The sequence below is a fragment of the Lampetra fluviatilis genome, chromosome 41 (genome assembly GCF_964198595.1).
Source record: "Lampetra fluviatilis chromosome 41, kcLamFluv1.1, whole genome shotgun sequence".
NCBI classification, from domain to species: domain Eukaryota; kingdom Metazoa; phylum Chordata; class Hyperoartia; order Petromyzontiformes; family Petromyzontidae; genus Lampetra; species Lampetra fluviatilis.
In genome coordinates this window covers 3,683,645-3,808,016 of record NC_136315.1, presented here as the reverse complement: position 1 = coordinate 3,808,016, position 124,372 = coordinate 3,683,645, and the positions used below count along the sequence as shown (strand labels likewise).

Below are 124,372 nucleotides of genomic sequence, written 5' to 3'. Positions count from 1 at the left end.
ATCTTCTAATACATGTGTAGTATAGCACAAGTCGGAGACGAAGTAGTTGCAGGAGGGCACCTTATTCAGATCTCGTACAGCTTCCAACTTCAACAGGTTCGCCCTCATGCACTCCCTCGTCTAGCCAGCGTCGACTGAGACTAACAACTATCCGGATGCGCAGCGATCTAGTGAAGACGGCAGCGACGACGAGACCAGTCCATTCGCAGAACCGGCAGCCCAGAGCTATTGCTCTCTGCTGCGTTTATCCTACTTGGTGCGGCCTGGCTCCGTCCTGGCCACGCCTCCCTTCTCGAACCCACTCGCGGGTTCCGGGTGCTTCCAGATGAGGTCTTCCGTGACCCTTGTCCCAGTTCCTCCGCCCTGCCGGCACACCCGTGTATATGCTCAACGGCGTGTGCGCTAACTGTCCACCGCAGTTGCAGCTGCTGGACAGCAGTTGGCGCTATGTCACTACACATGCTATTTACCCTACTTGGTGACAAGCTGTGACAAGCGCCCGATCTCGTCAGATCACGGAAGCTAAGCATGGGTTGAGCCTGGAAAACGCTTGGATGGTTGACCACTATGCGTGCCAGGTTGTCATAGGCAACTGTGGGGCATTGCAGCACAATCCATTCTTGTGCTGCAACTCGCTGCTATGCTACAAAATGGGACCTTTTACCAGCTTCAAAGATTCCTTGCAAAAAAAGGTTTCTATCTTGTGTTTGACCTTCTTAACACCTGTTTCATTGCCAGAAAGGGTAAACCCGAATCTTATTTTTTCACACTTTAATGCTGGCAAAAAAGTACCGTTTTGTAGCTACTCACCCCGAACTATAAGGGCATTCATTGTGTTTGTCCTGTTTGCCCTTTGGCGTTCTCTGGTCTGACACTTGTGAGACGAGGCCCTAAAGAAGGCTGTCTGGTGTAGGCCAATCGGGTTCAAAGACAGCGCATCATATATTTAATTATCAGAACATGTGTTTGCATATTCACCACAAGTACTGTGTGAATAATGCAGACTTGATTCCTTGGAAAAGGTTTCTATTTGGTGTTTGAACATCTTAACACAGCTGTTTTATTGCCAGAAAGGGTTAACCCTATTCTTATTTTTTCATACATACGCTATGCTACCTGCCTTCAACCCACACTGACCACCACCAGTATGATTGGTGCAGTATGATTGAATAATTCTCATGACCCACACCCGTGTGTTTGGGTGGCCCTCATCCAGCAGTGGATTGACAAAAATGCTGTACATGTATTTCAATCACTTGTTCACGCAATAAGTTCGTTCTGTAGTATCGCCCTGCTCAGTGTGGTTGCACTTGCCTGCATTGATGGCCTTCAGCCAGTGGTGGAAATTCCACATTCCCATTTTGAAGGCTAGAATCTCTATTATAACCACTGTTTACTTCTTCACAAAGTAGTGTTCTGCATGTGGCTATGCTCCCTACTGATAGTGACCTTACAATCCAGCCCAATTGAACTAGATTTCAGAATAGAAATATATTCTTAAGGTAACAGAGTTCATTGGTAAATCGAAAACTGTAAGCACAACGCACAATGCCAGACAATCACGAACAACGCGGTACGTCCAGAATGAACACCTCATTCGAGACCCAAACATCGCCGCACCTGCTGACTGACATTTTTTCTCCTCGAAGATACTGCTGGTGGAACCATCAACCTCATCAGAACATCACCAGCAGGCCGACTTTGCACCATAGCCATCTATATCATCATTAGACCTCCTTTTCCAGTACCAAAACATAATAATAGGGGTTTTCCCCTTTTTTCTGGCAACAAAACTGAAACCTTTTTACAAGGATTCATGTCTGCATTAAACACAATACTTGCAGTCAAATGCATTTGACTGCAAATATTGTCAAATGCATTTCACTGCAAGTATTGTGGTTAATGCAGATATGAATCCTTGTAAAAAGGTTTCAGTTTTGTTGCCAGAAAAAAGGGGGAAAACCCTATTATTGCACCATAGCTCCTTCGTGAATGGGGAATTAAAAGACGCAAGGCACCGTGGTGGGACTGTGGCCAATGCAATCCAAACTACGGAGCGTATTCGTAAACCCGGTGCTCAAGCCAAGATACCCGCTGCTGTGATGTCTCCAGTAAACCCAGAGGCTCATTGTGGATACAGAGAGACCCCCCGAGAGATGGATGTATCATGGGACCTCCTTTGCCAGTACCAAAATATGAGAATAGGGTTTTCCCCTTTTTTTCTGGCAACAAAACTGGTGTCAAGATATTCTTGGTTCTTTCGGTAAAGTCACGTAGAAGGGAAATAATAAAATAATAAAAATATCAAACAATAGCATTCTCACAATACGTTTCGACTGCAACACAAGCAATCATCATCAGGTGTGAAATGCACTTTTTTATTTTATTGCTGTGGATTTCACACCTGATGATGATTGCTTGTGTTGCAGTCGACACGTCGTGAGAATTTTATTGTTTAATATTTTTATTATTTCCCTTCTACGTGACTTTACCGAAAGAACTAAGAATATGAATCCCTGCAGTCACGAAACCTTTTAACCACAATGCTTGTGGTCAGAATGCAAAAAAAAACATACTTTGATAATATATGCATTGTCTTTGAAACTGATTGGTCCACACCAGACAGCTTTTTTTTGAGCCTCGTCTCAAACGGTGTTAGACCAGAGGACGCATTTTGACAATGCATAAATTATCAGACAATCAGAGTATGTTTTTTTATTGCAATCTGACCACAAGTATTGTGGTTAATGCAGACATGATTCCTTGTAAAAGGTTTCAGTTTGGTGTTTTAACATCTAAACCTATTTTCAGATGGATGGATGTTTGTTGAACTTTCGTACGTAGCCAACCGTGCTAATCGGAGACACAGACACATACTTACAAAGTCCCATCACTAGGGAAAAACACAAATAAAGTAATAGGTTTTTTACCCTTTCAACTGGTACAAAACTGACACCTTTATACAAGGGATCATGTTTGCAATAACCACAACACAAGCAGTCAAAATGCAAACAAAAAGAAACAACTCTGATAATGATAATGATATGCACTGTCCTTGAAGTTGATTGGTCCACACCTGAGACGGCTTTTCTTAGAGCCTAGTCTCCATTGGTGTTGGACCAGATGACGCCAAAAGGCGTGTAAACACAAAACAAGACAACCAAATAAAATTGCCCGGATTGAAACGGCTGTAGCGCCGTATGGACCTGAAAACTCAATTCCCCTGTCCAAGAATACGATGTTAAACCGTATGGGTTGACAGCTGATAGCTTTTGCATTATTATTTATCACAAGCAAGCACAAGGATTGATTGCGATATAAAGTAAAACGATTGCATTTCCCAGTGCACACAAGCAGCACGAGGGGGGGAGGGGTCTTATCGAGTCTACCAAATGCAACGTCCGGCTCCCCCGTGACCTTTCATCGCACACGCAGCGTGGTGCTGCTCGCGGTCCCGCAGCCTCGAAGCAGAAGGCAGCAACAACAACAACAACGTGGACATCTAACAACAACAACAATAATAATCGGCAGGTTTAATCGCTTGGTTGCGTTATCGTAGAGCGAGCGAACGAACGTGCGTGCGTGCGTGAAGCTCGCACTTGAACCCCGATTGACGCAAGGCCCTAATTTATATCGTATTTAAAAAAATATTTTAACACGTTATGACCTCAGGCTGTTGTATCGGGGTTCCTCGGTGTACAATTTGATTGTTAATTTATTTATTTTAAATAACGTTCTTGTAAAGCGATAAGCGTAATTGATGGTTACGATTATTATACAGACGTCAGACTACTTTATCTTAACGCGGGATCGATCCTTCGGCCTAAACGGATACGGTAAACGATAACGTTCGAATATATAGTAATCGTATTATTTATATGAGAACAACAATAATGTTTTTGCCTTGATTACAATCAGCGTGGCGTTCCACGCAGGCGTATCGGGCACTCGCTGATTGATCGAAGGGTCTTTGAGAGGGTGACGACTTTGTTGTTGAAGAGGCGAAGGTGGTGGTGGTGGATTTGAGTTCATCATTACCCATCGTCAACCTCGTTTTGAGAGATCAGGTAAGCGTGGTCATCAGCAGAATCAGCATAATAAGCAGCAGAATCAGCAGCAGAATCAGCATAATCATCAGCAGCAGAATCATCAGCAGCATAATCAACAGCAGCAGAATCGGCAGCAGAATCAGCAGCATAATCATCAGCATAATCAGCAGCAGCATAATCATCAGCAGCATAAACATCATCACCATCAGCAGCAACATTTGTCCACCGCTTTCATCAGTATAATCATCATCATCTGTCCACCAATGTTCCATCATCATCAGAATAATAATCATCTCATCCTTTGCTGCTCATCGACAGCATTTGCATTCCAGCATCGTATTCCTGAGCCTAGGCAGCAACATCTCGAACAGTTATCGATCCACTGATGGGTAATGCCGTTTCCATCGCCATAAGCAGCAGCAACATCATCGTCATTCATTCTCCACTGCTGTTCAACATCCTTGTCCAGTTATCGTGAACATGATCTCAATGTCATCATCATTACCAGTCGAGGCACCATCGTTATCACAGCGAGGCAATGTCTATTCTTTGCTGAATGAATAACTTCGTCGCGATTAGCAGCGTCATCCTTCTCAGCAGGAGCAGCATCTAACTTAACTATTTAACTATCTCTTCTTGGTTCTTTCGTTAAAGTCACGTAGAAGGGAAGTAATAAAATAATAAAAATAAAACATAATAAAATAATTCTCACGACGTTTCGGCCACAACGCAAGCAGCCGTCCTCAGGTGAAAACCAGGTTTGTCGAGGCGACAGCGTCTGAATCGGGATAAATATACATTCAGACGCTGTCTTTCCGACAGACCTGGTTTTCACCTGAGGACGGCTGCTTGCGTTGTGGCCGAAACGTCGTGAGAATTATTTTAATGTTTTATTTTTATTATTTTATTACTTCCCTTGTACGTGACTTTACCGAAAGAACCAAGAAGATGAATCCCTGCAGTCACGAAAGCTTTAAATCGAAATTTATTTAACTATCTGTTTTTATTTCACCAAGGTAAGACCCGCTGAGAGCGATGGAGCTCTTTTTTAGAAGCGACCTGGCCACAAATGATAGCTCAACAGATGATAGCTTGTCATTTGTACATTTGTAGCAGCCAAATACTCTAAAGGCATGTTTATAAATATGGAAATAAAAAGCAGAGGACCCGGAGAAAAATCTATGCGACCACGGGGAGAGAGACACTCAAATTCCAAATGTACAGGCATCGGGGTTGGCATCGAATCCACGACCTCCTGTATATCGGGCGAGATAGTTAACATCTCGCCATCATCATCATCAGCAGCAACACCTACCCCCTGCTGTCCATCACAATCAGCAGCCTCAATACTCATTCACGGATTTTCACCCATTAAATCATCAACATCTTGATTTCATATTCTTAGGTTTTTTCGGTAAAGTCACGTAGGTAAAAAATTAAAATTAATAAAAGTAAAATAAAAATCACGAAACGTGATTTTTATTTTATTTTTAATTTACTTTTATTAATTTTAATTTTTTACCTACGTGACTTTACCGAAAAAAACCTGAGAATATGAATCCTTGCAGTCACGAAAGCTTCAAATCTAGAATCTTGATTTCAGCATCATAAGCAGCAGCAGCGGCAGCACAAGTCATTGTCTTGTGCCGTCGCCGCCGCTGATTACGATGGTAACTCTTTGACTTTTCTTGCTCCACTTTTTGTCTCTTCCCAGTGGCCGTGCACTTGCGCCCCCCCTCCATTCCCCACCCCACACACCCCCCGTGCGCTCGCCTCTCGTCGTGCGTGGACCCTGCAAGCGGTGACCGCATGGCCGAGCGGCATGCCACCCCCGTGGCCCCGGTGGACGGTGTGGCCCCCACGCGGCCGGCGCCCCGCCTGGACCGGGGAACCCCACAGCACACCAACTCCTCGCGGTGGATGCGAAACTTCCTGGCCGGAGGTGAGAGCTCGGCGTGGTTGTTACTGTGGTTCGGCACAGTGTGGTTTGGCGGTGGGGCGTGGTGTGGCGTTGGGCTGTTTTGGCACGATGTTGTGTGGTGTGGCGTGGTGCTGTCTGGCACGGTGTGGCGTGGTCGCATGGCGTACGATGTGGCGTGGTGTGGCGTGGTGTTATTTTAGCACGATGTGTGGCGTGGTGTGGTGCTGTCTGGCACGGTGTGGCGTGGTCACATGGGGTACGATGTGGCGTGGTGTGGCATTATGTGGTGTAGCTTGGTGCTGTGTGGCACGACTTGGCGTGGTGCCGTGTGGCATGATGTGGCGTGGTGTGGTCGCATGGGGTACGATGCGGTGTGGCATGATTCGGTGTGGCTTGGTACTGTGTGGCACGATGTGGCGTGGTGTTACTGCAGTTCGGTGTCTTGTGGTTGTTTCAATGTGGTACAGTGTGTTTTCGGTGTGGCATGGCACAGGATTACCGTGCTTCAGTGCGGTGTGCTTCTGCCATGTGTGGTTACAACGACATGGTGAGGCTGAATATTGTTGAATGTTATCATGGTGGCACGTGGATAGCACACTGCGCTCTGAATTCGACGGCACCCCGAGATTTCTGTGTTGCTTTGCCCTCATCCACCGACCCACATGGGCCATCATGGAGACGTATCGTGAACCAACCGTTAAGTCCGACACGGCATGGTGAACCCCTTTTTTCCAGTCATTGACAAAGGGATGTAAATACATTTTCACGAAGTTTCTTTATTAATTTATTATTTATTCTGCTTATTTACCCAGGAAAGCCTCGCTTGAGTATCAGGACAATTTTTTTCAGGAGGCGATGTTGCTCTTTGTAATTCCAATGGAGTCCTGTAATTTACGGTTAATTTTTTCAGCATTGGGATGTGTTGGCCACTCGCGTATAAATGGCCAACACCATTCCTGTAACGCAGCAGCACCTTGGGAATGTTGGCGGGCATGTGAGTTGGTGTGCGTGCATTGACCAAGTTGATCTGTTTTTGACTGTGACCCCCAAAAGGCATCGCCGGGTGCTGCGCCAAGACCACCATCGCTCCCCTGGATCGCGTGAAGATTCTCCTGCAAGCCTACAACCCCCACTACAAGCACCTCGGTACGCCCAGAGAACACTCGCACCACAGCAGCAACAACAACGACAACAACAGCAGCCACCAGTCCCCACTAATGGTGATGTCCCCGTGGTGCTTACGCCAGGCTAGGTGCACTTTCAAGCTACGTGAAGTGACTCTCTCTAGCAGGAGGTCACGGGACAGGCCCAGGTGTTATGAGTTAACTGACTGAGATGAGCTGGAGATGCACCGCGTGTATTATCCAGAGACCGTACAGACAGGTGCCATGAGCAAGCACCCTGGCAGGCTCACACAATGCAGCAGATGGTGTGGCTGACATGGCCGTCTTTGTCTCCCCACTGTTGATGTTAGTACAGCGCATGGGGCACTCCTTTAATGCTAAGTCGACCAAGGGGAAATTGAGGACAGATTCAGAATTGAATTGTCATTGATGGTATCAGTGGCTGGGAATTAAACTCTATTCGCTGGGTTCATTGCACGGTGTGCAACAAACTGCACCACCTCTCCCCACACAGATACACGCCACACACTCCACACACGCCACACACTCCACACACGCCACACATGCCACACACTCCACACACGCCACACACTCCACACATCATCCCGAGTGCAGGTTCATACATTAATGCAGTCGTGCGTCGAGCCAGCTTCAGGGTTCATATTTGCTTTCCATATTAAGTTACATGTGCGAGTGGAATGTCTATTGATTAATTAATGGAGGAATTGGCTTCCGTAACTTTTTTAAAGTGCCGCTAACAGTTTTACAAAATCAATACTTGTCGTCATGGTGGATTGTGATAGTAATATAATGCATATGCATGGATTTCGTAAATGTTTTCCAAAATGGGTTTGTCCTCAGATACATTTATCAGTAGTACAGAAACCGCTCTGGTAACTTGACCAGCGACTCACACAAACACAAAAGATGCCAAAATCAGCACGAGTTGATCCGCAACTGGGAGAATCCGCCCGCGGATAATTGAGGATGAACCTTCTCGCCATTCATGAGGCACACACAAGCGACTCGCGCGCCGATGACGGACGGGCGAATTGACATGGCGTGTGGTGTGGTGCGTGCGGTGTGGTGCGTGCGGTGTGCGTGTGCTAGGTGTGTTCTCTACACTGATGGCGATTCCCAGGAAGGAGGGATTCCTCGGCCTCTACAAGGGTAATGGAGCCATGATGGTCCGGATTTTCCCTTATGGGGCCATTCAGTTCACCGCCTTCGAAAAATACAAGAGGGTGAGCGACCGAAGGCTTTATTGTCCAATCTGGTGCTGTTACGTTTGTGAATGTTTGTGGTAAAACAAATAATGTGGTGATGCTGCTGCTGTTGTTGCTGCGTTAGCAGCGGTGCATAAAGCACAGATAACATCATAAAGGTTTTTTGGGTTGGGTCGCGTTAGTATAAATGTGTCGTTAACCCACCGCCACCGGGCACAGCCAATTGGTAAGGTTTGTCACGTAAACAGAACGTGCCAATTAGTTACTACTTCAGCCCACCTGTGTGTTGGAGAGTAAATCCACAATGTTTACAATTTGACTGTGACGTTTCGCTGGTAATTACATCCAGCATCATCGGGTGATTTTGGCAAACAGAAAACCTCACCACACTAGTCAATGACGTTTTGGCCTTAAAAAAAAAATACATTTTATTTTTTAGGCAGTGTTATTGAAGAATGTGGTGACATTTTTTCTCGATAATTGTTTTCGGAATTGACTCCAAAAGGTTACGGGATAGATGGTGGAATCCAGTTAAATTTCAATCAGGGTTAAACTGATTGGCTCCGGGCAGCAGCAACCCTCGCAAGGCACCGGCGGCAGAGCTTGTCGGTCACTGTGCGGTACGTTACGAAGGACGCAAGGACACGCGCGCACGCAGGGATATTTATATTTATCGTTGGATATTACATGGCCATCGAACAAAGACGGTGGTCACCGCATCGCGCGGTGTTTTCAGATGCGCTTCTGCGGCCGTCTGGAACGCTCTTCCTTCCGATATTAGGAAGCCACTAGAGCGGTGCACTTTTCAATCTAGATTGAAAACAAATTTTTTTTTAACTGTTTTTTATGTTTAGTTTGTTGTTCTTCCCCCGCACCTCCGATTAGCACGGTTGGATACGTACGCTGCGAAAGAAGTTCAACATACATACTTGTGTGCGGCAAAACCGACAGTCAAGTTTTTCCACCTAGATTTGAAGTTTTCGTGACTGCAGGGATCCATACTCTTTGGTTCTTTCGGTTTTTCCACCTTTCTTGAAACCCGCGGGTCGACCTCCGTTTCGGTGGGAGGTCGCTACTTATCTGCTGCTGCCCCCATATCCCTGGCCATCTGCACCACCGGTTCATTTAGCTCCCTGCCTAACAGTTGCAGGACCCTTTGAGGAGAGTTCTGCCTTGCGATGTTTGGGCACCTCTTTTATTTGCTTGCGGGAGTAAACTTGAGTGCCTTGAGAAAACCCGCCACTGGGGGAGGACACAACTCAAAGTTCTGGACAGGTGGATTGACGAGCCCATGTGTCCCACTCAAGACCATGAGAAATGTTGTACACGCGCGCAGCCCTTTTTTTTAGTCACTCCACTGCTGAGTGAGGGCCATCCCCGACCTTGCCGCATGGGTCATCGGGGGTTGTGTGATGGCACTTTACCCCCCCGCGGGTCAGTGCGGGTTGGTGGAGACGGGGAGCACGGAAGCACAGTACAACAGTGGATTTTTGCTGCATAGTACAGGCCCCGTAGCCACCATTGACATCCTCGTTGAAAACCCGGGTGCTGATAGACTGATACCAACGATGCGATGGACGTTCAACTGAGGACACAGATCAAGTAGGTCCTAAGAGCTTCGAGCTAAGATAAGGAGTCTCTCCAGAGGCATCACTTAAAGCATCATTAAGTGCCTAATGCAATTGTTTTGCTTCATGAGATTTATATCATTAGTAAGCAGGAGGGAGTGGGGAAACCTATCCTTCTACTGGTAGGAACCTCCTGGTTACACCAGCCCACAGGGGATTATTGTGTCTGTCCGTCGTGCATCCAAAAATGGGAGGGGTGGGGCTGGGTGGAGAGGGGAGGGTGGGGAGGGGCTGGTTGGGGAGGGTGGGGCTGGGTGGGGGGTGGGGCTGGGTGGGGAGGGGCTGTTCACCCCGTGGTGCCCTTAAACGTTTAACCTACTCACGCCGGCTTGTGCCCGCCCTCACAGTCGGCCATATTTGCGGAATACACCACGCTGCCGTTGACCCTGGCCATTGACCGAGCAACCCAACGTTCCTACCAGCTCCCTCCGCAAGAATGTGTTTGAGGGCCGAATTAGAACTTTTTTAATTTACCTTTGGTGGACAACGCATTGTGAATGTTCTCCTCCAGAACCCAATTAGCGCACCATGTGCCCTCCCGTTGTGCCGCGTGTCGTGCGTCACGATCATCCCAACACTGAAGCGAAGCTCGCGTGGTGTTTGGTACGGTGTCCGACGTTTCGCTCCACGATTGATCGTCGCACGCGGTACATCTGGAAAACTTTTCAGAGAGAGTTGAATGTTATTTGTCGGCGGTTTTCTCAGCGGCAGGCTTCGTGTGGCCATGGGTTGTGTGAAGTTAAGTCGCGGGCCTTAGTTGGCCCTGTGGGCTGTGGGTTCCAGCCTGCCCCTGGTATAATGTTGCGCAGTGTTCTCTGACGATGATGCTGTGTCTCTGTGTGTGTGCTCGTACGTGTGTGTATCGCTGTAAATCCGAACCAATCTTAGGTCTCCCCTTAGCCTACTCGGCCTCAAATGAGTGCCGAGTGTGATGTGTTAAACATCGCCACTGGGGAGACGAAGGCGGCCGGGCATGGTTCTGGCCACCCACCTTGTCGTGCGCTGCGCCGGCCTTCATAGGCGCTCGCTAACTGAAACTTGCCCCAAAAGTCTGTTAATGCTGTATGGGGGGGTCCTTTGTCTTTGTATCGCCGGCAGGTTCTGAGCAAGCAAATGGGCATTACGGGCCATGTGCACAGGCTGCTGGCTGGCTCCATGGCTGGTAAGACCCTCGTACGCAAACAAGCGATGCACACTTCGAACCTCTGCACAGCGCACACGGCGGAGTAAACTTGGCAACAACATTTACAGCCCGCTTGTCGGTCTTCCGCTAAACGAAGGCCTTCCCCACGCCGTTCCGGTCGTGGGGCTCGTTTTGACCGCAAGCTCCGCCACGCCGGTCAGTGCCGGTTGGTGGAAGGTCGCGTGGCCAGGAGCACTTTTCGGTTATCGCTCTTCACAGCCGGGTCACTCTCGCGATTGAGACCGTCCTGCTCGCCTGAGTTCTCTCCGGGCTTAACCAAAATAAGCTCGAACTGATGATAGGCTTGGTCGGGAATCGTTACTCGGGTTTCTGGATTTGTAGCGCTGTGCACGAGCTACTCACTCCACATTTTTGCTGTTGACCACAGGCCCTCATCAGTATACTTGCCAATATATTTCTGTTGCAACAAGTTTGAATTGACTAGTTTGTGAAAGCTGCCTGGTAGGCAGCACTTACCTTCCCTACACTGACTGCGCTTGTGTGGGTGGGGTAGTGGTCAACGTGCCGCGCTACGAACCCGACGACTCGTTCAATGTCTGGTCATGGCTGGGGAGTCTCTGTGTCTGACTGATATACGAACCCGACGACTCGTTCAATGTCTGGCCATGGCTGGGGAGTCTCTGTGTCTGACTGATATACGCGAGTCTGCATGTGCGACTGTGTGTGTGTGTGTGACTATGTGTGTGGGGAGCGGTGGTGTAGCGGTTAGCGCGCTGCGCTACAAACCTGGCGACCCGGGTTCAATTCCCGCTCACGGCCAACATCAGTGACGATTATCTGAACCGGTCCTGGGCCTCCCCTAGGTCGACTCAGCCTCAAATGAGTACCTGGAGCGATGCGTAAACATCGCCGCTAGGGAGACAAAGGCGGCCGGGCGTGGTGTTGGCCACCCACCCCCACTCTACGTGCGTGCGAGCGGTGACGTCACCGCCACTTAGTGGCGAATGGCGTGCGTTATTGTGAGTCTGTGTGTACGACTCTACGTATCTGTCTGTGTGTGTGCACCAGGCATCACAGCGGTAATCTTCACGTACCCACTCGACATGGTCAGGGCCCGGCTCGCGTACCAGGTGAAGGGAGATCACGGCTACCGGGGTATTCTACACGCGTTCAGCGTCATCTATAAGAAGGTGCGTGATCAATCCACTGTTGGATGAAGGCCGCCGCCCCCCCCCCCTCCAACCCTGTGTGAGTTTGTACAGCCACTGTTAACATCGGTTGCGATGATCCAAACTGCTCCTGGGCCATGCCTACGCCAACTCGGCCTTAAATAAGTCGCTTGTTCTAGATTTGTAGTTTTCGTGACTGCAAGGATCCATACTCTTCGGTTCTTTCGGTAAAGTCAAGTAGGGGAAAAATTAAAATAGAAATAACTTTTTTTTTAATTCTTATTTTTATTTTCACCTACGTGACTTTACCGAAAGAACCAAAGAATAAGTAGCTTGTGCAGCTTGTCAGCACTGGGGAGACAAAGGTGGCCGAGCGTGGTGCTCACCACACCCCCCCTTCACGTCCCGTGCCGACCTTTATAGGTTCCGTGAAGTCCGTTAACAGCTCCCCACAGTCTGTTGAGGCTTTACCGGAGGAGGGTGGGATCTTTGTCTTTGTGCGCAGGAGGGTGGCGTCCGAGGGTTTTACCATGGACTGGTGCCAACCATCATCGGCATGGCTCCTTACGCCGGTGAGGAGTCCCCACACGCACACCCGTCCGTGAGATGGCAGTACACAGTTCCCTCCGGGAGAGGATTGTGCCTGCAGTTTCAAGGAGGATGCACCCCAATAATAACAACAACGCCCGCCATTCGCCACTCAGTGGAGGAGGCAGTCGCCCTTCAACAACAATGGAGGGCAGAGGAGCGATGCTCACAACAACAAGCAGGGCAGATAAAATACAGCAAGTTGGCACAGTCGGGGGCACAGCTGGCGCATCTGCTAGTCCTCTCAGTCAGTCAACCCACGGCACCTGGATCTGTCCCGTGACCTCCTGTCAGTGAGCCTTCCGACACTTCACGTGGTCTCAAAGTGCACCTGGCCTGGCACAGGCGCCGTGGTGACCCCAATAACACACACACACGTGCAGTGTGCATACAACACATTCCTGCGGAGGGAGCTGGTAGGAACGTTGGGTTGCTCGGTCAATGGCCAGGGTCAACGGCGGCGTGGTGTATTCCGCAAATATGCCCGACTGTGAGGGCGGGCACAAGCCGGCGTGAGTAGGTTTAACGTTGAGTTTTATAAGGGCACCACGGGGTGACCAGCCCCTCCCCACCCAGCCCCTCCCCACCCAGCCCCTCCCCACCCTCCCCTCCCTACCCAGCCCCTCCCTCCCCACCCAGCCCCTCCCTGCACGACGGACACAATAATGCCCTGTGGGCTGGTGTAACCAAGAGGTTCCTACCAGTATAATACATCCATTATGGGTGTACGTGTACAGATGTTTTGTTAACCCGCTGCTGGATGAGGGCCTCCTCGTGCCGTGCGGGTCGGAGGGGCTTTTTGACCATACTTCAACCACGCTGGTAAGTGCGGGTTGGTGAAAGTATGTAAATCAGTCCGTCTCTGCAAGCATACGTACATGCAAAGATGTGATCGTATGTACTTAATTAAAACAAATCCACAGTTTTACTACTTAAAAAAAAGCTGCTGGAATGCATTGGTCCAGGAGGCCGATAGACTGATGTTTCTGTTATTTTTTACCTGGCTATTTTTTTGATATCTGCTTTGTTTTAATATTATACTCAATCCACCACAATAGCTCATCAAGTATTTCGTGCGGTCCACCAACGATCACTTATACCACCTTAGCCAAACTCATCGGGTCCTAGGTTGCGGGGGTGGGGGCGGAACATTTTCGGCCTGGCAATCGCGCCGTGTTTTTTCTGTTTTTAAGCACCATACTCGCTTGCTCCCGTCACTGCGTGGGTCTCTTTACAACTCGGTCGGCAGGCACCCCGGTTTTTCGCATTATTTTGGGACAACGCAACCAAGGATCAGCTACCAAGGGGGGAAGACCAAGAGCAGACGGTGGGAGGCTGTCAGGGGCAGACCCGGGAGGCCGCAGCGTGTCTCCTGTGTGGCAGCTGCGGGATCCGGCAGAGGGGTGGAAAGCGTCGGTGAGATGTGCCGGCGAGCTGTTAACTACCTGGCCTGGTATACAGGAGGCCGTGGGTTCGATCCCGACCCTGACGCCTGTACATTTGGAGTTTGCGTGTTCTCTGTCCCCGTGGTCACGTGGATTTTTCTCCGGGTCCCCCGGTTTTTCCCTCCACATTTGAGTATTTGGCTGCTATCAATTTCCACGTGATAAGCCACTTTGTTGAGCTACCATTTGTGGCCAGGTCGCTTCTGAAGAAGAGCTATATAATATGTCAGTGAGCTTTATCGTTCAGCCTTGTAAACGCCTCCCCCTAACCGCACGTCGACCCACTCGACCTCGCGCCCGCCTTCCTCCCCGTGTGCAGGCTTCTCATTCTTCACGTTCAGCACGCTGAAGAGCGTGGGGCTCACCCGGGCGCCCGCGCTGCTCGGACGCCCGTCGGCCGACAATCCCGACGTGCTTGTGCTGCGCACGCCCATCAACCTGCTCTTCGGCGGGACGGCGGGCGCCATCGCACAGACCATCTCGTGAGCCGAGCGGCCGTCGTGAGCGTCGCGTGGCGGAGGATTCGTTACAGCCAGGGAGCCTGCCTGGGTCTTGTCCCGTGTGGAGACCCACAGGCTCGCGTAGAGACTCGTAGACGCTCGTTCGAGACGTGTTAACTTTGTTGGTTGTGCTTCCGCTGCATCTACATCCAGTGTGAAAGAAGCTCAACATACAAGAACTTATAGAGAGACACGTAGACTCGCATAGAGACGTGTAAACGTAAAGAGACCCATAGATTCGCATAGAGACACAGCCTCACAAAGTTCAACATTTCGATTTAAAGCTTTCGTGACTGCAGGGATTCATCTTCTTGGTTCTTTCGGTAAATTCACAAAGTTCAACATAGATACATAAACTTATAGAGAGACACATAGACTCACATAGAGACATGTAAACGTATAGACAGACCCAGACTCGCATAGAGTCTGAACCCACCCGCATGCTGTCCATCGCCTGAGACTGGAAAACCCGGAGCAGGGTCTGGTAGCCTCCTCAAACCGGAGCCAGGAGGCGTCGCCGTGAGCTGCGTGTTTGGGGTGCGGCGATCCTCGCTCCCTTTTGTGACGACGGTCGTGCGCCGGTCGTTGGCAGGTACCCGCTGGACGTCGCACGCCGGCGGATGCAGCTCGCGGGCATCCTGCCCAACTCGGAGAACTTTGGGTGAGCGGCGCCTTCCTCCCCCTCCTGAATCGCGTCGCGAGTGTAACGGCGGTCACGCTAACGAACGCGCACAACCCATCGTGTGAGCCCGCTGCATGAGTCGATCGATGTTTTTTTTCAATCCTTTATATTAAGTTCACTTGCTTGCTTGCTTGCGCGCTTACGACCGTGCAAATCTTTCGGTCGTTTTTTAACCCACTTCCCGTGATCCAATCGAGCTGACATTTTGCACACAGACTCGTTGTGCGTGACAATTTATTTTCGTGGAAATTTTTTTCAAAAATGTTACACTTTTTAGGAAAAAAAATATTATATTTAATTACCAATTGCTTAATGGTGGCAGGCAATCATCTGACCCATAGGTGGCAGCCATCTCAAGCCAGAGGACGAGAGGACTCTAGCCGCCCGTTTCAAAGACCAATGTGGGCTGGGTTGTGGCCCATTGAACACGAATATAATAAAATAAAACCGATGCCACGCATATAAAGGATTTATAGTGAAAAAATTTGTTTTTACGGGTTAATTTTTTTGTATCACAGTGCGCCCAACACGCAATTTCGCGCGCCACGTACGGTAGAGTGCAAGGAGGCTGCCGTTGTTTGTTTTAACTTTTTTATTTAAATGGTGGCTATCCTGCCTTTGCAGCTTGCCGTAGCAGGGCTACCCCTGTTCTAACCCTTTCCCGTTGCGAGACGTCTACAAGTCGCAGGGTGGGGTGTCCCGTTCACCTATAAATCTCGGAATGAGCAAGCGGCACGGCGTTAATTTGATTTAGAGAGGCGTAACGCCGTCGCTTTCAAAGACATTGCACTCGCTGGAGAGAACCGTAGTGACCCGATCGCACTCTGACAGCTGGCGCCAAACTTTGCCACACGCCCTCCTGCATAGCCTTGTGGGAGAATCGGTACCGATAAAAGTGATTCTATTTTAGTTTTTATGATGTACACGTACGTCACCGGAACGGGAAAGGATAATTCCATCTTGCTACTGACTTGAAGTCACCTCCCGCTCCTTCCCCTGGTCTCTGCCCCCCCTCCCTCCCCACCGCCGCCCTCCGTAGCTCCATGTGGCAGACTCTGACCAACGTGTACAAGCAGTACGGCGTGCGGCGCGGCCTCTACCGCGGCCTCTCGCTCAACTACGTGCGCTGCGTGCCCTCGCAAGCCGTCGCCTTCACCACCTACGAGTTCATGCGTCAGGTGCTGCACCTCAACTGAGAGCCGGCCGCCAACCACCATCGCAAAAAAACAAAAATCGCCACGTGACAGAACGGCACGGGGAGGCCCGCACGGCATGTTCGTGTTACAACAGTGTTAGCGGCGTGTTACTACGGCGTGTTACTACGGCGTGCGCCCCCGTACGCGTCGTTTGGTACGATTTGGGTACGAGTGAGAGCCCTCGCCCGGCCGTCCGTTCCGAATGCGTAACCCGCGTGAAACGGCCGCCCGCCTTTTTGTCGATCCACTGCTGGATGAGGGCCTCTCCCCCCACCACCCCCCCACCTGCCCCGCCTGACGCTGCACGGGTTGGATTGCGTGTTGTTTGACCACACTTCACCATGCTGGTCGGTGCGGGGCTGGCGAAGGTGGAGAGAACGTAAACGGAGAATAATAGTTGAACAACTGGATTTTTATGCAAAGGTGGTTACCCATCGAAGCACCGTCCAGGCTCAAGGTTGCTTGGCTTCTGAGATCTGACGACACTGAGATTTAAGTCCATTCCGAGCGTTCTGTTCAAAGGCTTCCATGACGTACCCTGCCTTAAATTAGTCAGTGGGCCTGTGCTGTGTATTTCACTTGTCGGAATCGCTTGAAGTGGCATCGCGTTAGTGGTACCTATTTATATGGCCAATACAAAGTGAGATAATTGGAAGAGATTTTGTTGATATTAAAAACAAATGGTGGTAATTTCTAGAATTTTTTTACATTCCAAGAATTAATTCAGCCCAACCCAATTCTCAGCGACTCCATGATGATTGTACTTATCTTTCTGAAGAAAAAGTTCTGAAGTGATAATTTTTTTTGTTATATATTTGCATTGTCACCTATTTCACTTGTATTGGTCATGTGATCGTTTCCACTAGAATCTTGAACTTGCTGCTTCAGGTGACGACTAAGGGTTGTCGTGAAATGGTACTTGGCGTACATCAAAGCACAAAAGCAGGACGATAAAATTTGCGAAATACAACGCCACCGTTTTGCAAAACTGATGTCGTGATAATTTTCACATCCTGAAAACGTAATATCGTAGAGCCAAAGAACGATATCACGGCAACCCGAAGTGAACGCCTTTTCAATCTCTGTCCAGTGCATTTGTTCGAACAAATTATCTCTATGCCTTACCGCCCATCGCAGCTGTGCGCTCTTGAGATTGCCGCGCGGCCCTCAAATGAATCGGACGTCGCTGCTGTTTTTGTGACTTGCCGAGAACTCCAGTTTGCTGCTTCGTGTCGCTTGCGTGGGGTGATCTGCCACTGCAAATCGTACCGCGTGTGCGACCATGATTGCCATCAGCCCTTGCGTTTTGATGGCATTTGCTGCATCGCAAAATCAGCCGCCTCTTGTCACCATTCTCACACAGCCCGGAATGCATCATAACTATCACCGTTCTGTACACACAGTACAGCTATGTCTGAATATACATTTGGACCCAATGTCGAATTTCGTAATTTATGGCTATGTAGGTAGCCGGGTTGCCAAATTCACATGATGGTTCAACCAAGTGTTGTTTATTCGATTCAATAGATGGAAAATGTTGTAGAACAGATAATTATGATGTACAAGTACAGCCCTTTTATGAATCCATTGCTAGACAAGCCCCCCCCCCCCCCATACTGTGTGGGTCATCTTGGTAGTTGATTGACCATACTTCACCACACTTGGGTTATTATGTGTTGGCGAAGGCAGGGAAGGCTGAGATGTCTGAGCATGAAGGTACGGTAGAAAACTTGCAGTGGCTGCACTGCCCTCTACTGACTTTGTAGCCATCCGAAACAACATATCCTGTTTGCGAACAGGATAGGAATGTATCGGTTCTTTTAAGTTATTTAATTTTTATGCACTAAGGACGGAGAAAATTAAGTCTTGAGTTGAAATAACTGGCATATGGTGGATTCCATAAAATCACAGACAGTCCTAATTAGTTAAATTTCGATTTAAAGCTTTCGTGACTGCAGGGATTCATCTTCTTGGTTCTTTCGGTAAAGTCATCACGTAGAATGGAAATAATAAAATACTAAAAATAAAACATAATAAAATTATTCTCACGACGTTTCGGCCACAACGCAAGTATCCGTCCTCAGGAGGAGAACAGGTCTGTCGAGGAGACAGACTCTGTCTCCACTCTCCACTCTCCCCGACAGACCTGTTCTCCACCTGAGGACGGCTGCTTGCGTTGTGGCCGAAACGTCGTGAGAATTATTTTATTATGTTTTATTTTTAGTATTTTATGACTTCCATTCTACGTGACTTTACCGAAAGAACCAAGAAGATGAGTCCTAATCAGGTAAAGAATTTGGAGCCCCTTTTTCAATCCACGACTGCATGAAGGCCCTCCCCAGTGTCATTCATGGGGGTTATTCGACCATACTTCCTCCAGGATAAATAAATATTCTGATTCCGATTGAGACCGGTTTCCACCGATCACTCGCAACGAATGCTTGCCGTGGCTAGGGGGAATCGAACTCGGATCGCCGGGTTGGGAGCGCAGCGGCGCTAACCACGGCACCGCCGCTCCGCCCCGCTGGCTCTAGAACAACGCGTACAACGCAGCACGTAACGCTGATTAGTGGCTCTCAAAGAGAAGAATTGTCTTTTGGAAATCGTTGCTTTGCTCAGTGTGCCAGTATACTCGTGCATTTTGACGAATTAAAAAAAACGATGTATTACTTTTCGATTTAAAGCTTTTGTGACTGCAGGGATTCATCTTCTTGGTTCTTTCGGTAAAGTCACGTAGAATGAAGACGCTGTCTCCCCGACAGACCTGGTCTTCACCTGAGGACGGCTGTGCTTGCGTTGTGGCCGAAACGTCGTGAGAATTATTTTATTATGTTTTATTTGTTATTTTATTATTTCCATTCTACGTGACTTTACCGAAAGAACCAAGAAGATTTATTACTTTTTCATTGAAAGTGTTAAGCTTTGCACAAACATGTTTTGTGGCCCATTCTTGCCAGTAAATCGTATCTTGCTAATTTTTCAAATTTGACAAATAGAATTTTTTTTTTTTGTCATTTGAAAAAGTAAAAAAATACCTGCAAATTACTGAATGTGGAAAAACCACCACGTTGCAACATCCCCCCATGTCCACTTACTGACAGACGACACCCAATTGCAGGCCGTTGCTGCGAACACCTTGCGCGCGTAGGTGAAAGCTACCACCGGTCAAGATGGAGATGTGAGGTGCTCTGTGATGCCAAGGCATTTGAGCGCCCTATAAAATGCGAACGCTTGTATTCGTGAATCTCGGATGACTTGTTTGAATGATCGTTGTGTGACATTGAGTGTGACGATGTTTCCAGCAGGGTTATGGGCAAGGAACAAAGCAAAAGCGCTGATTGTGTCGAGGTCAAACTCAGGGGTGAGGCTCATGCACTCAATTGGACCTTCTCATGGCTTCACTGTCAATCATCGCCGTCATTCATGATCAATCCGCTGCCGGATGAAGGGCTTCCCAAAGCCATTGGAATCTCTTGTGGCTTTGCCGTCAGTCACCGTCAGACATCCATCATCGATGCACTGCTGGATGAAGGCTATTCCAAGCCGTCACGATCTCTCACGGCCTCGCTGTCATTACGGGTACAAATACGGTTTGCGACACCTGCAGAAGGTACTTATTGGATGTGCGTCGCGTGGAACCGCCCAGCGAAGGTGTTAAAAACCAAAGAGATCAAAGCAATATCAGTAAAACTATTTAATTCTGTCGCATTTCACACAATGCGATTTTAATTTCATTACTTAACGTAGACTTGCAAACGGCAGCTTAGTAAATGTCATCAGTTGCTTAATTTTTGTCATTTTTTTCGCAAGTATTTCGTTTTCAAATGCCCAACGATTGATTGCATGCACACACGCACACTTGCTGGGTACCACAGCGAGTTCTGTTTTCTCGGCCATTTGGTAAGTGGCTTCTCAGTGGCCCAGGAATGGCCCAGCGGCATTTCACGATTGGCAGCTTGGCCCGGGTCTGACTGGTCTCCAATCTGAGCCCCATGACATCGTGCACTCGACACCACCCCCTACATACCCTCCGAGATCAAAGGGAAATAATCGTTAAAATGTTTCGGTTAGATGATGCTACGCTAAGCTCGTCTTATTTTTTTTGTAATTTTCGTCTGTGTTTTTTTACGCAGCCTTGAAGTTGAACTAAGCAAGCAACATCATGACCACTCCCGTTTCCCTGTAGGCCACATGACATCATGACCGAGAGAAAACGTGTGCGGCAAGCTTTCCCAGAACTGATCCCCCACTTGTACCACGTTTCAACTTCAGATTTGGCTTCCATTTCAGGCCGGAGTCTGAATTATCTTCAGGCCAATTTCACTTCATTGAGCTGGCCTACATCAACAACAAAAACAACAACTGTTGTGCTTTGCAGGAGGCAGGAACGTTTCATTATTTCAGCAACCATGGTCCTGTGACCTTTTATTTTCAAGTACTTCTGGGAAGGACCTGCCCAACAACTCAAGTAACTCGGAAAGTCATGGAGACGCCACTTTTTTTTGTATTAATCAACTCAAATCGTTTTTCAGCTTGAGTCGAGTCTCGAGTTGGTGGTCCGTGGAAGCTCGGTATTTGCGGCCTGTTGAGGCCGCTAGCCCGGTTCACAAACCGAGCCGCAAATCCTTCCCAAGGAGTCGTGAAAACCCAGCGTTAGTCCGCAGACCAGTCCAAATATTTCACTTGGCGCTTCCATTTGAGCACGAGGTTCTACATTTGGCCAATGTGTAATGACCCACCAGTTTAAAATAATTCTAAAACAATAATTTTGGTCTCACAAATTAATTCATGACAAAAGTGTTGCCTCGAGATAATAGATTCTGCTGACTCTTGTTCTGTATTCAATAAAGTGAGTTTGGTGGAGGGAGTAGCGGTAATTATGGTGGGCTGTGAAGAAATGATGCAATGTGTGGTCATTGACACTTAAGTTGTACATTTCCTCAGGTACTGGAATTTAATTCAGGGGAGGAATGAATTGCACTGGGCAGTATCGCGAGAGGATGAATGTCTAGTCTTGCTTTACTCGTTATCAAAAGTAAATTGTACAAATGTACGTGCACTGCCCTTTTAGCTATCGACTACTGAGCGAGGGCTTTCCCATGCCACGTGGTTTGTGGGGAGTTATTTAATTATACGTCATCACACTGGTCGGTGCAGGCTGCAGGATAAGTGTAAGCGCTGCAAGGATAAGTGTAAGCAGTGCAGTGCAATTGGCTTTGCCCTGCACGCCACAGAAAAGTAAGATTGATAAATTGCAAAATTGATCGTTTGAATTTCCTCATACATTTCTACTGTAACGTTCATATCAAAACAATGACCGTCGATTCTTAATGCTCGCGATTAATGCATTGAATTGTGTGCAAGAATCAAGTATAATTTGGGTTGAACTTTTTTTCATTTGCCAGTGGTTGATTCTTATCACTCGTGATACATGCATTTCATTGTGTAAGAATCAATGTTTTTCCCGAATCAGGTTGTGAAAAACCGTGGGTTGTGGTTGGTCAAATAGAAACTGTTTAGCCACAAGTTTTTTTAACATGCACCACAAGTAGATTTTTTATTTAATTGAAATTCAACCCCTGTAAATCTTTACATACCTAACCATTCAATGTGTCCCTGACAGTCTATGGCAGTTTCAGAGATGGGATGCTCCTACATCTATTTTATTAACAAAACGTAGTCGCACTTTCTTCAACTCAGGGCACCTTCAGGCTTTCCTGGATATCCCAAGTAGAGAAGTCATAAATATATGGAAATCTAATTTCCATATTCCAAAATGCACCCATTTACAGATTGCGATTTTTTTCGTGGTCAACGATGCAGCGTATAATGAGGTATCGGGCAATTTTTATTTTGTAAAAATATTCCTTAATCTGGAGGTGTGCAGTGCTAGATAAGATCTTCCCTACGGTGGCAAGATGTTACCTTGCCTGGTATGCAGGTCGTGGGTTCAATCCCGACGCCTGTGTGTTTGGAGTTTCCTGCAGTCACGAAAGTTAAGTATTTGGCTGCTATACATTTTTACATTAAGCCACTTGAGCGATTGATAGTGGCCAGGTCACTTCAAGAGCTGTGGGCCTTCCCGGGTAAAATAAAGTTTTAGTCTAGCCCAGCATGTGATGTTTCCTTGCAGCGTGGAAATTACAGGTAGAATCGTGGCATTACTTTGCACTGTGTTCAATGTATGAAGCTTTGGGAGTGATTTTTTCCCAACCCCATATTAAGGATGTCTAAAATTCCTTGTTTGATGCAGGACAGTATATCCACCCATGTTATTTCAAGAAAAAGTAGAGGCTAAGCATTCACTTTATAGGAAGGGTCAGAGCAGACCAGGATCCAGTTCACAAGCTCAAGTGGGCCACTATTAAAGCAAAAATCTCGGCACAAGGGAAATGAATTTACTTTGCAGGAAATTGCTATTCCCTGCATTGAGTGTTTCAACTATAAAGCCAATGTGCATGCCGATTACGACACGTGATGTAAATCGAAGCAAAATGACCACGGTCACATAGAACACACGTAAATGTTGTTTTAATTGTCGCTCTTGACGTAAGAATAAGTATAACCCGTAAAAACAAAGTTTTTCACTATAAATCCTTTATATGCGTGGCAGCGAACTTAATATAAAGGATTTAAAAATATATTCGCCTGTGGAGGACGCGGGGATCGATCCCGCGACCTTTGGCATGGGAAGCGAGGGCGCTACCAACTGCGCTACTCCGCCATGGCCTGTGGAGGGGTTACGCTCTGGGCTCTTATACTGTGACGTTCAGCCAAAGCCAAGAATGAGTTGTATTTGAATATATGTAAAAAAAAAATTTTTTGCCAAAGTGTAAAATTTTGGGAATTTTTTTTCACGAACATTAATTGTCTGGCACAACGAGTCTGTGTGGAAAATGTCAGCTCGATTGGATCACGGGAAGTGGGTTAAAACACGACCGAAAGATTTGCACGGTCATATGCAAGCAAGCATGCGAACTTAATATAAAGGATTTAAAAATGTACACACCTAAGATACCTGAAAACAGTTAAGGCCCAAGGAACATGGACACACACCTCTTAATTCGTACTTCAAACATTTAGTGGAATGTTATTCTTGGTTCTTTTGGTAAAGTCACGTAGAAGGGAAATAATAAAATAATATAAATCAATAAAAATTCACGTTTCGACCGCAACGCTTGACGTTACCGAAAGAACCAAGAATATGAATCCCTGCAGTCACGAAAGCTTTAAATCATAATTTAGTGGAATGTTATTTAGCAGTTAAGACAGGTGTGGCAAATCATTTATTAGTTTGTATTTGAAAAAGTTGATTTGGTAAACATGAAAAGGTGGATGTCCATTGGTCACCAGGACTATCATTCTTATCCACCCCAACTGGACATGTGTGAAAGCACTTTATAGCTCATTGCATTTCTCCACTATAAATATTCAGAAATTATCTGTTAAAGCTTTGAATTGTTTGGCAGAACTATTGGGTTTTTGTTTGCATGAACAAATTAATCTGTTAAGTCAAATGGTTGCATGATAGGTTTGTATGCTTTTATACAGTGTTTTTTGGTAAAGTCGCGTAGGGAAAAAATAAAATAAATTAAATCACGACGTTTTGGAGGCAACACAAGCTTCTGTCTTCAGGTGGCACCGTCACAGCAAAATTACTGAATCAAGTTTTGCTGTGACGATGCCACCTGAAGACGGAAGCTTGTGTTGCCTCCGAAACGTGATTTAATTCATTTTTTACCTACGTGACTTTACCAAAAAAAAACAAAGAGTATGGACCCTTGCAGTCACGAAAACTTCAAATCTAGAATTGTATGCTTGTGTTTTTAAAACCTTAACTTGCTGTGTATATTTTAGTTTACATCAGGTAACTGGATTGTTTTAATTCATTGCACAAGTCAGTTTTATTACATAGAGCCAACAAGATAAAATCACAAGCCGTCTTAAAAAAAGCAGAAACTCAGCCTTCCATTGTGTAAAGTTATTATAATTAGTTTATTTGATAAAAAATATACGATAAAAGATTTTTGTTTTTACATTTAAAATAACCGGTTGCACCTTTCGGGGCCCACTTTCAGCCACTTAATTCAAACATCTCGACCAAAAGGGAAATAAAAAGCATTTCATTTTAGGTGTCAACTTTGTACCTTGAATTGCAATGGACCACAAGAATTTGGCCAAACGCATGCACAAATGATGTATTGTAAAACTCCACAAGTTGAGTACTATTAAATATTGAAATTCAAGACTTATGAGGCAGCAGCACATGTGCCCATATAGCGGCCTTTCCAGATGAATCTTGCAGCAGCTGCGTTGTGGTCAGATGTCGTTCAGGAAAGATTTCACCTGTTACGTGAAAATAAGGGGGGGGGGGAGAATTGGAAGTTAATTCAACAGCTATTACCCTGTTTTACGCTAGTTGTTTTTGTACACGCGCCGGGATTACAGTGCTCAAATCTTAGTACGCGTAAGCCAATCGTACAAAATTAAATGATATTCCCTGACATTCGAGTGCACGTTGTTGCGTGTGTTTTTTAAGCATGTTTCCGCTCACTGCAGTAAGAAAAAAGTGTAACCCACAGGGCAGCCTAGTTTGATCTAAGCACCAAAAACGTCATTATTTGAGCGACATAGTCGAGGAGGGGTTTTGCATTCAGACTGACCACAAACAATCCTGAACATTTTTCGATTTAAAGCTTTCGTGACTGCAGGGATTCATCTTCTTGGTTCTTTCGGTAAAGTCACGTAGAAGGGAAGTAATAAAATAATAAAAATAAAACATAATAAAATAAAATAATAATATTTTATTATGTTTTATTTTTATTATTTTATTACTTCCCTTCTACGTGACTTTACCGAAAGAACCAAGAAGATGAATCCTGAACATGCCCAGTTTCGCCAAGATTTTGGAAGCTCGGCAAGGTTGAACTTGGTTAATACTTGGATCGAAGAGACTTCAGGAAATCAAGTTACGAAGTTTGGGTTGCGAGGCGGCCAGATCAGGGCAGCACAAAGGGACCGAATTTCTATGCGGTCCTCTGGAGCATTACCCCCTGACATGTGTGTGGCTTTCTCCGTAGAAATAACGTGCAAGCGATATGCCTCGCTTTGCATGCGACTGCAGAACATTCGTGGGCAGTTTAACCCCTTCCGACTGCCACCGTTCAGCATAGCTATTGGTGTTCCTGAATACGATGGATGTTTCGGAAGGGCTCGTAGTTTAAATATAAGGACTTAAAAAGAACCGAAGAAAAAAAACGGTTCTTTTATCCACCCAGTAACGGTAATATACAGGGTGCTTCAAAAAGTGTTAACACTTATATGGGACTATCGATTTTAAGGGAAAAAGAACGGATAATGCACTAACGTAACAAAAGTATGTGCATAGCTTTAAAAAAGTCAGTCTCCACTTGTTCGCCATCGTTTTCAACGCATGCACTAAAGCGACCAACCTGGTCAATGAGATCTTCCTGCTTGGTGCGATTCGTCTTGAAGTCTTCTCCCACGTCGAGGACGAGGATGGGCATCGTCTTGAGGCAATCGAAGTCCACCCTGCAGCACAAAGATGCCCCATACAACTTATTCACAGGCTGTTCGGGCAAGTGCTGTTAGCGAGCACCTATGAAGGCCGGCACTGTACCAAAGGGGCAAAGGGGTGGGTGGCCAGCACCACGCCCGACTGCCTTTGTCTCCCCAGTGGCGATGTTTTTTTGTTACACACCGCACCAGGTACTCATTTGAGGCCGACTCGACTTAGGGGCAGAGCCCCATGACTGGTTTCGATGAACGCCAATGGCATTGGCCGCGAGCGAGAAGCTTACTCTGGTTGCTGGGATCGCGCTAACCGGTACACTCCCGCTCCCCGCACCCTGTAGCACACACAAAGACCTTACACTTCGATACGTAGAGACTGCAGGTAAGCGCCGTTTGCTCGCGGCTATTCAGCTTGGCGTAGGACGATTACAGGGTGGTGTGGCTGTGTAAAGTATTAAGTGTGTGCAGCGCCCTGAGAATGATTTCTTAAGGGCAACTTTAACACATTCCTGCGGAGGGAGCTGGTAGGAACGTTGGGTTGCTCGGTCAATGGCCAGGGTCAATGGCGGCGTGGTGTATTCCGCAAATATGCCCGACTGCGAGGGTGGGCACAAGCCGGCGTGAGTAGGTTAAACGTTGAGCTTTATATGGTCACCACGGGGTGACCAGCCCCTCCCCACCCAGCCCATCCCCTCCCTGCACGACGGACATAATAATCTCCTGTGGGCTGGTGTAACCAGGAGGTTCCTACCAGATTCGAAGCTTTCGTGACTGCAAGGATTCATATTCTTAGGTTTTTCGGTAAAGTCACGTGCTCACTCACGGCATGTCGCGGTCATGCAGCCAGCTCTCGTGCTTGTCGTGCAGCTTCTGCAGGTACTCCAGCTCGATGTCCTGCTCCTCTGAACGGCCACGGACGTGCAGCCGTTCCATGCAACGCTGCAAAACAGCCCGCGCCTCCGTCAAACTTGCACGCGGTACGTTTAAAAAGCACAGCTATCGAGAGGCGAGGACTTTAAACGAGTCAATCGTTTGGAGAGCTTAAACGTTAGCAAAGTTGGAAAGGTTTTTTTTATATTAACGTTTTGAAACCCCGAGAACACGTGGCTTGCAGTACAGACACGTGCACAGTCGTAGAGAGCATGGGTGGAAAAAACCCGATTTTTTCCAGCGGCAGGCATCGGGTTTTTTCTTTAATACAATTAAACCCGATTTGGGGGAATTAAAACCTGGTTTAATGAATACGAAACTCTGATCCAAGGCTTAGGCTGCTTCCTCGTCGGTGCTGCTATCGTACTCGGGGGGCCGTCGGGCAGGTTGGTCTTGATGAACACGAGCTTCTCCTCCACAATCGTGGGCGCCGCCAGTGAGTTCCTCAGCTTGGAATGGATGAAGCCCATCGTTGAGAAGTTCCGCTCGGATGCCGAAATTAGAACCAATTAAATCGGATTTCTCCCAATCTCGGATGATCAAGTTTAATATAAAAAAGACAATTAAACCCGATTGTAAAAAACCCGACTGTGCCACCCTTGGTAGGGAGCCACGTTTTAGTAGCTGCATGTAGCCCTGTCCGTATAGCCAAGTGTCTCTTTTGCATTATTTTACTGTTTTTGCTAAATGTGTACATCACCTCCTTTGACATGGATCTCAAAACATGAACATTAACAAAGAAACTAAAAAAATAAATGAACAATGCGCCTAACTTCGTCAATTTCAAAAGCTAAGCAGTCGATTCTGGATAGTGCTTCAACGGACTACCACCACCATGCACAGATTGCTAAAGGGTGCGGGTCTTTGTGGTGAGCAACAAAGAGCGGTGCAGCAAAACCCATCGTTGCACCGTGCTTGTACACGCCCAACGTCGATGCTCCGTCACCGTCACCAACATTGCACCGACCGGTGCGGTGACGTGAGGTTTAAAGAACCCCAACCGGGCAGCAACCGGGTGCGGCGAGGCCCCTCATCCAGCAGCGCATCGACAGAAAAACATGAACGCGCGCATCAACTACTGGCGTTCTGGATTAACCTCGGGCGTGGCGCGCAGGTAGATGATCGCGTCGAGCTCGATCTTGGGACCGAACTCGCTGAGCAGCCAGCCGTGCCAGTCCTGGTAGATGGCCCACTCAGTCTCGTTGATGCAGCCCGCTTCAAAGAGGTTGGACGCGAACACGTACCTGCGAGAGCAATCAACGGGCAGCGCAGCAGCCCGGGGTTAGAGCATGTGCACGGTCCTCGGCACCCGCACCACGCGTCCATCAGAAAAGCACAAAAGAATAAAGCGAGATGAGACGAGGAGCAATCAAAGAACCGCTTGAATGTATTTAAATTGATAAGTGTTTTTTTTTACCCTTCTATCTGGCAACAAAACTGACACCTTTTTTTTACAAGGAGTCATGTTTGCATAGACCACAATACCTGCAGTCATAATGCAAACAAAAAACACAACTCTGATAATGTATGCACTGTCCTTGAAGTTGATTGGTCCACACCCGAAACAGCTTTCCTTAGAGCCTAGTCTCGCATGGGTTGGACCAGGCTCTAAGGAAAGCTGTTTCGGGTGTGCACCAATCAACTTCAAGGACAGTGCATACATTATCAGAGTTGTGTTTTTTGTTTGCATTATGACTGCAGGTATTGTGGTCTATGCAAACATGACTCCTTGTAAAAAAAAGGTGTCAGTTTTGTTGCCAGATAGAAGGGTAAAAAAAACCAATTATCATATTTTTTACTGGCAAATGAGGTTCCAATGGTGTATTTAAATTGTGTCGGAGCAATGGGTGGAGCAAAATGAAAGGTCCAGTGAACGATAAGAATGTAATACTCTTAGGTTTTGTTCGGTAAAGTCACGTGACTTTACCGAACAAAACCTAAGAGTATGAATCCTTGCAGTCACGAAAGCTTCAAATCTAGAAAGAATGTAATAATGGTCTCCGATATCCTTTTTCCACTGACAAATTCGAGCCAAAGTCGGTGCAGGACCCCCACGGTACGGGTAGTTTTACACCGGCTATTTGATGTGCCAAGCTGGAATCGAACCATGCTACGCCAGCTTCCAAGACATACGAATCTGGCTGGGGCCCAAGCAGAGCCAGGGGAGAATGACGTCAGTCGCTACAACTCGAACATCGAAAGTGACAGCCACGTTGGTATACCATGAGAACGCATCGCCACGCCACCTCACAATATTTATCTTTCTGAACTTGTTCGTTGTCACATCAGCAGCATAGCTTGGTTTCTGTAGTGGGGGAAAACCTGGGGCATCCCGAGCCGCATTGGGCCGGCTCGGCATTGCTCGGGTGTGGCCAGTGGAGATGAGGTATTAGCTCATTACACCCCAAACATTTCCTCACAAACACGTGACCTAAAGGTGGATGCACACCTGACCGATCAGTTGCAGTTTCGTTGCATGCAACTGAATCGCTTATACGTGGACGTCTCCGCAATCAGGTGTGCAACCCACTACTCAACAGTAGAGACATACTCTATGTTCAAGTTATTTTATTAGCCATTTGTAGCGAGGTATTTCATTGCACGCACATTTGAAGACCAGGAATAGTTGTCGAGATCCCGGCGCAGGTGGGGCCAGACACTTAAGAGCCACATCCACGTTGCGTAACTATTCGCCCAGATGTGGACAAAGCTGTTGCAGGCGATGATCAAGTTGCGAGGTTTTAAGAACAATTTGGTCGCACGACTGATAGCGCAGCTATGAACCATGCTTTAATACAGCAGCTATCAGGAGGGACAGACCTGTCAAGCAGCACCAGAGGCGACCCCTGACGCCTGCTGTACGTTCTCTCTCTCTGTGATCGTGGAGATTTTTCTCCAGGTCCTCGGGTTTTTCCCCTCCACATTTAGAACCAACACGCGTTCAGAGTATTTGGCTGCTTTACATTTCGACGTGATGAGCCACTTCGTTGAGCTATCATTTTGCAATCGCCAGGCCGCTTCTGAAAAAAGCTATATAAGCTCAGTGGGCCTTACCTGGTCAAATAAACAAAAAAAGAGTCGACAGTGGTTGTAAGTTTTGATTTAAAGCTTTCGTGACTGCAGGGATTCATCTTCTTGGTTCTTTCGGTAAAGTCACATAGAATGGAAATAATAAAATAAGAAAAATAAAATCAGTTTTATTTTTATTATTGTATTATTTCCATTCTACGTGACTTTACCGAAAGAACCAGGAAAAGTGGTTGTTGTAAGCTTACCTGTCGCTGTACACGGAGCGCTCAAAGAACTGCACGGGCGCGTCCGCCTGGTCGAGCTTGGCAGGCGGCACGCGCAGCTGGGCACGGATACGGCTGAGGCAGGCGTACGTCTGGAAGGTGTAGGCCCAGCGGCTTGGCTTGTCGTACATCATCTGCAGCAGGTTGCCCCCGCTCTTTTGCGAGGAGGACAGCTCCTGCGAGCGGAAAGACGACCGAACACGCGACGACAGGACGGTCAAACGTGTGACCCTCGGGTAAGATTGGGCTCTTGCTCGTGTATAAGCACACGAGCGAGTAGTGGGGAGCGGTGGCGTCGCGGTTAACACGCTGCGCTATGAACCTGGCGACCCAAGTTAGATTCCCGCTCACGGAAAATACCATTGACATGTATCTGTACCGGTCCTGAACCTCCCCTAGGTCGACTCAGTCTTAAATGAGTACCTGGTGCGGTGTGTGCCCGCTAACAGCACTTGCCCCAACAGTCTGTTCAGGCTATACGGGGGGATCTTTTCTTTAAGCATGCATACGTGCGTGCGCGTACGTTCATGTAGCACAAAGTGCACATAGCCTGGCACAAGCTCCGTGGTGTCGTCACCGCCACTTAGTGGCGAATGGCGGTTGTTGTTGTTGCGCAAACCTCAGAGTCATCGTGGTCCGTCTGCACGTTGCACCAGCGCGCGATTGGCTCGGGCACCACCTCCCATGCCTCCTGCGCCTTCTGCAGGATCCGCACGAATGTCGACTTCCCTGCCGCTGGTGCACACGAGGGGGAGTGGAGGCCGTTTAGCTTCTATCAACATCAGCCAGGATCTATCCACTGCTGGACCATCCTTCAAAGTCTAGCGATGTAACAATCCATCTAGCTCTTACACGCGAACCAATCTCATCTGTCGCTACCAGATGGATGTCTTTGTATGTTTTTGGTCAACAATTCAAGTTCGTGGGTCTCTATACAAATCTGAGGATAGTTCAGTATTGCTATGTAAGTCTATGGGTCTCTACATAATTATTTATCACGATGAATTTTTCTATCATAAACTCCGAGCATAATAAATACCAGTTAAGACGCCGTCTTTTAGGACTCGTCTCATTACGTTATTATTAGTTTAACACTAAGGCTTTCGCAACCAATATTATCCACAAGAGGTTTTTGGGTTACATCGCATAAATACAAATGTATCGTTAAACCCGCCACCACCCGACACAGCCAAGAAGTAAGGTTTGTCACGTAAAACAAAATATGCCATTTCGTTACTAGTTCAGCACACCGGTGTGTTGGAGAGTACACCCACAACATTTACAATTCAAGTACGACGTTTCGCTGGTAATTTCAACCAGCCTCCATCAGGCAACAACTCAAAAAAATATTTGGATGCAATATTTTCTTATTGTGCAAGAACGGTCTCTAGGACGGGTATTAAACGGGGACTGTCCTTTGCACGAGGACCGATCATGAAATATGCATTGGCCTGCTGTACTTGGGACCGGTTCATTATATAAAACACATTCCTGCGGAGGGAGCTGGTAGGAACGTTGGGTTGCTCGGTCAATGGCCACGGTCAACGGCGGCGTGGTGTATTCCGCAAATATGGCCGACTGTGAGGGCGGGCACAAGCCGGCGTGAATAGGTTAAACGTTGAGTTTTATAAGGGCACCATGGGGTGACCAGCCCCTCCCCACCAAGCCCCACCCTCCCCACCCAGCCCCTCCCTGCACGACGGACACAATAATCCCCTGTGGGCTGGTGTAACCAGGAGGTTCCTACCAGTACTAGACACTATCCTAGAGATTGATTGATCACCGAATGAGCAGTCCTCTATAACCAGCCTTTACTAATTAACAAGATCAGCAACATCTCCTTCATGTACAAGCAGCAGTGTCACACAGAACTCAATGTTGCAACAACGAAAAATCGATTTTACTTCCAGAAGTCCTTGTGATTGATTGGGAAGTGTAAATAATTTTTTATTTCCTATGTAGACACACATTGAATGAGACACTTACCCACTTATCTATGTGGAGAGAGATAGACATTGGATGGAAACGTATAGTCTTGTCTCATAATATAGTTAATGTGCGTTTAATTCATTGTTTGGATATGGCATTGGATTGTCAAAAAGTATATTTAAAAAATTGGTTTTACCCTTCTCTGGCAATAAAGCAGGTTTTAAGATGTTCAAACACCAAATAGAAACCTTTTGCAAGGGATTCAGTCTGCATTAACCACACGTACACTTTCTCTGAACATGCAAAAAAAAACATGCTCTGATAAAACATGCGTTGTCTTTGAAACTGATTGGTCTACACCTCGACAGCGGCCTCGTCTCGCCAGTGTCAGGCCAGAGAGAACGCCAAAAGGCGGACAGTACCAAGACAATGCCACTATTTGTGTTCTTGGTTCTTTCGGTAAAGTCACGTAGAAGGGAAATAATAAAGCATAATAAAATAATTCTCACGACGTTTCGGCCACAACGCAAGCAGCCGTCCTCAGGTGAAGACCAGGTCTGTCGGGGAGACAGGTCTGTCGGGGAGACAGACCTGGTCTTCACCTGAGGACGGCTGCTTGCGTTGTGGCCGAAACGTCGTGAGAATTATTTTATTATGTTTTATTATTTTTATTATTTCCCTTCTACGTGACTTTACCGAAAGAACCAAGATGATGAATCCCTGCAGTCACGAAAGCTTTAAATCAAAATGTAACGCATTTGTGGTGAGCAGCTTTTTGTCAATATCAGAGTGACTGTGCCATGAAGAAGGCAGACCAATCAGTTCCAAAGACACAAGTCCGTGCGGGTAATTGCAGACTTCATTCCTTGCAAAAATGTATCGATTTGCCGTTTGAACATCTTAACACCTCCTGTTGTGTATTGCCAGAAAAGGGTAAAAACCTATTTTTGTTTTGTTTTTTTAATCATAAAAAGGGCATTGTTGTTATTGTTATGCAAGTCGGGTTGAAAACCGCGCCACCGCCACGCCCGAGCAAAGCGCGCCAAAGGCAAAAAGACGCGGGCAAATGTCTCGCTGCCGAAGGCAATCAAGACAATGACAATGAAGTGACAACCACTACCACCTCGAGCGATTAAGCGAAGCAGAACACCGCCACCACTCCACGTTCAAAACTTACAGGGCGATGTTTAAACGAGTACAAAAAAAAATCGAAATTGCGCGTAGTTAACCATCCTCATCCGTCCCCCCCCCCTCCTCTGGCCGGAGTGTTGTGATAGACGATGTCGAGCTATAGCGTTTCGTTCGACGAATGCGCGATGTTTAATGCGTCTTACTCCGATGGTTTATTTAATAGATCGATAACTAAAATAGTGGAAGTACTGTGCATCTCCCCGCGCCCCATGCGATGGCGCCGTTGTTATAAGAACAGAGTCGTGATAGATTTAACAACACACTCACCGTACATTTCTACGAAAGGAGTTCCAGATTAGGTGGATACGATGATGATTGCAAAATTTTTAAATCGAGTAAATATTTAATTGTCCCCCCCAGGAATCGATTCACCTCCATCTCTTTGGTTTAAACCGCTTGCTCCCGATAATGAATTAACCACATCGGGTATCGAACTGAGATACATTATAAACACACTGGTATATTATCGTACTAATATGCTACACGAACAATAACCATGTTTAATTTGTTTTAGATAGTTTATATTATGAAGCAATCTCATCCCCATCCACCACTACCGCCCATTTCCGCTTCAAACCCATTTAGGTTGCAATACAACACGTAGCGTTGATACAATAAACAGAATTACCCTGTTTATTAACTACCAATAGGGGATTATAAACACAAGAAATACACAATGGTGCCTTTGTTTAAATGAGTTGAATTTTGAATAAAATCTATTTTAAAATCGCTTTTGTTGTTGTTGGGAAATTCGTGTTTGGCGCCAAAACTCAACGTCACGTACCGCCTCACTGGGCGACTTTCGCTTTTATAACTAAATAAGATAACAAATATTAAATATAGACAAACATTAGACGCTTTAATTGGATCATATCAGTCACACTACATCGCTTCCCTCCCTGTCACAATAACAATTATTACATTTAAAAAATAAAAACGAACCCCGACCTCCGAAGGTCGGCCGAGTGTAATCATTACAAGGCAGTGGTTAACAATATGCGGTACAATTGAAACGTGCATTTTTAACCGGCTACGTGAACAATTAATTACAATAGTAGAGATGGAAATGTAATTCTTATTGATCATTTAATCAGCCGAATGATTGGAACGCGTCTGGTAATACATCCAGCAAATCAGCTGGCGTTGCGGTCGATTGCGGTTGTACACACATCGGGGGAGATGGAAGAGCGGCTGTGAAAGGCCTTAATCCAGCAGTGGATTGACCATGGCTAAACAATGATGATGATGAAGAGGCGTAAAAGAAACTCACCGATGTTGCCTTCGATCGATACGCGCTTAACCCGCTTCTCAAAGCTGTCATTCAGCGAGGGGCTGATGCACATTATTTTCGGTGGCGTGGCCATGATATATAACACTACTGAGTTGGTAGATTTTACCGAATAAAGCGATTGTCGATTACCTTTCGTTTTAAAACGAATTATGTGAATGAAACGAAGCCGAGATGAGAGGAGCGACAACTCTTAACGCCGGTCTCGTGGTCGCCGACTGCCCAGCAATCGTCTGTGTGAGGCCTCACATAGCACGCGGGACACGCAGGCCACGCCCACGAAAGCGCTGATTGGCTAGAGGATGTGTAGCCCCCGCGCGCTGATTGGATGACCTTGGTGAGGCTCTCCCCGCCTTCTGTTAAATATTCAGCCCTCTTAGAGACCCATTGGCACGAAACTTCGGGCTTTGTTCTAAGTGTAGTTATTTTCATTTATTATTTATATTTATTTTATTTTTTATTTTGTTATTTTTATTATTTTCTTTTTTATTATTATTTTTACCTACGTGACTTTACCGAAAGAACCCAAGTGTATTACTCCTTGCAGTCACGAAAGCTTCAAATCTAGAATGTAGTGTGGCTTTTATCCTTTTACTGCAGCCCATGCACCCCCTTTGCTTCTCAATCGTTATATAAAAAAAGTTTAATGTTTATAAGTACATCATCCAGCATTGGCTTGACCGTGGGTGTTGTTGTGGATGAATCAGACTACATATTTTACAAACTGTATCTGTTTCCGTGACTTTACCACGTCGCTGCTCTGTCCTTTACCCTCCACCCACGTGTGCCGGGAAACCTAAGAAACCCACCGGTAGAGGCGGGGTGAGCGCAGAGGGGGAGGAGTCTCGCGCCCCTCCCCCTCGCACCCTCCACCGGAAGTGACTGAGGGGCCGCCCTCCCCCCTCCGACTCAGTCGCTTCCGGTGGAGTGAGGTAAGATGGCGGCCTTCAATTATCGCTTCCCGTCCCACAAACTTTAAACAAAAAGCACGAAAAACAGGAACACTGTCGCTGTTGCTTTCATTTCTCTTGAACAACGAGAGTGGTGACGGTGCAGGGCCGGCTTGGGTGAGATCGTACTTTCATTCGCTTTGCCTCCGGGGGTGGGTTTTGAGTTGAATTCGCTTCGCGGCCTACACGTTTGCGTGCGTTTTTTGAAGCCTTTTCCCCCCCTCGCCTTTATTGACCAATCGCTTGAGCGATATTCCGAATTTGTTGGGAATAATTTAACGCTTTTTTAATCGAAGTAAATCTTTGCACCGTACTCCGTTAATTTTGGTGGTCTCCGGATTCGTGTAAGGTCTGCGCATGTGACAAAATGGCTTTAAATTATGCGTTGTCGAACTAAAACAGTGGCCGCATAGGTCCGCTGTGGGACAGCATTCATTGGGAAGACTTGTAACGCTATTTTAATCGAAGGCAAAGCCGTATCAAGCTCGGTTAAACAATATATTGTTTCAGGTTTCCTGTAAGGGGGCTGCGCTTATGACAAAATGTTGATTTGTGTCAGCGCAGCAGGATAATCAATCGTCGTGTTTGTGTGCCTCCCAAACCCGCACTTTGCCTGCGTGGGAAGTATGGATAAATAACCTGCACGGCGTGCGAAGATCCTCATCCAGCAGTGGATTGACGAGAACGTATATATGCACGGACGAACCTGGTCATTCATAATACAGGAATTGTTTTTTGGATTAGATCGTGTAAATCGAAATGTGTCGTTAAACCTGCCACCACCCGACACAGCCAATTAAGTAAGGTTAGTCGCGTCAGCAAAACATGCCAATTCGTTACTAGTACAGCACCACACCAGTGTGTTGGAGACTAAATCCACAACATTTACAATCCGAGTACGACGTTTCGCCAGTAATTACAACTAGCTTCATCAGGCGACAGGCAGATTTGTGAATACATCCTCCTGCTTCGTTTTTAAATAGAGGGATGGATCTATATGTGTCACTTGTGAGTCCCTTACGTGGTGGGTGAGGGGGGTTAATGAATGCATTTAAATTATACAATGTCCTGTCTTCTTGGTTCTTTCGGTAAAGTCACGTAGAAGGGAAATAATAAAATAATAAAAATAAAACATAATAAAATACAATTCTCACGACGTTTCGGCCACAACACAAGCAGCCGTCCTCTTGTTCTTCACCTGAAGACGGCTGCTTGCGTTGTGGCCGAAACGTCGTGAGAATTGTATTTTATTATGTTTTATTTTTATTATTTCCCTTCTACGTGACTTTATCGAAAGATTTTTTTTTCGATTTAAAGCTTTCGTGACTGCAGGGATTCATCTTCTTGGTTCTTTCGGTAAAGTCACGTAGAAGGGAAGTAATAAAATAATAAAAATAAAACATAATAAAACAATTCTCACGACGTTTCGGCCACAACGCAAGCAGCCGTCCTCAGGCGAAGAATGAGAACATTATCAAGCTAGGAGCTTATATAGGTGTTGCGAGGAGGATTATTATTTTATTACTTCCCTTCTACGTGACTTTACCGAAAGAACCAAGAAGATTTATCGAAAGAACCAAGAAGATGAATCCCTGCAGTCACGAAAGCTTTAAATCGAAATGTCCTGTCTACTCGTAACGAATTTTCATGTTCTCTTTACGTGACAACCCTTAATAATTGGCTGTCGGGTGGTGGCGGGTTCAACGACACATTTACGCGATTTAACCCAAAAAAACTTGTATTATGGATATTGGTCGCGAATGCCTACTGCGTGTTAAATAATCTAATCATATTCACGAATCGTTATCGCCATAATCGATTGTAATCGATGTGCCGGCACATGCCTAAGGAAGCTTCGTGTGTCCTTGACCACATCATACCGACCATTCGGCTCGACGTGGACTTTTCTTTTTGCTGCTCTTATTTGCGCATCGTATTGCACGTGTTTTTAATGTTTACGCTGCTGTTTGTGTTTTTGTCTGTGTGTGCGCGTGTGTTTTTAAGTTTTAGAGGAAGGGAAGTGGTGAGGTGGGAGGGATGATGATGGTGGTGGTGGTGGGGGGGGGGAAACGATGGGGGGGCCCTTTGATGTCTAAACGCCGGAGAGGGGTTGGTGCGGGAGGGGGTGGGGCCGGTTGGGGTGGCGTGGGAGGGCGACGGTGGTGGCGAGGGATTCACATTGGATGGGCTGGGATTGGCAAGTGGGTGGGCTGGCCTGCAATGGAGATGAGTGGGATGGGGTGGATTGTGGAAGTGGCTGGGTGGGGCTGGGGGCTGGAGTCGAGATGGCATGGAGGGGTTTGGTGGAGATGGCTGCAGAGCGTTGGAGTGAAGGTGCTTGGAAAGGTTTGGAGATGGGGAGTGGAGGCAGATGGAGCTGGTTGGGGAGGGAATGTGGGTGGGCCAAGGGGTGTGGTTGAGGTGAAGGTGGTTGGGAAGGGGTCAGTGGCGTCATGCGGTGGGCATGGGCCCTGTGCAAAGAATGAAATGGGACCCCCTCTTCAATTTCTGCCCCCTTAATAGCTTGGCACGTGGGCCCTGGTAATGTTTCACAGCCTGCACACTCAATAGCTGCTCCACTGGTGGAGGTCTGGGTTGGGCGGAGGGTCGGGGTTTGAGTTGGAGGTGGTTGGACGACATCGGCATGAAGGTGGTTTGGTGGAGGTTGCCGGAGAGCGTGATGTCACTGGGGAAAGGGTTGGGTTGGAGTGGAGATGCTGGTGAAAGGTTGGGAGGAGCTGGCTGGAGAGCATTGGCGGTGGTTGAGAAAGGTATGTATTGGAATTGGGGTGGTCGGGAATGGCTTGGGTTGGGTGAACGTGGCTGGAGAGCATTTGGAGTGCAGCTTCCCTCAAAGGGCATGGCTGGATTTGGCGGTGGCTGGGGAGGGCTGCAGTGGGGCCGGATGGGTGCGACCTGGGTGGTTCGGAAGGGGGCTGGGGTTGCGGCTGGGTGGACGTTGGGTGAATGGAGATTCATGCTCAAAGGTCGCGTCAGCAAAAAAGCTTGCCTGCCCCGTGCTGCAACCCGCAGGGGGGAGAGTCTTGGAGTAACGACACAGTGGGCAGCCAGCGACCGCAGCATCATCGCCAGCAGCGGAAGACAAAAGCGCCGTCATGTCGCGTGATTCGCGAGATTCGCGAGATTCGCGAGATGGTCGCGACAGAAGAGACTCGCGTGAGAGGAGAGACTTGCGGGACAGGAGAGACTCGCGTGAGAGGAGAGACTTGCGGGACAGGCGAGACTCGAGAGAGAGGAAGGATTCACGAGAACGCCGAGACCCTCGGGACGCACACTGGGACGACCCCGAAGGATTCGTGGTTCGCGTGCGTGGCCTCCCGTGGACCTGCACTGCCGAAGAACTCCTGGATTTCTTCTCTGGTGCGGCCATGGTGGCTGTTATGGCACTGCCACTCACACAAGCACCCAAGCACAAGGCAGACCCATGAGTAGCTTTACGTCAAGTTTTATTTTACAGGGTAACGTGGACGTGTTAATAAGACCGAGGGTCAATTACAATTGTAACTGTAATGTGTCATTAATTGCAATCAAAATGTAATTGTAATTTAAGCGAACAATGCTGCTGTAAGTGTAATTATAATTGACGCCAGGTTTGGATTTAACTTCAGCTGTACACGCATTTCCCTTGATAAGTGACAAAATGCCTCAAGACATCTGTTTTCCCAGGACCATTTCTCACAGTTCGTCCATAACTAAATGATCATTAAAACAACCAATGTAAATTGAAGCAGAAATTGTATGTTAAACTACTTTTGCATCATACGTAGCCAACCGTGCTCAACGGACGTTCAGAGTGAAGGACAACAAGCTAAACACAAAAATCACTTCTAAAGAAATGTTTTCTTCAAACTAGCGTAATTGAACACGCATGTATTGTCATGTCCAGGCTGCATGCTTATGAACGGGAAGGCGGGCGTGGAGTTTATCAACACGCGGGACGGGCGGGCGAGCGGGGAGGCGTACGTTCAGCTGGAGACGGAGGACGACATGCTGCGTGCTCTCGAGCTGAATCGCAAGCACATGGGCCACCGCTACATCGAGGGTGCGTAAAAACACAAAACGAGTCGAACGGTGACCTCATAAATTAGCTGGGCTGAGGGTTTTTTTTGTTCGGGGAAAAATGGAAGGAACCGGAAAGAGGAAGATCGAACAGAGAATGGCGTGACGACATAAGGCAAAGTTGTGATTATGTGTGTCCAAAATGTTTAGCATACTTCATGACATGCAACAAACTTGAATTTGCCATGTGGGTATTTTTCAGACTGTACACCATGCAAAAATTATAAAAATACACGTTTTTTTTTGGGGGGGGGGGGGGGAGCTCAATAATGCATTTATTTTTTGCACGGCAAGTGAGCTGTGACGTCAAATCTGTCATGTGACCCGCGCGTGGAAGCGTAACGCATTGTAGTGTAGCGGTTAGCGTGCTGCGCTATGAACCCTGCGACCCGAGTTCGATTCCCGCTCACGGCCACCACCGGTGACGACTATTTGAACCGGTCCTGGCCTTCCCCTAAGTCGACTCGGCCTCAAACGAGTATCTGGTGTGGTGTGTGAACATCGCTACTGGGGAGACAAAGGCGGCCGGGCGTGGTGAATCCAAGTCCCGGGCGAAGCCGGGTAGGAAAGCTAGTAAGAGATAAGTGCCAGAAAGATGTGGCACTACTTTTGAGCATATTGGCACAAGACAGAGCAAAGTGTAAACAACGAAATGTGCAGTGGACATCTATGGCAGAGGTCGCAACCGGGTACCCGATACCCGTACCCGACCCGATACCCGGCTACCCGTACCCGGCCGGGTACGGATACGGGTACCCGTTTACGACCCTGGTGCGGCCGGGTACGGGTAGGCCGTGAGTCACTGGTGAGTAACCGTTTGTCACTCATTTCCCAACGTCTTGTCTCTTCTCACAATTCAAGTTCCTAGAATCAACCCACCCGCGCCTGCAACATGGCTTCATCCCAGAGGTCGCAATCGGGTACCCGTACGGCCGGGTACGGGTAGCCGGGTATCGGGTAGGGTACTGGTACGGGTACCCGTTTGCGACCCTGGTGCGGCCGGGTACGGGTAAGGAATCTAAACACGTTTGCGACCTCTGATCTACGGGCTATCTTCCCATGGACCGTGTGATGATGGGGAAGGGGGAAAATTGTTTACGTGGCCGGTGTGGACACCGCCCTCCTATACGCCGCTGCGTGCAGTGTTCAAGTCGAAGAAGAGCGAGCTGGAGTGGGCCCTGGCTCACAACGGGCCGAGCCAGCCCGACACGTCGCTCGAGGGCTGCGTGCGGCTGCGCGGACTCCCCTTTGGGTGCACGCGAGAGGACATCGTCAAGTTCTTCTCCGGTGAGGAATTCTGGCCGTAGTCACCTGGCACCACCAGTCGGTGCTAGAGTTGCCACGTAATGGCAGTACGGGCGTACTTTGATGTACGTTTGGGTTGCGTTCTTGAAAAGTGGAATCTTAATTGGAAAGTCGTATATCGAAATGTATTTACCCATTGTGTCCCATTAAATAAGCTAAGATGCATTCCTCGCAAAATATGTTCTGGCACAATACCTACTAAAGCAACACTTTTCAACACAATATATGTACGTATGTATGTTGAACTTCCTTCGCACCGAAACTTAGCCAACCGCACTAATCCGAGGTGCGATAGTTGTAGGAGGTTGCTAAGAAACTCTTAACTTCCACTGGGTGCGACCTCGCGTCCGCGTGCAGCCACTGAAGGATCCTCCGCTGTGTACAACATCTCGCCGTACGACATCTCGCCGGATGGCATCGTCATCCCCCTCGACCACCAGGGCCGCAGCACGGGCGAGGCCTTTGTGCAGTTCGTGTCGCAGAGCCTGGCCGACATCGCGCTCGGAAAGCACAAGGAGAAGATGGGCCACCGGTACGGGCTGGTCAATCATTCAGTTTGTCGTCGTTGGCTTGTTCATTTGTGCACGTGTGTGGTGGTGTCCTCGATAAAGTTGATAACCAACGTACACATTTTCTTTTTTTATATTCGCTTTCCAACCGAGGTTCAAAGCGTTTATGCTTTAGCTCCATTTGTCCGTGATTGGTGGGGGGGGGGTTCAGGGCGGGTGTGGGAATTAGAACTTTTAAAGATGATGCGGTATAAACACATCTGTAGTTGAAAGTTGTGTTACTATTATTGAAAACTGGCAAAATTTATCAAAGGATTGCTCAACTTGTGGACCATCCAGAGCAAAAAGGACTTTTGCAACCCAAAAAAACATTTTTAATTTGATGCTGGACTTCATTTGGCTAAATCCCATCTCTGAGAATTTAAAATATCAGTTTAATACATCGGTTTGACTGTCACGTGATGAACACGACTCTCGAATGGCAGGTTAACCTCTGCTCTGTGAACCAGAGATCGCTCTGGTCCACAGAGAAGAGATCTTGGTGGTTTCTTGTAGCTGCAGGAAATCGCCCAGTTATTTTGTTTAGTATAAGGATTTGCATTTATAGGACAAATGCTTTGGAAACTTTATACCACATCTGAGCATTCCAATGTCCTGCTGTGGCCTGCCTAAGGGCAGCCCCCTATCTGTCCCCGTGCGGCGTAACATGAACACATGTACTGGCCCGCAAGTGAGCGTTAATGTGCCAGTTGGGTTGCGGGGGGGTTGCGGGGGGCGGCATTGCCACGTGACTTTACCCAACGGAGTTATTTGCAAGTAAATACGTTCGCTGATGTGTTTGAACACAAAATATTCAAACTCTTTCAGGTACGTGGAGGTGTTCCGCTGTAGCCGAGGGGATTTCCGGGGCGTCTACGAGCTTGCGCGCCGGCACGCCCTGAGGCGTGGGCCCTACGACCGACCCAGCGTGAGCCCAAGGGGCTCCTATGGGAGCAGCGGGGTCCACGGGGGCAACTACGCCGGAGGCTACAGCGGAGGCAACAGTGGGGGGTACGGGCCGGACCGAAACTACGATCGTCTGCGACCGGTCGCTGGTGAGCTACGTCGCCGTTGTTGGCTGTGTGTCGTTTGGGACAATGGGCAGCAACGTGTGTGGGGGGCGGGCTGCACCGAGGAAATGAGCATTGAGTACTGTTTCTCTTCCCTGCCATATTCCCCCTAATGATGTTTGGGTAGCTGCCTGCCTGCCTGCCCTGGTCCTCGGCACTCATTCCTATCTTGAGCCATCTCCACAGCCTCTCTCAACACGTCACCGCGTCCTGGTTGACTGCTTGCACCTGCTAGGCCTGCCCTTCGTTCTCCACGCTCCGATTCTGTGTTCACCGTTTTTTCTCCCTGCGATGTTATATTCCTCTCACCACACGTCCTAAGCCATCTTAAGTCAGCTTTCTTTGAGCCTTTCTGGAGATGGGTACCACCACTCTTGACTTCTTCCTCGTCCCTTAATTTGTCATTTTTCTAAGTAGTCCTAAAGTGCATCTTGTCATCCTCATTACTGTGGTTTGCAACATCTCCCTGGTTTTTACAGCGCATATGCCAATATCAGTCTCATTATTGCCATCTTTCACTTTCCACCGTGTTGTCGGAACACTGCCAAGTATATGTACAAATGTCATTATAGTTCTTCAAACTTTGGTGTCAAACCTTGATCGCGTTTTTGTTATTTTCAACATTGCTATCAATGCCAGATATGACCTCATTCGTCGATTTAATCGATTAAAAGCAATTCATTACCCTTAAATATATATGTAAGCATCAAATTATCTGCGTAGGAATCCTTCATAAATGATGCAGTTACACAAATTGTATGCCAATTTTCATTGTGTTAATTCCCATATTCCTGTTTATGATTTTATGGTTTGATTATGACACTTTACATTAATTATATTATCTCCCTTTATATCTTGACTTGAAGCTTTCGTGACTGCAGGCATTCATATTCTGTGGGTCTTTCGGTAAAGTCACGTAGATAGGTTCAAAGAAAATAACAAAATAAAACTACGACGTTTCGATCGCAACACAAGCGGTCGTCATCAGGAAAATTTTATTTTTTCCCTTTTACCTGATAACGACCGCTTGTGTTGCGATCGAAACGTCGTAGTTTGTTTTATTTTGTTATTTTCTTTGAACCTATCTACGTGACTTTACCGAAAGACCCAAATAATATTTCTCCCTTTATATTGTTAAAAAAGCCTCATCTCAAAGGGCCCATTCCAGGTCAGAGAAAAATATTCTGCCGAGTGGAACCAACGAGACGGATCAAACCACACAAATAAGAATGGATTATTAAATCAAACCATGAATCTTGACAATTCAAACCATGGCGGGGAGCGCAGGAGTTACATTGTTAGATTCCTATTGTTTAGAAGATTTTATATTGTTCTTGGTGGCTGGTGCAAACAAAGTTGCACGCGTTTTTTTTTTCCTTCGGAGCCTTGGATGGCCTTGTATCTATGCCACGAAGGCGCCACGGGGTAATCAATTAAACGTGACATTTTTTTTTATCTTCTTGGTTCTTTCGGTAAAGTCACGTAGAAGGGAAGTAATAAAATAATAAAAATAAAACATAATAAAATAATTCTCACGACGTTTCGGCCACAACGCAAGCAGCCGTCCTCAGGTGAAAACCAGGTCTGTCGAGAGGCGGCTGCTTGCGTTGTGGCCGAAACGTCGTGAGAATTATTTTATTATGTTTTATTTTTATTATTTTATTACTTCCCTTCTACGTGACTTTACCGAAAGAACCAAGAAGATGAATCCCTGCAGTCACGAAAGCTTTAAATCGAATTTTTTTTACTTTTAACTGTTTGTGCCCCCGTCGCGACAGGTTTCAGCGGCCGTAGCTATAGCAGCTACGGCTCAGCGGGCACGTTCCAGACCAACACGGGCCACTGCGTGCACATGCGCGGCATCCCCTTCCGAAGCACCGAGGAAGACATCCTGGAGGTGCTGATCTCAACCCAGCCGGCCGGAGCAAAACCAGAATGCTTGCAGCAAAGTCACGCAAACCTAAAAACTAAAGCATCTCTTTGTAGATATAACGTGGCCAGATGTACCGTGTATGGGACCTTTTTTGGCGGTATAATAATGAAAAAAAATAGGCTTTGCCCTTTCTGGCAATAAAACAGGTGTTCAAATGTTCAAACGCCAAATAGATACTTTTTTGCAAGGGATGGAAACCACACGTACTTGGGGCAAAACATGCAAACAAACGTGCAAAAGGTATCTCTTTTGTGTTTGAACATCTTAACACGTGTTTTTTTCCCAGAGAGGGTAAAGCCTATTCTTAATATTTGCATGAGATATTCCTTGTTTCACACGTCATGGGTTCTTTAAGAGAGAAAACAGTCAATCCACAACCCATATAAATCGTGCCATGGATAACTATTGTTATTTGCATTACAAATATGATGGAAGCGGGCAATGGTTGTTGTGGAAGGATTGACAATTCACCGTCGGTGGTGGCGGTGTTGTTGCGTGTGTGCGGCCCATCGCGATGCCGCCGTTTGCGCAGTTCTTCTTGCCACTGGCGCCCGTGAGGGTTCACATCGAGTACGAGGTGAACGGACGCGCCACGGGGGAGGCGGACGTCGACTTCGCGACGCACGATGACGCAGTGCGCGCCATGGCAAGGGACAAGGCGCATATGAGTGAGACCGCCGATGTCAACAACGTGGCTCTGCATCATCATCATCATCATCGCTGTCATTGTCGTCAACACCACCGGCATCACCAGTGTCACTATCTTCAGCAGCAACATTACCGCAACTCACAACAAAAATATCACCATCTCAATCGTTGACGTGACTACTTACTCCAATCACCACTGTGTACATCATTTGTTACCATAAAAGCCATTCACATGACTACACACATCACTAGCATCACAGCTGCTCCCATCATACACCAACAGCCGTGCCCCATAACCAACACCATCGTGTACATCACCACCGCCGCTAGCGCCATCAACATCGCCATAATCGACATCCACCACCACCATCGGCATTTCCCGTCACTGCCGTCATCGCCGCCGCTGAAACCCCCCCGTGTGAGATGTGGTCGCTTGTGCACGTCCGCTTTATAGCTCATCGGATTCCTCTGGCATTAACAAAGATTTCTGATTCTGCTTTCTTGCAGAACACCGCTACGTGGAGCTGTTTCTGAACTCGACGGCGCACAGGGGCTACGGTGAGCGGAGCCCAGAAACCCGTGAGGGCATAAAAACGCACGCACGCCTGCACTCACTACCTACACCGTGCCCTTGAAAAACGGGGATAATTCAGAGGGATGGTGTACCATGCTATTTCTATGTTCCTAGCTGAACGCTGTTATTTTGACGAAGACCAAATTTAAACCCATTCACAGTTGGCGATGTTATGTTTCCTTCTGCCAAAAGTGGTGCGATCAAGCAATCGCAAGGCTGTAACTTTACTTGACTGACAACATAGTAAACTTATACAACAGGATGCTTAATACGCTCTTGAAATGAACCTTATGGCGGGACCCCGGTGACCCGAATAAACGGAAGTCTAAATCGTAATTCAATTTTGGCGACTCCGTCCCACCGCGCACATAAACGCCGCGACCCACCTGGCGCGGATCATTCTGTTGTCGTCCAAGCGTAGCGAGGACGAATGCGCGGAAGAGCAGAACAAGCGAATGCACTCCATGCTCGGGTATGGGCAGGATCATAAGTCTAATCCAAAGCTGCTCAAACTGCCTACACGACTTAAGTCCTTTATTTGTCATAACGTTATGCATAATACAGTGAAACTGCTCTCTTATCTTCATTATTTGTGACCTACCAATGTCTGCAGCCAGGATCAATCGATGACAATCCTATTACGTGCAGATATTTAACAGATGAGATGCGTTGCACCGTTAATTCCTCCTGTTTGATCATACTTCTCTTGTACGTATGCATCTGTGCAGATAGGTTTTTTTGCGGTTAAGCCATAGTCCTCACATGCGGATAAGAGGAGCGGCGACCCACTACTCTGTAGAGTAACATTTGTATAAACGCTTGTTACAATATGAACAGCGCATTGAAAACGCGTACTATTTTATGTACTGTTTACAAAGTGTGTTCACAAAATCCAGAGAAACACGATGATTGACAGAGGGGTGTAAATAATTTTTTAGATAGTGTATTTAAATAGCGGTACTGCAGGTAAGTAGTTTTTAGTTTTAAAGGCATCGTTTAACAAGACAACACTTGCCACCATCCTTCAAACCCATTGGTGAAAAAGAGCAAAGTTTTTCTTTACATTATAATATTATGTTTACATTATAATATTTTACATTATAATATAGTGTTTATGTAAGAGCCGGGGGCTTATGTGACCACGGGTTCCCGCCATAAGGTTCAAATGTGTATGTAGATTTACCGCTAGTCGCTTTGAGAAAATGTCACTTGGGGAATCTAAAATGTCGCTCGATCTGGCAACAAAATCACTACAAGTTGACAATGTCGTGTCCCCCCCCCCCCCCATCATCTGCCAGGAGGTGGCTCGAATGGCGTGGCATGCTACAGCTCCAGCATCAGCAGCAGCCGGCGCGGCGGAGGCTGGGACCGCGACAGGGACCGCGACCGCGATCGCGATCGGATCCGTGACCGAGATCGCGACCGCGATCGTAAATGAGCTGCAGGGCCGATGAGATGGGGGGGGTGGTGGTGGGGGGTGAGTGCGGTCCCTTCTTGTCTTGCACAGAAGCGCCCCGACGCTATCTCGTTTGGTTCTTTCAGTGCTGTCCTGTTTTCCGCGTGCCCTTGAAGCCGTGATGCACCGGGGCAACTTTAGAGGCAGTAATTCTAGATTTGAAGCTTTCGTGACTGCAATGATTCATATTCTCAGGTTTTTTCGGTAAAGTCACGTAGGTAAAAACATTAAAATTAATGACTTTACCGAAAAAACCTGAGAATTTAGAGGCAGTCATTGCTGGCAATCAACAATGGTGGCGGCGGTCGCCGCGATGCATTTCTGTTGCAAGAAATGGTCAACTGCCATCGCATTGCAGAGAGGTCCCACGACTACTGGACATCGCTACGTAGGCCAATCATTGCTCTTGAAAAACTTTTCAACATTGTTTTTTATTGACAAGACAAATCCCATGAGACTCCATGCCCGTTGCTGGTACCCAGTTGCCACAGTTGGTCAGCACAGTAAATGCATTGCCGGTGACGATTCTAAAATTTCCCGAATGTATCGTAGCCTCTAAGCATGGTACAGGGCCCATTCCCGTTTTTGTGAAATTATCCCTGCCCCCCCCCATCCTCTGCCTTTCCTGTGATGAAAAAGTCTGCCCTGTCAGTAAGTGACTGATGACACTTGTTTCTTCTTCAATATTAGTCCATTAGAAGGGTAATAATGCATCTGGTTCACCACTATTCCAAGGCTTTAATCCCCACTTGGCCGCATTACACGCGATCACAACTCAGGGGCGCGTTGCAGCAGGATGATGCGTTTTCCCGGCAAGCGATCCCTCGATTCCCTCGTTGTGGACACACTCGGCCAGGTCTGGCAAGTTTCGTCTTCATTTTTAAGTGTTGTATCCATATTTTTCTGGATTTTCCACACGTAACCATTTTTCAGGTTAACGCTCAAACTTACTGCGTGTGAATGTGCATGGGAGTAAACCCAAGACCTCAACGGTGGTGCTATATAATGCTCACATCGCACCCTCACAGGCCGTCGATGGTAGCGACCAGACTCTAGATTCCGCTGCTGCGCTGGAAACTGTCCCGTCGGTCCCCCCCCTGCCCCCCCCCCCCCTCAGTCCCCAAAATAGTGGACCAACCCAAATCTTGGAGACTTGGGCTATTTCCAGTGCCACGCGTTGGTGAGTCTGGGCGCTACCAGTGTCGGCATGCGGTGGTGGAGGGAGGGGGGAAGAGGCTTGCAGCCAATGGTGAGGTCTCTATTTTATACACATGCGTGTTTAACCAAGTAAAAAAAAGTGTTCAGAGTTGATACGGCATTCAAAGTGAAGGCGGAATGGTGGTGCGAGCGGCGGTAAAGAAATGACCGTTAGTCCTTTTGCTTTGAAAATAGTAAATACTTCACAATGTATATATTGTCACACGTTCACAATTTTTTGTTGCCCCTGTTAGGCCATGGACTGTTCACTCACCCCCTTGATGTCAGTTCTTGGTGTCAATATATCATTTGTTCGGGACAAGAGGTTGTCTCTTTCAGTCGTAACAATTTACTTTCTGCCTTCCTGGCAATTCTAAAAAAAGAAATTGTGATTTGATACATTTTATTTTTAATACTGGTTAACGTAACACCGACAAGTGACGACAGGGATGACGATGTGAGCCCATAACATACGAGTAATAAAATGTAATTTCCATATTTGGGGGGTTGACCTGTATGAAGTTCTTACACATGATTTTTTAAAATCTATCGTTTGCTGAAGAATCGATATTGATGGGTAAGTGCATCATTACATGTCTGTGTTTGAACAGCAGTTTGGCAAGAAAGGGGGCACTCGGTGAGCATCGACTGAGAGCCCTGTGTCTTTGAATTACTGTGTTCTTGTTTATTGGGGTTTTTACAATTTAGTTAATTTCAAGTGTTCTGGGAATTTTTTTTTCTAGAAAGTTCTATGAGGTGGTCAGGGTGGCTCAAGAGAACGAGGCAGCCACTTGTGATGAAGCTGTTTCAAGTGTAGAAAGGAGCCCCCCCCCCCCTCGGTTGTCAATGACTGCACAAAAAACCCCAATATTAAGATTTGGTTTTGGCTTCAATTGGAAAAATTCCATTTCTACAAATTAAAATACAGTAAAACCTTGGATTGCGAGTAACTTGGTCTGCGAGTGTTTTGCAACACGAGCAATTTTTTTAAAATAAATATTAATTTGATAAATGAGCGAGGTCTTGCAATACGAGTAGTACGTGTATACGCTTTGTCTGCCGAGCGTCACGTGATCACAACTGATAGACGAGTGCTTTGGATCACAAACACGTTTCCCGAACGAATTATGCTCGCAATCCAAGGTTTTACTGTATTGGGTTGACTCGGCAAATCCATTGAAAAATCCCTCTCGCAACCATTCGGGGCGTGACAGGGTACTCAGAATTTTTCTTAAAATGGATTCGACATCACATACCACAATTGGAATTGTAGGAAAAATATCACGTGTTAATTTTGTATTTCAACATATTGCAAGTAACGTTTGCAAAGCTTTGTTGATGGCGTAACAATTATTTTGATACAAATGACTTCAGCTGGAAGCCAGCACCCCCCGTCCCCCCTTGTCTTTTAATAAACCAAGGTTACTGCAACGTGGTGTTTTTATATGGTTAAAAAAAATATTAAAACACTCGGGGAGTCAACTACAAAATTTTATTTCCAGAAAACCTAAAGCAACCAACGTGACAGATTGAAATGTTCATCTTTTCTGACCCAACTGTACAGAAACATTTTTAGCAAGCCAACGATGGTGCAAATTGTCTCAAGCAGCTTTATTCACAACCCCGGTGGACATGCGTTGATGTTTTGACTTCTGTAAAATGTTGGCGTTCCGAATAAAAAATACAGCTCTCGACAAAATCTCATTTGGGTCAGCATCGACGCACGTAGCCCTCTACCTGGCATGCTGTAAAATAAACATTTAGTTTATACACATATAAAAATATCATTTACAAGTCCTCTCACCCACGACACTGCTGAAGCCAATGAACGTTAAACTCCCTCACATGCAAATACACCACAACACGAATTCGCTTTTCCATTTCATATTGGTAACGTGTAAAATTATAATCTCGTGTTTTACTTTGTTCTTAGCGAATAGTTTTTATTTCAGTATAAGTTTGGGGGCAGGGTTTGGGGGCTGCTCTGGTATGCATAGCAGGCTTCAGTCACTGGCCATAGCTAACATTGGTGGTGAGTGATATTACATTAACCGGTACTAATCCACCATCTCGCACTGACCAGCATGGTGAAGTATGATCAAACAATTTCATGACTGCCGCTGTGTGGGGAGGCTGTCATCCGGCAGTGGATTGACCACTGTAAATTACTATATACACTTAGAATATTAAAATACACATTTTTAAATCGTATTATATTTTAAATAGATTGTTATATTTATTTGTAGAATAAAAGCACTCAGATTTGTATTGACAATTCTGATTCATTGTTTTTCTGGCCCAACGACTTGCATGCATTGGCTTCAGCGTGCGAAAAATCAGTTCAGTCATTTGACCCCGCGCTTTAAGCATCGCGATGCAACCAAGGCACTCCCATCGCAAACACTCCGCCCCCCCACACCACAGCTGGGACTGCCGTTTGTAAGCATCGGCAAGTGGAGGCACGGCTTTCGGGAGGCACGGCTTTCGGGAGTCCCCCAGATACTCCGAACAGAACCGACATTCATGGCGTTGGCCAGCATCTCAATATAGGATCACAGAGGTCAAGCAAATTGTTGGCACAGGTTCAGTCGGGTTGCCTTCCCGCTTGCCCGCGGGTTTTTCCCGCGCCTTCGACAACTGCGCTTGTTACAATTTCTACCGCGCTTTGAGATTGCAATATTGCGCTTTGCTGTTACTCACCCATGCTGACACAAACACGCAACCGAAAAAACTAAAACTGCTCGTGTTTTTATTTACGCATCGGTGTGTGGGCTGTCCTGTACGAGTACGGAGCTTGGTTAATGGAGAAGAAAAAAAAGACTTCACTTTCAGATGTCCCGTCCAATGATATCACTGCAGAGTTACTGCTGTAACTTTTTTAGCTCGCGACTGCAGTGGTGGTGTATGAAAATCGGTGTGGAGTGTCATTCGAGTAGTCCTGAAAAGTCATTGCAAGGTCAACCTCAAGAACAAAGCTTCATAAACGGTGTCAGCCTGCGAACAAGTCTGGAAACCAGCTGTGCAATGATTCCCCAAGAGAATTTCATCATCAGGGATTTGGGGTCCTGGTCCGAGAATATTTTTGTTCGTCTCATCTTTGCCATCTCATTTGGATCGTTTTTTCTTCTTCTAACACGTCCACTTGTATTCATTCTCTCTGCCTAAATTTACACCACGTATAATCGGCATCGCAAACAATCAATTCTCGTATGCACGGTTCGCTGCCAGGCATTTAAATTGTTTACATGCCTAATCAGGTATGTACACATTGCATTTATTGTAACTTGCTGACCCAGCCCCTGCTGGACATCTGTGAATTTGAGCTTCATAGCTCATCAGATTCCCTCCAAGATAAAGATTCTGATTCGGACTTTTAAAAAAAACACCCGTTTGTTGGTAGAGTTGCATCTTTAATCGCGCCAAAATTACCGCGCGTGCAATAATGCCAGTAGTAGTAGCAGCAGCGGTTGTTAGCGCACCCGTGGAATGGACTTCCTCCGAAACGGAGCGACGTCAGTAACGCGGACGATAACCGTTGGCTGAACGTTGCGTGCACGGCACGCGCTCGAGAGGGTCTCTGCGGAATCAAACGAACCCTCATATCCGCCACCCTACCCACCCACCGCGGCTAGCGGCCGGGACGACCAAGGAAGGAGACCACGTCCTGGGACTCCCAACTAAACCCCTCATTTGTGCAGAGGCGAGAGATGAACGATCAGAACAACAAAAAAGCAAAGAGCAACACCCACGCAGCGCCGAGCCCGATAAACACGTGCAGGCGTGTTGGGGCGAGAGATTGCCACCTGTCCCGGTTTTCCCAGGACGTCATTATCAGGAAGTTGTCCTGGTACATCTGTGAGATTTCTGGTATTTTGATCTGTGGTCTTCCCAGGATGTGAAAATAAAGACCCCAGTGTCATTTGAGTAAAAATACAGCACCCAAGGCATTGCATTTAAGTGCAGTTCTCCCCTCTGTGTACATATGCGAGACATTCTTGCCGGGATATGCCGTCATTTTCCTGTAATTCAGAGGTGGCAACCCGAGTGTGGGCACAAACACCAACGTCATTGGCACCTCAGTTTAATGGGCTAGGACTAATGCCAGCAGTGTTAAGAGCCATAGCTCAGCTGCAGCACTGCTGAGCTCTTGTGCATACATGTAGATGTGTGTGTGTGTAGTTGGGATTGTATTTGGTGCATCTGCCAGCCACGGAAGCCGATAACAACCTGGATTGTCCCATGAGCTATCTACCACCGGTAGGCCTCTGTCACTTTTCAGGTGGCCTCAAAGTGCCCGCAAGCCTGGCACAAATCCCATTATTGTGACTTCAACGCCACTTGGTGGCGAATGGCAGCTGCCGTGCGTCGGGAGTGGTGCAGTGGCTCGCACGACCTTACAACCCGGATGACCTGGGGCCGCGGTTAGAGCGAGATTAAATCCTGTTCAATGGATATCAATTTGTGTCAAGTCAACAGTGGTTGTACAAAAGCTTCACTCACACCTGCCATAGTAATGTGGAATTTCCACCATCGGCTTAGGGTTGTAAACACCTTCCCCACGCTCTTTCGAACCAGCAAACCGCCGACTTAACAGAACCTGCCTCAACCGTTTGCTTGTACACGGACACGTAACGGTTTGCCTCGCTCGCGATTCGGAGAATTATCAATGTTCGGGTTCACGGTTACATCCGAACATTTATTTTGCCAACGGCGGTGAAGGTAGCAACAAGCCTCTAGGTAGCTTTGACGGGGTCACGCGAGCCAATATTCGCACACCGCGCACGCCCCAAAAATAACTCGCTGTCGCGAGTGTGTAGGTGGTGCAACTGCACCGAGGCCCAGGTTCCGGGCTACAAAGTAGAAGGAAAATTGGCCCCAGTTTCATTCCTAAAAACTATAAAAAAAAACTATTTATATTTTAACAGATAAGGCCCAGTGAACTATACAGCTCTTTTTTTATAAGCAACCTGGCCACAAATGATAGCTCAATGAAGTGGCTTATCACGTGGACAATTACAGCAGCCAAATACCTTACACCGGGGCGAGGAATCGGTTTAAAATTAGCGAATCCAGGTGGTCAACTCAGCCAGATCCGATCGCCTCAGCGACAGAGGCAACGCCGCGACACGTACACGTTCGTTCGATCCGTATGCCCCGGACGACCAGCACTACCTAGCAGCGTGCCGCTAAGCAGAGGGATAGATCACCGACTGCGGTTGTGTGTATGCGTATGGCATGTGTGCACGTGGGCGCGTGCGTACGTACGTGCGTGCGTGCGCGTGCGTGCGCGTGTGCGTGAGCTCAGACGGCGCCTGATGAGTATCTCTGCAGGAGCAGCGCGTGGCACAGGTCGCACACTCGCACCGGCTTCGGGGACGACGGCAGGGGCAGCTCGTTGTCCGAGCACGAGTTGCAGAAGATCTCCCCGCAGTTCCGACAGTGGTGCTTTAAATGCCGACCGGGTGCGGGGTGAGGACGGGGTGCGGGGTGAGAGATGGGGTGGGGGGGAAGGTGAGAAAGTGAGGTTTCTGCATTACGCCACTCTGTTACGCTCTGCACCACACGCAGGCTTGCCTGGATAGCGTACAGGGCTGCAACGTGGCCTGGTGGAAGTGAATCCCCCGCTTAAAGCAAAGGTTCGTGGCTCGAATCGAGCCGCCGCCTTCGTTATTTGGCGCCGCAGTGGCGAGATGTTAACTCCCTCGCCTGGTGTGCAGGAAGTCGTGGGAGTGATCACGACCCTGACGCCTGCGGCTGTATATTTGGAGTTTGCGTGTCTCTCTCCCCCTGTGGTCACGCGGATTTTTTTCCGGGTCAACACGCGTTTAGAGTATTTGGCTGCCATAAATTGACACGATAAGCCACTTCGTCGAGCTATCATATGTGGCCAGGTCGTTTCTGAAAAAGAGCTGTATAGCTCAGTAAGCCTTATCTGGTCAAATATATATTTCCTAACAGTTTTTATAGTTCATTACCGCGGTGTAAATAAGCATGTCGTTTGCTTCGCAGTGGATGCTAAAGATCCCGTGACGTCACTCACGAGAGTGGGCCACCCCCCCCCCCCCCGTGCGTGACAGTATCACGATAACAATTCCCTACGAGAGAATGTACGACGTGTAAACTGCAACAACAAAAAAAACTTGGCGGCAGTCATGAGACTCGGTGAGACATTCACTGCTGCAGGAGGGCAGGTCTGTGGGGGGTTATTTGACCAAACGAAACCACCGCGCTAGTAAAGCATGAGTCGGTGAAGGAAAGGGGGAGAGAGGCCTGGAACCGGTTCCGATCTAATGCCCCCACACCATAAGAATGATTTACCTTGCGCCGAGAGATGGAGAATTCCTTTTCGCAGAGCTTGCAGTTCGTGGCGTCCTGGTCCTTCAGCCACACCTGACCCTGCAACAACGTCAGTCGCACGCCGACATCGTTACGTCCGTGCCGATAATCGGTCCGTCCCAAAAAACTCCGCATGTAGCCATTCACCCCTCCTCCCGATGTCGGCATTCACGAATCAATGACAAAAAAAACACTTATTGAAAGGACGCTTCTGATCTGTCATTAAAGGACCCTGTGAGGTTAGATCGACTCACCTGTAGTGCCTTGTTAACCTCCTTGATGTCTTCCATCTTCAACTTTGATCTAAACGTGAAGTTTACGGGAAACGGCAGAGCGGGGAGACGCGTTACTACCGGGCAGGAAATTCGCGGTTACTTTAGACGGCGAGCTTACAAGAGTGCAGGTAATGGTGCCTGGTTTCTTAGATTTGAATGTACAAATCTTACTCGCCGTCGCCTGGCACGGGCAGCCTGTAACACAGTTTGCAAAAACCAACGTTTGAAGTTCGCTCGCCGGAAGTTCCTTTGAAAGTGTGTGCATACGTGTGCGGCGGTGTAGCAGTTAGCGCGCTGCACTGCGCTACGAACCCGGTGACCAGAGTTTGATTCCCGCTCACAGCCAACACCAGTGACGATTATCTGAACCAGTCCTGGGCCTCCCCTAAGTCGACTCTGCCTCAATTGAGTACCTGGTGCGGTGTGTAGTAAACATCGCCACTCGTAAAAAATTTAAATTAATAAAAGTAAAAAAATAAAATTTACTTGATACAGCAATCGTGCCGTGACGGTTCCACCTGAAGACGGAAGCTTGTATTGCCTCCGAAACGTCGTGATTTTAATTTAATTTTTTTACTTTTACTTTTATTAATTTAAATTTTTTACCTACGTGACTTTACCGAAAAAACCCAAGAATATGTATGTGCTATGCGTGTGTGTAACAGCGACAAGGGGAATCTTTGTGTGTGTGTGCGCGCGTGCATGCGTGTGCGTGCATGCGTGTGCGCGGGCTCCGATGGTGCGAGCTGGCGTCGTGTCGGCGTGAACTCGCCCGTCGTACTCGCTCAGCTTTCCTCCGAGCTCCTGCAGGGTCTGCTCCTGCTCGTCCAACGCGCCCTTGAGCCTCCGGTTCTCCTCCTGGCTCCTCTGCAGCTCCTGCGGGAGGGCAGAGGGCGAGAATCGGGAGAGCCTGAAGAGCGGCGGCGGCTACGCACGCGACCACTCGTTCGCTGCCTCCAGCGTTGTGCAGGCAGCAAGGGTTGATGGATCGCACAATTGTGGTGCCATATTCCGGCTCGTCAAAAGGTGGGACAGTGTAATGTGACTCCACCTGCTCCATCTGTATGGGATAGAGTGTTTCCCCCTCGCACGAATGGGTTTTCTCAGGATCTCCCGTTTCCGTCCACGTGTAAAACACCCGATAAAACCTTCATATATAGAGGGGATCACAGAGCTTGGGAAATTGTTGGAGTCGGCTCACCGCCTGGCTGTCTTCCCCGCTTGTCTGTGGTTCTTCGCACCTCGAAGCCATTCCCTCTTACGAGTTGAAATTATTACAGCGAGTAGAGACGGCCAAAGCAAGATGCGGGATGCGGCATTCACTACGATTCGGGCACGAACGGGGAAGCAGCTCAAGGAAGATTGTGGCTCACTTTTATTTTGGAGTTTTTCACAAATGAGGCAGAAAACTATACAAATACTGTGTGTATCACAACTCTAAATTGTTGTTATAAATTGTGCTCAAAGAGTCGTCTCCTCACTGGCTGGGGTCTTGTGAATTTGGGGGAAGATGGAGCCACAGATAGACTCAAGAGAGAACCGTACATGTCAAGAGAGACGTGGAGAGATACACAGTCACATGGAGCGACACAGACAGATACGGTGGAGACACACTGAAACACAACACGGAAACAGAAACGGAGATACAGGCGTGAGAGCGACACAAAGACACTGAGAGATTAACCAGAGTGTGACGCGATCATGTGCACAGAATCTCCCCCCGAGAGACACGGGGAGATTCAGGTGGACAGTGGACGTACAACACAGGCAGATGGAGAGATGCGAACACAAAGATAAAACATACAAGTAAATAGATGCAGAGATAGACAAGACGAGAATGTGATACATACATGCACAGAGACAATCAAAAGGGCAATACACAGAGATATGTTTTGGTCAATACCAGTTGACGTCGGATGGACGAACACCGCAAAACTCGGGAGAAAACCCGTGCAGAAATAGGGGGGGGGGGGGGGAGCGCATACAAACTGCGCACAGAATAAGGGCGCCCCCCACCCAGCCGGTAATGAAACCCTGGCCCACCCTGCCGATTAACGACAGCCGCGCGCGTCGTCCCATTCACGACGGAGGAGCGCTCCGGCCGCGAGCTCGCGGCGTGGCCGGGGCGCCCGGCGGGGGCGGCACCTGCTTGACGCTCTGCAAGGCTCGCAGCTCGGTCTGCAGCGTCGCCGCGGCCTCCTTCTCCCGCTGGAGCTCCTTCTGCAGGGCCTGCCGCCACTCGCGCTCGATCTTGAGGTCGGCCTCCAACTGGGTCCTGGTAGGCGGCAGAGCGAGAGGGTTGGTGGGGGCGGTTTTAGGGCGCCACGGTGGCGAGATGTTAACTAGCTCGCCTGGTATACAGGAGGTTGTGGGTTCGGTCCAGACCCTGATATATTTGGAGTCTACGTGTCTCTCTCCCCGTGGTCGCGTGGATTTTTCTCCAGGTCGTCCGGTTTTTGCCTCCACATTTAGAATCAAAATCACGCGATTTGAGCATTTGGCTGCTATATACATGACCACATGATAAGCCACTTCGTTGAGCTATAATTTGTGATCGCCAGGTTGCTTGTGAAAAACAGCTACATAGCCCAGTGGGCGTTACGTGGTAAAATAAAATAGTTGATAGTTTAATTCGAGGGTCAGGGATTTGTGCGTCGGTGGCAATTTCACGTTTAAAGTGGTTAAAGAAGAGATGTTAGAATGTACACACAAGAATAGCGGTTAGCACGCTGCGCTACGAACCCGGCGACCCAAGTACGATTCCCGCTCATGGCCAAAACCAGTGACGATTATCTGAACCGGTCATGGGCCTCCTCCCCTAGGTCGACTCTGCCTCAAATAAGTACGGTGTGTAAACATCGCCACTGGGGAGACAAAGGCGGCCGGGCGTGGTGCTGGCCACCCACCCGTGTGCCGTTCCGGCCTTCATATGTGCTTGCCCCAAGAGTTTGTTGAGGCTATACGAGGATCTTTGTCTTTGTATGTTGGCAGCACTGCTCACCGCTGCTTGTCTCTCTCATCCAACTGTCTCTGCAGGCCTCCGATCTTCTCTCCGAAGTCCTGCCGGAACCTCCGCCCATCCTCCTCCGCCGTCTGTCTCTCCCGCTCGCTCTGACGCAGCCTGCGGCGGGCGGGAGGGGGGAGGTTCGCCAATCACTCACGGGGGTTTCAAGTCCATCGGACGAAGCAAAACGACACGAATAGGTTCACATACGGGGGTGGTGATGGTCGGTGGTTGGGGTCTGACATGGTGCCCTGGTCCAACTGGACCCGTGACACTTTGTCCCACTCTGACACCACTCACTTCTGCTCCAACTGTTTGACGGTCGCGGTCATTTGTCCGTTCCTCTCCTCCAGACCACGGACGCCTTCCATCTTCTGCTTGAGCAGCGCCTCCGCACTCTGCGGTGCAAAGGGAATGGGCGGGCGGGCGGTCAGCCGGCATCGATAATCCAAATCACCCTGAACGCGTTAGCTCCCGTCAGATCTCGGACCCTAAGCCTGGTCGATGCTTGGATATGAGACAACCTGGGATAACCCAGGTGTTACTGAGGCTCACAAGAGTAATAATAGGCACTCTTCTGTCTGAGGAGTTTCTCATTCAATTTCAAATGTAAATAATTGTTTACAGCACGCGATGACCGTAGTTTTAAGCCTCTTCTCGTGTTGGACAGCCGCGCGCCTGCCATGCTGCACGTGAGACGTGGAGAAGCGAGCGAGCAAGGGAGAGGGTTAGCGAGCAAGAGTGTGAGCGGGCGAGAGCGTCAGCGAGCAGGTGAGAGCGCGAGCGAGCGAGAGATTTCGGGAGGAAACGAACAAGAGCGTGAGCTAACGAGAGTGTGAGACGACACTTGAGAGAGCGAGCAAAAGCATTCGGGAGCAAGCGAGAGAATGAGTGAGCGAGCGAGCGAGAGCGGGCATTCAGGAGCGAGCGAGAGCATGAGTGAGCGAGAGAGTGAGTGAGTGAACGAGAGCGTGAGTGAGCGAGAGCGTGAGTGAGCGAGCGAGAGCGTGAGTGAGCGAGCGAGAGCGGGCATTTAGGAGTGAGCGAGAGCGTGAGTGAGCGAGCATGCCTGCGCTTTGTGCGAGATGTCCATGTTGAAGTCCTTGACCTCCTGCAGCTGCTCGCGCAGCGAAACGAGGGCGTCCTGCTTCTCGTGCACGTCCTTCTCCAGCAGACGCATGGCCATCTCCATCTCCTGCTTCATGGAGATCTGGAGCTCCAACTCGTTCTCCACCTCCTGTCGACGACAAAGATCCCCCGTATAGCCTTAACAGACTGCTGCAGGTATTGTGGTCTATGCAAACATGACTCCTCGTAAAAAAGGTGTCAGTTTTGTTGCCAGAAAAAAGGGTAAAAAACAGTGTATTACTTGATCATTCGCTTCCAATGAGCATGAAGACTGTCAGCTATCAGAACGGTAATTTTTTTTTTCTCTCTCAATGTCTGCGCACGCGCGAGTACCAGGCGCAGCTGGGACTCCTCGCGCAGCTGCTTGCGAGCCTCGCTGTACAGCTCGTCCAGACCCTGTCGCGAGTGCCGGTACGTCTGCAGCTCCGTGTCCATGTCCACTCGCACTGCCTGCACCGCGCACACGCAAGCGGCGTCTCCGTGACATACAAGGACGCGTTGCACAGACTAATAAACATGTAAATAGATTTCGATTTAAAGCTTTCGTGACTGCAGGGATTCATCTTCTTGGTTCTTTCGGTAAAGTCACGTAGAATGGAAATAATAAAATAATAAAAATAAAACATAATAAAATAATTCTCACGACGTTTCGGCCACAACGCAAGCAGCCGTTCTCAGGTGAAGACCAGGTCTGTCGGTCAAGAAGATGTAAATAGATCCTCCGCGCAGGTGGCGTACACCATTGGGGGCAAGCGCTATTTTTTTTCAGAACGCTCATACTTGTAACGACACTCTGTTCTCGAGTTACAAAGCGGAACGACGAACAAATGTGAAACATCTTTCGATGGACCAATCGTGTTCGTGCGACGGCGTGCCTCCATTTTGCGGTGCGTGCTCTCCACGAGCGTGGCGTTCTCCGAGCGCAGCTTCTCCGCCTCGGTCCTCAGCTCCAACTCGTTACGCTTCACCACGGCGAGCTGTCGCGCAGCACGCGTCACACAGGGCACACGTGGCATGCGTCATGCGTGGCACACGTTACACGCGTGGCACACGCGGCTCGCGGCTCACAGGTCACGTGACACACGCGGCACGCGGCACGCATGGAACAACGCAGCACGCGTCACACAGGGCACATGGCACACGCGGCACGCGTCATGCGTGGCACACGTTACACGCGTGGCACACGCGGCTCACAGGTCACATGACACACGCGTCACGCATGGAACACGCAGCACGCGTCACATAGGGCACATACCACACTCGGCAAGCGCCACACGCGGCATGCATCACACGTGGCACACGCAGCATGCGTCACAAGCAGCACACCCCACGTGCTGCCCAGCACACCGGGGGGGGGCGGGGGTGGGGAAGCCGGCGCGGCTGCCGTTACGATGACTCACCTCCTCCACCATGGTCTTGTTGACTTTCTCCAGAATTTCCACTTTCAACTGCAGGTTTCCCAAGGAGACGCTGAACAAAAGTGAGATTGTCCACGTGACCACGGTGGATTTTGATTTCTTCCCAACGGCAAAACCTCCTGCCCCGTCTCGACTTTAAGGGGGATGCAACTCTTATCTTGTCGTGATAATAAAAAAAAAAAATCTACGATGTATAGCCCTTACTTATGTGGTACGCATTAACAAGAGCCTTGCATTTTAACTTCGATGACACTATTCTTTGGGTCTTTCGGTAAAGTTACGAAGCTATAGAATAGGTTTTTCCGCTTTTTTCTGGCAACAAAACAAGTATTAAGATGTTAAAACACCAAACTGAAACCTTTTACAAGGAATCATGTCTACATTAACCACAATACTTGTGGTCAGAATGCAAACAAAAAAACATACCCTGATAATAGATGCATTGTCTTTGAAACTGATTGGTCCACACCAGAGACAGCTTTCTTTTGAGCCTCGTTTCAAATGGTGAAAAAAGGGGAAAAACCTGTTCTCATATTTTGGTACTGACAAAGTAGGTCCCATGATGTCGATGATGTAGATAGGTTGAAAGAAAAGAACCTATCTACGCGACTTTACCGAAAGACCCAAAGAATATGAATTCCTGCAGTCACGAAAGCTTTAAGTTGCGATGATACTGTTGGACTAATAAAGACTTGGTCTTTAAGGCCGATAGTTTCTGAATGAGAATCTTTCAAAAACGTACAAAATTACAACAACAAAAAACCAACACAATCTCGTTTAGAGCTGCAAATTACCAAACGCCACTTCACAAGCCCGATGGACCATGTGACTGCCCTGAAGACCATGTGACCACTCCCTCACTGCAAGCGTGCGTCTGTTTTTCTGTCGTGCAAACTCAAGCGGTGCTGCAAACATTGCCGCGTGTATTATTACGCAAGTGGGATGGTGGCGCGTAGGTTGGGCACTGGGATACGAAGAGTCGGATCCCTCACTACGGTTCCATCGGGGACGAGTGATATCTAAAGCGGTCCCAGGATCAACCCCCCCCGCCTCCCCCCCACCAAGGGCCACCCCCCTCCCCCCGCCCCCCACCCCCCTTCCGACTTCATCAACCCCGCCGAGTTACCCGCAAGCGACTCAATTGGGATTATGCAAAGCAATCGTCGCTCCACAGAAACATGCGCTTCGAGTATTTGGCTGCGATACATTTCCATGCGATGATAAGCCGCTTCGTTGCGCCGTCACTTGTGAAAAAGAGCTACGTTGCTCAGTGGGCCTTACCTGGACAAAAAAAAAAAATTTGTTTAATTTCGTACTTGGCAGGACCCCAAAGAAAGAGAGCCATGAGGCTCGGCGAGGCTTTACCGGGCGAACGAGCGTAACAATCACGACGATTTTTGGGAACCCAGTGCTATCCGAGGCGGCTGGAAGATTGCGCAAGAGTGAACAGCGTCTTACTTCAATCCCCTGTTCAGCTCCTCCAGATAGTTTTTCTGATCCAGCACGGCAGTCATGTTGGCGTTTCTGGAATTCAAAACGAACGGCAAGGCCAATTGCTTATGAACAACGGTGCCACCCGCAAGCTTCGGCAGCTGCCGATGTTGTGCGCGGTCGTTGCGTTCCGCAGCTGGGGGCCGCGCGCTATCCAGAGGTGAGCCGAGGGGTTCCGTGGTGGTAAAACTTTTATGCAATTGGAGTCTACTTGCAGCTGGTGTGTGATGTGAGTCTACTTGCAGCTGGTGTGTGATGTGAGTCTACTTGCAGCTGCTATGTGATGTGAGTCTACTTGCAGCTGGTATGTGATGTGAGTCTACTTGCAGCTGCTATGTGATGTGAGTCTACTTGCAGCTGCTATGTGATGTGAGTCTACTGGTCGCAGGTATGTGATGTGAGTCTACTACTTGCAGCTGGTGTGTGATGTGAGTCTACTTGCAGCTGCTATGTGATGTGAGTTTACTGGTCGCAGGTATGTGATGTGAGTCTACTTGCAGCTGGTATGTGATGTGAGTCTACTTGCAGCTGCTATGTGATGTGAGTCTACTGGTCGCAGGTATGTGATGTGAGTCTACTTGCAGCTGGTATGTGATGTGAGTCTACTTGCAGCTGGTGTGTGATGTGAGTCTACTTGCAGCTGGTGTGTGATGTGAGTCTACTGGTCGCAGGTATGTGATGTGAGTCTACTTGCAGCTGGTATGTGATGTGAGTCTACTGGTCGCAGGTATGTGATGTGAGTCTACTTGCAGCTGGTATGTGATGTGAGTCTACTGGTCGCAGGTATGTGATGTGAGTCTACTTGCAGCTGGTGTGTGATGTGAGCCTACTGGTCGCAGGTATGTGATGTGAGTCTACTTGCAGCTGGTGTGTGATGTGAGTCTACTACTTGCAGCTGGTATGTGATGTGAGTCTACTGGTCGCAGGTATGTGATGTGAGTCTACTTGCAGCTGGTGTGTGATGTGAGTCTACTTGCAGCTGGTGTGTGATGTGAGTCTACTTGCAGCTGGTGTGTGATGTGAGTCTACTACTTGCAGCTGGTGTGTGATGTGAGTCTACTGGTCGCAGGTATGTGATGTGAGTCTACTTGCAGCTGGTGTGTGATGTGAGTCTACTACTTGCAGCTGGTATGTGATGTGAGTCTACTTGCAGCTGGTGTGTGATGTGAGTCTACTACTTGCAGCTGGTATGTGATGTGAGTCTACTTGCAGCTGGTGTGTGATGTGAGTCTACTTGCAGCTGGTGTGTGATGTGAGTCTACTTGCAGCTGGTGTGTGATGTGAGCCTACTGGTCGCAGGTATGTGATGTGAGTCTACTTGCAGCTGGTGTGTGATGTGAGTCTACTTGCAGCTGCTATGTGATGTGAGTCTACTTGCAGCTGGTGTGTGATGTGAGTCTACTACTTGCAGCTGGTATGTGATGTGAGTCTACTTGCAGCTGGTGTGTGATGTGAGTCTACTACTTGCAGCTGGTGTGTGATGTGAGTCTACTTGCAGCTGGTGTGTGATGTGAGTCTACTGGTCGCAGGTATGTGATGTGAGTCTACTGGTCGCAGGTATGTGATGTGAGTCTACTACTTGCAGCTGGTGTGTGATGTGAGTCTACTTGCAGCTGCTGTGTGATGTGAGTCTACTTGCAGCTGGTGTGTGATGTGAGTCTACTGGTCGCAGGTATGTGATGTGAGTCTACTTGCAGCTGCTATGTGATGGGAGTCTAATGGCAACATGTATGCGATATGGGCCTACTGCCAGCTGCTATGTGATGAGTCTATTGGCAGCTGGAATGTGATTTGGGCCTACTGGCAGCTGCTATGTGATGAGTCTATTGGCAGCTGGAATGTGATTTGAGTCTACTGGCAAGCGTGTATGTGGTTCGAACCTACTGCAAGCTAATATGTTATTTGAGTCTACTGGCAGCGTGTATGTGGTTCGAGTCTACTATGTATGACCAGCTGCCATCTGCTGGTCGAGTGGTCATACATACAACGGTGGAAGTCGCTGTGGTGGTAATACAGGTTACGTGTGCACATAATAATCTGGAGAACATGGTAAACAAAGTATAAGAACACGCACACACTCACACGGTAAATCAGGTACATGTGCTCACCCATTATCATCGCTGCTTGATCCATCTTTCAGGTACATGGTGAAATCTATAACTCCCACCTGGTGTCAACAACAAAAAATACAACAAGTTAATGTCACAGGTCATCCACACGTTGTCCTTTGTGTCTCACTTGCATCATAATCGCTTGTCACAAATAGCTCTCTCTACTCACTACAGTAATTCTGCTGTGGCTGTTCCACCTGATGACAGAAGCTTGTGTTGCCTCCGAAACGTCGTGATTTAATTGAGTTATTTTCATTTTTTTTCCTCATTTTTTTATTTTTAATCTACGTGACTTTACCAAAAGAATCAAAGACAATGTTTGCGTCATGCTGACAATTATCTTAACCGGTGATGGGCCTCCCCTAGGTCGGCTCAGCCTAAAATTAATACCTGGTGTGTTGTGTAAACATCGCCACTGGGGAGACAATGGCGGCCGGGCATGGTGCTGGCCACCCACCCCCTCATGTGCCGTGCCAGCCTTCATAGGCGCTCGCTAACAGCCCTTGCCCCAACAGTCTGCTCAGGCTATACGGGGGATGTTTTTCTTGTTGTGCGTGAGACCTGTGTGTCAAGGTCCTCTCCCTTCATACACAGGTTGGCGTCAAGGACGTTGAGTCCGACCATCATCCCCGATATCACCGCTCCTTCCTCCTCCAGCATCAGTGAACCGGGCTCGTAAAACTCACTGGAGCACGCGCGCACACAAACACACAACCAAACACAAATTACACATTCTACAATCAGAAAAGTACCCACATTTAACCAGAAGAAAGTGCTACTATTTTACAGCACTTTGTCAGTCCACTGTCAGTCGTGGGAGTTATTTGACCGTACTTCACCACGCCGGTGAGTGCAGGTTGATTGGCAAAAAGCGTTCCCAGGGTTGGTTCAGATATCATTCGCCACGGATGTTAGCCACTGCCTGGGAATCAAACTCAGGTGGCCACGTTCAGGGCGGCCGCTGGACTTGCCCTTTGCAGCAAGTGGCAAACACGCGACCGCTGGTAATCGAGAGCTGATTGAAATGCCAACGGGTTTTCGTCGTTGTCGAACACAGCGACGCGAAGAGACGCGGTTCACCTGAGCAAGTCTTTGCGTGCGACGAGAGCCTTCATGTAGTCGGAGAGCGTTTTCTGCATGAGGGCGAGTCGCAGCCACGCCCGGCCCCTGCCCACCGGAGTCCTGCTCCCAACGAACAGCGACGCAGACGACAACGAAGACGCTCTGCATCCCGCCCATCGACCACTGCGCTCGATAGGAATTGACGTAAAGCAGTCTGGGTGATGGATGGTCCAGCCCGTCAAAATGTATGATCCGGCACCGTCATCGATTCGCTCAAGTCACTCGCTCAACGGTGGGTCAGTCACCTCCTTGTCACTCTTCCATCGTTACTGCCACAGTTATTGTTCCCGTGAATTTCATTCTCATCGATTCCTCCACCCGCGTTGGGGACTCGGTCTACCAGAACTGACTTTTTTCGTCTCATCCCATGCAGTTTTTAAACCGCCAGACTGTACGTCACGACACTTCTCTTGCTGCTTATTTTTCCACACCGCTCCGCTTGAAAATGTCCTCCCATAGTCCCATTAACCTCAACGTCTGTTAAACCTTCAATGGTGCCCTTTATTTCCAACCGCTCCATTTACTTTGCACAACCAGGCGAAAGGCAACTGCGAGATAGCAAGTTTGCCCGCTTGTTGTGAGAATTCGTGGTTCAAGGCCCTGCGGCCGGCCTGGTTAATACTGCCGGTGCATGAACCGTAAATACGTGGCAGCCTGGCTCACAGTGGACGTTACAAGATCTGACGACGTTATTTAAAAAAAGCCTAGGCTATTGCGTGTGCCACCATCAAGGTTGTCCCGCACACCTCTGATTAGCACGATTGGCTAGGTACGGTGCGAAAGAAGTTCAACGTACATTCATATAAAATTCATATAAATATGCTAAATTACTCGCAATTTACCGAATTGGGTAAAACCACACGGCAACATCGTCCCAATTGCCGGAAGGCTATATCCGCCAGTGAAACGTCGTGCCTCTGTGATAGGGTTGCGCGACAGGAATTGTACGAATATCAAATGTTGTTGTTCTAATGATCATTTGAAGCAGCACGCACTTTAATCCTGGGAGGTCACGGACGCTGACGGCGATCTCGGCCGCTTCAGGGCAGAGCCTCTCAACCAGCTCCAGGGGCCCCCAGAAGGACTTGCTCTGGCCCAGGAAAGATTTCTTCACTGTCAAAGGCACGGCACGGCGCAAGCGTTAGTGAGAACAAGGAAGAAATATCTTCTCGGTTCTTTCGGTAAAGTCACGTAGAAGGGAAATAATAAAATAATAAAAATAAAACATAATTTTGGCCAGAACGCAAGCAGCCGTCCTCAGGTGAAGAACAGGTCTGTCGGAAAGACAGCGTCTGAACCTTTCCGACAGACCTGTTCTTCACCTGAGGACGGCTGTTTGCGTTGTGGCCGAAACGTCGTGAGAATTATTTTATCATGCTTTATTTTTATTATTTTATTATTTCCCTTCTACGTGACTTTACCGAAAGAACCAAGAAGGTGTGAAATAAGTTAAACGTAAGGGAGTCCTCGCCTGTACTTATGAACGCTCGTACTTGGGAAGCAGCTTCTATGAAATATTACAAATATATTACATCGACTTAAAATGCAAACTCTCAATTGCAAACTGAACCGCGGAACTATTTTTTTCAGAGAAGCGATCCTCCGCGAGGTGTAACGAGTCGGCCTCGCGCTCGGAGTGAGAGTTTGCGTGCGTGTGTGCGCATGCGTACATGTATGTGTGTGTGTGGGGCATGGTAGCGTCGCGGTTAGCGCGCTGCGCTACGAAAACAGCGACCCGAGTTTGATTCTTGCTCACAGCTAACACAAGTACCTGGTGTGGCGTGTAAACATCACCACTGGGGAGACAAAGACGGCCAGGCGTGGTGTTGGCCACCCACCTCTTCGTGTGCCGTGCCGGCCTTCATAGGTGCTACTCGCTCACAGCACTTACCCCAACAGCCTGTTAAGGCTACACGGGGGATCGTTGTCGTTGGGGTGTTTGTGTCTGTGTGTGTGTCTGTGTGCGAGCGCATGCGTGCGTGCCCTGTGTGTGCGTCTGTGTGTGTGCAATTGTGGTGACTCATTGCCGCCCTTGGGCCTACAAGCTGGCATCAGGACTCAAGGTAAGTGAAAGTAAAACTGTTTTTTTTCCTATTTATGTTCCTACCATACAGTATCTTTTTACAGTTACATGTAAATGTTTCTTCTTAATTATGAGTTGAACAATGCTTCCCTTTTTGTTGAACCACAACACGGTTCATAACACCTACCGTATGGGCATTTAAATACAGTGCATTTGTGTTCTGACTTACGAACGGGTCTCAGGAACGAATTAGGTTCGTAACCCGAGGACTGCCCCTACATACATACACTCCACAATAGCCGTCAGTACCAACGGCAGCATCGCCATCGGCTACATCATCAGCAGCATCGATCACTGGTTTGGGACACAGTGCGGGCCACGTGGTCAGGCTGTACAGCCTCAGTGGAAGGAAGTTATCGCAGGCCTCATTGTCCTGCGGATGGACTCAGCCTCGCCGTAGTCATGGGGGGCGGGGGGCATGCGCACTCGCCTTTGAGGCCGTGCTTCAGGCAGTGCTCCAAGATGACGAAGAACTGCTGCAGTGGCGCGTAGTCCGAGTCGAGGCTCCTGCCAAGTGCCAACGCCGCCTCAATCAGGCCTAGGGTGTGGGGGTCGAGGGACAGAGGGGTAAAGCAAAGTCTAACGAATAGACAACAATGCAATCATTCATCGGTTAACCATAGGGTTGTTGTCCGATTGAAGACTTTCCAACAGTCCTTTACACGGAATCGATTATCGACTCCAAAATAACACATTCCTGTGGAGGGAGCTGGTAGGAACGTTGGGTTGCTCAGTCAATGGCCAGGGTCAACGGCGGCGTGGTGTATTCCGCAAATATGCCCGACAGTGAGGGCGGGCACAAGCCGGCGTGAGTAGGTTAAACGTTGAGCTTTATAAGGGCACCACGGGGTGACCAGCCGCTCCCCACCCAGCCCCACCCCTCCCACCCCCCACCAAGCCCCACCCCTCCCACCCCCCACCCAGCCCCACCCCACCCTCCCCACCCAGCCCCTCCCCACCCTCCCCTCTCCGCCCACAATAATCCCCTGTGGGCTGGTGTAACCAGGAGGTTCCTACCATTATCATTGCCAGCAATCGAATCGAATGGCATACGAAAACGTTCAAACCACACGACACGTTCCGATTTGACTGGTCATGTGAGGACCCATGAAAAACAATTTCTTAATAAAGCAAACCGCCCTTTGTCAGGCCACTGCCATATAAAGGCCATACCACACATTGTTGGGCCTTGTTTGACCATACAATTCATCGAATCACCGTGCGTTTTAAACATCACATGCCTAATGCAGAGCTATTAGAATTAACTGTCCCTTTTCATGTGATCAGGGGCCATACAAAATTACTTTCCGGGCCTTATCTGGCCTATGGGCTGTTGGCTTCCTAACCCTGCCTGAAAGCGAAGCTGTGTGCCGGGGTCGAACTGGCTTTGAAACGCGCTCTCAATTCATTGTTTCGTCTTCAACAATTGACACGAACACCAATTTTGTCTATTGGTGTCATTGTTACAAGATGAAGCCACTTTCGTTTGGAACTCTGTCCCTTTCCCTATTTAAACAATTTAAAACTATTTTTAATTTTACCAGGTAAGGGCCCACTGAGCTATGTAGCTTTTTTTCAGATGCGACCTGGCCACAAATGATAGTTTAACGAAGTGGCTTATCACGTGGAAATGTATTGCAGCCAAATATTCTAAACGCGCGTTGAAGTGTGGAGGGAAAAACGGAGGACCCGGAGTAGAAATCCACACGACCACAGGGAGAGCATGCAGACTCCAATTATACAGGCGTCAAGAGTCGGGATTGAACCCGGCGAGGTATTTAACATCTCGCCACCGTGGCAGTTAACATCTCGCCCCTGTGGCGCCCCTATTGTTGACCGAGCCCTTGCTTCCGACCTAATTTAGGCAGGAAAGTCTCACTGAGATTCAAGCCTCCTTTTCAGAAGGGTCCTGCATTGAGATGTTTGACCATTGTCATAAATACCTGCTTAACTTCACGTGGGAGGAAATCAAGAGTACATGGAGAGAACCCATGCACACTGATATGGGGTAACACTAAACACTCCGCACAGATCGATGCAAGTATTCGTTACTGTACTGCCTTTGCTTGCCCGCGGTCTCTAATCCAAATCCAAACCAGGCTCAACCATATTCGTGATGAACGTGGAGAGTTCTTGTTCTATTCGCTCAAATATCCCTTGACACTCTGGGTTTCCTCCTCCTCCCAGTGCCCCACTCCACTCTGTGTGTGGCCCCTGGGGGCATGGGTGGCAAGTGGTAAACAGCAGAGTGCCACCAACAATGGGTGAATTATCCGCAAATCATTTATGAACGCTACTTGCGGTCGGCTAAGTTATTTAGTAAAATTCCTGCAGACACTGCCAGTTGATGCTGTGACCTCCTTTAGTCTGATCTCATAACAGGGGGTAGGGAACCTTTTCCTCACTAAACTAATGCAGTCAATATCAGTCCGTGAAACATAACGCTGCCGTGATAGCCTTGCATGAATAACAAAGTGCACTTAAAAAGTGATTAGATTTTGGAGTCGGATATGAATTTCAAAAACACAACACAATGTTGCGTATCCGACTCGCTGGGGGTAGGGGGGGGTGAGGTATAGGCAGATACTTAAAAAAATGTAGGATACGCGAACATCACGAGCCACCCAGCCGCCTCGCATGCTCTTACTTTTGATGCTCAGCTTGGCCATGTTCATGAGGTTTAGCCTCTCCAGGGTCATGGGGTCTCGGAATCCTGCGCAAAAAAACACGAGAACACGCGCGCGTGTCACTGGAAGGGCACGGAGAAAACGAGAATGCACGGCCACGTGACATTGTCAATGCACGGGGTGTGGTAAGAGTCAGGAGCCGTAGTGAACTCCGGACCATGCTGTACACATTGTTTTTCGCCCCTCCGATTAGCGTGGATGGCTACGCACGTTGAGAAAGAAGTTCAACGTACATACACACATTGTTGTATGGTGTTTTTATTAAAATACACAGATATCCCAGGAACCTTTTTGCTGTACTAGCACCTGCCTGCCATCACTGACCCCGCAAAAGGAACCCCTGGGATTCACTCTACCTGGAAAACAATGAACTGCATGAAATTGAAACTGTAAATCTCAAGCCAGATCCGACCACTACTACCTTCACAAGTGGAAATTCGAAGAAAGCGTGGCGTGCGAATGCAGAAACAACGGCCAAACCATCAACTACACAGCGTTGAACCACTGTGAACTTTACGTGAGCCTGTGGGTCTCTATTGAGTCTATTAGCCTCCATGCGAGACCAAAGGGTAGTGAACTAATGTGAACTCTGAAAACCCAACAGAGGCACTGAAGCAGCAATCCACTGCGCATAAACTCAATCCATTTCCTGTCCAACTACTCTGGTCTTAAGACTTAGCATCTGCAATACATCCAGCGATGCTCTTACCACCGAGTGGACCAGGAGGTTGGGTAGCAGTCTTCCAGTCTCTGCATAATCCACCAATGCTTGCCTCTAAATCGCTGGATCACAGGAGTGCATAGTCACCGTGCCTAGTCAAGTCAATATTATTTTTGTGGAACCACGTGGCGTCTTTCTTCCACAAATCCGCCACTCAAAGCGCCCGGCTGTTAACACACTAATCTGTCCCTTCTCTATGTAACAGCTTGATGTTGTCACACAGGTTCCGCGTTTGTCAGTGGGCAAGATTGGGCTGCTGCTATTTGCTGAGCCCTGAGGACTAGAAGCTGCAGCAGTTTCAGGGCCCCAATGATGTCACCGAATTCTTGCAAGCCTCCTTACAGACCAAGTAAACTTAACTAATGTGTGTGGTGACTTCCACCTGAAAACTAGTGTGTGTGTGTGCACACAAACACTATTATTACCACAAAATTACTTCAATGCAACTTTTTCAGGAGAGCTTGCAATGTACTCTAAATAAATAAAAAACTAAACAATTTATTTTAATTTTACCAAGTAAGGCCCACTGAGCTGTATATAGCTCTTTCAGAAGCGACCTGGCCACAAATGATAGCTCAAAGAAGTGGCGGCTTATCATGTGGAAATGTGTTTCGGCCAAATACTCTAAACGGTTTCTAAATGTGGAGGACACGGAGAAAAGTCCACGCGACCACGGGGAGAACATGCATACTAAAAATATACAGCAGGCATCAGGGTCGGGATCGAACCCACGACCTCATGTATGCCAGGCGAAGGAGTTAACATTTCGCCACTGCGGCACCCCATCAGTGCAAAAAAATCCGTTGTTGTACCGCAGTTACATGCTTCCATTGTTGTAACCTTCTTACCTGCCCCTACTGGACATCTGTGAAAAAAAGTTTTATAGCTCATCGGATTCCTCCAGTATAAAACACATTCCTGCGGAGGGAGCTGGTAGGAACTTTGGGTTGCTCGGTCAATGGCCAGGGTCAACGGCGGCGTGGTGTATTCCGCAAATATGGCCGACTGTGAGGGCGGGCACAAGCCGGCGTGAGTAGGTTAAACGTTGAGTTTTATAAGGGCACCACGGGGTGACCAGCACCACCCCTCACCCAGCCCCACCCCTCACCCAGCCCCACCCTCCCCACCCAGCCCCTCTCCACCCAGCCCCACCCCCCCCATTTTTGGATGCACGACGGAATATGATGATCAAACAACTTCCACTGCCTGATATGGCAAGGGGAAAGTCTGCATCCAGCGATGGAATAATGAAAGGGCTCCGGGGGTATGTGGACAACTACTCACTGGGAACGAATTGGCACATTCTGTGGTGGTGGGTTTAACGACACATTTATACTTACGCGATCTAACCCAAAAACCTCTATTATGGATAATATTGGTCATGAAAGCCTACTTGTTACACTAGAGAATACTTCTTTCATAAAAATACAGATTACTGTCAGTTTAACACGCAGGCTTTCGCGACCAATATAATCCATCTTTTGGGTCAGATCTCGTAAATATAAATGTGTACGTGTCGTTACTAATTGGCTGTGTGGGGTGGTGGCGGGCTTAACGACGCATTTATATTTTCGTTCTCTAACTCACAAAAACCTAAAAATGGACAGATTGCTATATCTCATAGATCCGTCGACTGTCGTGCAAATTGCATCTCACGATTTGCCAAGGAACCACAGCAGATAGGCTGGAAGGCAGCAAGCTAGTGAGCTGGTGCCAACGATACAATCAGTGGTATTCGGCAAATTAATGAGTCTTTATACTCGTGCATTAAACGGATGATGACGATATATTGTGGCTGGGGTTTGCCCAATGGGTGGAACTGTCTACAATCCAGTTGACGCGTTCGGGAAACATGACGTGTTGAATATAAAAGATGGATTTTACTTCAAGACATTTGGATTACAACCGGTTGAGGCAAAATGCAACACAGAGCAATCTAATGCTACTCTGCACAAAGGCTGGTAAAACTGAAATCGATTTTCACGTAACTTGTGCTTTCTAGTTTGCGGTTATTACTAATTGCGTCAATTCACTCTCTCCCACGTGCCCTACCCGGGCTGTTACCGCGTGTTTTGTTCGGAATCAAGTCCGACGTTTCGCTCCATGCTCTGAAGCAGCAGCAGCAGCAGCGGCACAACCGTGAAAACACGGGTGGTAAGAATGTCGATGTGTTCGATTCAGAATCGCCTCATCGAGTTCTGGGCATTTCACTTAAACGTGGAAGGAAACCATTGACGCACTGCAGGTCACACCTCACTTCTCTGTCAAATTCTTATACTAAAACTATTTTTTTTCCACCAGGTAAGCCCCCACTGAGGTGTATAGCTCTTTCTCAGAAGCGACCTGACGATGACAAACGATCGATCAACGAAGTGGCTTATCATCATGTACACATTTAAAGCAGCCAAATACTCTTAAGACGCACGTTGACTCAAAATTGCGGCGGGGAAAATCCCCAGAGGACCCGGAAAAAAATCCACGCGACCACGGTGAGAGAGAGACACGCAAACTACAAATATACAGCAGCAGGCGTCAGGGTCGGGAACCCACGACCTCCTGCATACCAGGCGAAGTAGTTAACATCTCCTAGCCACCGTGATGATGAGGGAGAGACGCAAACTCCAAATACACAGCATGCATTAGGGTTGGGATCGAACCCACGACCTCCTGCACACCAGGCGAAGTAGTTAACATCTCCTAGCCACTGTGATGATGAGGGAGAGACGCAAACTCCAAATATACAGCAGGCATTAGGGTTGGGATCGAACCCACGACCTCCTGCACACCAGGCGAAGTAGTTAACATCTCCTATCCACCGTGATGATGAGGGGGAGACGCAAACTCCAAATATACAGCAGGCATTACGGTCGGGATCGAACCCACGACCTCCTGCATACCAGGCGAAGTAGTTAACATCTCCGTGATGATGAGGGGGAGCGCAAACTCCAAATACACAGCAGACATTAGGGTCGGGATCGAACCCACGACCTCCTGCACACCAGGTGAGGCAGTCGACATCTCGAACCGCTCTACCAGTGGTGACATTCACACCCCGCCCTGCAAGTCAGCACCTCGATCGATCCAATAAACGTCTTCGGAAATCATAATCTGTATCTATACACGAGGAATCAGACGAGCCGTGAAGATATTTTCCCACAAGCGTCCCAACCTCTCTGGGACACCTTCAGCAGCGCCGTTTGTTGTTGACCCACTTGGAATTTCGAGCGTGGAAATTCGACATTATTACAACAACCACTATTCGCCACTAAGTGGCGGTGACGTCACCACGACGCTTGTGCCAGGCCATGTGCACCTTGAGGCCATCACGTGAAGTGTCGAACACCCGCTGGCAGGAGGTCACGGGGCAGACCCAGCAGGTGCCACGGGTCGACTGAGATGATTCTAGATTTGAAGCTTTCGTGACTGCAAGGATTCATACTCTTAGGTTTTATCGGTAAAGTCACGTAGGTAAAAAATAAATTATAAAAATAAGAGAAATAATAATGAATCATTTTATTTCTATGAATATTTATATTATTTTTTTTCCTACGTGACTTTACCGAAAAAACCTAAGAGTATGACTGAGATGACTGGCTGATGCACCACCTGTGCCCCCCTACTGTGCCAACTTGCTGTGCTTTAGCCACCCGGCGCTCCGCCCGTAGTTGTGAGCGTCGCTCCTCCGCCCTCCGTTGTTGTTGGAGGGCGACTGCCTCCAACTTCCCAGCAGCATCACGGTGCACCTAGCCTGGCACTGCCCAGTAGCAGCAGCGTCCTTCACGAGCCGCCTCCTCCTCCTCCACAGAAACCGATCTTGACACCGCTGGTACCAGTCATCGGCATTATTATTATAACAACCGCCATTCGCCACTAAGTGGCGGTGACGTCACCACGACGCTTGTGCCAGGCCATGTGCACCTTGAGGCCACCTGAAGTGTCGAACGCCCGCTGGCAGGAGGTCATGGGGCAGACCCAGGTGCCACGGGTCGACTGACTTAGATGACTTAGATGACAACAACAACCGCCATTCGCCACTAAGTGGCAGTGACGTCACCACGACGCTTGTGCCAGGCCAAGTGCACCTTGAGGCCACGTGAAGTGTCGAACGCCCGTTGGCAGGAGGTCACGGGGCAGACCCAGCAGGTGCCACGGGTCGACTGACCGAGATGACTGGCTGATGCATCACCTGTGCCCCCTACACACACATACACAGTCGAGATATCTAAACAACTGGCTCTGTGGAACTATTTGACTTACGGATCCCTGCCGAAGGCCGAGGGCCGTGGTTAGGCACGGCGGAGATGATGAGGGGAGCAGGGGAGGGAGGAGAGCCCCGGGGAACGAAGGCAGACGGCGGCGAGGAGACGGCGTCAACACGGCCGGCGCCATCAACAGCTCCTGCAGATGTTGACGATGCTGACGATGACGAAGACGACGATGATGAGGAAGACGACAACAACGACGATGACGGAGATCGCGACGACGCGGGCTGCGACTCGGCCGCGGCCATCCCGGCGATTGCTGCTGCCCCTCGGCTCTGGGAGTCCTCGGAGTTGCACGAGTCCCGGTTGGAGTCGGGGTCCCGACCCGCCGTCTGGTCCTCCTCGTCGATGCCGATCGCCTCCATGGCTCCGGGCCCGGGGCACCCCGTCACACCACGTGATGCGCTCGCAGCTGTTTGGATTACGTAGAGCGGATAGGCCGACGTAGCCTATTCCCTCTCTCCTCCCTCCTCCTCGCCACTCCCCCCCGCTACTCCTCGCCACTCCCCCCCTCCTCGCCACTCCCCCCCTCCTCGCCCCCCCCCTCCTCGCCCCCCCCCTCCTCCCCACCCCCTCCTCCCCACTCCCCCCCCTACTCCCCACACCCCCCTCCTCCCAACTCCCCCCCTCCTCCCCACTCTCCCCCCTCCTCCCCACTTTTCCCCTCCCCACTCCCCCCCTCATCCCCACTCCCCCCCTCATCCCCACTCCCCCCTCCTCTCCCGTTCTTCCCCCTCCTACCCTCCCTCCTCCCCACTCCCCCCATCCCCCCCTCCCCCCATTCACTGAACGTGGCCACCCCTATCCGCGCTGGGGATTCTAATCGCCGGCGACGGCCGCTCACGTGATGCGGCAGCGGCGCTACGAAACAACACTTGACGGGGGGGCTGCACGTGATCGATTCCTTAGTTAGTCGTTACCGATTAAAGAATCGTATCGCACGGTACGCGTTATTGATTAAAGAATGGCATTGTACGATATTCGTCATCGATTAAAGAATCGTATCGAACGTCCCGCGTTATCGATTAAAGAATCGCATCGCGCGTTACGCGTTATCGATTAGAGAATGCCATTCAACGATATTCGTCATCACATTTGCCAATGTTATTTGTAAATGCAATCTTGAAACGATGCATCGAGAGTTAAATTTTAGCGTACAATTTTTATTAAGGGACTTTGTGTTGTCTTGGTGTTTTTTCCCCTATTTTTTAATGCCTTTCCAAAGTTTGGGAAAATTAATGATACAATTTGAACTTTTATATTTCTATTTACTTACGGGGAGCGCCAGGGTGGCTAGGAGATGTTAACTACCTCGCCTGGTATACAGGAGGTCGTGGGTTCAATCCCAACCCTGACGCCTGCTGCTGTATATTTTGTATATTTGGAGTTTGCGTGTCTCTCTCTCATCATCATCACGGTTGCTAGGAGATGTTAACTACCTCGCCTGGTGTTCAGGAGGTCATGTGTTCAATCCCAGCCCTGACGCTGCTGCTGCTGTATATTTGGAGTTTGCGTCTTTCTCATCATCATCACGGTGGCTAGGAGATGCTAACTCCCTCGCCTGTTATGCAGGAGGTCATGTGTTCAATCCCAACCCTGACGCTGCTGCTGCTGCTGCTGTATATTTTGTATATTTGGACTTTGCGGTGTCTCTCTCCCCGTGGTCGCGTGGGATTTGTCTCCGGCTCCGGTTTTCCCCTCCACATTTAGAATCGTCTTGACTCTTTAGATTATTTAGCTGCTATAAATGCCACACACATGATAAGCCACTTTGTTGAGCTATCATTTGTGGCCAGGTCGCTTTTGAACAATAAGTTGATACCTCCGTGGGCTTTGTTTGGTAGGATGGGGATGATTTAGTGTGGTATTTGTATGTGTTTGGGTAGGATTTGTTTACCTTTATTGTACTTTACACTCCTATCCTATTTTTGTACCGCTTGTTGTCACGTTCTTACCTGCCCCGACTGGACATGTGACAAAGAGCTTGAAAGCTCATCGGATTCCTGCAGTATAAATAAATGATTGGTTCTGAAAGTCTCACTGAATCTCAATACTTTGCAAGAGGGTCATGCATTGCTAATGTTTGGTTATTTTAATTTAATGTGTTGCGCGTGTCTGGAAAACAAAGGAACATGACAAGGAACAACATTCAAAGTTTCTGAGTGAAACGATTTCGCTTGGAAGACGCAGCTTCTTTTATTGGGGGTGCCGTGGTGGCGAGATGTTGACTACCTCGCTTGGTGTGCATGAGGTCGTGGGATCGATCCCGACCCTGACGTCTGCTGCTGTATATTTGGAGTTTGCGTGTCTCTCCCCCCCATGGTCGCATGGAATTTTTCTCCGGGTCCTCAGGTTTTCCCCTCCACGTTTAGAGCCAGCATCACGCGTTTCAGAGAATACATTTCCACGTAAAAAAGCCACTTCTTTGAAGCTGTCATTTGTGGCCAGGTTGCTTGTAAAAAAAGAGCCTAGACAGCTCAGTGGGCCTTGTAAAATAAAAAAGTTTATATTCTTGATTCTTTCGGTAAAGTCACGTACAGTAGAAGGGAAACAATAAAATAATAAAAATATAAAAGAATAACATTATCACGGCGTTTCGACTGCAACACAAGCAATCATCATCAGGTGTGAAAAACACAGCAAGAAAATTTGAAAAAAGTTATTTTTTTCACACCTGATGATGATTGCTTGTGTTGCAGTCGAAACGTCGTGAGAATTGTATATTTTTTTATTGTTTCCCTTCTACGTGACTTTACCGAAAGAACCAAGAATATGAATCCCTGCAGTCACGAAAGCTTTAAATCAAAAAAAGTTTTGTGTAAATTTTTATATACAAATGGAAATCAATTAGTTAAGCAAACGGTCATGCCCAAACGGCCAAAAAGAAGTAAACGTTAACAAGAAGCCTTTTCACCTTTGACCACCGATGTTCCAGTACCTGTCAATCAATGTGAAATGATATGCGGTGCACAATGTAAACAAATGCAACTTCTGTGTTATTTTAATGCAGAAATCAAACCAGGTTCTGTTAGGGGTGTTGATGTGATTGTTTATTTCGCTACAGTTTTGAACGTCATATTTTACTTTGAACCATGAACAGCACTGTGATCTGCTGCTGCTGCTGCTACTTGGTATCATTGTGAAACAAGCAATCACAACATGCATGAGGATTTGAAAAGCACCACAATCTCCTGGCACTTATCAAGTCCATGATGCCGTAATTCCTCTATTTCTGATTTGTTCTCCATTTGAAAAGACTAGGTTTTTATACACGACAGCAAATAAGTAGGGTTTTATGCGATATAAATTTGCACGATACAGTACTATGTTTTCACAATCGAAAGATTAATGCGATATCACGATACAGTACTATGTTTTCACAATCTAACGATTAAAGCGATATCAACCTCCCCGTAACTTTGTAATCATATTTCACATCTCCATTGTACGATTTTTTGTACTTTTTTTGCACTTCCAGTACAAAATCAAATTTCCTTAACACTTCTTAAACTGCAGTCCACTCCAAATAAGTATTCAAATACGTTTCGATTTTACAATCGATGACCCTTTTGCAGCACGACAAATACGTGAGAGAATTCAAGTGAACTTGCACAACTAATGAAACGAGCCACTTGCGCCGTCCATCTGTCCCGGCAATCTTTTGCAAATCATTTCAATTTGGAGGGTAACACTGCAGCTATTCACTTGCATTTCTAATCATTGTGCATTTGTTATTTCGAGCACATTTTGTCACGTGTTCAAATAGGAACGAAACAAAAAGCGACAAACGCGATAAGACTATAATTTGCAAAAATGGACAATTCGATTATCGTGAACATTGTATGGTATGATGTATCCTAGTCTCGCCGTGTCGCTTCAACCCACCGAGGATGCAATGACCCTAAATGCTAACATTTTTGATTTAAAGCTTTCGTGACTGCAGGAATCCATACTCTTTGGTTCTTTCGGTAAAGTCACGTGGGTAGAAATCAAATAAAATAAATCACGACGTTTCGATCGCAACACGCCTGATGACGACCGCTTGTGTTGCGATCGAAACGTCGTGATTTGTTTAATTTAATTTCTAACCACGTGACTTTCCCGAAAGAACCAAAGAGCATGTAAAATTGTTATTTCTGCATTTACATTTCTTCCCCATACGGTGTGGTGGTGGTGGGGGGGGGGATCATGTGAGGGCAATAGTTGATCTGGGTTGTCAGGCTAGCTGCATTGTCAACAACCCTGTTGCCTGACCTTGGTTAAATGGGGGGGGGGGGGAGGAGGGGAAACAGAAACTCCGGGGTACATGACACAGTCATTCTTAACTTCCAAAGGTTAAATGCTCAACAGAATGATCACCACCACCACTATGATCATCACAGTAGTTATTAAGGTTGTGTTGTCCTTCCCCGCGCCTCCGATTATCACGGTTGGCTACGTACGGTGCGAGAGAGGTTCAACATACTTATTCTTTGGTTCTTTCGGTAAAGTCACGTAGTTAGAAATAAAATCAAATTAAAAAATCACGACGTTTCGATCGCAACACAAGCGGACGTCATCAGCTTGTGTTGCGATCGAAACGTCGTGATTTGTTTCATTTTATTTTATTTCTACCTACCGAAAGAACCCAAAAATACGGATCCCTGCAGTCACGAAAGCTTCAACTCAAGATAGGTCCAACGTACATTACGAGCCTTTAGCAGGGGCTGGGCAGATGATCAGTAGTGCGGAAACAGATCTGTGCTCGTGTGCTGCAAGATCCAGTCAAGGTAGTAGGCCACCTTGGCGTAGACGCCGGGACGATCGACGTTTCCACAACCATCACCCCAGCTCACCAAACCCCAAACGTACGCCTTTCCGCCGTTGTCGAAACAGACGAGTGGACCCCCGGAGTCGCCGTCGCAGGTGTCCGCCGAGCCGTCGTGCTTCCCTGCGGTAACCACCAAACCGGAGTAATTCGTTAACGTGGGGGGGGGGGGGGGGTGGTGGGTAATCAGCGTTAGAATTCAAGCTACGGTTTGGACGCGGTAAATCTTGAGTGAAATTCATGGGCAAGGTATGGGGGGCATTTTTTAAAATAAAATAATTTGCGGAAATGTCACGGAATATGTTTGTAACAGACTATCCCTGCCTGCTCTGAACATAAAGGAAATTAAAGGAAATTAAAGGAATCGTCGAATCACATGTACGTTGAACTTCTTTCGCACCGTACGTAGCCAACCTTGCTAATCGGAGGTGCGGGGAAAGGACAACAAACTAAACACAAAATGCAGTTCTAAAGAAATGAGTTGTCAAACTAGATTTTAAAGTGGATAGCTCCAGTGGCTTCCTAATATCAGAAGGAAGAGCGTTCCAGACGGCCGCAGAAGCACATCTGAAAGTGCGCGATGGCTAGACACGTGACATCACCAAGATTTCACTTCATACTTTGTTCATCTTCACCATTTACATGACCACAGTCGGGGAACCTCTGTGATAAAATCGTAGCCTTTAAGTATGACTAAGAAAACGATTAAAACACGTCCATTCAACTAAATACAGCTTCGCCGTATACACAAAACTCGTTACGCGTTGCCGTAGAGCATTGTGGGTAAAGGCAAATAAATATGGGCAGAACTCTGTTCTGGGTTTCAATGTAATAAAAAAAAGTGCTTTAGTCCCATCAGCCTTTTGGTTTACCAGGCCAATATTATCCAGCAGGATTTATGGTGGCAGGGTGAGATGATGTCTAATTACAGATCGTTAATATGAGATTATGTTGGAGACAAACCCAAGTCTTGCTATTCCATGCAGTTTGTAACGGCTAAATAAAAAAAAACGTGTTTTATAATTGCTACATTTATGATTGATTATGATTTGATTTCGAGATATTTGGTTCACCCCAATTTTTTGTCATGAAGCTGGGGCAATTGAGACGCTTGGGGTGCTTAACTTTCTCTTAGTTTGCTTGTGCATAGCGACGTCACTGGACGCAAGACACGAAACTTCCGTTACCTGCGCAGTCCATCCCATCCATGAAGTACTGATTGTAGATATTGGAGCAGTTTGCAATGAGGTTCACGTCAACCCAGCGCAAGACATCGGGGTGTTTATTGGACGACTGCAAGTCTGACGGGAGAGAATCGGGCACTGATAAAGTAAGTTTAACATGCATGCCTGCGTGGGCAATATCATTCAAAAGTGATTTTTGGGTCAGATACGTTTTTTAAATGAAACAACATTGGAGTTTTATCTGTGCGGAATGACACCCCCAAAATCAATTATTAGACACTAAGGTAACTTTATGAATGCATATTTTAACAACAATACGTTTTTCGTGGAGTTAAGCATCAGAGATTATGGTAGTAAGTCCCTTAAAAGACTATGGCACGAGCCTCCCTGACATTACCTCCACAATGAGGCATTGAGTAATGGATTTTTAAGAGAGTAATTAAAAAAAAATCTCTTTCCCCCCAGTTTGTAATCCCAATTGTGCTCTGGACTCCATGCAATGAGACAAAATATCCATTTGGATCTAATGTAGAGCAGTGTGATCATTCGCGTTCGAGAATGGCCACACGGGAGATGATGTCACAGAGCTTCATCTGAGACTCCGACACGTGGCCTCCGGTCAACACATCGTGAAGCGGCACTTTACCACCCGCCCTGCCACCCAGGGTAACCTCCGGCGGGTTATTTTCGTTGAACGAGCCAAGCTGATATTTTAAATTGGCTGGAATTTTGACACATGAAACGCAAATCCAAATTCAATGTGATGGAGTTTTTTTTGTGTTGTTTGTTGTGCAGTCATCGGTGAGCTGAGACCGTTAACTCGGCACACTTGAGAATCCGGTTTAATCGCTGGTGGCTAAAGCCTTTTCTAGATTTGAAGCTTTCGTGACTGCAAGGATTCATATTCTTGGGTTTTTTCGGTAAAGTCACGTAGGTAAAAAATGAATATAAAAAAAAGTAAAATAAAATTAAAATAAAATAAAAACACGACGTTTCGGAGGCAACACAAGCTTCCGTCTTCAGGTGGAACCATCACAGCACGATAGCTGTATCAAGTAAGAGAATTCTCTCTAAAGCCTTTGTTTTGAACAACGCGTCTCAGCGTGTGTCGGCTCATCAAGTGTTTTGGTTTGGCCATGTTTTGTTTGTTGTAGTACGTAGTCAGACTGATGGCTTTAATCTAAGTTGTCTTGTGGTTGTTGTTGTTGTTTGACTTGCATCCCACTGGGATTTTTGCACACAGCGTTGGTGTACGGTGCTTTTTCTGGAAGACTTTGCTGTCTTTTCCTGGATTTCTCTGTTTGCGCATAGTCACTTGAAGATGTTTTCTTGTTCATGTTTTCTGCTTTGTTGCGGTTGCACCCGATTCAAGAGCCGAATGGCTCACAGGGCTATACCTAATAAACCGAAACTGAAACTTCCAGGGCAATAACTGGCTAAATCTCGCAAAGCGGAGACGTTTTATATTAAACACCACTCCTTATTGGGGGTTGTCGCGATGTGGGAACACGACGTGTCACGCTATACCAAGACTATGCCAATTGCATTTTGGGATAAAAAAAATAGTTTTGTCGTGATTTCATTGTTCGTTTATATATATTACCAATATTTCCCTACTAAATATTTCACGAAGTAACAAACACAGATAATTAAAGTTCTCGGCAAACAAAAAAACCCATTGGAATTTCTTCTTTCGTGTGGCATTTTTGGGGATTGCAACAGATTACCAATTAAAATAGCACTTTGTAAAATGTTTTCCGAAGTAAATAATATTAATATTGTTTACCAATATCTCCAAACAAATTTTTTACGAAGTAACAAGCATAGATCATTATTAAAGTTCTCGTTAAATTATGTTTTATATTAACGATTAAAATATCACTTTGTAAAATATTTTTACGAAGTAAATGACCGTGAAGTAGTATTTACATCATGATTTTAGCAGCTTATTTAATTGTTTAATCATGCCTCGTGTAACTGACAGCACGTGCATTAAATGTGCGAAAGTTGCAATGATTAGAGGACGCTTATGTTGCGTGAACTGCAGTTGAATAACTTCAATAACCTTCATACCCGATGTGCAGCAAATCAAAGCATCATCAACATGGCAACGCAAAATACCGTTGCACAAAATCACGGGAGGAATTTATATCGCAATAATCGCCACACCGCGAAATTTATATCGTAACGTATCCTATCGTGAATACAATTCACATCACGGCAACTTTTACTTTTTAGCACCGCGACGTTTCCGAACCGAGCACTCACCACGAGCAGTGCCCCAGCCCGACACGTAGCACGTATGATGCCTCTCGAACTGCAGCGGTGAGCGCGGCAGGCAGGCAGGTGACACGTACCGAGAGTACTGGTACTGCTGCTTGTACATGCGCAGCTTCAGCAGCGCAATGTCGTGCTGGTTTGTGTTGGCGTTGTATCCAGAGTGTATCGTCACGCTCTCCACTGACATGCTGTCTTGCGACTCTTCTTTTGTGTTCCGCGAATGCTCGCCCAGACGCACGCGCATGTTCGCACGTCCGAATCTAATCGCCCCAAAAAAAGAAATGAGAATGTGGTCAGCAGCTTCATTTCAGGCCAGAACTCAGTGCCGGGACTTGGTTTGGCACCCAGCCACATCCATCTCGCATTGTGTTGTCCTGAGAATGTGTTTGTTTATAAACCTGTTCATAACATTACAGGAATAGAGGGTACAATAACGTATGCTTATTTTGTGTATGTTTAGCTTGTACTCTAGTGCCTTACACCTATGATCAGAAATATCATCTTTTTTTATCTAGACTGGAGTAATCCGATGAGCTATGAAGCTCTTTCTCACAGATGTCCTACTCCAAGCCAGCTTAGCAGTGTTGCGGAAAATACCGAGCGGGAAATGAATCCCTGGCTGTTATTTTATGCGAGAATTCTTACGGTGGCGAGATGTTAACTACCTCGCCTGGTATACAGGATGTCGTGGGTTCGATCCCGAACCTGACGCCTGTATATAGTATTTGGAGTTTGCATGTTCTCCCAGTGGTCGTGTGGATTTTTCTCCAGGTCCTCCGGTTTGTTTCCCTCCACATTTAGACCACCTGGATTCGCTCATTTCAAACCGATTCTTAAACTCGCGAGAACACGCAGTGGTCTAGCATGGTTGGCATTCACCGCCCCGGTGTAAGGTATTAGGCTGCTTTAAGTATTTAAAGTATTTGGCTGCTATAAATTTCCACGTGTTAAGCCATTTCGTTGGGCTATCATTTGTGGCCAGGTCGCTTCTGAAAAAGGATCTCAGTGAGCATTATCTGATAAAATAAAAAATGTTTCATATTTGTTGGGTCTTTCGGTAAAGTCACGTAGAACAAAAAAATATTCGATCGCAACACAAGCAATCGTCATCAAGCAAACGTCATCAGACGTTTTGATTGCAAGCAAAGAATATTAATTCCTGCAGTCACGAAAGCTTTAAGTCAAAAAATGTTGTCGTTTAATTGTTTTACTTCAAGTGAGCAGAGCTGAGCCACACGGAGATAGCAGCACAGTACACAGCTAAAGAGAAGCACGGAGCCGCATGTGCCTCATCTTATTTTGTCTCCGTGATACCAACAGCGTCGCGAGGATGCCGTGTGCTGCGGTGTGCAAGGCACACGCGTGTGTGAATCGTCAGTTTAACACGGAGGTCGCGAAAGTGATGACGTCATCTTGCACTATTTAAGACCGGAAGCAGGTGGATTGCTTCACTATTCTGGCAAATCGCCTGACGATGCTGGATGTACTTTCCAACGTGACGTCGTACTCAAATTGTCATTGTTGTGGATTTACTCTCCAACACAGCGGTGGGTATGAAGTCGTAATTAATCGGCGCGTTGTTTACATGACAGACCTTACTGGCTGTGTCGGGTGGTGGAGGGTTATGACACATTTATACTGATGTAGTGGTTCAACGCGCGCATATTCGGGAACGACTGCATGTCCGCGCTGGGTGGCCAGAAGAGGCGGTTGGTGAGCATCATTGGGGGGATTTCGAGAGCAGCTAAGGTCAGGATGACCGTTGGGGTAATTCTGTTGGGGTAAACAAGGGGGGAGGTGGACCGGGATTTGATAAGACCAGTATCCACCAATCATAGAGGGTTCTTCTGAGAATATTCTGGAAGGGGTCGCGAGGGATATAGAAGACGGGCAAAACGAGTCCGAGAGTGAAGTTTATGAAGACAGAAGACGAGAGAAGCTGAAGCCGGACCCGCCAAGCTAGTTAGGCTGAAAGTAGTCCTGTGTGGACCTGGGTAGGCTAGGATAGGGTCGCTAGGGGTAAGCGCAGTCCGTACGTCGGCACGCTTGACCCCCGGGGCTACCGTGGTATCGACCCGCTGAGACAGCGAGACACGGCAGCCGGGAAGGGTGAAACGGGGAGAGTAGTGAATAGGATAAGGACGCGGCGAGTGAGGGAGCGAACGAGCGACGGGCGGCAAATCCTCGGCTTAGCTAACAAGTGTTATGTAACGAACTGTAATAAAGTGGCCTAAATTTACAACACTACACTAACGTGATCTAACCCAAAAACCTTTATTATGAATGTGTGAATGGTGCGCAGGGTTACCGGATGTCGTCAAAGAATAGCGCTCATCATTGAACTTCCTTTTCTTTACGATGAACTCTATTTAATAAGAGCTGAATAGCGGATATCTGACGCGTCAAATCACATGACACGCGCGATGCCGGCGTTTCTGAGAGAGAAAAAAAATTAACCCGTAAAAACTAAGTTTTTCACTATAAATCCTTTATATGCGTGGCGGCTAGAGTCCTCTCGTTCTCTGGCTTGAGATGGCTGCCACCTATGGGTCAGATGATTGCCTGCCACCATTAAGCAATTGGTAATTAAATATAATTTTTTTTTCCTAAAAAGTGTAAAAATTTGGAAAAAAAAATTCACGAAAATTAATTGTCACGCACAACGAGTCTGTGTGCAAAATGTCAGCTCGATTGGATCACCGGAAGTGGGTTAAAAACGACCGAAAGATTTGCACGGTCGTAAGCGCGCAAGCAAGCAAGCAAGTGAACTTAATATAAAGGATTTTAAAACATCGAGTGAGAAATTAAACCCTGACGAGGGCACATAAATATCAACTATTTTCACTTCACAAGCACGTGTTCATGATAATATACTCTTTGGGTTTTTTTTAGCCTTCACTTGATACAGTAATTTTGCTGTGATGGTTCCAACTGAAGACGGAAGCTTGTGTTGCCTCCGAAACGTCGTGATTTAATTTATTTACATTTTTTACCTACGTGACTTTACCGAAAAAACCAAAGAGTATGAATCCTTGCAGTCTAGAATTTATGAAAAGAATCATTCACATTTGCAAGGAGCATTTCATCCGTAGATGCCAATTGCGCCAGGGTGTATGGAGATGCAGGAAATTAACAGAACCTGCAGGGCAAGGCCAGATTAAGGTTCTTGTAGGCCCTAGGCACTTCTGTTTCGTAGGCCTTCAGTGATAACTCTCTACAATTGATACTGCTGCTGCACCATGCGACTACCGCCACTCGCTTGCTTCACGCGGTACTTCGTCCACACGCTGGACAGATGTCATGACTGCCGGTACGCTCCTTATTTAATCTGTGCCCCAATTCGATGGGAGCGCGCGCGCTGTGTGTCGCAGATCAGCAGATTTAATTTGAAATGGTTGTACAAAAAGAAGCAAGCTAAGCCTCAAAATTATTACAAGCGAAAATTTCTTCAACAAATCTTTTTACCGTGATTGTCGTATCGGATGGCGCAACTTTAAAAAGGATATTCATATTCATGGTTCTTTCGGTAAAGTCACGTAGAAGGGAAATAATAAAATAAAATAAATATAAAACAATAAAAACATTCTCACGACGTTTCGACTGCAACACAAGCAATCATCATCAGGTGTGAAAGCCACAGCAAGAACATTTGAAAAAAGTGGCGTTTTTTCCCTAACGTCAGCACCACAGACAGCGATTTGGCAGTTGGCCAGATGAAATTTAAAAAGGATTTTCATTTTCTTTTTTATGATACAAATAATAAAAAACACGGTGCCTATTTGATAATACGGCCCAGCTGCAGGGTAAACGGCCAGAACTAGGTGGATGGGGTCAAGGCCACTTTAGAGAAGTGTTTTCAGGGACAGGACTTAAATATTGCGAACGATTCTGAGAGTCTTATTAGGCGAAGAGTTCCAAAGCTTGTGAGAGGTGCGCTGACGAAAGCCCCATCGCCCCAGGAAATGATCCTTGAACGTGCTTTGTTCATGCCACTGAGAGAGAGAGGAGAGAGAAGGAAAAGAGACTCCTGTAAAGGTGGAACAGACCTCAGGGGGTGGGAAACACCTTCACAGGGGGGGGGGCTAGAGGGGAAATGCCTTGGGATCACTCACCCCACGCAGTGCGCTGCTGTCAGCACCCAGTGACTGCCCAGGTACACGGCGCCGCACGTCCAAACGAACTTTTCTTTGAGCACCGCCGCTTGCCACGGAAATTGACCCTTTCCGCATGAAAAAAATGAAGGTGGGTTTCACAAGGGGAATAGAAAGGTGAATGATTAATTCAGCGGACATTTGCTGATCAAGAGCCATTGCTTTTTCTACAGAGCAGCTGACGAAAAACGAACTCCCGGAGTTGGAGACTGAGAGAAGCGGGCGACGTCTCAAGTTTCACGGTTCTGGTTTATTTTTGTCTCGCCAGATGGGAACTCCAGAGACCAGGATATGGTCTCATTTGCACGAGTGACCTGGAGCAGTAGCCTGCCAGTAGGGGGACAATGACTGCTCTGCGTAGTCAGTAAATGAGTAAGTTGCGGTGTAACTTTGAAACTTGGGCAAATGTGGACCCTGACGCGGACACACAACGGCCTGTTCTTGTGAATAACATTGAGGGATCTTTAACGCCCGCTGTTACGGGTTTACTATATGGACCATTGTTTGAGTTGCCATGGCCACAGTCACAACGTGGTTTGTCTTTAATTCTCCGTTTCGTGGAGGAGATGTGCGCGCGGTTGGTGGTCACACCGGTGTCTTAGAGAAGGAGGGGGGGGTGGAGGACGAGGAGGAGGGGGGGAGAGAGGATGAGGACGAGGAATGTCAAAGCCAGGAGGTACGACAACGTTTGGAATCGCAGACGAGGTTTTTATTCTCTTTGGTTTTTTTAGGTAAAGTCACGTAGGTTAAAAAAGAAAACAAGTAAATTAAATCACGACGTTTCGGAGGCAACACAAGCTTCCGTCTTCAGGTGGAACCGTCACAGCACGATTGCTGCATCAAGTAAGTCCTCTTATACAGCAATCGTGCTGTGACGGTTCCACCTGAAGACGGAAGCTTGTGTTGCCTCCGAAACGTCGTGATTTTTATTTTATTTTTATTTGACTTTTATTAATTTAAATTTTTTACCTACGTGACTTTACTGAAAAAACCAAAGAGCATGAATCCTTGCAGTCACGAAAACTTCAAATCTAGAACGAGGTTTTTATTCTCGACGCCTGCGTCATTCCACTCTGTTCGCCGGAGTTCCAGTTCGCGTCCAAGACGACGTCCGTGACCTTTGTGACCCGGAGGAGGAGAAATGCGTCGCGCTCGCAAAACGTTACCTGCTCGGCGTTTTTGCCGCCGATGAGTCTGCGTACTCTGCCGGGAGGAGGGGCGTGCGGCTGGAAGGTCGAGTTGCCGCAGATCAGCTCTTGGGCCTTCGTGACCTCCGCTCTCTCTTCAGCGACGGGGGAGACGAACGGAGCATGAACGTTAAACATTCACATTTCTTGTTCGATTTAAAGCTTTCGTGACTGCAGGGATTCATCTGCTTGGTTCTTTCGGTAAAGTCACGTAGAAGGGAAATAATAAAGTAATACAAATTAAACATGATAAAATAAAAAATTCTCACGACGTTTCGGCCACAACACAACGGCTGCTTGTGTTGTGGCCGAAACGTCGTGAGAATTTTGTATTTTATGATGTTTTATTTTTATAATTTTATTATTTCCCTTCACATTTCTTATTACAATAACGAATTCCACTTGTAACAAGCACAGGTATTCGCTCACTGTTGTAGAGAGAGAGAGAACGGTGGCAATGTATATATGCCACCGATTCATATGCAACTCTGTCTATAAGCCACCTTTCACTGGTAGGAACCTCCTGGTTACAGCAGCCCACAGGGGATTATTGTGTCCGTCCGTCGTGCAGGGAGGGGCTGGGTGGGGAGGGAGGGGCTGGGTGGGGAGGGGAAGGTGGGGAGGGGCTGGGTGGGGAGGGTAGGGCTGGGTGGGGAGGGGAGGGTAGGGAGGGGCTGGGTGGGGAGGGTGGGGCTGGGTGGGGGGGTGGGGCTGGGTGGGGAGGGGCTGGTCACCCCGTGGTGCCCTTATAAAACTCAACGTTTAACCTACTCACGCCGGCTTGTGCCCGCCCTCACAGTCGGGCATTTTTGCGGAATACACCACGCCGCCGTTGACCCTGGCCATTGACCGAGCAACCCAACGTTCCTACCAGCTCCCTCCGCAGGAATGTGTTCTATGTGCCACTCAGTCCGTATTTAGGCGCCTATTCTGTTGTTCCACTCGGTCGACTGAACGGGTTTAAGGCAGTGACTGGAGAAAATGTGTTGCCCGTAGTGTGCAAAAAACTCATCTTGCTGTGATTTGCTTACTAATGTAAAAGCGGGGGTGCTGCATCATTGTTTTAAATGATAATATCACTCAAATATTGGTGGGGGGAGAGGGCGGGGTGGGGGGGGCAGGGCTGGGTGGCGCGTCTTACTTCTCGGTGGGTTTGTTTGTGTGCAGATAATAAAACGCAACAAAATTGAAGCAGATAAGTGCACCGCCTCCTATACCAGCGTAAGACATAATCGTGTACAGGGATATATATATGTAACTCCGACTTTTTTATAAAAAAAAAAAATGCTTTCACAATATAGCACGTGGTATTGACACGCAATTCAGGAGCGAAACTAAATTCGATTTTAGAAAGAAACTTGAAAATGTTAACAAAAGTAGAAAAATAATATTTCTTACCAAGCAGTACACCTTTAAGTTCTGCAACAACAAAAACAACAACAACCTTGCATGTGAACTGAGCTGAGCTCGTGACCGAGAAAACTAGAAGTCTTACCGGGTCAAAAAAGAAATCACTTGCTGTGCACAGGTTCACACCGCCGAGATGCCAACAACAAACAGCTCTATTGAAGGTGGAATGGATGGCAGTTTAACACATCTCTTTAATGAACGATGGTTATTATAATTACAATAACGACCTGATAATGATTCTCACATTCAATAAGTGCGAGGGGAAAAGCAGCAAGAGAAGTATTGTGAGCTGCAGTGTGGTGAGTGAGTGGGTGAGTGAGTGAGTGGGTGGGTGAGTATGAGTGAGTTATTGTAATCTGCAGTGTGGTGAGTGAGTGGCTGGGTGAGTGTGAGTGAGTTATTGTGATCTGCAGTGTGGTGAGTGAGTGGGTGGATGAGTGTGAGTGAGTTATTGGGATCTGCAGTGTGGTGAGTGAGTGGGTGGGTGAGTGTGAGTGAGTTATTGGGATCTGCAGTGCGGTGAGTGGGCGGGTATCGGGTACCCGGTTGCGACCTCTGGCAGTCATGCAGGAACTGGGTACTCCATTGGCAGATATGACAGCAGCAGTTTTCCAACTTAGGCCGAATTATTGTTTTATTGGTCACCCTGTGCCCTTATAAATCTCGACGTTCATTCGACCAAGTCCCATCACAAGGGAGAAAACACCAAAAAAGAAACACCATTTTTTTCCCGTGTGGGTTGACAGCTATATTCAATTCTAGATTTGAAGCTTTCGTGACTGCAAGGATTCATATTCTTAGGTTTTTCCGGTAAAGTCACGTAGGTAAAAAATGTAAATTAATAAAAGTAAAATAAAAATAAAATAAAAATCACGACGTTTCGGAGGCAACACAAGCTTCCGTCTTCAGGTGGAACCATCACAGCACGATAGCTGTATCAAGTAAGAGAAATTCCAAGAAAACAGTCCTTGTAAATATACTGGTTGAGGGTGGGAGGAGCCAAGGTAGGCCCTGGATATTATTATTGTGAGGTTCGGTGCGGCTGAAGCACGCTGTTAGGAATGAGCCTTTGTTGTGTAAACTGGTTGAATTCGGAGGCTCAACGTAGCACAGTCCCCACAACCCACGTGCGCGCGCGCTCCGTTGAGGGCCACATCTGCCGGTACCTGCGTTCGACTCGCGATCGCTTTGACCGCACGTCGTTTCGTCCTCGCGGTTGTAACAGTCGTTCTCTCCGTCGCACACGAAGGCCCGCGGCACGCAGATACCCGTGCTGCACCACAGCGAGTCGTTCTTGCACGCTGGGGGGGGGGGGGGGAGCGGAGAGAGCGCAACGGCGAGCCGATGAGATTCCCCTCCCACCCCGACAGGGATTTGAACTTCGAATATTTTTTGATGGCAAGGCGAATACGCCAACGACAATGCCGCCTGGTCGGAATGTAAACATTGCCCTACCGAACAGAATAATATTTATCCTGAAAAGATCCGATGAGCTATGAAGCTCTTTTCACAGATGCCCAGTAGGGTCAGGTCAGCAAGTTGCAACAACAAACAACGATAAAAGTATAAAATATAGAAAGTGTGAGCAAGTCACCATAAATAAATAAAGGATATAACGAGAAGCTACGGCGGCGGTGGTTTGTGGTGGTGGTGACGACGGTCGGCCAGCGACGAGATTCCCTGGCCAACTCGGCGCGTCGTCGCTGTCCCGCGCTCAGCTCCGACACGTGCCGGAAACTTCGCCGGCAACGTCGAAGGAAAGGAGATCACCGTCGAGTTCTACACCCCATAAAATGTGGTAACGTTTGGCCGCGGTTGGAAACGTTAGACCAACGTTGGCCCAACGTTCCACGTTTACTGAGATGGGGCTGACTCAGTTTGCGGCTGAGCCTTCCTCGAGTCTGCCTCCCGGTAGAGTCTACGGATGCGGTAGACACTGCGGTCCTGGAAATGGTACGGATGTAGCCTTTGGTGTCATGGTTAGCGCATTGCGCCTGCAATCTAGAGGTCGCTGGTTCGATTCCATCTCATCTCATGGCGTGGCAGTTGGAAACTTTTTTTTGGCAAATGCGTCTGTCCACACGGCAGTGTAAATGGGTTAACTGCAGTTAGTCGATCGGTAGATACGCGTGTGGTGGGGTAAAGTGTGGGTACTCCCACCTGTCAAGCCGTTTGTCCAGCGTGGAAGATTAGGCCAAAATACCCTATGGATGGTATGTCTCTCTCTCTAGTGGAGACCCTTACGCCAGCAGTGGCTCAAGCAAGCAATTGCAGGGCCTCCACCTTTGTCACAGACAATGTTGATGCCGCGATTGGTGCCCTGGGCTCAATAAACATGAGCGAGGTGGATTTCTCGTCGCTATTTTTGGTCACGTGACATTATTCTGGCAATATTTGATGGCACGATTTAGCGAGAAAAGGCACGTGATCAGCGCCATGGAAGGTTTGACGTAATATTTTCGGATTTATCTGAATGGAATGCTTTTATTTCCCATGATCCAAAATTTCGGATGTAGGGCCACAATTTTCAGGTTTTTAAAAAAGTTTTGGATTTCAACCCAAATTCTGGAACTAATAAGCGGGGCAAATAATTTCGCTCGTGGTGGCAAAATGTTATATCCTTCACCTGGTATGCAGGAGGTCATTGGTTCGATCCCAACCCTGACGCCTTACTTCATATTTGGAGTTTGCGTGTTCTCCCCGTGGTCGTGTGGATTTTTCTCCGGGTCCTCCGGTTTGTCCCTTCCATATTTAGAAACACGCCGTTTATAGTATTTGGCTGCGGCTATAAATTCCCACATCGGATGAGCCACTTCGTTGTGCCATCATTTGGGGTTCAGGTCGCTTCTGAAAAAGAGCTACATAGCTCAGTGGGCCTCCTTAACTGGTAAAATAAAAAGTTTAGTTTGGTCATGTAGAGCAAAAGCTGTAATTTTACGCTGAAGTGGTTGAGCCAGACTATTGCGGCCAGGAGTAGTGAAGTGTATCGTTGTGATGACGCCTCCTCCTTCGTATGATATGCTAATATCGGGACCAATCTATAACAGTTTACCTATTTATCAAAGAGAGTCAACCTGAGTCATATGACACATTTTCAGGGAGGCATGGGGAGGGGGGTTGTCCTGCATTGAAGGTTTTTTATTTTAAGATATTCTTGGTTCTTTTGGTAAAGTCACATAGAAGGGAAATAATAAAATGATTATTATTGTATCATTTCCCTTCTACGTGGTGACTGCAGGGATTCATATTCTTGGTTCTTTCGGTAAAGTCACTTAGAAGAGAAATAATAAAATTATTATTTTTGTATTATTTCCCTTCTACGTGACTTTACCGAAAGAACCAAGAATATGAATCCCTGCAGTCACGAAAGCTTTAAATCAAAATTCATGTCAAGATGTTTTCAGTAAACGAATGACGCACCGTGTTTATTTTCCACGCGGGAGAAAAAGCGGAGCACCCGGAGAAATCCCCACCCGCCGGCGAGGGGGCAACGCTCGATGCCCCGCACGTTGCGCAACCGTGCCAATGGGAGGCGCTCCCCTAGAACGAGGCGAGTTTCGTGCGCTCACCTTTGCAGCAAACTTCGTCGCTCAGGTCGCCGCAGTCATCGTAGCCGTCACACAGCCTCGCCTCGTCGATGCACTTCCCGTTAACGCATGTGAAGGAGTCACCGGCGCACGCTGCGACGGAACGCGGGGTAAGGAAAAAATATATATAAACAAAATCGCGGTGTATCTTCTTAATTCTTTCGGTAAAGTCACGTAGAAGGAAAATAATAAAATGATAAAAATAAAACATAATAAAATAATTCTCACGACGTTTCGGCCACAACGCAAGCAGCAGTCCTCAGGTCTTCTCGACAGACCTGTTCTTCACCTGAAGACGGCTGCTTGCGTTGTGGCCGAAACGTCGTGAGAATTATTTTATTATGTTTTATTTTTATTATTTTATTATTTCCTTCTACGTGACTTACCGAAAGATCCAAGAAGATGAATCCCTGCAGTCACGAAAGCTTTAAATCGAAATAAAAAATTGCGGTGGTTTACTGCTGCTCAATTGAGCCATCGAGCAGGCGATGTTTGCCCCATCTTTTGTTTTACAGCCCTAAGCCAGTGGTGGAAAGTCCACATTCCTATGGCGGGGGCTGAGGATATTCCACTGGGCAACCGCTGTTGATCTTTCCCCGCAAAAAACACAACTCTGATAATGTATGCACTGTCCTTGAAATTGATTAGTCCACACCCGAGACAGCTTTTCTTAGAGCCTAGTCTCACATGGTGTTGGACCAGATGACGCCTAAAGGACAGTGCATACATGATCAGCGTTGTGGTTTTTGTTTGCATTCCGACCGCAGGTATTGTGGTCAATGCAAACATGACTCCTTGTAAAAAATGTGTCAGTTTTGTTGCCAGATAAAAGGGTAAAAAAACAAGTATCATATTTTGCTACTGGCAAATGAGGTTCCAATGGTCCAAAACATATATTTTTAAACTTTTTACACGTTTTTATTTAACTTACTGTGTTGCCGTATCCAAAAATCTTGTAACTCAATTTCAACCGTATTTCCAATGTCGCATCGACTGCAAAGTTGGGATAGGTATGTCATACTGATGACAATACTATATTCTATCATTGAAAATTAAATATAAATATTTTTAAACAATATTTATTACGTCTCTAATTGTCCACGTTCAATTGACGTTGCCTGTAAATCACCACGTGGCCCCTTACGTCACGGCAAGCCTCGGGGAGCCACGCCCAGGGGCGGGGGATGTGGAAGGAGGGGAGGGGCGATGGGGGAAGGGGGCATGGGGAGGGGCAGCTCGGAAAGTACATTTCATTGAAGCGTGTTTTTTAAAAAAAGTACTTTTAAATATTTTATTCTGTGCAGCTTGTAAAGTGCAGCACTAATCCCCGAACCTTGCGCGCTCGCGCTGCATTTAACGGCCACTTTTGCTCTGCAGGAATGATCCTCCCCCTTGGTTCCGTCGCCCACTTTGTAATGGCACTCGGACAGGCTGCTCTCGAAGCCTTTGCATCGCACGTGCGTCACGAACGACTGCTCGTCGGAGTCGGCGCACCCCAGGAGCATCGTCTTCTCAGCTCCCCTGCATCACAAACGAACGCACGCACGCACGCAGCAGGGCGACGGGTGAGAGGGTAGCAACACCACACCACCACCACCACACACCATCGCAAGAGTTTCGATTTAAAGCTTTTGTGACTGCAGGGATTCATCTTCTTGGTTCTTTCGGTAAAGTCACGTAGAAGGGAAATAATAAAATAATAAAAATAAAACATAATAAAATAATTCTCACGACGTTTCGGCCACAACGCAAGCAGCCGTCCTCAGGTGAAGAACAGGTCTGTCGGGAAGACAGCTTCGTCGTGAGAATTATTTTATCATGTTTTATTTTCATAATTTTATTATTTCCCTTCTACGTGACTTTATCGAAAGAACCAAGAAGATCGCAAGAGTTATCCGCACGGCAGTGGCCACGCACGTTGCTCATAATCCCAGCACTGTGGAGGTGAGGGTTGGGAAATCGCAGACAAATGTTGTGAAACTCCCTTCCCATGGGCGTCCATGAGGTGCCCGTACCCTACCTGGCTTGCCAGGAGAATTCGGTACGGCAAAGTGTGGACTCCATCTGTTCCATCTCATCTCGAGTGCGGGGTATGCGTGTGTGTTTGTGTGCACGTGCAGCGTGGGGAGTGGTGGGTGTCGCGGTTAGCGCGTTGCGCTATGAACCCAGCGACCCAAGTTCGATTGCTGCTCACGACCATTATTTGAACCGGTCCTGGGCCTCCCGTAGGTCGAATCAGCCTGAAATGAGTATCTGGTGCGGTGTGTCAACATCGCCACTAGAGAGACAAAGGCGGTCAGGCGTAGTGCTGGCAACTCACCCCCTCGTGTACCGTACCGGTTTTCATAGGTGCTACTCGCTAACAGCACTTGCCCTAACAGTCTGTTAAGGTTTTACGGGGGGGGGGGATCTTTGTCTTTTGCACGTACAGCGGAAACCCCATCTGTCTGCAGGCCACATTTGCGTCCGTGATGCTCCAATCCTGGTCAGAAATTTGCATCGGCACTCCCCCGACGACCATTTGCACGAACTTGTACCCGTCCGGAGCCTCCGTGAAGATAATATTTGAAACTTCTGCAAAGAGGTGAAACAATAAAGCTGTGTTTTAACGGCTGCATCGGAGTCCACGAAGCGGTATCCGTCGAGTTACGGGACGCTCCCGGAAAGCACAACGCACCCTCCAAAAACTCGCGTGCCCGGTGCCAATAAAGTTTACACAGATCTGGTGATAATTTACGATCATTCTTAGATAGCCCCGATCGTGCAGGTCGCAACGCAAAACGCCGAACGTCGCAGATTATGTTCGCGTCAAAAAATTGTACCAAAGCACAATACGGTAAAATCCTCGCTTAACGCGCCCTGTGCCCACGCCACAACCCGTTTCTGCTACAACGCGGTTTCTTTCATTCCGGGGACACTTTTAGCACAAGGCGGAACGCGCTCCGTTATCACGTGGGACACGCCCCTTTATAACACAGAACGCGCTCCGTTACAACGTGGAACACGCCCCTTTATAACACAGAACGCGCTCCGTTATCACGTGGGACACGCCCCTAGTGTGGCTCCCCGTCCCTCGCCAGACTTGATCGTTGTCATTGTTTACGGGGGGGGGATTGTCTTTCGTTTGCCGCGCAACTTTTTAGGAACGCATCTCCTGCCGCGTTAAACGAGGACTACCTGTACGCGCGCGCGCGCACGCAGTGGCGTGGCGGCTTTGTCGGGTTGACACGTGGTCAATTGTGAATTTCCTTTGTGCACCTGGTGCTCTCAGCGTGTGTAAAAGTCGCGCGTGTAAGTAACGAAAAAATTGTCACCATTTGAATCTAATTTGCCAGTAAAAAATATGATAATTGTTTTTTTACCCTTCTATCTGGCAACAAAACTGACACCTTTTTTTACAAGGAGTCATGTTTGCATAGACCACAATACCTGCAGTCATAATGCAAACAAAAAACATAACTGTGATAATGTATTATCAGAGTTATGTTTCTTGTTTTTTGTTTGCATTATGACTGCAAGTATTGTGGTCTGTGCAAACATGACTCCTTGTAAAAAAAGGTGTCAGTTTTGTTGCCAGATAGAAGGGTAAAAAACAAATTATCGAAAAAATTGTCACCATTCGCTAAACAAGTAAATCAATCCCGGGATGACAACAATGACAACAACAACACCTTTGTCGGCGCATTGTCCGAAGTGAGAGAAGCCCTTCACGTATTTGAAGCATTCCGAGCTCTTCAGGTGGCAGTAGGAAGGGATGTCCCTCTTGTCCAGCGAGCAGACGGGCTGCCTCAACTTGGGACACTTGTAAGCCGGCTTGCACAGGCATCGCCCCTTCACGCACTTCTGCCACGGCTTGCAGGGCACCTGTTCGTGACAAAGATGCGTCGTCGTCATCGTCGCTCCGTTTTGTAAAAAATTAAAAAATCCAAAAACGCATCCTCGTTAGAGGCCATACATTTAGTACGTACACATGGAGGGGGGGGGGGTTAGCCCAAATGCGTACGCTTGCGTATGGGGGGGGGGGGGGGTCTACTGACAATGCACGCATAGGAAACAGGGGGGGGGGGGGGGCGTGAAGCCTCGATAATAATTTGTCTACATTGGCCTTCAAATGAGTTCGATAGTCCGAGGGTGGACTTTCTGTTTGCTTAAACACGTTAATATTATTAATCCTTGATCGTTTCTGCGTGGATGAAATATCGGCCGTTCTATAGGATTCGGGGGGAGGGGGGGGGTTGCGTCAGGCGTACGTACGCAGGTGGTGAGGGGGGGGGGGTAGAAAGTCCGCGTGCGTACAGGGAGGGGGGCAGGGGGGGGTCAAGTTTTAACAGATTTTTGCGGACGTACTAAATGGATGGACCCTTAGTGTCAGGAAAGGCTGGCGTGGTGAGGTGAGCCTTCAGTTGTGATGGGGATGTGATGGGGGAGTCGGGTGGAGAGGTGGGGGGCTCAGCCCCCTAACCTCCTCACCGCCCCCCCAGCTGCCCAACAGTTGAAGGCTCATCCCCCCCCCCCCCCCCAGATATGGAGTTAGATTCAGCCAAGAGAGAGATATAACGGACGCAAGACAAAGTGTGCGAGAAGATTAATGAGATTATTCATTTTTCGATTTAAAGCTTTCGTGACTGCAGGGATTCATCTTCTTGGTTCTTTCGGTAAAGTCACGTAGAATGGAAATAATAAAATAAAAATGCTGTTTTCTTTTTATTATTTTATTATTTCCATTCTACGTGACTTTACCAAAAGAACCAAGAAGATGAGATTATTCATGTTAACTCGCTGTTTTGTTACAGGAGCCTTGAGCTGATTTAGATATAGAAATATAAATATATAGAGAGAGGATTGTGTGTGTTGGGGGGGGTGATTCCGAGTGGGGGTGGCCACACATAAATCACACGTGACCTACTGGAGGCTTGAGCTGAGTAAGATACTGAGAGGTTGCCGGCCTTCACCGGATGCTTTACCTTGTCACAGGATTGGAGGGTGAGCTTCTCAGCGAGGCATTGATAATCCACGTTCTTATTCACATCTGTAGCGCAGTCACACAGATCGCCACTCAGGAGTTAGGGGCGGTCCATAAATGACATCACGCGAGTTTGGACGATTTTTGACACCCCCCCCCCCCCTAGTCACACGGGATCACAAAAAGTCAGACCCCCCCCCCCCCAATTTTTTTTTAAACATGCTTAAAATCGCTTTAAACTATTGCCATTGTAGTGCGTATTTAATGTGGCGCTGCACTCTGATGTTGTAGGAAAAAAAACATTTATTAAAAAGTATATTTAATTAAAGTAGAACGTGTTGTCTATATTTATTTAAAGTTGCGCATTTTGATATGACGTCACATTTCTCAACCCCCCCCCCCCCCCGCTAGATGCGTGACGTCATTTATGGACGGCCCCTAAATTTGAAAATATATATTTACGCGATCTAACCTCTATTATGAAAGGTGTCCAGTTGTGGGGGGAGGCGGTGGGCGCGTTGGCCCCCCGTGACCCCCCGCAAACTCCACCCATGTGGCAGTGTCCATGCTCTCGGTCACGGCAAACATCAGTGGCAGGTGAGATTTGAACTGCTCTTGAGCTACCCCCCCCACCCACCTCGCACTCACCACCAGACCAGCGGAGTGATGAAAGGGCAAATGTAATGGGTTCCGGAGACACTTGTAGAGGTAACATCTTTATTACAATACAACACTCCAACAGTCCTGATACTCTGTCACAGCCTAGGTACACAGCCTAGGTACACAGCCTAGGTACACAGCCTAGGTACACAGCCTAGGTACGCAGCCGAGGTACGCAGCCTAGGTACGCAGCCTAGATACGCAGCCTAGGGACGCAGCCTAGGTGCGCAGCCTAGGTGCGCAGCCTAGGTGCGCAGCCTAGGTACGCAGCCTAGGTACGCAGCCTAGGTACGCAGCCTAGGTACGCAGCCTAGGTACGCAGCCTACGTACGCAGCCTACGTACGCAGCCTAGGTACGCAGCCTAGGTACACAGCCTAGGTACACAGCCTAGGTACACAGCCTAGGTACACAGCCTCGCGACACAGCCTAGGTACACAGCCTAGGTACACAGCCTAGGTACACAGCCTAGGTACACAGCCTAGATACACAGCCTAGGTACACAGCCTAGGTACACAGCCTAGGTACACAGCCTAGATACACAGCCTAGGTACACAGCCTAGATACACAGCCTAGGTACACAGCCTAGGTACACAGCCTAGGTACACAGCCTAGGTACACAGCCTAGATACACAGCCTAGATACACAGCCTAGGTACACAGCCTAGGTACACAGCCTAGATACACAGCCTCGCGACACAGCCTAGGTACACAGCCTAGATACACAGCCTAGGTACACAGCCTAGGTACACAGCCTAGGTACACAGCCTAGGTACACAGCCTAGGTACACAGCCTCGTGACACAGCCTAGGTGCACAGCCTAGGTGCACAGCCTAGATGCACAGCCTAGGTACACAGCCTAGGTACACAGCCTAGGTACACAGCCTAGATACACAGCCTAGGTACACAGCCTAGGTACACAGCCTAGGTACACAGCCTAGGTACACAGCCTCGCGACACAGCCTCGGTACACAGCCTAGGTACACAGCCTAGGTACACAGCCTAGGTACACAGCCTAGGTACACAGCCTAGATACACAGCCTAGGTACACAGCCTAGGTACACAACCTCGCGACACAGCCTATGTACACAGCCTAGGTACACAGCCTAGGTACACAGCCTAGATACACTACTCTGGCTACGCTCTGGGGTCCTCCGGCTACAATTATCCTAGGGGAGGCTACCTGACCCGACCCAGCCAAGGTGCGGGTCTGGACTCTGGCTTCCTCGGAACTCGCCCTTACAAGGACGTAGAGCCGGGAGTCCCAGATTGGGAATATTGGTTGGGCCCTCAGTGGTCTAGCGGTGGGTGGAAGGCCGGCCTGTAAGCCCCCTCGCCACGTGCACGTATGTCCATTTGTTTCATACGATCATATTCTTAGGTTTTTTCGGTAAAGTCACGTAGGTAAAAAATTAAAATTAATAAAAGTAAAATAAAATAAAAATCACGACGTTTCGGAGGCAACACAAGCTTCCGTCTTCAGGTGGAACCGTCACAGCCCGACAGCTGTGTTGCCTCCGAAACGTCGTGATTTTTATTTTATTTTACTTCCATTAATTTAAATTTTTTACCTACGTGACTTTACCGAAAAAAACCTAAGAATATGAATCCTTGCAGTCACGAAAGCTTCAAATCTAAAATTAATTCATACGATCACACAATGTGATAGAGAGAGAGATAACAAAATTCTTCACGTCAAGTTCCTGGGACGGGAGGGACAATTTGCCACGATTTTTTATTCGCCGCATTGACGAGGTGCTCCGGAAAGAAAGACGTGACCCACGCGTGCGCCAGGTGGATCCGGTCTCACGCGAACACTGGGGCGTGATGAATCTTGACCCAAAGCTTTCGTGACTGCAGGAATTCATACTCTTTGGGCCTTTCGGTAAAGTCACGTAGATAGGTTCAAAGAAAATAACACATTTTTTTTTAACTAGAACGTTTTGATCGCAACACAAGCGTTCGTCATCGTTCGAAACGTCGTAGTTTTTTTTTTAAAAATTTTGTTATTTTCTTTGAACCTATATTCGTAACTTTATCGAAAGACCCAAATAATACTGGGGCGTGTTGTTAGGTTCGGTCCCAAATTTGTTCATCCGTCGCTGCTGAGTGTGTCGTTTCTCCGTGGCAACCCTTCCCCCCTGATACATCTTAACAACAACAACAACAAATCTGAACATTTGAAACCAAATATGTGGAATTTACGCTTCAACGATTGCGGCCAGTGCCGTTTTTTTCCTGTTGTTTTGTTTTACCGACCGCGTTTTTTGGCGGCTGTGAGTGCCACGTCCGTCCGCTGCGTCGTGGTCGGAGTGCTTGCGGTGGTCGCGTTCCCAGTCACTGCCTTCTCCGGAGACTTCTTCTGCACAAAGGTGGAGACAAAAGCCTCAATGCAGAGACCCACCACCAACCCTCCCCTCCTCCTCCCCCCCACCCCACACAACCGCTAGGTTCGAGGGCGGTGACCCCCCCGGTGGCATCGTGGTTGTCACTCTATGGACCCACGGCTACCCACCGTCTCGATGCGAAAAATTTCTGCCGGCAATAAATTGCGCGCTCACTTTGGCTTGACGGGGGGGGGGGGGGGGTCGCAGCCCCCCCCCTCAAAGGAATAACGTCCCCTTCTCTCTCGTGGTCGCCTCTCCCCCCCCCTCGCCATCCGTGGATCACAGAAATCAATCGACGAGACATGCGCCGGTTGTATGGCAGGCGGGATCAATTGTGGCGAACGCTGTCACAAGAGGTCACACACTGTTTGTCGGGCGCAACGCATTGGGTGCGGAGTTTGCGGGGGGGCGGAGTGCAATGCCACCTGCCCAAACTACTGAAAATGTATTTTCAGCATTTTGCAATTAAGATTAAAAAAAATATTATAATTATGCACCCGCGATTCTTAATGTGCGGGACAAAGCAAACCCATACCCCCCTCACCCCTCCTCCCCCATACGGCCGCAACGGTCCTTCGCTGGACTATGCGTGATGAATGAATGATGCGGTGATGAATGAATGACGCGGTGGCCCAGCGCGTCATTCATTCGCGGTTTGAATGTCGCGGCCGCCCTGTACGGGCATAGAGCGTTGCTCCCTCGCGTGCGTGCATGGGTTTTCTCAGGGCGATCCGCTTTCCCCCCCCCCCTCCCACCACGTGCATAATAAACACAACTCGTCATTGGTTGGCTGAAAACATCTACAAATTTAAAACTTCAATGAAAATTATGAGTCTTGAGACTCAGTGCGGCTCTCATTCATAAATAGGTAAACTATTATAAATTGGTCCCGAGATGAGTATTTTATACGAAGGAGGAGGCGTCATCACAGCGATACACTTCACTACTCCAGGCCAGAATAGTCTGGCTCAACTACCTGAATGTAAAATGACAGAGTTTGCTCTACGTGACGAAACTAAACTTTTTATTTTACCCACTGAGCTATGTAGCTCTTTTTCAGAAGCGACCTGACCGCCACAAATGATAGCTCAACGAAGTGGCTTATCGTCCGTGGAAATTCACAGCAGCCAAATACTCTTAACATGAACATCAGCCGTGCAAAGAAGATTCAAATAACAAAAAAATCTAAGTACTTTCCCCGGTTGAATACCAATACAATACTGATTTTCTAGGTCAACCCCATCGCCATCCTCCTGGGATCCACCACGTGATGAGCCTCGTGACTGTCAATGAGTAACACGTTTCACGTCTCTGCTTATTTTTGACTAAAAGTTCTGCCGAATCAAATTCCTGTAACTATTTTTTTGCAAAAACCCTCAAATATATTCCCCCCCCCCTAATCTGTGCTCTTATTTGCAAACTTTATCTGAAGGCCTTTGCATGCACAGGGACAGGCAAACAACCAAAACATTGATTTCGTTTTTTTTTCAGCATTTGTACAAACAAGAAAAGGGTCGGTCAACACCCCCCCCCTCAAGCCAGCGAGTAAACTCACATCCATCGAATGTTCTAGTCGTTACTTGCAACGGCGTGATATTTAAAAATACTTTAAAAAAACACGCTTTAATTAAATGTACCGTACGAGTAATGGCAGAACTCCACGACTCCAGGAAGTGGCCCCGAAGCTTGCCATAACGTAAGGGACTTTGGTGATTTACAGCCAACGTGAGTTGAGCGTGGACAATTAGACCCAAGCCGAAACAAAACATATAAAAAAGATGGTTGAATTATTTAAAATGATAAAATGAAGTATTGTCATAAGTGTGACATAAGTATACCAAGTTTGCAGTCGATACCACATTGGGAAGTGGGGTAAAATTGAGTGACAAGATTTGAGGATACGACAACGACAACAACAACAGACTGAGTGAGTTAAATAAAAGCGTGTAAAAGAGACGTACCAAATGTTCGCTCGAATTCAGGTCTGAATAAACATAAAATCCAACGCGCATAAAAAAATTAAACCATCATTTAGAGTGGGGTGAGGAACGTCCGGCCAGCGGGCCGTATAAGGCCCTCGAAATCATTTAGTCTGTTCCAGCCATCACACTAGGGGCCAGTTAATTAAATGCTTGACCAAATATAACAGGCTACATTTTTAAGTTGATAATTTTGTATGGCCCGCGAATGATGTTATAAATATCCAAATGATCCTTGGCAGAAAAAAAGGTTCCCCACCCCATTTATTTGAGACGATCACATCCCTCTCGTCTGCATCTCTCTAATCTCGTTCAGCGCAGAGGTCGCAACCGGGTACCCGATACCCGTACCCTACCCGATACCCGGCTACCCGTACCCGGCCGGGCGAAGGAGTTAAACATCTCCTAGCCACCGTGATGATGATGAGAGAGAGAGAGAGACACGCACACTCCAAATATACAGTAGGCGTCAGGGTCGGGATCGAACCCACGACCTCCTGCATACCAGGCGAGGTAGTTAACATCTCCTAGCCACCGTGATGATGATGATGATAGAGAGAGACACGCAAACTCCAAATACACAGCAGCAGGCGTCAGGGTCGGGATCGAACCCGCAACCTCCTGTATACCAGGCGAGGTAGTTCACATCTCCTAGCCATCGTGATGATAGAGAGAGACACGCAAACTCCAACTATACAGCAGGCGTCAGGGTCGGGATCGAACCCGCAACCTCCTGTATACCTGGCGAGGTAGTTAACATCTCGCCACCGCGACACCCTCGATGCAGTACATCTCTATGCCCTTCATCTCTGTCCCTCGTCTACAATCCCTTGTCATCTCGCTAGGAGTTTACAAATCCGAAGTGTGCGTATGGTGGGGGGGCAGGGGAGGCAGGGGAAGGGCTCTGGACCCCCTAAAATAATTCCTTAGGGCCCCCATCAATAGGCCCGCCACCACAAATGCACCACGCACTCACAAGTACCTTAGCACAGAGGGTCAGGGAGATGAGTGCCGGGCACAGAAGCAACACCAGCGCCGTTGACTGCTGAACTTTCATCGCAGCTGCAACGCGTGGCTGGGGACGAGAAGGAGGAGAGGCTGGAAATGAGCACAGCACAGGCAGACGGAGGCGAGGCTGCTGCTGCTGATGGTGGAGGAGCGAGAGGCTCGTCAGGCGGATGACAGCAAGGGGGCAGAGCCGAGCTGCTTCATGCGAACCGCCTGTGCTCCGATTGAACCACAGGGGGCGGCAGGGTGGACTGCAATGAAGCCCCCTTATCGGGAATGGTAATGCGGAAGATCCGTAGCATCTTTCGATTGAAAGCTTTCGTGACTGCAGGGATTTATCTTCTTGGTTCTGTCGGTAAAGTCACGTGACTTTGCCGAAAGAACCAAGAAGATGAATCCGTAGCATCGCCAGCATTGATTGCAGCAAGCCTGACTCTGCCGATGAGACACTGGCGTGCCGCTGCGGGGTTTTTAAATCCTTTATATTAAGTTCGCTTGCTTGCTTGCTTGCGTGCTTGCTTGCTTGCGTGCTTGCTTGCTTACGACCGTGCAAATCTTTCGGTCGTTTTTTAACCCACTTCCCGTGATCCAATCGAGCTGACATTTTCCACACAGACTCGTTGTGCGAGACAATTAATGTTCGTGAAATAAAATTCCCAAAATTTTACACTGTTTAGGGAAAACAAATTAAATATTTAATTACTAATTGCTTAATACTGGCAGACAATCATCTGACCCATAGGTGGCAGCCATCTCAAGCCAGAGGACGAGAGGACTCTAGCCGCCACGCATATAAAGGATTTATAGTGAAAAACTTTGTTTTTACGGGTTATACTTATTCTCGTCTTGAATTCATGCTGCTGGAATAATTGTGCACTCCTTGAAAGGCCCGTGCGGCTGATGGATTGTGTAAGAAATGTACTTTAAAAAAATATTTTTAAAATTATTATTTTTGTCCTTCTTTGGAGGAGCGTGGTCAGCCAGGGTGTTGGCTGTTGGGTTGTCCGGCTCTCTGTGTTGCATTGTGTTTCTAAGTTTACTATGTTTGTTTTCTCATTAATTCTTACCTGATGATGGTTGCTTGTGTTTCAATGGAAACGTCGTATTCTATTATTATTTTATTTTCTACGTGACTTTACCGAAAGAACCAAAGAGTAATTCCTTGCAGTCACGAAAGCTTCGAATCTATATTTTTTAAATGTCTGTTTTATTTTTTATTTTGGTAAGGAAGTGTTGTGAAAGTATGCGCTTTTTGTTTTACTTAAATTCTGTTGATTCTGGTGCTGCTGCGTTGGAAGTGGCGCACAATCAACACAAACAACCTCAACATATTCGTCATAACAGCACTGTGGCCTTTAAAATAAATAAATATGCGACGGTTCCAATTTTTTAAAAAATCTGTGCTATTATATTTTTTCCTCTCAATGCGACAGCGAGATTAGACCCACGCTTTGCCCCAAAACACGTGACCGACTGTGGCGAAGCCACTCGGCTGGGTGGACAGAGGCAGTACGAGGGGGGGGGCTCCCCCTCTCCTACCCCCCTCTCCCACCCCCCTCTCCCACCCCCTCTCCCACCCCTCTCCCCCACCCCCTATCCTACCCCCCTCTCCTACCCCTCTCCCCTTTCCCTCTCCTACCCCCCTCCCCCACCCCCCTCTCCCCCACCCCCCTCTCCTACCCCCCTCTCCTACCCCTCTCCCCCACCCCCTCTCCTACCCCCTCTCCCCTCCTACCCCCCTCTCCTACCCCTCTCCCCTTTCCCTCTCCTACCCCCCTCTCCTACCCCCCTCTCCCCCACCCCCCTCTCCTACCCCCCTCTCCTACCCCTCTCCCCCACCCCCTCTCCTACCCCCTCTCCCCTCCCACCCCCTCCCCTACCCCCTCTCCTACCCCCTCGTTTTAACTACCGCGCCGAGAGATGGAATAGCACCGACGACCTCTTAGATTGCAGGCGCAATGCGCTCACCATGACACCATAGGCTGCATCCGTACCATTTCCAGGTCCGTGTTGTCTACCGCGTCCGTAGACTCTACCGGGAGTCAGCCCCATCTCAGTAAACGCGGGACGTTGGGCCAACGTTGGTCTATCGTTTCCAACCGCGGCCAAACGTTCCACGTGTTATGGGGGGTGTAGATTCGACGGTGATCTCAGCGCCCTTCCCTCCACGCTGCCGGCGAAGTTGGTGACACGTGGCGCAGCTGAGCGCGGGACAGCGACAACGCGCCGAGTTCACCAAGGAGAAGTCTCGTCGCTGGCTTGACCGTCGTCAACAACACAAACCACCGCCGCCGTAGCTTCTCGTTATATCCTTCATTTATTTACGGTGACTTGCTCACATTTTCTATGTTTGACACTTTTACCGTTATACTTATCGGTTCTTTCGGTAAAGTCACGCAGAAGGGAAATAATAAAAAAATATTTATATAAAACAATAAAAATGCTCACGTTTCGACTGCAACACAAGCAATCATCATCAGGTGTGAAATTCAATTTTTTCTGTGGATTTCACACCTGATGATGATTGCTTGTGTTGCAGTCGAAACGTCGTGAGAATTTTTATTGTTTTATATTAACATTATTTTATTATTTCCCTTCTGCGTGACTTTACCGAAAGAACCGAGAGTATGAATCCCTGCAGTCACGAAAGCTTTAAATCAAGACTTTTATCGTTGTTTGTTGTTGCAACTTGCTGACCTGACCCTACTGGGTATCTGTAAAAAGAAAGAGCTTCATAGCTCATCGGATTTATCCAGGATAAATATTATTCTGCTCGGTAGGGCAATGTTTACATTCCAACCAGGTGGCATTGTCGTTGGCGTATTCGCCTTGCCATCAGAAAATATTCTAAGTTCAAATCCCTGTCGGGGTGGGAGGGGAGGTTTGATAAAACAAGTATTGCTTTGTAGGACGTTAGCAGTGCTGGTCTGATTGTGACTGGCCCCGGCATGGCAATGTGGAATGTCCACAGTGCAAGTCGCTAATGGAGAATCGCCGTCAACCCATTGCTCACGACCACGGAAACGCATCGCCTTTTGTGTTTTCTTTTATTTCAAAAGATTAAAATAACATTCGCCGTCTCAACTTTCCAACGAAAAAAAATTAAACCTGAAGACGATGCACGGCCACCTTGAGAGAGGGGCATGGAAATACAATGGATGAAAGAGAGGACCTTGAAAAAGTTGGATTTTTCCAGCACCGTTGTGTTCTTGTACCGAATGAAAAACGGTGCCAAGAAACGAAGATACGATTTGCTCTGAACGACAGAAACATCTGCACATGCGGACCATCAGGGCCCAGTTCTCTGAATACCCATCCTGCTCACATACTCAGAAAAATTTTACCTTTCCCGTTCGGAGACGCCTGCAAGTTGCAGCGTGGGTGTCCCGTTCACCGCTGAACCTCAGAGCGTGCAATTGGCGAGCGATAATTTTAGAGAATCATAGCGCTGCTGCTTTTCAAGACGCTGCACTCACCGCAGAGAACCGCGACACGACCGCCACTCTACGACAGCCGGCGCCAAACTGTGCCACGCGCCACTTCCCGCGTGGCCTTTTACTTCCGATTTTGTTCCAATGACGTAAACGCACGTCAACGAAAAAGCAAACACCGATGACGTACACGTACGATGTGAGTGCCAAATATGCGCACGTACGTCATCGGGAACGGGGTTAAGCTCTTAAAAACATCGAGGGGCAACCCAGACGAGTCGGTGGGGGCCACACGAGCGTCGCTCCTTCACCACCTCGGTGGGGCCGCAAGGACTGACATCGTGTGTGGGCGCTAATCGGGCCCAAACACATCACCCCCTAGCGACACACCGAGACCAAGAGGCACCACGAAGAAGGGCTCCACGGGACGCACGCGGCCTGCGAGCCACAGGCCACCAACCACTGAAAATTCCGTCACAGTTCCTATGATCACTGTTTCATGGCTTTATTTTGGCGATTCGAAAAGTGTATTGGTTTGGCCATGTTTGTTTGTTGTAGTACAGAGTTAGACTGATGGCCTTAATCTAAGTTGTCTTGTGGTTGTTGTTGTTGTTTGACTTGCATCCCACTGGCATTTTTGCACACAGCGTTTTGTGTACGGTGCTTTTTCTGCAATATTTTGCTGTCTTTTCTTGGATTTTCTGTTTGCACTTAGTCACATATTCACTTTAAGATGTTTTTGTTCATGTTTTTGTTTTTTGCGGTTGCACCCGATTCAAGAGCCGAATGGCTCACAGGGCTATACCTAATACATGAACTTGAACCACTAAGCCGCAGTGGTGGGGTTCTTAACCTGGGGTGCAAACACCCCCCTGGGAGCGCGAGATGCCCTTTCTGGTGGTGTGCGAGACCTGGTCAGATTTTTTCAGAAGGCAAATCATCAAAAAAACGAATTACAGAAAATCACGTAAGCACAATTAATTAGTTTGATCAAACCGGTGTGTATTAACCAAAGGGGTGCTGGCTGCAGAAAAAGTTAAGAACCGGTGACTTAAGACGCTGGTAAAGGTGCAGTCGATACCACTGCTGGCAGGATAAGATATATTTTGGCCTACTCTTCCACGCAGGCTAGAGGTCTTGGAAGAGAAGGTAGTACACCCACACTTTACCCCACCAAAACATGGTGTATCCATTTATGCTGTTGGGTGGACAGATCTTGATTGGGGGGGGGGGGGGGGGGGGGGAGTGCATATTTGAATAAATTCGCGCTAATCGTTTCAAACTGCCGTGCCGGGAGATTGAATCGAAGCGGCAACCTCTGGATTGACAGTCTGGTTGATGGGCACTGCAACACGGCGGCGGTGGTGGTATAGGTATGTTGCTACCAGTGAATCGCACCACGGGTACACGGTGGGAAAAATCACCCGCTAAAGCTGCTCAGGCACGGACGAACGCAGCACAGACATAGTGCGTCAAAGAAACCCTCTGCTTCTCTGAACTCAGTCGGTTCGGCTGTCACACCCGGGTAGCTTCGAGCACTGCCGCTAAAGTATTATACAAACAGAAAAAGGATGCTCTAATTTACAAGTTCAGATGTGTTCAAGGCAAACAAAAAGTTCAAAACATTTATTTTTTATTATTGTTGGTCTAAAGTTCGCAGTAAATGGATACGAGAGCATTCTGTAACGGCGATGAGCAAAAATATTTATACACGGCGGCACGATACTTAATTTAAGATGCGCCCGGCAGTCTCCGGGAACGGGGCAGGGCGGGGGCCAAACGATCGCGGCAACCCCAAAACGTAAAAAAGAAAACCACCTCGGGCCCCCGTGTGAACGTTCGTTCGCTCGTTGACAAGAAGTCGGAGGAGCGAGAGACACTCCCCCCCACGGTGCCACGGCACGGACTCGCGGCACGGACTCGCTGAACGCCAATGGTGGCGGTCGACGGTCGACGAGGGGAAAGAGCGAAGAGGGGAAGCTGCATGCCAAGAAGTCGGGCGGGAGCAGAGGCGGCGATGTGCTCCCCCCCCGCCCTCACCCCTCCCGACCTCTCCCTGATGTGCGTGGGTCCGCTTATCGTCCTCGACTTCCACCTGGAATAGAAATTAAAAGATTCAAATGAGTAAAATTTTAACGTAAACGATTGAAACCAAAAACTATTTTGTGTTGTTGTTCCGGGTAAGGCTCTGGCTGAGCCGTTATCGTGCTTTTTCAGAAGCGACCTGCCCACAAATGATAATTAAGCGGCTTATCACGTGTACATTCACAGCAGCCAAATACTCTGAATGCACGTCGATTCTAAAATGTGGAGGGAAAAACCGGAGGCCCCGGATAAACAATCCACGCCACCACGGGGAGAGACACCGCAAACTCCAAATATACGGGCATCAGGGTCAGGATCGAACCCACGACCTCCTGTATACCAGGCGAGGATTAAAACTGCTCAGCAGATCGGGAACAATGCAAGACAAACCTCAACTCTTTTTAGCTTTAGTTTTATTCTAGTCTCATATACAATAGATCCCCTCTTAATGAGCACACTACTGGAGTTTTTTTTATTCTCCTTTTGAGCGTCAGGTATCCGCATCTGTCAAAGTTTGTGTGGATGCAGTTTAGGGTGGACCATGAGCTTCGTGGAAAATCAAATCCAGGGATATTCTGCGTTGGGTCTTTCGAGGAAGGGATATTGCCGGAAACGTCGCCTCTGACGTACAGCGATACACCAGTTTACGTCGGGGATGAGTTCCTCAAAGGTGCGACGACGAATATTGAAGCGACAATAAAAGCGATTTACAAGGTGGTAAGGCGGAGGCTGAGAAGCGACGTGAGTGTGGGGGTCGAGGTGAAACAAATCGGGTAGCGGAGTCAATAATCAAGCCGAATTTGAGAAACGGCGTAAAATGCGGAAGACGTAAATCGGTGTATTGCTGCATTTAAGGTTACGCAGTTAGTAACTAAGTTGTTTTGTAAAGAAAATACATCAACATCAACAACCAGGGCCACGAAAGAGCGCTCCGGGCACACGGTTGGCGTGGTTACAGGCCTTCCGTGGCACCCACTTGCCACCGGCGTTGATTAACCTTCATCACATCAGCGCCGAAAGTATTCATCAACGAGAGCTTCGAGCTTTTCTATTTATTAGTTCACGGCGTCTCGACAAAAGCCGTCGAGAGCACGACGGCGACGTCGACAGGCGCGCGACCACGAGCGACTATCCGAAGCCGCACGGCCTCCTGTACGACGGCACCGACGTGTTGAGTTCAGCGGCGGGTCCGCACAACGGCGTCGCACTACACGGAGTGCTGCCGCTACAACTCCGCGCGTGCGGCGTGCGCTCGCGTCGACGGATGTCGAAACTCGCTCGTCAAAACTTACCCCGGAACCCTCGGCCGCCCCCGAATCCACCGCGTCCGCCTCCGCCGCCACGGAAACCTCCGCCGCCGCCACGGCCTCGCCCACGGAAGCCACCTGCTATAGCGACGGACAAGACGGGTGGGGGGAGGGGGGGGCGGGAACAACAAAGCCGCGCGACGCGGTGATGATCGCACGCGGCACTCCAAAAGGCAACTCCGACAACGACTGCGGCGGCTTGCATTGCCGCTTCGGAGAACGGGAGAACGATGACCGTCGTTCGGTCGCGCCGCATTGATTTCTCACTCAGCAGGGTGGGCCGCGTGAAGGCTGCTGCCATCATCCACCCGACAGCAGCCGTGATGGAGGGCCATTGCCCGAAACGTTGCCCAATTTTATATACGAATTGTTCCTCTCCCTCTTATTGGATATCAGGATCTCTCCGAGTTTGTGGACATTTTAAAATCTCGTCTTTAAACTTATTCATACACTCCCGTTTATTCTGGTATTTGCGAATTCAGCAAATGGCTTTCGGTGTTTGCTGTTCCATCGCCATTGCTCACGGGACACAGTAACCATGGGACACAGTGACCATGGGACACAGTAACCATGGGACACCGTAACCATGGGACACAGTAACCATGGGACACAGTAACAACCACGGACCACAGCAACCATGGGACACAGTAACCATGTGACACAATAACCATGGCACAGTACCATGGACCACAGTAACCATGGGACACAGTAACCATGGGACACAGTAACCATGGGACACAGTAACAACCATGGACCACAGTAACCATGGTACACAGTAACCATGGGACACTGTAACCATGGCACACAGTAACCATGGGACACAGTAACAACCATGGACCACAGTAACCACGGGACACAGTAACCATGGACCACAGTAACCATGGACCACAGTAACCACGGGACACAGTAACCATGGGACACAGTAACCATGGGACACAGTAACCATGGCACACAGTAACAACCATGGACCACAGTAACCACGGGACACAGTAACCACGGGACCACAGTAACCACGGGACACAGTAACCATGGGACACAGTAACCACGGGACACAGTAACCATTCTCGTAGTAACAGCAGAGTGATAAAGAGGTGACGGAGTACCCTGTAAATGCAAATCCCCGTGCCTCCGATGATCACGGTTGACTAAGCATGGTGTGAAAGAAGTTGAACATACATACAGTCTGTTCTCCTATAACACGGTCCTAGTTGCGTTCCTGAAGAACACTGCGTTATGGAGAAGTCGCGTTATAATAAACAATATAAATTGGCTAAAGCACAGTCCACGATAACACGTGAGATGAGTACGCAGGCCGAACAAAGACTGAGGGGCGTGGGTGGCATCTAGAAGCATCCAGCAGCATCCCGCCTCGTGTGAAGTTACACCGAGGCAGCCCTGCAAACCGCTTACTCCGACTCGCGCTGCGACGTAGTTCCAATCACACAATTGCGTTCTATCCAATCCGCATTACAAAAAACGTGTTCCCAAATTCATAAAATCGCGTTAAATCCAATTCGCCTTACAGGAGAAGAGACTGTACACACATACGAATCGTTATCCTTGAGGAGAAGCCGATTGATAAAAAAATTAACCCGTAAAAACAAAGTTTTTCACTATAAATCCTTTATATGCGTGGCGGCTAGAGTCCTCTCGTCCTCTGGCTTGAGATGGCTGCCACCTATGGGTCAGATGATTGCCTGCCACCATGAAGCAATTGGTAATTAAATATAAAAAAAAAATTCCTAAAAAGTGTAAAGTTATGGAAAAAAAATTTCACGAAAAGAAATTGTCAGGCACAACGAGTCTGTGTGCAAAATGTCAGCTCGATTGGATCACGGGAAGTGGGTTAAAAAACGACCGAAAGATTTGCACGGTCGTAAGCAAGCAAGCGCGCAAGTGAACTTAATATAAAGGATTTAAAAATGAAACGTCACGACACGAGTGTGAAGCGGCAGCCGCTGGAGTGAAGGTCCCGACCCTCACCTCCTCCTCCTCGGCCTCCTCCCCGACCGCCTCTGAAGCCTCGGCCACCGCCGGCACCTCCCCGCGCTCCGCGCTCGCCCCCCGGTCGCGGGAGGAAGCGCTGCAGAGGCAGCAGCTTGGCCGGATCGATGAAGAGCTACCAGAGCGGGAGGCGGGAAAGGGACGACGACACATACACACGTCACGACACGTCCCCTGCCACAGTGGGGCGCATGCCACCACGTGGATCACGAAAGTCACGGCGCCATCGGGCATCGTCAGGACGACACGGTGGCGACATGTTAACTACCTCGCCCGGTATACAGGAGTTTGTGGGTTCCATCCCGACATTGATGCTATATTTGGAGTTTGCGTGTCTCTCTCCCCGTGGTTGCGTGAAGTTTTCTCCGGGTCTTCCTGATTTTCCGTTCACATTTAGAATCAATGTGCGTTTATAGTATTTGGGTGCCATACATTTCCACGTGATAAGCCACTTCGTTGAGCTATCATTTGTGGCCAGGTCGCTTCTGAAAAAAGATAAATAGCTCAGTGGGCATGACCCGGTAAAATGAAATTTTTTTGGCACGGTCTAGTTTTGCCGCAGTACGATGCAAATTTACTCGGCGTTCCGATGATTGCGATGTCAGTTCTGTACAACTTGGTTAATTGTGCACGTCACTTTTAGATGCGTACACATCATTACTGTAGTGTTGTCTTGTGCCTTGCCGTACATGCGTTTGGAAGAGTAAAGACTGCTTCCAAGTTCTCCGAGCAACGGTTCGCTCAGTATAAGCCTGGCACGATGTCTTATATCCATTGCAAAGTTATAATGTTGAAGGCTTATAATGCACGTGCTGTAAGTTCCACCGAAATAAGTCAATTAAGTTCAACTACGAAAATGAGGATTTTGTATAATGACACTGCCTTCGACATTACAATTTTACAAATGGTAAAAAATATTACAAAAACATGCGTGTTCTAAATAAACAAAAGACCAGCTTTTCAGATCCGTTCAACAATCATGTAAAAAATACATGAATCAGCATGTGGGCACCACTCTCAAACGACTCAACACGAGATGGCGCCGGAGGGATTGAACGCTCACCTTCTGAAGCTTGTTGAAGGAATTTGCCTTCATGTTCTGCGAGAGTTTGACGGAGAAATACTGCGGCGCGAATTAAGGAAGACAACGATAAAGATCCCGCGTGTAGCCTTAACATACTATTGGGGCAAGTGCTGTCAGCGAGTAACCTGTGAAGGCAGGCACGGCACACGAGGGGGTGGGTGACCAGCACCCACGCCCGACCGCTTTTGTCTCCCCCAGTGCAGATCATTCAAGGCCGAGTCGACCCAGGGGAGGCCGAAGACCGATTAAAATAAATCGTAATTATTGTTTGCGAGCAGGAATCGAACACGGGTCGTCGGGTTTGTGGCAGTGTGCTAACCACTGCACGTTCTCTCCCCGCTGGATTAAGGAACACCACACATACACAAACATCCTAGACAGCGCACGCTGCGTTGGCTATGTAAACCACTTCGCAGTGAGTCATCCACACGCAAAAAAATATACAGATAAGCAACTGCATGTATAGTTAGACAGTGAGGCTCGCTTAATGCCTTGGGAACTCAAAGCACCTTGCACCGCACATCTCATCTCAATCATTCTAATGCCCAGCTGTGTTTTTTCTAGATTTGAAGTTTTCGTGACTGCAAGGATTCATACTCTTAGGTTTTTTCGGTAAAGTCACGTAGGTAAAAAATAAAATTAAAAGTTAATAAAAGTAATGATGGAAATAAAATAAAAAATCACGACGTTTCGGAGGCAACACAAGTCTCCGTCATCAGGTGGGACCGTCACAGCTAAAATTGATGCAGTAACTTTAAATTGATGCAGTAATTTTAGCTGTGACGGTCCCACCTGATGACGGAGACTTGTGTTGCCTCCGAGACGTCGTGATTTATTATTTCATTTCCATTATTACTTTTATTAACTTTTAATTTTATTTTTTACCTACGTGACTTTACCGAAAAAACCTAAGAGTGTGTTTTTAAATCCTTTATATTAAGTTCACTTGCTTGCTTGCTTACGACCGTGCAAATCTTTCGGTCGTTTTTTAACCCACTTCCCGTGATCCAATCGAGCTGACATTTTGCACACATACTCGTTGTGCGAGACAATTTATTTTCGGAATTTTTTTTCCAAAATGTTACACTTTTTAGGAAAAAAGAAATTATATTTAATTACCAATTTCTTAATGGTGGCAGCCATCTCAAGCCAGAGGACGAGAGGACTCTAGCCGCCACACATATAAAGGATTTATAGTGAAAAACTTTGTTTTTACGGGTTACTTTTTTTTCCTCTCTTAGCACGAGTGGTTCCTCGTTGATCGATGGCCTCCGTCCCTGTACCGGCTGGCGCAAGAGCGGTCGCAGCGTGGGCCGGCGAGCGCGGGCGTCAGTCGGCCGACGGAACACGACAAATCAAATAAAGGATACGAAATCTCGCAGCTGCCCAAAGATCTCGTCCACCTTGCCCACTTGCTCCTTGTTCTCCAGGTAGATGGGCGCGTTGAAGTAGGGCACCTTGTTCTCGTGCGTGGTGCACTTGACGACCAGGTCATCTTCACACGGGTGCATATAATGTCCCACTTCTGTTCGGGCAAAGGAAGCATTTTTGGTAAATACGCGGGGGGTGGGAGGCAGGGAGGGCGAGAGCGGCAACACTTCTCCCCGATACGTAGTTTGCATAAAGATCGCAGCGCCGGAAGGAATTGTGGAATGAATGTCAATTTTTGTTGTTGTCTATGTAGCTCGCACTGCCCGTGCACGTGCGTGGGATACGCGGCCGGGGTGGAGGGTGGGCGGGGGGTGGGGGAGCAGACATGACGTCAGCACGACGCTCGGTCCCGGCTAAACACTGTGGGATGACGTATTCGTGTGCGGTGACGTCACCTTGCATGTCAGTCAGCCAGGCAAACTTCTTTCTAAAATAGCATGATTCCGTTGAGTTTATCCACGATTGTTTAATTTATTTGTGCTATTTATTTGTGTTTTCTGCCTTTGCCGAGCAGCTTAAGAAGGGTGGAGACATATGACGGAGCTCCATAACTCATTGGGCTCTTCCAGCAGCTTTCATCAAATGTCTAATGACCCCAACATTAAAAGCATGTTTAATCACAATTATGAGGTTTGCCTTACAATATAAGAATCAGTGCACCGGTTTAAGCCTCTCAAATCGCAGCAGAACCGAACGAACGCAATGTTCATTTGTTTCCGTTTGAATCATCGACGTACCAATAACCTCCTCTGGCGGTCCCTGGTCATAGTTGTTGAATCCTCCACGACCCCTCCCCCTGAATCCTCCACCTCCTCCTCGTCCACCAAAGCCACCGCCGCCGCCGCCTCTCCCTCGGTAGCCGCCACCTCCACCACCCCGGTCTCCGAAGCTCCCACGTCCTCCCCGGCCACCCTGCCATCCACGAGTTGCCATTTCGCTGACGGGAAACAAAAACAAAACGGAATTGCAACGTTGCCCAGTCACACGTTTTAAGGGGAGCGCGTGAGCATTTAGTGTTTTACATTTGAACGGCGGGTTAACCTCGTTAATAATCATCATCTTCGGCGAGATGGCTCCACGAAGTCGTTGCATTACGCTCAGTAGGAACCTGTTTTAATCTAAAAAAAAAACAATCCTTGCACGAGTCCAAACACTGGCCTTAAAAGAGACCATGTGCGATGGCCCTTCTTCTTAGCGCATACAAATGATGTGCCCGAGAGAATTGCAGGCGCTAAAAATTTGTGTCACGTAAAATAACGTGCTCTGAGGATGGGTCTGTGCCCGGAACGTCGCCGGTGACGCGTTTTTCCTTTGGGGCCACAATGGCACCAACGGACTTGTTTCTTTTCTTCACGTGTTGCGCACCACACATTCCATTTCACCCAAATTGTTCGGAATCACCTTCCAGAAGACATCTCTCTTCATTTCAGAGCAGCGCGCTCGTAATCTTCCACTTCCTGAAGGGAGGGGGCTACTCGATAGTGAATACCGTCTTTTCCCGATTATTAAAAAACGCTTCTTTTCAACATCGTCCTAAAGTTTAGGGCGCGTCTTTACTTCCAGGAGCGTCTTCATCGTCCAGAGCCATTAATAGAGCGCTCACACAAATTCAACCGGTTGTTGTGAACTTAAGGATGTCGACGTTTCGGTCGCAACACAAGCGTCCGTCTTAATCCAGCAGGCTCCGTTTAACGCGACTCCACTGGTGCAACTCGTGAGGTCAAAACAAGGGGCACCACGGTGGCTAGGAGATGTTAACTACCTCGCCGGGTATACAGGAGGCGGGGGGTTAGATCCCGACCCTGACGGCTGCTGCTGCTGTATATTTGGAGTTTGCGTGTCTCTCTTCTCGTGGTCACGTGAAATGTTTCGTCTGCGCGTCCTCCAGTTTTTTCCTCCACATTTAGAATCAACATCGCGCGTTTAGAGTGTTTGGCTGCTATAAATGTCCACGTGACGATAAGCCACTTCGTTGAGCTATCATTTGTGGTGGTCAGGTCGCTTCTGAAAAGAGCTACATGGCTCAGTGGGCCTAACCTGGTAGAATAAAGTTTAGTTTAGTCAAGTAGAGCAAACTCTGTAATTTTACATTCAGGTAGTTGAGCCAGATACGCGGCCTGGAGCAGTGAAGTGTATCGCTGTGATGATGCCTCCTCCTTCGTATAAAAGACTCATCTCGGGACCAATTTATAATAGTTTACCTATTTATGAATGAGAGCCGCACTGAGTCTCAAGATTCATAATTTTCATTGAAGTTTTAAATTTGAAGATGTTTTCAGCCAACCAATGACGAGTTGTGTTTATTATACACGTGGTGGTGGGGGGGGGGAGAGCGGATCACCCTGAGAAAGCCCACGCACGCACGCGAGGGAGCAACGCTCTATGCCCTGTACAGGGCGGCCGCGGCATTCGAACCGCGAATGAATGACGCGCTGGGCAACCTACCCACGTGACTTTACCGAAAGAACCAAAGAGTATGGATTGCTGCAGTCACGAAAGCTTAAAATCAAGATTAGTTTTAGAGTCCATAAGTCTTCCTGCTTAAACCAATTCTGATATTAATCTCGGAATCCAAGTGGTCGATGGCCCGAACCATGTTTGCAGTTTTACACGGAGACTTTAATTGTTCATTTCAATTATTTGGTAATAAACCTCCCTCGGATGCGTCGTGACCCTCCTTCCTGGACTAAGCCAAGAGGGGCATTCAGGAGTCACCGTTGGGGGCGAATAACCCCACGAGGTTAGCAGCGAACACGGAGATTTTCCGGGCCACGAAAAACAAACAAACACCAGTGGCGAGCGATGTGCAGGGTGGTCCAGATGTCTTGTGATCCCACAATTAATTGACCCCAAAACTTTTTTTTGTTACCCCCTACTTAGCATTTTCATTTGTTTTTAAACCTTTAACGAAAATTGTTTTTGAGAAGTCTATGGGAGGGGGGGGGTCACAAGACATGTGGACCACTTGGACGGCATTGTACTGATCATCACTGCTGGAAACACTCAACACAACCAAGAGAACCCCCCCCCCCCGTATCACGCTTTTAACAGACTGTAGGGGCAAGTGCTGTTAGCAAGCACCTATGAAGGCCGGAACGGTACACGAGGGGGTGGGTGGCTAACACCACGCCCGGCCGCCTTTGTCTCCCCCGGTGGTAACGTTTGCACACCGCAACAAGTACAGTACCCATTTAAGGCCGAGTCCACCTAGATGAGGCCCAGGTTCCTGTTCATATTAATCATCACTGGCGTTGGTGGTGGTCGTGAGCGGGAATCGAACCCGGGGCCGGTTTCCCAGCTCAAACAATCTTCACCAAGCCCGCACCGATACACACACAACAACCGAACGAATCTACGACCGGCGTGAGATAATCCAGCAGCGGATTGAGACTGGATGGTATGAATTCTAACTCGTTCGAGGAAAAAAATAAAGTATAAATTATATTATCGTTGGTTCTTTCGCTAAAGTCACGTAAGGTATACAATAAAATATTGTTTAAAAATTGTACTTTCTACCTACGCGACTTTACCGAAAGAACCAAAGAGTATGGATTCCTGCAGTCGCGAAAGCTTAAAATCAAGAAAGTATAGTTAAGATGATTACAGCTCCTTAATTACCAACTCACCCAAACGTGGACAGGGCAGCGTCTCCTCCACGTGCTCCCCGACTCGCGAGCTTTCGTTACTGCCGCAGCCCCCGAGGCAGCTCCGGCGCCTTTTGCGCGTCTGACCAAACCAAGTGACGCACGCAGAGCTGCCCTGAGGGCGACTCGCGTTTGTGCAAGTGGAAATGGCGCGTCCTGATTGGTTCTCCCCTCTGTTTCCCGTGAGGCACCGCGCGGCCACGTGTGGCAATCGAGCCTGGACCTGGTACCTGGACCTGGTGCCAGGACACACTGTAGCCACTGCCTGGACACCCTGAAGCTGGTGCCTGGACACACTGACTAGCTAGTGCCTGGACACACTGACTAGCTAGTGCCTGGACACACTGACTAGCTAGTGCCTGGTCACACTGAAGCTGGTGCCAGGACACACTGCCTGGAGCTCTTGCCAAGACACTGAAGCTGGTGCCTGGACACACTGCCTGGAGCTGGTGCCTGGACACACTGAAGCTGGTGCCAGGACACACTGACTGTAGCCACTGCCTGGACACCCTGAAGCTAGTGCCTGGGCACACTGACTGTAGCTAGTGCCATGACACTGCCTGGAGCTAGTGCCTGGACACACTTAACTGGACACGCAAAAACCCTCTTAATAAAATATTTTAAAATATAAAAAAAAACACGCTTTCATGAAATGTGCCCCTTGGCGTGGCTGCTAGAGGCTTGCCGTGACGTAAGGGACCACGTGGTGATTTACAGGCAACGTGAGTTGAGCGTGGACAATTAGAGTCGTAAAAAAGATTGTTTAAAATGTTTTGTTTTTGTTTTCAATGATAGAATATAGTATTGTCATCAGTATGACATACCTATACCAAGTTTGCAGTCGATACGACATTGGGAATACGGTTGAAATTGAGTTACAAGATTTGAGGATACGACAACACAGAGGAAGGAAGTTAAATAAAAGCGTGTAAAATGTTTAAAAATATGTTTTAGATTTTTTATGATAGAATATAGTATTGTCATCAGTATGACAAAGCTATTTCAAGTTTGCAGTCGATAGCACATTGGGAAGTGGGTACAAATTGAGTTACAATATTTATGTTTTGAGGATACAACAGACGGGAGTGAGTTCAATAATAAAATAGGATTCTGCACTCTGGTGATCTCTCGTAGAATCGCGTCTTGACATGGGGCCACGTGTACTTCACTGCCCGTTTCCACCAGGGGGCGCGAGTGCCTCCCTCCTACACCCAACTCAACACCCACCCCTACCTCCCCAGCAGAGTTTTATTCTTGCCCGCATGACGGCATTGGCAGCAGCGATGTGTTCAAGGAACTAAATGCCAATGTCGCGTGGTCTGCTCGCCACGACGGCAGAGGGCCTCGGGGTGGGGCAAACGAGTTCGTGTAGATTTACCAATTCCTCCTGCTTTGCGAGTGATCCGAATCGACTCTTGATCAGATGCCGATCAAGAGTGGAGTCTTTGTTCCCGTGACCTGATGCCAACAGAAATTTGAAAAGGGAAAAAACAAAAAACAACAACCATACACTGATTGTTAAAACCCTTCCAGTAGGTTTCCGCATTGGAATGTTTGGGCAAGCAGTGGATTTGAACAGTGCTGACATGTTGGGTGCTCGGTTTGCAGAGGGACAGACATATCTGGCATAAGGAATTATTTAAAAGGGAATCAGCCAGTTTAATGCATTTCTAGAGCCATGTTTATGTTGTTTTGCTACCCGAGCCGCGCCGACCTTCATATGTGCTCGCTAACAGCACTTGCCCCAACAGTATGTTAAGGCTATACGGGTGATCTTTGTGTTTGGGCGTATTTCCCCGATTGCCCCCGTCTCCTGAAGCGAGAATTGTCTCCGCGACCTCGCCAAACCACGAGTGACCTCTGTTTTGGCACGGTCATGCCTTTTACCTTGCGGCGCTGGCGACGTTAAAACTGCGGGGATAATGAAGCCTTCTGGAGCCAAGTGAAGACTCGTTCGCGTGCATCTCGTCTGATGCGTCGGTTTACCGTCAAGACAAAGCAACGGGCATGGGTCATGATGTTTGTCGGAGTGCCCCCCTCAAAGGGGCTTCAAGCCATGGGGGGGAAAAACACAAATGCCGAGACGCAGATTCGTGGCACTAAAAACAAATGAGTGTGAGGTTCAATCTTGATTTGAAGCTTTCGGTAAAGTCACGTAGGTATAGAATACAATAAACCACATTTTGTATTATTTTACACCTACGTGACTTTACCGAAAGAACCAAAGAGTATGAGTGTGAGGTTCTACTTCCCCGAACCCCAACCTTGGGGGGCAATGGATCCGCGTTCACGCCGTGCCCCCCCCCCGACCTCTCCTCCCACCCCGGGGAAGCTGATGATCCATCAGCGGTGACAGATTTTTTGCGAGCTCCAACTACACGAATCTGGGTCTCAAATGCACCACGCGCCAAATCTTAATAATAATAAATACTCCAGCCAAGACTCTAACCCAGAAGCAATAAACCTGAACTCCAATCTCTAACTCACCTCTTAAACCGTAAACCTAACATCGAACCGAAAACCCAACCTCAACCTTAACCCCTAATCCAGCCTCCAGGTCTAACTCCGAAACCCACCCATAACTCTAAACCCTTAACCTAAACTCCATCCTTAACCCCTACCTCTAACCCCTAAATCCAAATCCTTCGGCGTAATCCCTTACACGACATGAACGCTAAAGGACCCTCCTGAAAAAAAAGTTGAGACTCGGTGAGTATTTTTTGTCTGTGAGTAATTACATTTATGTAAAGTATATTCACGATAAAGAAATCGCAGCCCTTCATATTGAATCATTAGACACCCAAGGGGGTCTGTAATTGGACGACAGTCTGCTCTAGGATTACATTTTTTGCGTGTTTAAGTTTGTTGTCCTTCCCCCTGCACCTCCGATTAGCACGGTTGGCTACGTACGGCGCGAAAGAAGTTTAACACGTAGGCTTTCGCGATCAATATCCATAATAGAGGGTTTTTTGGGGTTAGATCGCGTAAATATATGAATGTGTCGTTAAACCCGCCACCAGCCGACACAGCCAACTAGTAAGGATTGTCACGTAAACAACGTGACAATTCGTCACTAGTACAGCACTAACCGGTGTGTTGGAGAGCCAAGCCACCACATCTACGCCTCTATATAAGGAACGAAACAGGTGGGGTTTCTCCCCAAAATCTGGCTGTCGCCTGATGAAGCTAGTTGTAATTACTAGCGAAACGTCGTACTCAGTTTGTAAATGACACGGCCAGATTTGTATTAGAAGGCAAATAATCGAAAACACAAATTAGGCACGGGCGCGTAAGTTGCAACTACTTTGTTTCGTCAAACCTATGAATTTATTAACATAATAAAAAAAATGCGTTGAGAACCAAAGCGGTGCAAGGCTGCAGTAAAGGTCAAGAACCACCGCTCCATCCGGTACAGATGGAACAGACGGGAGTCCACGTTCGCTATGTCGCGTCCTCCTGGCGAGCCAGGGTTGTGGCAGGCAACTCGACGACTCCCATGGCAAATGAACAACATCTTTGCGTGACCCACCAACCCTCGCCTGCACAGTGCTGTATTACAGGCTACGTGCAATAGCCACTCACCAGCACCCGGCACTGTATGAGACGCACAATGTAATGTTGTTTATGCACAGTCTTCTTTCTGCTCACGGCGCTGATTGGCCATGCTACCGAGTTTGTGAATGGCCGGAGATGCGTTATTGGTGCCGATTAATGGCCACGCGTGAGAAGTTCTGGGCTGGGTGGGGGGCTGGGTGTGGGGCTGGGTGGGGGGGTCATTTCAAAAGCTTTGGTGGGGGGGGGAGATCACCTGGTTCTCCTCCTGACCGTGGGAGCTCCACGCTGCTCACACTTCCCCCAACCCACTGCCAGCTCCTAGCTCGTCCATGACGAACAACTTAGTGGAGACTGACGGGCAGTTGGTTGTGGGCCCGCGCGGTGCTGTTCTGATGACCGTGCGACGTGGAGGTGCGACCGCCGATACGTAGTGGTGGTCGTGGTGGTTGTGGTGATGGTGGTGACGGTGGTGGTGATGGTCGTGGTGGTCGTGGTGATGATGGTGGTGACGGTGATGGTGGTGACGGTGATGGTGGTGGTCGTGATGGTGGAGATGATGGTGGTGACGGTGATGGTGTTGGTAGTGATGGTGGTGGTCGTGGTGGTGGTGATGGTGGTGACGGTGATGGTGGTGACGGTGATGGTGACGCATCTGCCTGAGGCTGCCGAACCAAGGCAGCCAGAGGGCCCGGTCAGGTCCGGCTGTGTCTTGATGCCAGGCCGGGCCGCACCGCCTGGGTTCAGCTACAGAGTGGTATGGCGAGCTGGGTGGAAGGCGTAGGAGCTGGGGAAGATGTGGGGGGGGGGGGGGGGGGGGGTCTAGCCTCGGAGTTTGGTGAGAAGACAATGTCAAATCACTTTCAGAGCGGGTGAAGAGACGGCAGCGACGGAACAGGATTATTACCATGACGGACTGGTACGTTTCATCCCTCGGACTTTCGCATGGCGTTGCAGTGATGAAAGCATGTGGGGGGGGGGGGGGGTACGTGTCTTTC

General features: G+C 48.0%; 6 protein-coding genes across 11 annotated transcripts; 2 read left to right on the top strand and 4 right to left on the bottom strand.

Moving 5' to 3' along the window:
* The first annotated feature begins 3,384 nt into the window (after positions 1-3,384).
* On the top strand, positions 3,385-24,309 carry SLC25A16 (solute carrier family 25 member 16). Of its 3 annotated transcripts, none has more exons than XM_078875364.1 (12): positions 3,385-3,527; positions 3,936-4,067; positions 5,764-5,991; positions 7,024-7,116; positions 8,205-8,338; positions 11,047-11,110; positions 12,161-12,282; positions 12,767-12,833; positions 14,614-14,776; positions 15,387-15,455; positions 16,516-16,654; positions 19,975-24,309. In XM_078875364.1, the coding sequence occupies exons 3-12, from the start codon at positions 5,859-5,861 to the stop codon at positions 20,008-20,010; spliced, it is 1,020 nt and encodes a 339-aa protein (XP_078731490.1). In that variant the 5' UTR covers positions 3,385-3,527; positions 3,936-4,067; positions 5,764-5,858; the 3' UTR covers positions 20,011-24,309. The 3 variants fall into 3 exon arrangements, with proteins under 3 accessions (XP_078731490.1, XP_078731492.1, XP_078731489.1); XM_078875366.1 differs by having other exon boundaries at positions 3,385-4,067; positions 19,975-20,033; positions 20,806-24,309; XM_078875363.1 differs by having other exon boundaries at positions 3,385-4,067.
* Positions 24,310-24,675: 366 nt separating this feature from the next.
* On the bottom strand, positions 24,676-35,058 carry DCK (deoxycytidine kinase). Its single transcript, XM_078875367.1, has 7 exons — positions 34,820-35,058; positions 31,049-31,164; positions 30,412-30,605; positions 28,233-28,380; positions 27,030-27,145; positions 26,125-26,224; positions 24,676-25,018 (listed from the first exon to the last, which is right to left on the bottom strand). The coding sequence occupies exons 1-7, from the start codon at positions 34,911-34,913 to the stop codon at positions 24,992-24,994; spliced, it is 795 nt and encodes a 264-aa protein (XP_078731493.1). The 5' UTR covers positions 34,914-35,058; the 3' UTR covers positions 24,676-24,991.
* Positions 35,059-35,750: 692 nt separating this feature from the next.
* On the top strand, positions 35,751-50,104 carry LOC144946466 (heterogeneous nuclear ribonucleoprotein F-like). Of its 3 annotated transcripts, none has more exons than XM_078875359.1 (11): positions 35,751-35,769; positions 38,821-39,168; positions 39,695-39,850; positions 41,011-41,154; positions 41,530-41,704; positions 42,549-42,775; positions 44,569-44,687; positions 45,256-45,391; positions 45,879-45,950; positions 47,244-47,544; positions 47,671-50,104. In XM_078875359.1, exons 2-10 carry the CDS (start codon positions 38,904-38,906, stop codon positions 47,381-47,383), a joined length of 1,434 nt encoding a protein of 477 aa, XP_078731485.1. In that variant the 5' UTR covers positions 35,751-35,769; positions 38,821-38,903; the 3' UTR covers positions 47,384-47,544; positions 47,671-50,104. The 3 variants fall into 3 exon arrangements, with proteins under 3 accessions (XP_078731485.1, XP_078731486.1, XP_078731484.1); XM_078875360.1 differs by having other exon boundaries at positions 35,764-35,904; positions 45,879-45,929; XM_078875358.1 differs by having other exon boundaries at positions 35,764-35,904.
* On the bottom strand, positions 50,076-75,713 carry RUFY2 (RUN and FYVE domain containing 2). 2 transcript variants are annotated; one of them, XM_078875354.1, is made up of 19 exons: positions 75,232-75,713; positions 70,214-70,279; positions 67,997-68,104; positions 66,479-66,596; positions 65,442-65,543; positions 64,923-65,046; positions 64,359-64,417; positions 62,218-62,283; positions 60,742-60,811; positions 60,217-60,318; positions 59,675-59,791; positions 59,283-59,450; positions 58,514-58,611; positions 58,211-58,330; positions 57,355-57,484; positions 55,991-56,085; positions 55,189-55,237; positions 54,917-54,994; positions 50,076-54,043 (listed from the first exon to the last, which is right to left on the bottom strand). In XM_078875354.1, the coding sequence occupies exons 1-19, from the start codon at positions 75,599-75,601 to the stop codon at positions 53,900-53,902; spliced, it is 2,184 nt and encodes a 727-aa protein (XP_078731480.1). In that variant the 5' UTR covers positions 75,602-75,713; the 3' UTR covers positions 50,076-53,899. The 2 variants fall into 2 exon arrangements, with proteins under 2 accessions (XP_078731480.1, XP_078731479.1); XM_078875353.1 differs by having other exon boundaries at positions 55,982-56,085; positions 75,232-75,712.
* A 4,138-nt stretch (positions 75,714-79,851) lies between these two features.
* CFI (complement factor I) lies at positions 79,852-104,885 on the bottom strand. Its single transcript, XM_078875355.1, has 14 exons — positions 104,811-104,885; positions 101,722-101,824; positions 98,807-98,871; positions 97,514-97,706; positions 96,272-96,416; positions 95,176-95,363; positions 93,825-93,935; positions 91,422-91,556; positions 90,244-90,264; positions 88,825-88,940; positions 87,620-87,726; positions 83,496-83,767; positions 81,231-81,344; positions 79,852-80,166 (listed from the first exon to the last, which is right to left on the bottom strand). The coding sequence occupies exons 1-14, from the start codon at positions 104,883-104,885 to the stop codon at positions 79,955-79,957; spliced, it is 1,857 nt and encodes a 618-aa protein (XP_078731481.1). The 3' UTR covers positions 79,852-79,954.
* Positions 104,886-107,866: 2,981 nt separating this feature from the next.
* On the bottom strand, positions 107,867-119,869 carry GAR1 (GAR1 ribonucleoprotein). The gene is made up of 7 exons (XM_078875349.1): positions 119,805-119,869; positions 116,916-117,115; positions 116,118-116,272; positions 114,727-114,786; positions 113,643-113,778; positions 111,645-111,740; positions 107,867-110,362 (listed from the first exon to the last, which is right to left on the bottom strand). Exons 2-7 carry the CDS (start codon positions 117,109-117,111, stop codon positions 110,343-110,345), a joined length of 663 nt encoding a protein of 220 aa, XP_078731475.1. The 5' UTR covers positions 117,112-117,115; positions 119,805-119,869; the 3' UTR covers positions 107,867-110,342.
* Positions 119,870-124,372: the final 4,503 nt, after the last annotated feature.

Excerpts from the sequence above, each read along its gene's own strand:
- SLC25A16 (XM_078875364.1), top strand. The coding sequence starts at position 5,859 with ATGGCCGAGCGGCATGCCACCCCCGTGGCCCCGGTGGACGGTGTGGCC. Across the intron at positions 12,283-12,766 it reads TCAGCGTCATCTATAAGAAG|GAGGGTGGCGTCCGAGGGTT; the intron begins GTGCGTGATCAA and ends CTTTGTGCGCAG. Across the intron at positions 15,456-16,515 it reads CCCAACTCGGAGAACTTTGG|CTCCATGTGGCAGACTCTGA; the intron begins GTGAGCGGCGCC and ends CGCCCTCCGTAG.
- DCK (XM_078875367.1), bottom strand. The coding sequence starts at position 34,913 with ATGGCCACGCCACCGAAAATAATGTGCATCAGCCCCTCGCTGAATGAC. Across the intron at positions 31,165-34,819 it reads ATCGATCGAAGGCAACATCG|CGGCAGGGAAGTCGACATTC; the intron begins GTGAGTTTCTTT and ends CGTGTGCACCAG. Across the intron at positions 25,019-26,124 it reads AGGAAGATCTCATTGACCAG|GTGAAATCTTTCCTGAACGA; the intron begins GTTGGTCGCTTT and ends TTCACGTAACAG.
- LOC144946466 (XM_078875359.1), top strand. The coding sequence starts at position 38,904 with ATGTCGCGTGATTCGCGAGATTCGCGAGATTCGCGAGATGGTCGCGAC. Across the intron at positions 42,776-44,568 it reads TCGTCTGCGACCGGTCGCTG|GTTTCAGCGGCCGTAGCTAT; the intron begins GTGAGCTACGTC and ends CCGTCGCGACAG. Across the intron at positions 45,392-45,878 it reads AAGGGACAAGGCGCATATGA|AACACCGCTACGTGGAGCTG; the intron begins GTGAGACCGCCG and ends GCTTTCTTGCAG.
- RUFY2 (XM_078875353.1), bottom strand. The coding sequence starts at position 75,601 with ATGGAGGCGATCGGCATCGACGAGGAGGACCAGACGGCGGGTCGGGAC. Across the intron at positions 68,105-70,213 it reads GGCCAAGCTGAGCATCAAAA|GCCTGATTGAGGCGGCGTTG; the intron begins GTAAGAGCATGC and ends CCCACACCCTAG. Across the intron at positions 54,044-54,916 it reads TCTCCATCTCTCGGCGCAAG|CACCACTGTCGGAACTGCGG; the intron begins GTAAATCATTCT and ends CGGCATTTAAAG.
- CFI (XM_078875355.1), bottom strand. The coding sequence starts at position 104,885 with ATGAAAGTTCAGCAGTCAACGGCGCTGGTGTTGCTTCTGTGCCCGGCA. Across the intron at positions 96,417-97,513 it reads CGGACAATGCGCCGACAAAG|AAGTTTCAAATATTATCTTC; the intron begins GTGTTGTTGTTG and ends ACCTCTTTGCAG. Across the intron at positions 95,364-96,271 it reads AGACAGATGGGGTTTCCGCT|GGGAGCTGAGAAGACGATGC; the intron begins GTACGTGCAAAA and ends TTTGTGATGCAG.
- GAR1 (XM_078875349.1), bottom strand. The coding sequence starts at position 117,111 with ATGGCAACTCGTGGATGGCAGGGTGGCCGGGGAGGACGTGGGAGCTTC. Across the intron at positions 116,273-116,915 it reads ACCGCCAGAGGAGGTTATTG|AAGTGGGACATTATATGCAC; the intron begins GTACGTCGATGA and ends TTGCCCGAACAG. Across the intron at positions 110,363-111,644 it reads GGGCGGCCGAGGGTTCCGGG|GTGGAAGTCGAGGACGATAA; the intron begins GTAAGTTTTGAC and ends TTTCTATTCCAG.